Source organism: Acipenser ruthenus, chromosome 16 (assembly GCF_902713425.1).
Source record: "Acipenser ruthenus chromosome 16, fAciRut3.2 maternal haplotype, whole genome shotgun sequence".
Taxonomy (NCBI): Eukaryota; Metazoa; Chordata; class Actinopteri; order Acipenseriformes; family Acipenseridae; genus Acipenser; species Acipenser ruthenus.
Window position 1 is genome coordinate 16,669,793 of NC_081204.1, and position 144,179 is coordinate 16,813,971.

General features: G+C 42.5%; 6 protein-coding genes across 14 annotated transcripts; 5 read left to right on the forward strand and 1 right to left on the reverse strand.

Annotated features, from left to right (window-relative positions):
* Positions 1–5,468: 5,468 nt before the first annotated feature.
* LOC117412090 (ribonuclease P protein subunit p14-like) lies at positions 5,469–9,418 on the forward strand. Of its 2 annotated transcripts, none has more exons than XM_034020083.3 (6): positions 5,469–5,584; positions 6,257–6,368; positions 7,184–7,268; positions 7,629–7,705; positions 8,479–8,557; positions 9,215–9,418. In XM_034020083.3, the coding sequence occupies exons 2-6, from the start codon at positions 6,274–6,276 to the stop codon at positions 9,269–9,271; spliced, it is 393 nt and encodes a 130-aa protein (XP_033875974.2). In that variant the 5' UTR covers positions 5,469–5,584; positions 6,257–6,273; the 3' UTR covers positions 9,272–9,418. The 2 variants fall into 2 exon arrangements, with proteins under 2 accessions (XP_033875974.2, XP_033875973.2); XM_034020082.3 differs by having other exon boundaries at positions 5,470–5,584; positions 6,260–6,368.
* On the forward strand, positions 9,300–9,818 carry LOC131696514 (hydroxyacyl-thioester dehydratase type 2, mitochondrial-like). The gene has a single exon (XM_058989608.1). The coding sequence runs from the start codon at positions 9,300–9,302 to the stop codon at positions 9,816–9,818; it is 519 nt and encodes a 172-aa protein (XP_058845591.1).
* A 4,141-nt stretch (positions 9,819–13,959) lies between these two features.
* Positions 13,960–53,178, forward strand: LOC117411949 (PX domain-containing protein kinase-like protein). Of its 7 annotated transcripts, none has more exons than XM_058988943.1 (19): positions 13,963–14,316; positions 16,991–17,041; positions 18,126–18,173; positions 20,799–20,985; positions 23,342–23,419; positions 24,131–24,204; positions 25,511–25,585; positions 27,054–27,158; positions 28,800–28,901; positions 29,830–29,991; positions 30,148–30,265; positions 30,821–30,899; positions 31,449–31,497; positions 34,896–34,973; positions 42,285–42,371; positions 42,688–42,754; positions 43,832–43,879; positions 48,977–49,002; positions 50,857–50,976. In XM_058988943.1, exons 1-18 carry the CDS (start codon positions 14,215–14,217, stop codon positions 48,991–48,993), a joined length of 1,527 nt encoding a protein of 508 aa, XP_058844926.1. In that variant the 5' UTR covers positions 13,963–14,214; the 3' UTR covers positions 48,994–49,002; positions 50,857–50,976. The 7 variants fall into 7 exon arrangements, with proteins under 7 accessions (XP_058844929.1, XP_058844922.1, XP_058844923.1 ...); XM_058988944.1 differs by lacking the exon at positions 50,857–50,976 and adding an exon at positions 49,677–49,802; XM_058988945.1 differs by lacking the exon at positions 50,857–50,976 and adding an exon at positions 49,682–49,796.
* A 4,267-nt stretch (positions 53,179–57,445) lies between these two features.
* LOC117411866 (pyruvate dehydrogenase E1 component subunit beta, mitochondrial-like) lies at positions 57,446–63,561 on the reverse strand. Its single transcript, XM_034019672.3, has 10 exons — positions 63,442–63,561; positions 63,300–63,359; positions 62,600–62,707; positions 62,440–62,502; positions 62,308–62,343; positions 60,803–61,088; positions 60,288–60,398; positions 59,673–59,764; positions 59,157–59,298; positions 57,446–57,877 (listed from the first exon to the last, which is right to left on the reverse strand). The coding sequence occupies exons 1-10, from the start codon at positions 63,475–63,477 to the stop codon at positions 57,732–57,734; spliced, it is 1,080 nt and encodes a 359-aa protein (XP_033875563.1). The 5' UTR covers positions 63,478–63,561; the 3' UTR covers positions 57,446–57,731.
* A 2,547-nt stretch (positions 63,562–66,108) lies between these two features.
* Positions 66,109–80,170, forward strand: LOC117412030 (BTB/POZ domain-containing protein KCTD6). 2 transcript variants are annotated; one of them, XM_034019971.2, is made up of 3 exons: positions 66,109–66,402; positions 70,517–70,646; positions 79,406–80,170. In XM_034019971.2, the coding sequence occupies exons 2-3, from the start codon at positions 70,620–70,622 to the stop codon at positions 80,090–80,092; spliced, it is 714 nt and encodes a 237-aa protein (XP_033875862.1). In that variant the 5' UTR covers positions 66,109–66,402; positions 70,517–70,619; the 3' UTR covers positions 80,093–80,170. The 2 variants fall into 2 exon arrangements, with proteins under 2 accessions (XP_033875862.1, XP_033875863.1); XM_034019972.2 differs by lacking the exon at positions 70,517–70,646.
* Positions 80,171–88,182: 8,012 nt separating this feature from the next.
* Positions 88,183–101,828, forward strand: LOC131697871 (uncharacterized). Its single transcript, XM_058989609.1, has 5 exons — positions 88,183–88,566; positions 92,407–97,484; positions 97,697–97,836; positions 98,106–98,212; positions 98,701–101,828. Exons 1-2 carry the CDS (start codon positions 88,183–88,185, stop codon positions 93,313–93,315), a joined length of 1,293 nt encoding a protein of 430 aa, XP_058845592.1. The 3' UTR covers positions 93,316–97,484; positions 97,697–97,836; positions 98,106–98,212; positions 98,701–101,828.
* The last annotated feature ends 42,351 nt before the right edge of the window (positions 101,829–144,179 follow it).

Genomic DNA, 144,179 nt, shown 5'->3' on the forward strand with positions numbered 1-144,179 from the left:
GCTTGGATAAGGGGCCCGTGACAAAACAATTAGGGCAACCCTAGCCCAGACCAAGCAAATAGGCACAACTGAAAAAGCAGATCTAACTTGCATGAAACACAAGCCCAATTAGTAGAAACAATTGGGGCAGCCTTGACCCCCACCGCTTTGACAGTTGTGCCTGTTTGCTTGGTGCTGGCCAAGGTTGCCCCAGTTGTTTCTTCAAACTTGGCTTGTGTTTTTGATATCTCAACTTTAAATGGCTTGTCTCTTTTTAGAACTTGGCGTTTTTTCACATTGAAAATGTGTTTTTGTTTCAGATATGTTTTGCACGTTAAAGTTATGTGTGCAGAAGTATGTATGTTCAATGGAAGTATCATTTAATAGCAACTGTTTGTAAATTAAATGTGACATTTAAGTGATTAAGGACAAAAATACTTGCATTTGACCACATTTTTGGGTAAGCATATTTCCTTATTACAAAAACTACATAACGTAAACATCTGGTTTATATTTCTCTTACTGTAAGACCAGGTATTTACTTTTTTTATTTTTTTTTACATTTCACCTAAGAATGTTGGAAACTACATATTAAAAGTGGAGTGGTGGTTTTGACTGATTTAGTTTTGCTTCCCTGTGGCAATGCGCCCCGCCCCTGTGTGCATTTGTGTGTTATGTGTTGTATGTTGCGTGCGTGTGTTAATGTTGGTGTATAGTCATTGGTACACGGGATATAAACGGGTCTGTGTTTCACGTGTGAGTTAAAAATGTAGATTTGTATTTAGGCACGAGGAGGGCACAAATCACTTCACGTGCTGGTTAAATGTAATATGTGAGCACGGGGTTGCACAGAATTAATTCACGTGCTGGGATTCAAGTGAATAATTAATTAGTAATTGAATCCCAGCACAACAGTATATATAGAGACACGTAGCACTCACTCGGGGTTGGGTGTTCGAGAGTGGAGAACGGGAGAGAGAGAAGGAGAAAGAAAAGCAAAATAAAACGTAAAGTGTTTGTTCTCACCGTGTTTGTTTGTCTCCGTGCACCGTTTGTTAAGTGTTAGTTCATTTTGTTTGACTGTTTATTTTGGCCTCAAGCGCCGTGTCCTGTTTTGTGTTCTGTTTAAACCTTTTACTTTGTTAATAAACGCTGAGTGCTACCATTTGCACTCAGCTTCTCATCACCACTGTCTGTCTGTGTGTTTCTCTCTCTCTGGTCTGAGTTCCTCCCTGCAGCCAGCCTGTCACATTCCCCTATACCCCAAACGCACGTAAAGTATCTATGTTGTATAGAGAGTCACTGGCAGTTCTCACTGACTTTTTCTAACTTGGCGCGAGGAAATACCTTCTTCTCGATAAGGCCTAACAAGCCGTCCGTATATGTTGAAGGGCAAAAATGTTTTAGTTTTTTGATTAAACATCCTTATGCCAATAAAGTAGTCCCATTTATATCTTTGAACACACTAAGTTAAGCTGAGTAAATAAATTTTATTGGAACATGAAAAAGAAAGTATATCTGTATTTTTGATATTGCGGACATTGCCATTGAAAAGATACACCAGGGGGCGGAGTTGAGACGGCACAGTTATTTTTTTCCCCTGACAGTGCAGATACGCTGTTTGAGCAGAACAGACGGGAGGAATAAAAATAAACACAACGACGTCTCGGATTTCAGTACTTTTTCAAGGTCTGTGTCTGAGAAGGGTGGATAATGTGCACACGTATCTCTTCGTGTTTTTCTGTCGTGTTTACAAACCGCTAAAAAGACTTTATTTGAAGTGACAAAGTCGGGGGTGACTGAGTATAAAGACAGCTTTTTTTCCTTCTGTCTTCCATTTCATTTAATTGTTCTTCATCCAAATCGGCTTGTCTACTTTCACTACTTTGGGGTTTTTTGCACGTAATTGGTCACGCAGTTTCACAGATGGCTACCGTCTGATGCTTTAACACTAGAAGCACCGCGGCGGTCATTTTGCCGGTTTTTGGTTTTAAAATGTAATTTTCTTCACTCGTGTAACACATATGGGGCTGTGTGTTCATATACCTTTCTGTGTGTATGTATTACATATTCTCACAAAGCATCAAATTCGGGAGTTCAGAAATAAAAGAGCTGTATTACATTATACCTAAAAGCCCCAGGAGCAGTCATATTGACGGTCACACAGAAAACAATTGTATTTTGATTATACAGAATGGTGTTCTACTTTATTATTTGTATTTACCAGTCTGCAATGTATTTAGCTGTAATTAGGACCATTTACAAATGCAAGCCATTGAAAAATGTACTGCTCAACACACTTCATTGGTCAATTACCATTGGGACTAATGAAAAAAAAAACAGGGCTGGCAATGGAGAGTGAAACAAGCAATGTGATTGGTCGAGCAAGGTTCCAGCTGTCTGTATATTGGATGGATACAGACGGTTGAAATCTCATCACATAATTAGAAATCACTGTGCTGGGGGCTCCTGAGTGGTGCATCCAGTAAAGGCGCTACGCGTAGAGTGCAGGATGCGCCCTATAGTCTGGACGTCGCGAGTTTGAGTCCAGGCTATTCCACAGCAGACCGAGGACGGGAGCTCCCAGGGGGCGGTGCTCAATTGGCCGAGCGCGGCCCGGGGGGAGGGAGGGTTAGGTCGGCCAGGGTGTCCTCGGCTCACCGCACACCAGCGACCCCTGTAGTCTGGCCGGGTGCCTGCAGGCTTGCCCGTAAACTGCCCGAGAGCTGCGTTGTTCTCCGACGCTGTAGCTCTTGGGTGGCGGCATGGTGAGTCCGCAGTGTGAAAAAAAGCAGTCGGATGATGGCACACGCTTTGGAGGACAGTGTGTGTTCGTCTTCGCCCTCCCGAGTCAGCGCAGGGGTAGTAGCGGTGAGTTTAGCCTAAAAATAATTGGCCATTCCAAATTGGGGATAAAATAATAAAAAATTATTGGCAACGACTAAAAAAGAAAAAAAAATCACTGTTCTGCCTCACAGAATTTACAGTACAGTAGCCATCTTGTTTACACTTACAGTAACAACTAAAACTCAGTGACCAACTACCTGAAGATATGAATATCTCAGAAGAAGCTGAACCACCAAAGAAAATCCCTAAAGTAGCAACTAGACATGCCGATTTAGATGAAGAACAATTAAATGAACTGGAAGACAGCAAAACAGAAAAAAATTACAAAGTGGGCAATTGCCGTCTTTCAGGACGGGCTAAAACACAAACAAATTGAAATATAAGGAAAATGCACATCTTAATCAAACACTAGGGGATTTCTATGGAAAAGTAAGAAATGGTCAAGGGGAAGAATATAAAATTTCAAGCTACGTTAGTCTCCAAGCTGGAATAAACTGATATATAAATGAAAACAAAGCTGGCGAATCTCTCAATAAACACACCCTGACTGTGTCACTTCAAAACACAAAAAAACCCTTCCACCCATTATCCACCCCTCTCCGACACAGACCATGGAAAATGAATGAAAGCTGAAGCTCTGTGAACCGACCCGGCTCCGAGCTTGGTGAGGAAGGGCTGGATAGACGTACAGTATTATCTTAAATCTGAAGCTCTGTGAACCGAACCGGCTCCGAGCTTGGTGAGGAAGGGCTGGATAGACGTACAGTATTATCTTAAATCTGAAGCTCTGTGAACCGAACCGGCTCCGAGCTTGGTGAGGAAGGGCTGGGTAGACGTACAGTATTATCTTAAATCTGAAGCTCTGTGAACCGACCCGGCTCCGAGCTTGGTGAGGAAGGGTTGGGTAGATGTACAGTATTATCTTAAATCTGAAGCTCTGTGAACCGAACCGGCTCAAATTACCTACATGGTAACAGTATCCTGGGAGACAGTCAGCATGGTTTTAGGAAAGGGAGATCGTGTCTAACTAACCTGCTTGACTTTTTTGAGGATGCAACATCGACAATGGATAATTGCAAAGCATACAACATGGTTTATTTAGATTTCCAGAAAGCTTTTGACAAAGTCCCGCATAAAAGATTAATTCTCAAACTGAACGCAGTAGGGATTCAAGGAAATGCATGCACATGGATTAGGGAGTGGTTAACATGTAGAAAACAGAAAGTACTGATTACAGGAGAAACCTCAAAATGGAGCGAGGTAACCAATGGAGTACCACAGGGATCAGTATTAGGTCCTCTGCTATTCCTAATCTACATTAATGATTTAGATTCAGGTATAGTAAGCAAACTTGTTAAATTTGCATGCGACACAAAAATAGGAGGAGTGGCAAACACTGTTGCAGCAGCAAAGGTCATTCAAAATGATCTAGACAGCATTCACAACTGGGCAGACACATGGCAAATGACATTTAATAGAGAAAAGTGTAAAGTACTGCACGCAGGCAATAAAAATGTGCATTATAAATATCACATGGGAGATACTGAAATTGAAGAAGGAATCTATGAAAAAGACCTAGGAGTTTATGTTGACTCAGAAATGTCTTCATCTAGACAATGTGGGGAAGCTATAAAAAAGGCCAACAAGATGCTCGGATATATTGTGAGAAGTGTTGAATTTAAATCAAGGGAAGTAATGTTAAAACTTTACAATGCATTAGTAAGACCTCGTCTAGAATATTGTGTTCAGTTCTGGTCACCTCGTTACAAAAAGGATATTGCTGTCTAGAAAGAGTGCAAAGAAGAGCAACCAGAATTATCCCGGGTTTAAAAGGCATGTCGTATGCAGACAGGCTAAAAGAATTGAATCTTTTCAGTCTTGAACAAAGAAGACTACGTCGTGATCTGATTGAAGCATTCAAAATCCTAAAAGATATAGACAATGTCGACCCAAGGGACTTTTTTGACCTGAAAAAAGAAACAAGGACCAGGGGTCTCAAATGGAGATTAGATAAAGGGGCATTCAGAACAGAAAATAGGAGGCACTTTTTACACAGAGAATTGTGAGGGTCTGGAACCAACTCCCCAGTAATGTTGTTGAAGCTGACACCCTGGGATCCTTCAAGAAGCTACTTGATGAGATTCTGGGATCAATAAGCTACTAACAACCAAACGAGCAAGATGGGCTGAATGGCCTCCTCTCGTTTGTAAACTTTCTTATGTCTTACTGAAAATAAATATATAAATAACATATGTTATACAGTAGCTATGTTACTAATACATATTAGCTTTACAACATATGTATTTTAAAATAATTGGAAACTTCACTCTTAGATACTTTTTATTTATTTTATATCGAGAAATAACACAAACAATCAATACAGTCAAATAGAGTACACAGAAGACAACTCCACCAAATGCATTGTAATAGATATTAAGTAAATACGCTTTAGAATCGCGCTGTTTGCTTTGAGAGTCAAAGGTAACAGCGCAGAATGCTGACGTTAAAGTGTGTCCCAAAGTGAACAACTTTGCTATGCGCCCCACACCCTAAACTGCCGACGAAGGGAACTACACTATGTAGGTCTAGGAGATAGTGCAAAGTAAGCGATTTGAGACAGCCTAGTTCTATATGTCTATGAAAACTAGCGCTCGGTACTGTGTATTACAGAGTCACGGAGTTGGGTGGGAAGGGTTTTGTTGCTACACCGGAAGTATTGTACCTTTGAAATGCGTGTTTTGTATCAGCACCCACAAAGGTCAGTTTTGATCAAGCGAAATGGTACATTATAATATTATGTACATATTACCTGTGAAACGGTACATTATATGTACACATTATCTGTGAAATGGTACATTACATGTACACATTACCTGTGAAACAGTACATTATAGTTGCACGGGTATTTTGGTGTAAACCCTACGCCTGTACATTTATTGTTTGTTCTCTTCTCTGAAATAAATCTCGTTTAATGTATTGTACTGTAGCTACTTACTATGACAGATGATATATATTATATGTTTCTAGTTACGGCTGTTGAATATTTTGCAGGAACGATACGTGATGCTTTTAGAAATGTCACAATTATAATTATAATATATTTGTATCAGTTTGCTATAGACAATGCATAGTGTTGGTGACCAGAATTAGTACGTGTTGTTTAAAATGTCAACACCAGTATTGTGCAACTAAACTAATGTTTGATCGTTGTGGTTTGTGTTTTGTTTTAACCTCAAGCCCAGTTAACATTTGGACACGTGTAGCTGTTCCATTTCTCAGCCGGTCCTTGTGCGAGTTTAACAATGTCGCGTTCTTATATGATTGATCACATGGGCGTTTTTTAAAGTAGTTGTAGTGTTTTTATATGAAATATGCACAAACCCGTCAAAGTCATGATACAACTTTAGTGATCCGGTATAATGTGTTTCAGCAGACTGCATACATAGCATGAGGCGTCATGACACAAAGGATCCAGAGACTGCCACTTATGAGAGGCTTGTATTCAGAAATGCCTCTGATTACCATTACATGAAGATCTCACTGTGAGTATGGGGAACATGTTACTGAAGGCACAGTTCTGTGCATTAAAAAGAACAATGGAGAGATGTACCAAAAAACAGCCTTGCCAAACTGAGCAGATTTTGACAAGGGCTGTTGCTGATTCATCGCAGAATTGATTCACTATTTCTGCATGAACACAGCTGGAGTCACGGCCAAAATAGTACTAGAGCCCCATGAAGTGGTTGTTTTTTTAAATCTTGCAAAAGTTAATGACCAAAACATTATTGCAACAAGCGCATCCTACCTAGACTTACTGCCTGCCTGTGCCAGTGTCCCTGCTCTGAGATAACAGGGTGCACCCTCCTAGACTTACTGCCTTCCTGTGCCAGTGTCCCTGCTCTGAGATAACAGGGTGCACCCTCCTAGACTTACTGCCTGCCTGTGCCAGTGTCCCTGCTCTGAGATAACAGGGTGCACCCTCCTAGACTTACTGCCTGCCTGTGCCAGTGTCCCTGCTCTGAGATAACAGGGTAATCCAAAGTGTTGTCACAGTTAGGCTCTAGAATGCCAGTTAGGTTCAGTTTTACACTTCAGGCCTGTCTACTGCTACTGTGTCAGAGAGCAGATGTTCACGTTGACAAGCTGCCTTTTATTATTATTTATTTATTAGCAGACACCCTTATCCAGGGCGACTTACAATCATTACAAGTGTTCAAGTGAAAACGGCATGTGTTTCCTTTTCATTGATTTGTGGGGAGACATACTTTTGTAACGCATGCATGTTCTTTACTAAAATAGGTAGAATGTAACTGCTGGTTGAGTGTCTCTTCAATTTCATCCTGTGTTTTCTTTCCAGTATATTTGAAGGAGGAAACATTCGTCTCAATGCTGCCCATTTCAAGCAGTTGATCATTTCTTCACTCAGGGAGCTGTATGGAGAGGTATGCACAGAGAGGACACATACATTTAACATTAAACATGAAAGAATCATTCTCCTTTGTTCAGAATGGGTACCATGGGAGTGCATGCTTGAAAGAAGCATTTGCATGAGATAGAATTCGTTCTGAATAAAATCAGCACTGTGAACAATAACAGGCTCTGTACAAAGAGAGATTATGAGATTTTAATCTGGTGATTTAATTTTGTAATATTAATATAACACTGATTTAGTTCCAAATATTCCTAACAACTGTATTTGTGTTGTTATGCCAATTTACCTTGGTATGTAGTTACAATTTATAGAAATAAATGAAAGAAATCTGCTACTAATGCCTTTTTCTTTCTGATTAAAATTCCTGCAGATTGGAGCAGCCTTACCCTTTGATGTTTTAAAATTTGAAGAGAACACTTTATCAGCAGTGCTTAGAGTATACAGCAGGTAAGGATAATGTATCTGCAGTGCTTAGAGTATACAGCAGGTAAGGAAAATGTATCTGCAGTGCTTAGAGTATACAGCAGGTAAGGATCATTTATCCGCAGTGCTTAGAGTATACAGCAGGTAAGGATGCAGTGCGGCTTTTTAGTTTGTTTTAGAAAAAAATGAAACCGATGTATGTTTAGTACAAGAACAAAAGAAAAGATCTGAGCAAGAAAAGGCCCATCAGTCCTGTACAGTCCCTTGTAGTTGATTGATCCCAGAACTTCATCTACGCATCTTTCAAAGGACCCTAGTGATTCAGCAGCAACAAAAACAACATGGCTTTACCATACCTGTTTGTGATTTACTGTGCTCTCCTTCACTCTTTACCATACCTGTTTGTGATTTACTGTGTACTCCTTCACTCTTTACCATACCTGTTTGTGATTTACTGTGCTCTCCTTCACTCTTTACCATACCTGTTTGTGATTTACTGTGCTCTCCTTCACTCTTTACCATACCTGTTTGTGATTTACTGTGTACTCCTTCACTCTTTACCATACCTGTTTGTGATTTACTGTGCTCTCCTTCACTCTTTACCATACCTGTTTGTGATTTACTGTGCTCTCCTTCACTCTTTCCAGCTCTTTACCACACCTTACTTTCATTCTGTATTCCACAGTAAATAATAATGATTGCGAGTAAAAGATAATGACTTTCTGAATTCTTGTCATGAAGTGCTGTGTTTAGCAGGCTGCTCAATAGGCTTTCATCCTGGTTTTCTCTCCTGGCAGTGCCCTTGTGAGACTGTGGAGCGCCCTCACGTTGCTCGGGGGCTATCAGGGTCAGCCCTGTGGGGTCCGGGTAGTGCAGGTAAAGAGAACCACAAGCCGTGCGTGCACTGAGCCTTCCACTAGGGATTTCATTGCATCTTCCACTAGGGATTTCATTGCATCTTCCACTAGGGATCTCATTGCCTCTTCCACTAGGGATCTCATTGCATCTTCCACTAGGGATCTCATTGCCTCTTCCACTAGGGATATGATTGCATCTTCCACTAGGGATCTCATTGCATCTTCCACTAGGGATCTGATTGCATCTTCCACTAGGGATCTCATTGCCTCTTCCACTAGGGATATGATTGCATCTTCCACTAGGGATATGATTGCATCTTCCACTAGGGATCTCATTGCATCTTCCACTAGGGATCTCATTGCATCTTCCACTAAGGATCTCATTGCATCTTTGTGTTACACATTACCATGTTCTCATCATGCACATACACAGGATGCTAGTTCATGGACTTTGACAATTCCATATGATAGCATGTTATGTTTTTTCAGATTTTTGATCCAATGAAACTGTATGTTTAGGTTCTAAAGCAGATTGTTGCATTCCAATTGTTGATTGGAGTTTTTTGTTACAGATGAAGCCCTTTCATTAATATGCACATTTATGTTTTACAGATTAGCCTCAGCCATAACAGGAAGCTAAGTCTGTATGTCACCCTTCTTTTTCTTTGTTTTGCAGGTCACACCATTTCTTTTAGCTTTGTCTGGTAACAGCAGAGAACTAAAGCTTGACTAAACTGCATGTGCATTCCAGAAACCCCGCAATGACCTTTACCTTGAAAGGACTGAACTTCAGAAGTTTATATTGCCTCTCGCAGACGCTTCACCCAGCACAGCTAAGTGTTTCCACAGATCCCTTACAGTTCCAGAACCTTCACCAGAGACACATCCATGTTGGGGACAGAGCTGAACTTACCAAGGCTTTTACCAAGAGCGATGTTGCAGCGTTCTCAGAGTTAACCGGCGATGCAAACCCGCTTCACCTGGATGAGGATTTTGCCAGAGCGACTCCGTTCGGAAGGCCGATTGTGCATGGTGTGCTGATCAATGGACTGATCTCCGCGGTCCTGGGCACTAAAATGCCTGGGCCTGGGAGCATCTTCCTCTCTCAAGAAATCCGCTTCCCAGCACCCCTGTACCTGGGGGAGGCAGTGCTGGCAGCAGCGGAGGTCACACATATCCGCAGATCCTTCGCCTGGATTTCTGTTTCATGTTCAGTAAAAGACAAAATTGTCATGGAAGGAGTGGTAAAGGTAATGGTGCCAGGGGTTGAACAGAGCTAGACAGAAGCTGGCAATGAAGTCGACTGAAGGCCGCTACACAGCAGATTCGATTTGTCATCGGGCGACAAGATACTTTTGCAGTGACATGACTTTTCTGTGTCTACTCTGACGGTATTTCAACATATATGGCAATAAGTCATACATACCAGGCTTATCGTTGCTTCAAAATGGACTCCCATATATTATCTTTCAAATCTTAATCTTTTTATAATTGTTTTGATATTTGTCATAATGCTCTGGGTATTTTTTTCAGTATTATTTTTTCCTCCGTCATTTTGGATACTGCAGCAACCTGGTGGATCACGTGCATTGAAGATGTTCTCTGATTGCTTAATCCCTTAGTTGTTGCGTGACAAAATCTGTTAATTTCGTGTCGCCATGGTGTTGCCTGTGGTGTAAATGGTACTTATCAAAAGTACATGATCTATTAATCTTGTCGCGTCTGGTGTGTGCAGCCTTGGAAGTTAATAATAAAGATAGCGTGAAGCAGGGTGTCTCGTGTGTTCATCATTTTTAGAAAACAGTTAACTATTATTATCAATTCAAACAGATTACAGCTGTTATCCAAAGCCTGATTTTCCAAACAGACTCCGTGTACCCTTATCCTGCCCAGTCATATTTTCATTGCAGCCTTGAGCGTCCAAAAGCACCTGGCAGTCTGAACACAATGATCCTTCACAAGACCTGGCAGTCTGAACACAATGATCCTTCACAACACCTGACAGTCTGAACTCAATGATCCTTCACAACACCTGGCAGTCTGAACACAATGATCCTTCACAAGACCTGGCAGTCTGAACACAATGATCCTTCACAAGACCTGGCAGTCTGAACGCAATGATCCTTCACAACACCTGGCAGTCTGAACGCAATGATCCTTCACAACACCTGGCAGTCTGAACGCAATGATCCTTCACAAGACCTGGCAGTCTGAACACAATGATCCTTCACAAGACCTGGCAGTCTGAACACAATGATCCTTCACAACACCTGGCAGTCTGAACACAATGATCCTTCACAACACCTGGCAGTCTGAACACAATGATCCTTCACAACACCTGGCAGTCTGAACACAATGATCCTTCACAAGACCTGGCAGTCTGAACACAATGATCCTTCACAACACCTGGCAGTCTGAACACAATGATCCTTCACAACACCTGGCAGTCTGAACGCATGATCCTTCACAACACCTGGCAGTCTGAACACAATGATCCTTCACAACACCTGGCAGTCTGAACGCATGATCCTTCACAACACCTGGCAGTCTGAACACAATGATCCTTCACAACACCTGGCAGTCTGAACACAATGATCCTTCACAACACCTGACAGTCTGAACTCAATGATCCTTCACAACACCTGGCAGTCTGAACGCATGATCCTTCACAACACCTGACAGTCTGAACTCAATGATCCTTCACAACACCTGGCAGTCTGAACACAATGATCCTTCACAACACCTGGCAGTCTGAACACAATGATCCTTCACAACACCTGACAGTCTGAACTCAATGATCCTTCACAACACCTGGCAGTCTGAACACAATGATCCTTCACAAGACCTGGCAGTCTGAACGCAGTGATCCTTCACAGGCATTTTACTACTTATTTTAACTGATAATGTTACAAACGTAGTAACAAGCAGCAAAAGAGCATTTAATTGCATTCCAAATTCGTTTTTTAAATAACATTAACGGTTTTATTTTCCTTTCACAAAAATAATGAATTTTGATAATTCAATATTAACTGTATCTGTAAGATAAGTACCAGTACAGTTGGAGTGATGGTGGCTGTGAATTTGCCCTAGATTAGTTTTTGTAGAAAATGTAACCTAACATAAGAAAATGACAATTCTTTCACAAGAAGCAATTGAAGACATTGAGAAACCCTGCTAGTGAAAAAGTTTGTCAAAGGATTTTATCAAGATTCTTCTGGTATTACTACAGCTTGCCTGTGCTTCCCCTTGCTGAAAGCTGTGTGGAAAATGTGTTCAACTTAATGATTGTCCAATAATAAAACAATCAATAGAATTACAATTGGAAATCATGTCGATTATATTATTTTATACAAACACTTATCAGTACAGCAGGTCCTAGGAAAGATAACAGTTCTTTGTCTCTTCAGGATTTCTTATAAATGGAAATGTGTTAGAAGTTGTTCAGTATACTGTATGCTTGAACATGGTGAAGAAACAGCTGCTTACATGTGTGTGGATTGCTGTTCTCTACAGCATCTAAAGCAGCAATCACAAATCCAAGCTGCTGTTTCTTCACTTGTTTCACCTGGAATGGTACATTAGCCTGATCCCCACCAATGACCCTCACCTGATTGTCTGCTCCTGATTTCTGTGGAGAGCTCAAGCTGAATAATCGGTTTGTGCAGCACTGTTGAAGAGTCTTGGGAACTGCCTGTCCATGCATTAATATGTCATGTTATGAGCTTCTCCTCCAACATGCTGTACCTGTTTTTTCATAGTACTGACTCCTGTAATGTGGTGATCATATCCCTGGAAGGCATTTGTACAGTAAGGATGCAAAATCGACAATGGATAATTGCAAAGCATATAACATGGTTTATTTAGATTTCCAGAAAGCTTTTGACAAAGTCCCGCATAAAAGATTAATTCTCAAACTGAACGCAGTAGGGATTCAAGGAAATGCATGCACATGGATTAGGGAACATGTAGAAACCAGAATGTACTGATTAGAAGAGAAACCTCAAAATGGAGCGAGGTAACCAGTGGAGTACCACATGGATCAGTATTAGGTCCTCTGCTATTCCTAATCTACATTAATGTTTTAGATTCTGATATAATAAGCAAACTTGTTAAATTTGCAGACGACACAAAAATAGGAGGAGTGGCAAACACTTGCAGCAACAAAGGTCATTCAAAATTAACTAGACAGCATTCAGAACTGGGCAGACACATGGCAAATTACATTTAATATAGAAAAGTGTAAGGTACTGCACGCAGGCAATACAAATGTACATTATAAATACAACATGGGAGATACTGAAATTGAAGAAGGAATCTATGAAAAAGACCTAGGAGTTTATGTTGACTCAGAAATGTCTTCATCTTCACAATGTGGGGAAGCTATAAAAAAGGCCAACAAGATGCTCGGATATGTTGTGAGAAGTGTTGAATTTAAATCAAGGGAAGTAATGTTAAAACTTTACAATGCATTAGTAAGACCTCATCTAGAATATTGTGTTCAGTTCTGATCACCTCGTTACAAAAAGGATATTGTTGCTCTAGAAAGAGTGCAAAGAAGAGCAACCAGAATTATCCCGGGTTTAAAAGGCATGTCGTATGCAGACAGGCTAAAGGAATTGAATCTATTCATTCTTGAACAAAGAAGTACGTGGTGATCTGATTCAAGCATTCAGAATCCTAAAAGGTATAGACAATGTCGACCCTGGGGACTTCTTTGACCTGAAAAAAGAAACAAGGACCAGGGATCACAAATGGAGATTAGATAAAGGGGCATTCAGAACAGAAAATAGGAGGCACTTTTTTACACAGAGAATTGTGAGGGTGTGGAACCAACTCCCAGGTAATGTTGTTGAAGCTGACACCCTGGGATCCTTCAAGAAGCTGCTTGATGAGATTCTGGGATCAATAAGCTACTAACAACCAAACGAGCAAGATGGGCTGAATGGAAATGCATGCAACACATTACCTGTATTTTTTGACCCATCTGTACAAATTGTACAATAATCTTCCCAATCATTATTTAGCCATCTCAATGCCCGTTTACAAAACTCACATTAACATGCATTTTGATAAACGAGTTTCCCTCATCTAGTCGTTGTGACAGGAAGTGATGTACCTGACCTCCGACAATTTAAGGTTTTTAACGAGAGATGCGTTTATTAACAACCTCATCGACTCAATTTCAAAGCATTAACAGACTGATGTAATTAATACATTTCGTTTGAAAATCACTTGCTACTAAAGCTCTCGTTACTATGCCACGAGTTCAATACAATAACACTGGGTTTGAAAATCCTGCCATGACTGTCTTACACGTCGTATCGTTAATACAAGCCATTTTAAAGCAACATGAAGAGACTGAATAAGAACAGCTAAACTCACAATTGCGAAATAACGCGATAAATATGTTTTGCTTTACAGCGCTAATGCGCCTCCGTACTCTGTGAAGCGAGTTAGCGAGTTAGCAGCAGATGCTGGCGTGTGAGAGTGTCGGGCTCTAGGACCACACCGTGTGCGTCGGTATTACTCCCAGCCCCTGACACAGCCGCAGCTGTGATGACACTGAGCCGTTCTCGCTTGTCAGAGGAGTTGTCATTCCTTGTGATACAGCCCGTCCTTCCTTGAATTCGACTCGGATTCTGCTCCCAGCTACCCTTCTCAGCTCAGAGGTTGGGAATGGCGTTCATGGAGAAGCCCCCTGCGGGGAAGGTCCTGCTGGACGACACGGTGCCGCTGACCGCAGTGATCGAGGCGAGCCAGAGCCTGCAGTCCCACACGGTAAGCGAGTGAATCGGGGGAGAGGTGGAGCCGAGCCCGGGGATCAGGAAAGCCAGGCCGGCGGGGAGTAGCGAGTTTTGGACGGGTGGTGTACACTCTAACCTCGCAACATCGTCTTATATGTAGTGTCCTGGTGTCTTTTGATTGTTTCCCTAAAATAACAACATTGCTGGCAGTTTATGTAATTAAAGACATGTAGAAATAATAATGAAAAGTCGTATGCCTCGGTGTTAGGATGAATTGCTTTAATTAACTGGCAGTGTGAAGTGGTGGGGCTGACACAGGTAGAGCCCGCTTGTGTTTATTTAGGGAGCACAGCAGCCACTAACCTCACCGCTACACACTAATGTGGTATAAATGGGGTTTACAATGGTTCACTGTTCCGCTTTGATCAGCATTGCATCAAGAGCTATATATGACAGCGGTGTTAGTGACACAGTGTTATTGCTGGCTGAATATTGATTATATTACTATATGTTTTTTGAAGAGCCCGTCGGTGATGGAGCAGTTTGTGGACACACACACACACGTCGTATTAAATTTGGAACACAGCTATCGATTGTGCCTCAATATCTATAGTAATGTAACACCACTCGTTTCATTTTATTCTTGTTAATCATTATAATGGAGTTTGTATAAAACACATTGGCAAATAGTATCCGTGAATATTCTTCTCTACTGTGAACAATTTCCGTTCAAAACGAGTGAAAGGTTTGTAAATGCGAGTGTCGTTTTCTGGTTTATTTCCTGTTTGTGACTGCACAGCTTGACAGTGCAGCATTGACTTATTTATTAATGGCTTGTTATGTGTTTGTCAGATTGTACTGCTGTGGCTATACAGTGTTCTGCGTTTTCGGTTTTAATCTTTAAAAAAAAAAATCCGGGGATTTTCGGAGTTTATTTTACATATATTAAAATAGGGCTAACATCGGTAAACATTGTTTTTAACTGAGGAGGGAGGGAGTGGGGTGGCGGAATGTCAGTGTACACACACTTCACGTGTGGAATATGATGATTACCAGTGCTGGGTTGTGATTAATAATGTCCCTGGCATGTATGATGTGCAAGTCGAAGCCACGTTTTCCCAAGTTAGCTGGTACTTTGAGAACGTTTGGGCAATCGCTGTGCTGACGGAAATAATATATACCAGATACGAACATGACATCAGCACAAAACAAGCCAGGTTTATTCGCCTTGAAGTCATAAAAAGAAAAGAAAGTTGACAGAACTGGGTGGTGCAAGCCATCGGAAGAGCAAAGCACAGCGCTCTGACAAACTCATAACACAGTCATTCTGCGCTCTCTTTTTATTAAAGCACGTGTAAAGCAGGATAAATATATTTTCGTGTAAGTATTTAAATTTAGTTTTTGATCAAGCTAGTAGTTACCACGCCCGGCAATTGCCACAATAATCGGACTTTGATTGGCCAACATAATCAGGTGACAATGTGTTTGTGAAGTGACAGAGAACCACGTTTGAACGTTATTGTAGGGCTGCTTATTACAATGTCAGAGTCAAAATAAAACAGCATTTTAATCAAAATATTGTGTATTTCCTAGAAAATAGTACCGGGTAAATATTAAATAATAGACAAAAATCGGGTGTCAGGTGAGAGGAGAGCAGAGACCTCCGTGCTGAATACTGTGTCAGGTGAGAGGAGAGCAGAGACCTGCAGTGCTGAATACTGTGTCAGGTGAGAGGAGAGCAGAGACCTGCAGTGCTGAATACTGTGTCAGGTGAGAGGAGAGCAGAGACCTGCAGTGCTGAATACTGTGTCAGGTGAGAGGAGAGCAGAGACCTGCAGTGCTGAATACTGTGTCAGGTGAGAGGAGAGCAGAGACCTGCAGTGCTGAATACTGTGTCAGGTGAGAGGAGAGCAGAGACCTGCAGTGCTGAATACTGTGTCAGCTGAGAGGAGAGCAGAGACCTGCAGTGCTGAATACTGTGTCAGCTGAGAGGAGAGCAGAGACCTGCAGTGCTGAATACTGTGTCAGGTGAGAGGAGAGCAGAGACCTGCAGTGCTGAATACTGTGTCAGGTGAGATACTCCCACCCTAAAACCCAAGCTGTTACAGTACATTGGGGCAAGATATCTTTTAAATAGGTTTTTTTAGAAGGAGGGACACCAGGAAGATGAAAGTACCAGTAGAAAACCAAAAGCAACACAACTGTTGATAGGCAAATAAATGAAGAGATTGGAGTTTTAGTTCTTCTTACTATCCCGCAGCATCAGAAGATTAGAGGTTCTGAAAACATTTCCAGAAATTCTGAAATTTAAAATAATGTACTGTTCTCTGTTTGTATGTTTAGGGAAGTACCACACTTTTTTATTTACAATTTCCCCTCTGGTGGTTTATGTGGTAGAAATTAAATTCTGTTGTTTCCATTATTGAGTCTATGTTTTGAATTCTTTACACAGCTTCCCCACCCTGTAGTTTGATACACGTCTTGTCCATGCTTAGCTTTTCCATTGTGTGAGAGAGTTTTATAACCAGCACTTTATACTGTATGAACTGAGGCAACCCTGCTGTCTAAAAGTGTTCCAGAAACCTAGCACCTGACTCGGAGGACATGGAGGAAGCATAGATTTTATTGAGTGGTATTGCAGAGTATTAAAGAAATGCTGTACAGTAACAGAATTCAGCAATGAACTGGATCTTTTCTTTTCTTTTAAGGAATACATTATCCGTGTTCAGAGAGGTGTATCTACGGAGAGCAGCTGGCAGGTAAAAGTGAACTTCTTTTTACTTCTTACTGAATAAGGAGTCCCACAGGCCGCTCCTGTGCCTGTCTGTCTGCCTGTCTGTCGGGCGCACTCTCCATGCTGAGGGAGTCCCACAGACTGCCCCTGTGCCTGCCTGCCTGTCTGTCTGCCTGTCTGTCGGGCGCACTCTCCATGCTGAGGGAGTCCCACAGACTGCCCCTGTGCCTGCCTGCCTGTCTGTCTGCCTGTCTGTCGGGCGCACTCTCCATGCTGAGGGAGTCCCACAGGCTGCCCCTCTGCCTGCCTGCCTTCCTGCTTGCCTGTCTGTCTGTCTGTCTGTCAGGCGCACTCTCCATGCTGAGGGAGTCCCACAGGCTGCCCCTGTGCCTGCCTGCCTGCCTGCCTGTCTGTCTGTCTATCTGTCAGGTGCACTCTGCATGCTGAGGGAGTCCCACAGGCTGCCCCTGTGCCTGCCTGCCTGCCTGCCTGTCTGTCTGTCTATCTGTCAGGCGCACTCTGCATGCTGAGGGAGTCCCACAGGCTGCCCCTGTGCCTGCCTGCCTGCCTGCCTGCCTGTCTGTCTGTCTGTCAGGTGCACTCTCCATGCTGAGGGAGTCCCACAGGCTGCCCCTGTGCCTGCCTGCCTGTCAGGCTCACTCTGCATGCTGAGGGAGTCCCACAGGCTGCCCCTGTGCCTGCCTGCCTGCCTGCCTGCCTATCTGTCTGTCAGGTGCACTCTCCATGCTGAGGGAGTCCCACAGGCTGCCCCTGTGCCTGCCTGCCTGCCTGCCTGCCTATCTGTCTGTCAGGCGCACTCTCCATGCTGAGGGAGTCCCACAGGCTGCCCCTGTGCCTGCCTGCCTGCCTGCCTGCCTGCCTATCTGTCTGTCAGGCGCACTCTCCATGCTGAGGGAGTCCCACAGGCTGCCCCTGTGCCTGCCTGCCTGCCTGCCTGAGGGTTAGGGGTGGCTGTTTTTCTCTGTAGCTCCAGCTGCTGCTTTTCTCAGTGAGCCCCTGGCTATCGGTCTGAGAAGATTTGTGCTTTCCAATGTCTTTGTCTAGCATTGTTTTGTATATTAAATCGTGTGCGCTTTTTTTTTTGTCAGGTGTTGAGAAGATACAGTGACTTTGATATGCTGAACAATAATTTACAGGTAAGCTCTGAGTCTGTTCCATGTGCCAGGGCATTGTAGTTACTTGTGTGTATGTTTAGGGGACCCTTGTGTGCTGAGCCTGTCTGTCTGTCTGTCTCTCAGACTGCCCTCAAAGTTTCCACTTATTATTGTTTCTGGATTCCAGATTTAATGAAAGAGCTCTTTATTATAACTCTTGGAAATGCATATAAAACCGGCACGTGTTTTAGAAATGTTTATTCGAATTCTAGGTTAAGCTACAATATGCATGTACAAAGTAAACTCTGTTGATTTGGGCAGAGTGCAAGTGTCTGACAGTGTTTCCCTTGTGTGTAGTGGTTCAGCACTGAGCTTCTCAACATGCTTTTATTTGTTTATGACACGCTGAGTCGCTGAGTCGTTGTCACGGTCGCTTAGCAACCTTGCAGGCTGGGGCACAGCAAGCCAGTCCACTCCAAGTGCTGCTTAATCTTTTTACTGAAGATTGAGGTCAAGAGGATCACAGTTCACTGGCTATAGGCAAATATTGAAGGGTTTTTGTGTCTTTTTTCCAGGTTGGGTCTTGCAGCAGAGGGCGTCATCAGAACAGCTCTTGTGCAGACTATTTTTTTATTATTCACTATGGCCAGCTAACTGCTGTGCTGAATTTAATTTGCGTTACATGTTGAATATAATGACTGCTGACACAAAGGCAAGCTAGTGATAGAAAACCTTTTTAAAAGGGTTACTGAAACACGATACGGTAAACTTATACCCAACAGATTTCCCTCCTTCATCCTGCAGGATCACATTGACCAGTGCAGAGCTGTCTGTGGGCCCCAAACCAAGCCTGAGAGTAAGGTGCCAGCGGGAGTGGAGTCATTGAATATTAGCATTAGGATCCCTCATGGTTATGTATGAGGAGGGCACAAAATACTGTCAAACGCTCACCTTTAGAGGAACATATTTATTTTGAGCTGACCAGGGTTCAACTCTTCCAACACAGGCGTGTTCTGTGGCACAACTCAAAAACAATATGAGTAAATGCTGTTCCATTCAAAAGACCTTTCATTGAAACATGTAGGAACCCTTTAGAAAGTCTAATTGATGTTGTCATAGTAAAACTTGTATAGTACACTTTTTGTTTAGTTTGTTTCTGTTGTATAATGTTCCGCTTTGAATTGTGATTGAGCATTTTGAAGTTGTGGGTGGGTTATGCCGTTGAACAAGGAAACACTGCATCTCTATGCTTGGATTGGATCCTCTCCTGTTGTAGCTCACACGCAGTTTTAATCCACAGAAACATGACATGTCACCTTTCAGAAAACCTTGAAACTCCTAACAGTCATTTCCATATATTCCCCTACAGTACAGAATGATTAACCCTGAAATCTCCCTGTTAGATACTCTATAGATACTGTGCAGACTTACAACTGTATAGTGGAGCTGCAGCTGCTTGTAGGCTAGTCATTGATGGAAGAGCCCACCCCTGCTCCACAGCACTGCCAGACACGAGAAGAACAAGACGTTTCCTTTGAGGAGACGCTGGCACCTTTCTCAGCACCGCGAGAGGTCATTCAAAAGGTCATTCAAAATCATCTAGACAGCATTCAGAACTGGGCAGACACATGGCAAATTACATTTAAGAGAGAAAAGTGTAAAGTACTGCACGCAGGCAATAAAAATGTGCATTATAATTATCATATGGGAGATACTGAAATTGAAGAAGGGAACTATGAAAAAGACCTAGGAGCTTATGTTGTCTCAGAAATGTCTTCATCTAGACAATGTGGGGAAGCTATAAAAAAGGCCAACAAGATGCTCGGATATATTGTGAGAAGTGTTGAATTTAAATCAAGGGAAGTAATGTTAAAACTTTACAATGCATTAGTAAGACCTCATCTAGAATATTCTGTTCAGTTCTGGTAACCTCGCTACAAAAAGGATATTGCTGCTTTAGAAAGAGTGCAAAGAAGAGCAACCAGAATTATCCCGGGTTTAAAAGGCATGTCGTATGCAGACAGGCTAAAAGAATTGAATCTATTCAGTCTTGAACAAGGAAGACTATGCGGTGATCTGATTCAAGCATTCAAAGTCCTAAAAGGTATAGACAATGTCGACCCAGGGGACTTTTTTGACCTGAAAAAAGAAACAAGGACCAGGGGTCACAAATGGAGATTAGATAAAGGGGCATTCAGAACAGAAAATAGGCACTTTTTTACACAGAGAATTGTGAGGGTCTGGAACCAACTCCCCAGTAATGTTGTTTAAGCTGACACCCTGGGATCCTTCAAGAAGCTGCTTGATGAGATTCTGGGATCTATAAGATACTAACAACCAAACAAGCAAGATGGGCTGAATGGCCTCCTCTCGTTTGTAAACTTTCTTATGTTCTAACGTTCTTAATCTCAACATGCTGTGTATCTGTTGCAGTTTCTTGCGTTCTCATCCTGTGTGTCTCTTGCAGTTTCTTGTGTTCTCTTCATGTGTGTCTCTTGCAGTTTCTTGCGTTCTCATCTTGTGGGTCTCTTGCAGTTTCTTGCGTTCTCATGCTGTGTATTTCTTGCGTTCTCATCCTGTGTGTCTCTTGCAGTTTCTTGCGTTCTCATCCTGTGTATCTCTTGCAGTTTCTTGCGTTCTCATAGCAGCTTTGTGTTTCCTTCACAGATCTCGGGCCTCAGTCTGCCTCTTCCACCCAAGAAGTTAATTGGGAATATGGACCGTGAGTTCATTGCTGAGAGACAGAAGGGACTTCAGAACTACCTGAACTTCATCACCACGCACCACATCCTGTCAGGCTGCGAGCTGGTTAAAAAGTTCCTGGACACCAACAGCTATTCAGCAAACTACACAGGTGGGAAGAATGTATCATTAAACATGTACTTGCTCATAATTCAAAGGTTGAAGAAGCTGTAATTGTGACGTCACACTGCTACAAGCTGGTCATTGAACTATGAAAAGTAAATATGTTTTAAAACACCCACACGTGTGGTATGAAGCTAGTTTCAAAGTTCAAGTAAGCACTCATTTTGGACTTCCAAAAAAATGCTTAGGCATATAAGTAATACATACAAAACATCATAGAAAAAATGGGTGTATTAGTATGTATAATACTCTTTGCTAATATGGTTGTATAGATGTAATGCTTAAAACTGAACAACAAAAACTTAAATCCAGTTAAACCTTTGTCTTGTGTTTTCTAAGTAGTGTGATGTGAGTAAAGGCATTTAAAATAAGTTTTTAAAACAGTAGAGCAATGAGCATAATAATCTGTTATTAAATTGAAGCTTTAACATCCACAAGCTGCCCTGGGGTATGGGTTACTGTGAATAAAAGGACAGTTTGTGTATCCCATAGTGGAAAGTCATGGCTTGGATAGAGTATGTGTGGACTGGTTGTTACTCTTCTAAAAATCAACATGGTCCCATGACACCACGATCACTAGCAGCATTCAGAGCAGCACCGCGATCACTAGCAGCATTCAGAGCAGCACCGCGATCACTAGCAGCATTCAGAGCAGCATTGCCATCACTAGCAGCATTCAGAGCAGCACCGCGATCACTAGCAGCATTCAGTGCAGCACCGCGATCACTAGCAGCATTCAGAGCAGCACCGCGATCACTAGCAGCATTGAGCAACACCACGATCACTAGCAGCATTCAGAGCAGCACCGCGATCACTAGCAGCATTCAGAGCAGCACCGCAATCACTAGCAGCATTCAGAGCAGCACCGCGATCACTAGCAGCATTCAGAGCAGCACAGCGATCACTAGCAGCATTCAGTGCAGCACCGCGATCACTAGCAGCATTCAGAGCAGCACCGCGATCACTAGCAGCATTCAGAGCAGCACCGCGATCACTAGCAGCATTCAGAGCAGCACAGCGATCACTAGCAGCATTCAGAGCAGCACAGCGATCACTAGCAGCATTCAGAGCAGCATTGAGCAACACCACGATCACTAGCAGCATTCAGAGCAGCACCGCGATCACTAGCAGCATTCAGAGCAGCACCGCGATCACTAGCAGCATTCAGAGCAGCACCGCGATCACTAGCAGCATTCAGAGCAGCACAGCGATCACTAGCAGCATTCAGTGCAGCACCGCGATCACTAGCAGCATTCAGAGCAGCACCGTGATCACTAGCAGCATTCAGAGCAGCACAGCGATCACTAGCAGCATTCAGAGCAGCACAGCGATCACTAGCAGCATTCAGAGCAGCACCGCGATCACTAGCAGCATTCAGAGCAGCACCGCGATCACTAGCAGCATTCAGAGCAGCACCGCGATCACTAGCAGCATTCAGAGCAGCACCGCGATCACTAGCAGCATTCAGAGCAGCACCGCGATCACTAGCAGCATTCAGAGCAGCACAGCGATCACTAGCAGCATTCAGTGCAGCACCGCGATCACTAGCAGCATTCAGAGCAGCACCGCGATCACTAGCAGCATTCAGAGCAGCACCGCGATCACTAGCAGCATTCAGAGCAGCACAGCGATCACTAGCAGCATTCAGAGCAGCACAGCGATCACTAGCAGCATTCAGAGCAGCACCGCGATCACTAGCAGCATTCAGAGCAGCACCGCGATCACTAGCAGCATTCAGAGCAGCACAGCGATCACTAGCAGCATTCAGAGCAGCACAGCGATCACTAGCAGCATTCAGTGCAGCACCGCGATCACTAGCAGCATTCAGAGCAGCACCGCGATCACTAGCAGCATTCAGTGCAGCACCGCGATCACTAGCAGCATTCAGAGCAGCACCGCGATCACTAGCAGCATTGAGCAACACCACGATCACTAGCAGCATTCAGAGCAGCACCGTGATCACTAGCAGCATTCAGAGCAGCACCGTGATCACTAGCAGCATTCAGAGCAGCATTGCCATCACTAGCAGCATTCAGAGCAGCACCGCGATCACTAGCAGCATTCAGAGCAGCACCGCGATCACTAGCAGCATTCAGAGCAGCACCGCGATCACTAGCAGCATTCAGAGCAGCACCGCGATCACTAGCAGCATTCAGAGCAGCACCGTGATCACTAGCAGCATTCAGAGCAGCACCGTGATCACTAGCAGCATTCAGAGCAGCACCGCGATCACTAGCAGCATTCAGAGCAGCACCGCGATCACTAGCAGCATTCAGAGCAGCACCGCGATCACTAGCAGCATTCAGAGCAGCACCGCGATCACTACTACCCCTTCTGTTTTGCAGAAATAGCCTTGCAGCAGGTGTCTATGTTCTTCAGGTCTGACCCTAAATGGGAGGTAGTGGAACCTTTAAAGGAAATGGGTAAGTATTTGTAAAACCACAGTATCTGTTGGTGTGTATGGACTCATCTCTCTATCCACTGTTCCATCCATTCACACACTCAGTAACATGGGAAAAGCAGTATTCAATGTTTTTTTTAAAAAGCGTGTTCTATTTGTGTGTGTGTGAAAATGAAAGCTTTTGCTGTGTTTGCTTACAATGGATTCAATAGCAGCAGAACAATGCAATCCATCTCTGTGACTACATGTAGTGTGCTGTTTACTGTAATGACCTGTGATCTACTCTACGGAGAAGACAAAGAGCAGACTTTTTAAAACTGTCCAGAAAATATTCTTCTCAATGGTAATAACTTGTGGATTAATGCAGGAGTAAACAGTCTCATATGTGCTCTGTTTGGTAATAACTCGTTTTCATGTAGAGTCTGATGGGAGCTGGGATTAATGCAGGAGTAAACAGTCTCATATGTGCTCTGTTTGGAAATAACTCGTTTTCATGAAGAGTCTGATGGGAGCTGGGATTAATGCAGGAGTAAACAGTCTCATATGTGCTCTGTTTGGTAATAACTCGTTTTCATGTAGAGTCTGATGGGAGCTGGGATTAATGCAGGAGTAAACAGTCTCATATGTGCTCTGTTTGGTAATAACTCGTTTTCATGTAGAGTCTGATGGGAGCTGGGATTAATGCAGGAGTAAACCGTCTCATATGTGCTCTGTTTCTCATTCCTGTTTTTAGGCTGGAGGATACGGAAGAGACATTTTTTAATCAAAAGTAAAAATCAACCTAAAGAGCGGCAAGTCTTAAGTTGGGTAAGAAACCGTGCAGTGTAAAGAGAACACAACAACATTGGTCTTTATAGAAACCGTGCAGTGTAAAGAGAACACGACAACATTGGTCTTTATAGAAACCGTGCAGTGTAAAGAGAACACGACAACATTGGTCTTTATAGAAACCGTGCAGTGTAAAGAGAACACGACAACATTGGTCTTTATAGAAACCGTGCAGTGTAAAGAGAACACGACAACATTGGTCTTTATAGAAACCGTGCAGTGTAAAGAGAACACGACAACATTGGTCTCTATAGAAACCGTGCAGTGTAAAGAGAACACGACAACATTGGTCTCTATAGAAACCGTGCAGTGTAAAGAGAACACGACAACATTGGTCTTTATAGAAACCGTGCAGTGTAAAGAGAACACGACAACATTGGTCTTTATAGAAACCGTGCAGTGTAAAGAGAACACGACAACATTGGTCTCTATAGAAACCGTGCAGTGTAAAGAGAACACAACAACATTGGTCTCTATAGAAACCGTGCAGTGTAAAGAGAACACGACAACATTGGTCTCTATAGAAACCGTGCAGTGTAAAGAGAACACGACAACATTGGTCTCTATAGAAACCGTGCAGTGTAAAGAGAACACGACAACATTGGTCTTTATTACAAATAGTACTTTATCTTTATTTAAACGTACTGAGGATATATAGAAGGTTTGTCAACAAAATGAAAAAAAATTGAAGGAGTGAAGAGAATATCTTCAGACTCCCTCAAATGAAGGCATGCAAACTGAGGGCTTTCTTTAAATTGGTCCGGTAGCAGGTATTGTTTTTTTCCATGAGAATACATGCTTGCTATAACAAGAGAATTGCTATTTCTGTTGCTATTTATGCATGAGTGAATTGCTACCCTGCCTGTGTGAGACCTACATGCAAATGGAAGAGTGATGCTGTTATTTCAATAGCTGGAACCACAAAATAAAGACCAGTGTTTGTCTGCTTGACTCGACTGCTTCAGTGCAGTGTTTGAAGCTGTGGATAGTAAGAACCATGCTAACTGAACTAACACTGTACAAAAAACAAGGGCAACTTTGCCAGGAAATCAGTTTTAAATTCCATTAGCAGATAAAGCACAGCGGCACACATTAATGAAGGCACCGTGAGCTTTTACTTTCACACATCAATTGAGTAAATTGACCTTAGTCATAAAAACCTTTGAGAGTCTGTCCCACTGTTATTAAAAAAGCAGACTTGCATGCTCTTTAAATATGTGAAGCTCCTGAATGTTTTAGGGTAAAGGCTTCTTTGTGACACTGTGTATCTCTGAAATGTTTGCAGGCTGACCTGGGACCTGATAAGTTCCTGTCAGATAAAGACTTGCAGTCTGCAATGAAGCTGCTCCCCACTTTATCTGTGAGTTTATTGCATTGTTACACTTCCATTTTCATAACCACTGTGAGAGTACAAATGTAAGTCTCTGATAATGAGTTGAATGGTAATAGAACAAGGCTGGTTAAAACTGTAAATTTGTATTGGTGTAGAGTAGTCTGCTCATACACACGCTCTCTCTCTCGCTCTCTCTCTCGCGCTCTCTCTCTCACGCTCTCTCGCTCGCGCTCTCTCGCTCTCTCTCTCGCTCTCTCTCTCTCTCGATTCACTGAAAGTCCAGACATGAACAAACTATATTAAAAAAGTGAAGTGGCTTAATACCTGAAAGCTCATCATGCAGTGCAGCAGATGTTTTTGCGCTGGTCCCGTAATGAACCCAGGACTCCCGCCACGTTTACTGTGGTTTTGCCTCATTTTGTGGATTCAGTAAACAAGTATCTCTGATACAAAAAGACAGGGCTGATTCGCTTTCTCACTTTCTGTTCATCACCAGCCACTTTTCTGTGGTGTGCTTTAATCTTATGAAGGAAAGATTGCCTTTGCTTTCTTGAGAATTTGACATAGGAATTGCAGCTTTTAAACAATACAAAATAGAACCACCTGCCACAACACTGGAACTAGGGTGTAGGGCCATGTGTCTAATGTGTCTCGTCTTGGATACAGAACCATCTGCTAACGAGCACATCCAAGCAGACGTCCGTCAGTCAGTTCAAACTGCTGTTTTGCTGTCCCATCTGGACTAAAACTGACGTGCAACAGGGAGATGCAGCTGTTATATATTACAGGGTCGATGTTTGGGGTGATTTGAATATCCAAGTATCTGTCATGTGAGCGGTGGTCCATTTACTCAAGATTGCAGGTGTTTCCATTTAGCTGATATAGTGATAGGAGCTCCTTGGAGTCTCACAGAATGAGGTCAAGGGTGACTACAGTATCAGGTTGCAGCTCTGATAAATGTGTACAGGCATGCTGCTGCCTACATGCAGCAGCAGGGTGTTGTGGCTGCGACAATGCAATACTAATACTGGTCATAGTCAGGTACACAGTTCAGGTAGTTGAGGTGTGCTGTTCAATTGAAGAGTTTTTTCAAGTCCAAGGTGCAAGTAAGTGAATTACTTTGCTCCGGCTGCAGTTTACCTTTGGAATCAAACAATTCCAGTAGGCTTGTGACCTTAGTCAGTAATGATTGAGTGATTGTGTTATGCGTTGACGCCCACAGATTTGGTAGAATCAGATTGGTACGTCCGTTCATGTTTTTGGCAGTGTTCGGAGGTGACCCTGCAGGGCTGTCTCTTTCCAGCACATTCCCAGCCCAGGACACTAGCTTGCAAACCCCATGTCAGCTGCAAGGCCTGCTTTCAATTGAAATGTGGTTACATTTCTACACATTCATACAGTGGATGTACGTCCTGGTGATCTCCTTTTCTCACTTGACCGACTCTAAATGTAATTGTGTATTGGGGTGTGTTACTGACATACTTGTTTCTTCCAGCATCCCTACATTTACCCCGTCACCTTTGCTTCAGCCAGCGAGTCCTCAGCCCTAGTGATCAGAATGTTCAATGAGAAGGGAACACTAAGGGATCACATCTGTAAGGTATGGGACATTCCCTCTGTCTCTGAGTGCATAGGATACAGGGAAACAGAATTTTCAAGAACTACTCTATGCATGCTCCTTCAGCCCCACAATACAAAACTGAGGGGTTCAGCATGGTTCAGTGTAAGCTGGGGGCTTGCAGTTTAACACAGGGATGGCAGAGTTCCTTTAGATGGGTAGAGCTGCAGAAAGGAGTAGAAACACAGCTGGTTTAGATCTTTCCTCCTAGGGGATAAGCTGCTGCTGACCTTGGATTTCTCCTTTTAGGAAACAGGATTATACATTCATTCTACTTTAGGAAAATGCTTCATTTATTTATCCAGATTTACCCATTGAGACATAGGCCTCATTTACAAATGGGTGCTGGAAAACAATAAAATGACAATTGCAAAGTACAAACAACACAATACAAACATGTGTGGTTCAGACTAAATCAGCACCATGCATAGATCGAAGGACCGGAAAGTAAGATTGACGTGTATATTAATGGGGACTGAAGGAAAGTAAGATTGACGTGTATATTAATGGGGACTGAAGGAAAGTAAGATTGCCGTGTATATTAATGGGGACTGAAGGAAAGTAAGATTGCCGTGTATATTAATGGGGACTGAAGGAAAGTAAGATTGCCGTGTATATTAATGGGGACTGAAGGAAAGTAAGATTGACGTGTATATTAATGGGGACTGAAGGAAAGTAAGATTGACGTGTATATTAATGGGGACTGAAGTCAAGTAAGATTGACGTGTATATTAATGGGGACTGAAGTCAAGTAAGATTGACGTGTATATTAATGGGGACTGAAGGAAAGTAAGATTGACGTGTATATTAATGGGGACTGAAGGAAAGTAAGATTGACGTGTATATTAATGGGGACTGAAGGAAAGTAAGATTGACGTGTATATTAATGGGGACTGAAGGAAAGTAAGATTGACGTGTATATTAATGGGGACTGAAGGAAAGTAAGATTGACGTGTATATTAATGGGGACTGAAGGAAAGTAAGATTGACGTGTATATTAATGGGGACTGAAGGAGAAGCATTGATAAGAAGTTCTAAGCAAGTCGCAAATACGATCTCTAAAACCAGAGAAAGAAAGGTTATAGGAAATAGTGCCACGTCTTGGGGAGTTGATCTGCTAAAGAAAATCTTCCCGTATGTGTTTGAACCCTTGGAACAGCCAAATGAACAGAATCCTGAGTGTCAGCTGTAGCCAGTGCTGGTCCTTTCTGTTCATTTGGTTTGTTTTGTAATTTAACCTAAGACTATATGTTGTGGCACCACATAGAAAGCAGAAACTTGCAATGCCACAATAGTGAAGCTGTAATGCAATTCCTCCAGTGAACTGTGTGGTAACTGTCAGTAACGGAGCTGTGGCCGGGGGGCTTCTGCTCCTAGCTGCTGCACTCTGGGTAACTGGGAGACAAACTGGGCTTTGCCTGTCTGCTGGCTGTCGTTGATATTTTGAGTGTGCACTGTCAGTAGGGATTGTGCAACCGTAAGAACAGCATTCCATGAAGTAAAACCAGCAATACAGCAGGTAGCCAAACCCTTTCTGTAAGACTTGTAAACTGGCAGATCCTATTGCTAAGACCATATTCTAAATTTGTGTTGTTACAATTAAAGTCTCGTCTTGCTTTGAAGGCCAAGCCCAAAGACCCCTTCTTAAAGAAGTACTGCAGTCCCAAGAAGATCCAGGGCCTTGACCTTCAGCCGATTAGGACGTTCGGACGACAAATTCTAGAGGTACAGTACAGTGCAGCGCAGCCTGCATTCTTACAGTGCAGTGCAGCCTGCATTCTTACAGTGCAGTGCAGCCTGCATTCTTACAGTGCAGTGCAGCGCAGCCTGCATTCTTACAGTGCAGTGCAGCCTGCATTCTTACAGTGCAGTGCAGCGCAGCCTGCATTCTTACAGTGCAGTGCAGCGCAGCCTGCATTCTTACAGTGCAGTGCAGCGCAGCCTGCATTCTTACAGTGCAGTGCAGCGCAGCCTGCATTCTTACAGTGCAGTGCAGCGCAGCCTGCATTCTTACAGTGCAGTGCAGCGCAGCCTGCATTCTTACAGTGCAGTGCAGCGCAGCCTGCATTCTTACAGTGCAGTGCAGCGCAGCCTGCATTCTTACAGTGCAGTGCAGCGCAGCCTGCATTCTTACAATGCAGTGCAGCGCAGCCTGCATTCTTACAGTGCAGCGCTGCATAGCCTGCATTCTTACAGTGCAGTGCAGCCTGCATTCTTACAGTGCAGTGCAGCGCAGCCTGCATTCTTACAGTGCAGTGCAGCGCAGCGTGCATTCTTACAGTGCAGTGCAGTGCAGCCTGCATTCTTACAGTGCAGTGCAGCCTGCATTCCTACAGCACAGTGCAGCCTGCATTCTTACAGTACAGTACAGTGCAGCCTGCATTCTTACAGTGCAGTGCAACCTGCATTCTTACAGTGCAGTGCAGCACAGCCTGCATTCTTACAGTGCAGTGCTGCAGATTTTCATTCCTGGCTTTCCTAACGGAGTTTGCAGCAGTAATCATTGAGTAGTGGTCACATACTCCTCCAGAAGAATTTTAAACACAGTGCTGGCCTGGCAGCCCATGGAGGCCCGATACACTATTCACATTGTTATGTCATATGCTCTAGACCTGGAAGGTGTGTAACCCTGGTGTTTTTGTGCTTGATGTAGGTTCTAAAGTTCCTTCAGGACAAAGGGATCCCATACGGTCACCTGCACTCCTCCAATGTGCTGCTGGACGGGGACAGCTGCAAGCTGCTGGACCTGGAGAACTCCCTGCTGGGACTGCCTTCCTACTACCGGGCCTACTTCACGCACTTCAGGAAGATCAGTGTAAGCAGTGTGGTGCCACACATGTTCAGCGTGGTTTACTAAAACACTTCTTAATACCAGAAACGTGTACAATTGAAGAGAATCTGAGTGAGCAGTGCTTTCAAAGGCATGTTTGTGTTTTGCTAATCCTGACAAGACCCACATTGTCTTTTTCAGACAACTGAGAGTATCGATGTGTACTCGTTTGGACACTTACTGTATGAAATGACCTACGGGAGACCTCCAGACGCTGTCCCAGTGGACCATTTCCCTCCTGCTCCCTCCACTTCCATCAGTGAGTAAAAGTGCTTGCTGTGCTCCTTCTGTTACATTTATTATGACAGACCCTGCCCGTGACAAATGTGAAACCAGCAAAGTTGACTTCACTTGGAATGGAACTGCACCAAGCATCTAAGCAAAGTGTGGAGGTGCCTTACCTGCCTCTCCCTGCAAATACAACCATCGTCATGATCACAAAGACAAAAAGAGTTCTCAAAACCGCCTGGTGTTTATTTACTGAACTGACTTCAGTAAAAAGATGTGTACCTAAATAAGTATGTGTCCCAGATTTGTATTTCAAGAAGCGCTCACATGCGTTTGTGGTGGGACTCTGCACCCGTTCTGGTGATGGGACTCTGCACCCGTTCTGGTGATGGGACTCTGCACCCGTTCTGGTGATGGGACTCTGCACTGAATGGCCTCCTCTCATTTTGTAAACTTTATGTTCTTCTATTACTCCAAAAAACTGTTTTACAGCACAGCACAGCTCGGACGATTCACAGCAGCAATGATATTAAATTATATTTTAAACTTATTGTAACAAACATCCTTCCTGTAACTTGTCTTTCAGCATCTGTCCTCCAGTCCATCCTCTCCACTGAAGCCTGCAGAACTGGAATGCCCACAGTGACTCAGCTCTTACAAACTCCGTGAGTAAACTCTGTCTGATCTGAGATCCAGTTAATCGGGAAGAAAACTCCCCTGACCAAACAGCAGGCTGTAAATTCATTGTCGATTGCAGTGTATTAGACTTTAACACATTGTCCTAGACAATGTCAAAATGTTTTACATGTTTTCGAGGCTTGTAAGTACACCCAGACTTTAGTGAAAATTAGGGACTTGGGTGTTCTCCGCAAAGAAAAACTGCTGCTGCAAAGCATTCCCTAAAAAGTCGCTGATAACATTGTTTAGAACATTTCACCCTAGACTTCTGACTCGTTTGTGACTATTGCGAAAGGCACAACACTTAAGTACAGCTACCCCTAAGTGTGAATGCACTTGATTTTATTTTTGATCAGCAGCACTGGCGTTAATTTGCCACGCATCAGGTATACAGCATCCACCACTCTGGGTTTGAATGTTTCATGTTTAAAACACACACTACCATTCTGTGAGCTGATTTGATTAAAGCTACTCCATGAGTATGTACTGCTCTGTCCAGGACTGTTCTCACACTGCCCTTGTTGTTTCTTCTAAAGGTTGTTCAGCGATGTTTTGCTGCTCAGTTCAGAGAAGCCTCAGTTCAAGGTGAGGAGCATGTCTTATCCAAAGTCAACATTGGGCCTTATGGTCAATTATTCAATAAGTGAAACTGCTCAGGAAATTTAAATTTAAAAATTTTAAATGTAACTAAACAAAATGCCGAAGAGAGACCGTTATATAAAGAACAAGAATCACCTATCAAACAGAAACAAACAAACAGGAATGACCTACAAGTTGTAGTTTTAGAAGAAATACAATTTGATAAAGTACAATACAGAGAATAAAGGAAAATAAATGGATGAATAGACTGAATACCAGGGTGCCTGAAGGTTTAAATAGAAAGGAATAGTAGATTGTTACATCATTAACTATGTAGTGAATGACACCACAAACACATTCATAGATTTCAATAGAAATAAGTGAGTGTAGCTACCATGACTTCAAAAGCCTACAAGCATCTCCACTGTTGGTTTTCAAACACACTTTCCCTTGACAAAGGTGTGTAAACTTACCGGAACACTGGGGAGTGGGCTCACTGAGCAAAAACCTTTTTGTATATTTATTTATTTATTTATTTATTTATTTATTTATTTGTTTGTTTATAAATACATATACTTTTTGTAGGGCAGACTTAATGGAAAAATAATTTGTAAAAAAATAAAAGTGTGTCACTGAATGTAGTTGGGATTGTGATAAATTGACTGTCAGGTTTTAGTCTCGACACTGTGCTGAAAGTGACATTGAATCTCTCCCAGTGCTTTCCCTGATTTCACACTTCTGAAAGACATCGGACATCGGGGTCTGACAACACCTCAGACAGTGTGATTCTGTCTCTGCCCACAGGCTCAGCAGGGTGATGTTGTGTTGAAGCATATGGGTCTTCATTATAATGGCGTGGTAGTTACAGAATCGCCAAAAAATTAGTTTTTAAAAAATTAGTCAGGTTCTTTTTGCATTAAAATAACTCAGAATAACTCACAATACATACAATACGGGAGATCCTGTTCTTCAGGATTATTAGGGTTGAATCGATTGGATGAAAATGTGCCGTTCTCCTAATGATGCCATTTGAATCAATGCACATTTTTTTAACAAAGTATAGTATAAGTATAAATACATTTATGAATACATTCATGTTAATAATAAATCAGATAGCTAGCCTAATATAAACGTAACTAAAGTATTAATTAAAGGTTGGCACGGGTTGGCACGGGTGTATTCACCCGTGTGCTTCCCCTTTGTACTACCAGAACTCCTCCCCTCGATCAGCCTGACGCCAGGGTTTATCCAATCGCAGCCTGGACCGCAGCTGATGGCAATGAGGTCATTCTGCATACAGACAGAATTGCGCCCCCCAAAGATGGCCGGCTTTCGGTTTCTGCCTACCGTCGAGTCCGCCAGTCTAGGAGGAAGCATACTACCCATCTTACACAGCGCCTTTCCTGGTCTGGAAGTTTAACAGATACAAATATATGATTCCAAAGCGTCTGTTTGCAGCATTCTTCCACAGTTTGTTGTTAATTTAGTTTTTTATTCATATGATAACATTTTCCAGGAAATACCTACAAGCAGATATTTCAGCATGGTCTATAACCTTTCCAAATCTGAGGCAATGGGCCCGATTTTCGAAAGGAATTTCAATTTCAGTGGAAATGGCAAAATCCGCAGAATTTTTCCACCTGTTAATCCGTTAAAAATATCTGCCTATTTTCTAACATGATCCTCCGTTTTATCCGCTAGCGGATCACATTTCATACAGAATTTTCTGCGGTTCTAAATGAGTAAGAAATGAGCATTTAAGCAGTTTTATCCGCCACAATAATACTTCCGGTTCAATTGTGTTAGCAAATACTGTATAAACACAATCGAAAATTATACCAAACCAGCGGAAAAATAAGTCCAACACGAGGGCATGATCCCAAGCTGAACTACGACCCCATCAGGATCGGGCCAACCCCATTGCCATGAGGACCATCCACTGACATTTTTAGAAAGCCGAAATCTTAATCGGCTTGTGCAGGCAGTTAACATTACTCAAAGCTGACCTGAATGAGAACAAATACCAGAACAAGGTCTGACCACCCCTTCCTGTCAAAGTGAGACGAGGGTTTAACAGGGTAGCCCCAAATGTGCACAAACTACACTGGAAATAAAAATGCAAAAAGTAATAAATACATAAATAAATAAACGCATTGCAGACATATATGCACTGAAATATGCACTAGAAAAAGGAGCAGTGCTAAAACAAAATGGTACAGCAAGTAGAACATAATCTCTGTGTGTTTGTGGTGTTTTGGTTCCGTGTGTTTTTCGTGGTGTTTTGGTTCTCTGTGTTTTTGTGGTGTTTTGGTTCTGTGTGTTTTTCGTGGTGTTTTGGTTCTCTGTGTTTTTGTGGTGTTTTGGTTCCGTGTGTTTGTGGTGTTTTGGTTCCGTGTGTTTTTTGTGGTGTTTTGGTTCTGTGTGTTTGTGGTGTTTTGGTTCCGTGTGTTGTTTGTGGTGTTTTGGTTCCGTGTGTTTGTGGTGTTTTGGTTCCGTGTGTTTGTGGTGTTTTGGTTCCGTGTGTGTTTGTGGTGTTTTGGTTCCGTGTGTTTTTTGGGGTGTTTTGGTTCCGTGTGTTTTTTGGGGTGTTTTGGTTCTGTGTGTTTTTTGGGGTGTTTTGGTTCTCTGTGTTTTTGTGGTGTTTTGGTTCCGTGTGTTTGTGGTGTTTTGGTTCCGTGTGTTTGGGGTGTTTTGGTTCCATGTGTTTTTTGGGGTGTTTTGGTTCCATGTGTTTTTTGGGGTGTTTTGGTTCCGTGTGTTTTTTGGGGTGTTTTGGTTCCGTGTGTTTTTTGGGGTGTTTTGGTTCTGTGTGTTTTTTGTGGTGTTTTGGTTCCGTGTGTTTGTGGTGTTTTGGTTCTGTGTGTTTTTTGTGGTGTTTTGGTTCTGTGTGTTTTTTGTGGTGTTTTGGTTCCGTGTGTTTGGGGTGTTTTGGTTCCGTGTGTTTGGGGTGTTTTGGTTCCATGTGTTGTTTGGGGTGTTTTGGTTCCGTGTGTTTTTGGGGTGTTTTGGTTCCGTGTGTTTTTTGGGGTGTTTTGGTTCCGTGTGTTTGTGGTGTTTTGGTTCCGTGTGTTTTTTGGGGTGTTTTGGTTCCGTGTGTTTTTTGTGGTGTTTTGGTTCTGTGTGTTTTTTGTGGTGTTTTGGTTCCGTGTGTGTTTGTGGTGTTTTGGTTCCGTGTGTTTTTTGTGGTGTTTTTGTTCTGTGTGTTTTTGTGGTGTTTTGGTTCCGTGTGTTTTTTGTGGTGTTTTTGTTTTGTGTGTTTTTGTGGTGTTTTGGTTCAGTGTGTTTTTGTGTGTTGGTTTTGTGTGTTTTTGTGTTTTGGTTCTGTGTGTTTTTGTGTTTTGGTTCTGTGTGTTTTTGAAGGAGGAAACCCCACTTCATTGGGTTTTTTTCTGTTTCTGCTGCAGATCTCAACTAAGTTAAAGGAGGCCCTGAAAACCGCCAACGACTGCCTGGAAAAGAGACTGCTGGAAGAACAGAAAATGGTGAGGAGATATTAATACATCTTTTTTTCGTAGAAAGCAAATAGTAGCAAAGGAAAAAATAAAGCTGCCTTTTTTTTTTTATAAAGAGTAAAAGTAGGGGTGGCCAAACAATATAGTGCCCCCCACCCAGTAGGAAAAGTGGGGCGGCCGTGTCCAGGGGTGAAAGGACGCCAGCACATCACAGCCATGACACCTGCTTATCAATACACAGAGCAGGACTGCTGGAACTCCATTCACATTCACATTCTCATCAGCACAGAGAGCAGGCCTGCTGGAACTCCATTCACATTCACATTCTCATCAGCACACAGAGCAGGACTGCTGGAACTCTATTCACATTCACATCAGCACACAGAGCAGGGCTGCTGGAACTCCATTCACATTCTCATCAGCACACAGAGCAGGGCTGCTGGAACTCTATTCACATTCAGATCAGCACACAGAGCAGGGCTGCTGGAACTCCATTCACATTCTCATCAGCACACAGAGCAGGGCTGCTGGAACTCCATTCACATTCACATGAGCACACAGAGCAGGGCTGCTGGAACTCCATTCACATTCTCATCAGCAAACAGAGCAGGGCTGCTGGAACTCCATTCACATTCAGATCAGCACACAGAGCAGGGCTGCTGGAACTCCATTCACATTCTCATCAGCACACAGAGCAGGGCTGCTGGAACTCCATTCACATTCTCATCAGCACACAGAGCAGGGCTGCTGGAACTCCATTCACATTCTCATCAGCACACAGAGCAGGGCTGCTGGAACTCCATTCACATTCTCATCAGCACACAGAGCAGGACTGCTGGAACTCCATTCACATTCACATTCTCATCAGCACACAGAGCAGGACTGCTGGAACTCCATTCACATTCACATTCTCATCAGCACACAGAGCGGGGCTGCTGGAACTCCATTCACATTCACATTCACATCAGCACACAGAGCAGGACTGCTGGAACTCCATTCACATTCACATTCTCATCAGCACACAGAGCAGGACTGCTGGAACACCATTCACATTCAGATCAGCACACAGAGCAGGGCTGCTGGAACTCCATTCACATTCTCATCAGCACACAGAGCAGGACTGCTGGAACTCCATTCACATTCACATTCTCATCAGCACACAGAGCAGGACTGCTGGAACTCCATTCACATTCACATTCTCATCAGCACACAGAGCGGGGCTGCTGGAACTCCATTCACATTCACATTCACATCAGCACACAGAGCAGGACTGCTGGAACTCCATTCACATTCACATTCTCATCAGCACACAGAGCAGGACTGCTGGAACTCCATTCACATTCTCATCAGCACACAGAGCAGGGCTGCTGGAACTCCATTCACATTCAGATCAGCACACAGAGCAGGGCTGCTGGAACTCCATTCACATTCAGATCAGCACACACAGAGCAGGGCTGCTGGAACTCCATTCACATTCACATTCTCATCAGCACACAGAGCAGGACTGCTGGAACTCCATTCACATTCACATTCTCATCAGCACACAGAGCAGGACTGCTGGAACTCCATTCACATTCACATTCTCATCAGCACACAGAGCAGGACTGCTGGAACTCCATTCACATTCTCATCAGCACACAGAGCAGGGCTGCTGGAACTCCATTCACATTCTCATCAGCACAGAGAGCAGGACTGCTGGAACTCCATTCACATTCACATTCACATCAGCACACAGAGCAGGACTGCTGGAACTCTATTCTCATTCTCATCAGCACACAGAGCAGGACTGCTGGAACTCTATTCTCATTCTCATCAGCACACAGAGCAGGGCTGCTGGAACTCCATTCACATTCTCATCAGCACACAGAGCAGGGCTGCTGGAACTCCATTCACATTCTCATCAGCACACAGAGCAGGGCTGCTGGAACTCCATTCACATTCTCATCAGCACACAGAGCAGGGCTGCTGGAACTCCATTCACATTCACATTCTCATCAGCACACAGAGCAGGGCTGCTGGAACTCCATTCACATTCACATTCTCATCAGCACACAGAGCAGGGCTGCTGGAACTCCATTCACATTCACATTCTCATCAGCACACAGAGCAGGGCTGCTGGAACTCCATTCACATTCACATTCTCATCAGCACACAGAGCAGGGCTGCTGGAACTCCATTCACATTCACATTCTCATCAGCACAGAGAGCAGGACTGCTGGAACTCCATTCACATTCACATTCACATCAGCACACAGAGCAGGACTGCTGGAACTCCATTCACATGCACATTCTCATCAGCACACAGAGCAGGACTGCTGGAACTCCATTCACATTCACATTCTCATCAGCACACAGAGCAGGACTGCTGGAACTCCATTCACATTCACATTCTCATCAGCACACAGAGCAGGACTGTTGGAACTCCATTCACATTCACATTCTCATCAGCACACAGAGCAGGACTGCTGGAACTCCGTTCACATGCACATTCTCATCAGCAAACAGAGCAGGCCTGCTGGAACTCCATTCACATTCACATTCTCATCAGCACACAGAGCAGGACTGCTGGAACTCCATTCACATTCACATTCTCATCAGCACACAGAGCAGGGCTGCTGGAACTGCATTCACATTCACATTCTCATCAGCACACAGAGCAGGCCTGCTGGAACTCCATTCACATTCACATTCTCATCAGCACACAGAGCAGGACTGCTGGAACTCCATTCACATTCTCATCAGCACACAGAGCAGGGCTGCTGGAACTCTATTCACATTCAGATCAGCACACAGAGCAGGGCTGCTGGAACTCCATTCACATTCTCATCAGCACACAGAGCAGGGCTGCTGGAACTCTATTCACATTCAGATCAGCACACAGAGCAGGGCTGCTGGAACTCCATTCACATTCTCATCAGCACACAGAGCAGGGCTGCTGGAACTCTATTCACATTCAGATCAGCACACAGAGCAGGGCTGCTGGAACTCCATTCACATTCACATTCTCATCAGCACACAGAGCAGGGCTGCTGGAACTCCATTCACATTCTCATTCTCATCAGCACACAGAGCAGGGCTGCTGGAACTCCATTCACATTCTCATCAGCACACAGAGCAGGGCTGCTGGAACTCCATTCACATTCACATTCTCATCAGCACACAGAGCAGGGCTGCTGGAACTCCATTCACATTCTCATCAGCACACAGAGCAGGGCTGCTGGAACTCCATTCACATTCTCATTCTCATCAGCTGCAGCTCCACAGAGAACTAGGACTTTTTTGTTGCCCTTTTCACATATTCCCTTGAGAAAGATATGTACAACATATCGAAACGTTGGGCAGCTGGCTCTTTGAGCTAAAATATATATATATATATATATATACAGACATGCTCAAATTTGTTGGTACCCTTACAGCTTATTGAAATAATGCTTCATTCCTCCTGAAAAGTGATGAAATTAAAAGCTATTTTATCATGTATACTTGCATGCCTTTGGTATGTCATAGAATAAAGCAAAGAAGCTGTGAAAAGAGGTGAATTATTGCTTATTCTACAAAGATATTCTAAAATGGCCTGGACACATTTGTTGGTACCCCTTAGAAAAGATAATAAATAATTGCATTATAGTGATATTTCAAACTAATTAGTTTCTTTAATTAGTATCACCCATGTCTCCAATCGTGTAATCAGTCATTCAGCCTATTTAAATGGAGAAAAGTAGTCACTGTGCTGTTTGGTATCATTGTGTGCACCACACTGAACATGGACCAGAGAAAGCAAAGGAGAGAGTTGTCTGAGGAGATCAGAAAGAAAATAATAGACAAGCATGGTAAAGGTAAAGGCTACAAGACCATCTCCAAGCAGCTTGATGTTCCTGTGACAACAGTTGCAAATATTATTAAGAAGTTTAAGGTCCATGGAACTGTAGCCAACCTCCCTGGGCGCGGCCGCAAGAGGAAAATCGACCCTAGATTGAACAGAAGGATAGTGCGAATGGTAGAAAAAGGATAACTACCAAAGAGATACAAGCTGAACTCCAAGGTGAAGGTACGTCAGTTTCTGATCGCACCATCCGTCGCTTTTTGAGCGAAAGTGGGCTCCATGGAAGAAGACCCAGGAGGACTCCACTTTTGAAAGAAAAACATAAAAAAGCCAGACTGGAATTTGCTAAAATGCGTATTGACAAGCCACAATCCTTCTGGGAGAATGTCCTTTGGACAGATGAGTCAAAACTGGAGCTTTTTGGCAAGTCACATCAGCAATATGTTCACAGATGAAAAAATTAAGCTTTCAAAAAAAAGAACACCATACCTACAGTGAAACATGGAGGAGGCTCGGTTATGTTTTGGGGCTGCTTTGCTGCGCCTGGCACAGGGAGCCTTGAATCTGTGCAGGGCACAATGAAATCTCAAGACTATCAAGGCATTCTGGAGCGAAACGTACTGCCCAGTGTCAGAAAGCTCTGTCTCAGTCGCAGGTCATGGGTCCTCCAACAGGATAATGACCCAAAACACACAGCTAAAAGCACCCAAGAATGGATAAGAACAAAACATTGGACTATTCTGAAGTGGCCTTCTATGAGTCCTGATCTGAATCCTATCGAACATCTATGGAAAGAGCTGAAACGTGCAGTCTGGAGAAGGCACCCATCAAACCTGAGACAGCTGGAGCAGTTTGCTCAGGAAGAGTGGGCCAAACTACCTGTTAACAGGTGCAGAAGTCTCATTGAGAACTTTTGTCAGTTTCAAGTTATTTCAGAGAAAATTGTGCATTCTTTGTTTTTTGTGGAGGGGTACCAACAAATTTGAGCACGTCTGTATATCTATATCTATATATATATATATATATATATATATATATATATATATATATATATATATATATATATATATATATATATATATATATATATTATTGTTGTCTTCCCTTATAGTTTTTGTAATGGTTAAGGCCCTGCGATTTTCACGACTTTAGTCCTACAGGCCCAAGATGTCGCTGTAGCCTCCACAGTAATGAGCCACGTAATGAGCAATCATTAGACAATCATCCCATTACACCACTTTAACCATCTGAATGGGTCATCCCATTACTACAAAGCACGTGCTAGCAGATTAATTAACAGAACTGACATCTATTTAACCCTTACATCTCTGAATACATAGAACAGGATTTTAAAAGGAAGTTTTTTTCATTATAATTTCAGAGAACTAATGTACCGGTACACTTTTACGCAAATCATTTAATAAATAAATTTTTTTTTAAAAAATTACATTTTCTTGCTGTCTGGATCTCACCGGGCACAAATATACATTTCGTTCACAGAAGAGAAAATCCTGTTGTTTTAACAGATTTCCTGTTTCTGGCACCGATCCCTGAACACTTATTTTTTTTATTTTTATTTACATTTATATAGCGCCTTTCATCAAGGCGCTTTACAACATTTTACAATATTATACCAAATTTAAAAGGCAAAGATAATTCCTATAAAACAGTTCAAAAGACGGTCTAAAATGATACAAGTGTGTAAAATTATGGTTAAAAAGCCATTTTATAAAAATGGGTTTTCAATCGTGTTTTTAAAGTTTAAATTCCTTGCTTTTTTGACTGAAGATGGTAGAGCATTCCACAACATTGGGGCTTTACAAGAGAAGCCCCTCCCTCCCGCACCGTCTTTATTCACTCTCGGAATAACAACATCCTGCCATCTTAGAGCACGATTTGGATTGTAAGGGCTCTGCAACTCCTGGAAATAACTTGATCCATTTAGGGCTTTTTAAGTTAAAAGCAACATCTTAGAATCCATTCTAAAATGCACAGGGAGCCAGTGCAAAGAGGCTAAGACAGGGGTCATGTGCTCATTCTGTTTGGTTTGAGTTCGAATTCTGGCAGCAGTGTTCTGAAGTAGCTGCAAACGAGACACCACATGTTCAGGAGTACCAGTAAACCGAGCATTACAATAATCTATTCTGGATGAAACAAAGGCATGCATTAGCTTTTCAGAGTCAGGTACAGAGAGAATGGCTTAAGTTTGGCTGTATTCCTCAAATGATAAAAATAAACATTAGTAAATTTTTTAATATGAGACTCGAATGTTACATTTGGATCAAAAGTGACCCCACATTCCTCATTTCCAGTTTAGATTTGATGACAAACTGCTCAACCCTGACTCCTGTAAGTCAGTGCTTTTTATTTGGTTCTGACTGCCCAAAAACATGACCTCTCTTTTGTCTGGATTCAACATTAAAACATTTTGAGACATCCAACATTTTATGCCAGTAAGGCAGTAACTAGTAGCGCCCCAGTAGAGGGTTTGTCTGGATTTACAGACAAGTACAGTTGTGTGTCATCGGCATCACAATGGAAGCTCTGTGAAAATGTGTCCATATGAAGAAACACTTCTTTCAGCATCCACAGAATTGGTAACAAGTGACAAATGTATTTAAGGCTTTCTTACTAAATTGGGCAATAGTTACTCTGCATTTCTACAAAATGTGGTCAAAGAAACTCCACTACTGTTTCCTTTTGCATATATTTGATATCCCTTCATTTCTGATTTACAGTCATCATCAAACCCTGTAATACAATCTAATGGGAGGGGTTCTTTATCCAAACTACAACATGTTGTGGGTCTAAAATCCATACTGCCTTCAGAAACGTGTGAGCTGGTTAAATAAAAAGTGGTTTTATTCTGCATTGATCACGGTTGCAGTAACTCGTCAATTTTTCAAAAACTTTGTGGAAAGTTTTAACAACACTGTTTGTTTATTCTGCCACCTGTGCTGTGCAACTCTTATGCCAGTGCTCGGTATGTGTTTATTTATTCTGAAACTTTTTTACGTTTGATGAATTGTAACGTTAGGGCTTTCAAAGTAAGTTATACCATCAGTGTGCAGCACACCATGTGGATATTGCTGCATGCAATCTCTCAAAGAAATGCTTTTGTTCTAAAATAGCAAGTCTCGAGGTAAGCTTTTTCTTAAACACATCCATTTCTAAAATGGCAATGTCCCTCGTAATCAGGGGGTGTTTTCTAATTAGCCAGAATTTTATGGGTTGATTATTTAATTATTCTTTTGATCAGTTTAGCTGGCGTGGCCACACAGACATCTTGAGGTTTAGGACTGAACTGCAGGTTAAAAAAACTAGTCGTGAAAAACACAGGGACCTTGTAATGGTGCAGCTTTGTGTAAAACAATCCTACTTGCATACAAGCCTGTGCGCCTGTCCCTCACAGCTGAGCTGCAAAACATGGGGCTAATATAATTCATAGATCATCAGTTTATTTCTTTCTTTTATAAAGTAGATTTGCATACAAGCTGAATATGTTTTATTGTTTTTAGATTCACCAACATAAGCGACTAACCAGGGCACAGTCTCACCATGGGTCAGAGGAAGAGAAAAAGAAAAGAAAGATTTTGGCAAGAAAGGTAAATGGCCTTGGTTTATCCACCAGCTGTATAATCACTCTAATCTAGATTCAGACAGACTGCAGGCAAATATGATTTGGATGTCAATCTGGAGAGGTAAGTATACTGGATCTGATTTCTATAAGATGGGTTTTGATTGTCATATTTTAATAAGAGATGCTCTGCTCTGGGGGATGCTGGGGTCTAGTGTGCTCCTGTTTTTGAGAAATGGGTTGCGTGATGCTTTTTGTTAATACAGCTTTCAACAAATGAGTAAATAAACTAGGAAATAAACAGTGCCACAGTTCATTGAGATGGTTTCTTTTGTGTTTGACAGAAATCCAGGCAGTCAGCTGAGAATGACGAAGATCTGTCAGCGAAATATAACAACTCCAATAATTCTGGTGAGTAATCTGCTGTACAGTGTGCCCCCTGGAGGAACAGTATTGTAAAGGTTAGAGAACTCTGCTGTTCTTAATTCTGGTGAGTAATCTGCTGTACAGTGTGCCCCTGGAGGAACATTATTGTAAGGGTTAGAGAACGGCTGCTGTTCTGGGCTGTGACTGACAAATGACCACGTGTGTGTACCAGAGGGGACTAGGAAATCGTTTTCCACAAATGTGCTTCTTCTACCAGCCTAACTGACATATAGTCATGTTCCAAATAGAACTTGTGCTGTATCTCAGGTAGTTTACCATTCTGCTGTATCTCAGGTAGTTTACCATTCTGCTGTATCTCGGGTAGTTTACCATTCTGCTGTATCTCAGGTAGTTTACCATTCTGCTGTATCTCAGGTAGTTTACCATTCTGCTGTATCTCGGGTAATTTACCATTCTGCTGTATCTCAGGTAGTTTACCATTCTGCTGTATCTCAGGCAGTTTACCATTCTGCTGTATTTCAGGTAGTTTACCCTTCTGGCCACTAAAAGTAGCTTTTTTGGCGTTCCAGTTTGTTAGCTGTTTCCTCTGATTTTGAAGGAGTAGCAGAAGCTGAAGAGATGTGTTTTCCACACGGTGCTTTTGTTGCCCTAAGAGAGCACTTTACTGATGTTTTCAACGTGGACATTATTATTATTATTATTATTATTATTATTATTTATTTCTTAGCAGACGCCCTTATCCTGGGCGATTTACAATTGTTACAAGATATCACATTATACATTATTTCACATTATACAGATATCACATTATTTTTACATACAATTACCCATTTATACAGTTGGGTTTTTACTGGAGCAATCTAGGTAAAGTACCTTGCTCAAGGGTACAACAGCAGTGTCCCCCACTGGGGATTGAACCCACAACCCTCCGGTCAAGAGTCCAGAGCCCTAACCACTACTCCACACTGCTGCTGACATGGAAAGAAACAACCTTCTGAATATATAAAATATTTAAAACTCCTTACTACTTAATGTGATGTAACATAGTGGCAGAAGTGGGTATAGAATGCATTGATTAACAAGCCTCCACTCTCTCCACAGGTTCAGGGGCGAGTTCCCCTCTCACATCTCCGTCCTCCCCCACTGCAGGTAAGCAACGCTTTACCCTATTGAACTCAGGGGAGAGAAGGGAGGGTACTGCACATTGAACTAATGGGTACAATCAAAATCCAGGTACATTCACTACACTGCAGCTACACTACTTGTGTTGCATTGCTTAACACAGCAAAATGATATGGTTGAGAAATACATGCTGGTAATGTCTGGAACTTGAGCCTCACTATCACAGAAGTGTATGTACTAAAGTGCTGAAAAGCAGTAACATCACACAGCTGGTGTACCTGTATTTTGAAGAGTATCTTAATTTATAATGTGTTCTTGTACCACTATGTCTGATAAATACATCTGTATTAAAGACTTACACATTCAGAGATTGACAGTTTTGTCATGTGTGTCCAATGTGCACTGCGTTGTCATTAAAGCTTTTACACTGTTTCTTTAGGTCTGTGAACTTACTCTAATATGAATCGACTTGTATGCTAAAAATAGACAGGGCTGTTTTGTACCATAATGTAACCTCATGATTAAGGAAGGCATCTGCGTGATCGCACCTCTTCAATCTGGCAGCTGTTAGTGTTGAGATCAGTCAGCAAGGTCAATATCCAGTATCGTTTATACAGTAGAAGGTTTACCAAGCAAGCAAAACAAAAACTCCCATCACCGTCTGTGCTGGCAGGAGTTCACAAGCTTGCCAAAGGGACAGGCAGTTGCTCAAGTGGAGTGAAACTGTCTCTGGGCTCTGTTTTTATTACTGGTAATACAATACATTTTGATGCTGTGATTGTGGACAGGACCCCAGGTTACAGGATCTCACAATGTTAAATTCAGGACTAACATTTTTATTTTCCTTTCCATTGTGTTGAGATTACTGATCCACACTGATGCTGTAGTGTTGAGATTACTAATCCACTCTAAACAGAACACTGTAGAGATTACTAATCCACACTGAATAGAACACTAGAGATTACTAATCCACACTGAATAGAACACTGTAGAGATTACTAATCCACACTGAATAGAACACTGTTGAGATTACTGATCCCCACTGAATAGAAGAGCTGATTCTGACCTCATATTCATGACTTGAGAATTTACTGTGAGCTGTGTTTTCAAATCAATAATGAAAGGCCATGCATTCTAAAAATATCAGATCTAAGACCTTTGTGAATCAAACTCAACTAAAAAATCATTTTTATAAATTAAGCACCTATCTGAAACAAGTGCAAAGGCAAAAACACAATTTCAGGAGGAATCTAATCGTTTTAACAAACTAGTACCTGCTCCTCCCTGTCACAGCATTGTTTTTTGATAATTTTATTCTTCTCCCACTTTGCTTTTGAACCTGAAACCCGAAACAGCATTTGCATGTCCATGCGGCACTGTGTGGTGTGAAGTGTTGGTCCATGCGGCACTGTGTGGTGTGACGTGTTGGTCCATGCGGCACTGTGTGGTGTGAAGTGTTGGTCCATGCGGCACTGTGTGGTGTGAAGTGTTGGTCCATGCGGCACTGTGTGGTGTGAAGTGTTGGTCCATGCGGCACTGTGTGGTGTGAAGTGTTGGTCCATGCGGCACTGTGTGGTGTGAAGTGTTGGTCCATGCGGCACTGTGTGGTGTGAAGTGTTGGTCCATGCGGCACTGTGTGGTGTGAAGTGTTGGTCCATGCGGCACTGTGTGGTGTGAAGTGTTGGTCCATGCGGCACTGTGTGGTGTGAAGTGTTGGTCCATGCGGCACTGTGTGGTGTGAAGTGTTGGTCCATGCGGCACTGTGTGGTGTGAACTCTTGTTAAGGAGCCGGGACTCTCTTGCTGCTTGCTTTTTGCTTAACACTAGTTTTGCTTCAGCCTGTGTGGTGTGCCAGCAGCAGTAGTAGAGCAGCAGTAGGAGAGCAGCAGCAGTAGTATTAGTAGTAGAGCAGTAGTAGTATTAGTAGTTTGTTTGCTAAATATTCTGCTCATCATAGCCTGCTTCCTGCCTCTCATTTAAAATGCCTTTTCTTTTATATCTACTCTAATTAGCTTGTTCTCATAACAACCATGAACTAAAATATTAAAATACTAAACTACTGTGTATTTTTATACCTCGTTTCCATGGACATCCAACTTGAGTCTCCTGGAACTGGAGTTGGTAAAAAGGAGACGTTTCCATGCTTTTCTGATTTACCCGACTTATCACGGGAGTTGGGCAGAAAATACTACCGATTTTCCCAAAAATGCTTGCAGTTAAATGTCAAGATGTGAATTTGTTGCATACAACAATTATAGTAACATTGTCAACAATTTAAAAGATAAATCCATCTAGATATTATTTTGCATTTGTTTCATGCCATACATATATAGGTCTATAACAGTACATAATTATCTATCTATCTATCTATCTATCTCTATCTATCTATCTATCTGTCTGCCTCCCGTTAATCCGTATTTCGATTATCTGTGCAGTTTAATTCAGTACATTGTCAAAATGTATTAGTGCAGAAATCGGTGTATCTATGTGGAAGCGGGTATTCACACTCTATTAGTGCAGAAATCAGCATATCTGTGTGGAAGCTGACGATCATCATTTCATTGAATTCAGTTAAATTGAGTACAGTATAGTGCCAGCCAATGGGCAGAACTATATTGTAGTTCCTGTAATAGAACTGCTTTCCGTTTCATTGGAAATGGCTTGCAAGAGGAAACACGTCTCCATTTCTATCAGCCAAAAGTTAGTTGGGCGTATTTAAAAAAGACCAGTCAGTGAAAAAAGAGTTCCTGAAGAGGGATGTGGAGTTCAAACAGTTGGTGACTGTTAGAGCAAAGAGAAAGAATTAATGATGGCAGCTGAGACAATGGACTGTGCACAGTGCAAGCGGATTAAGAGGTGCATCTGAGCAAATGGAACAAGCATTGCTTTTGTGGTTCATGAATCAAAGAAAATACAAAGTCCCCGTGGATGAACCACAACTTATTGAAAAGGCTTGTGCAGTTTCCCTTACTGCTGATTCGCCTGGCACTGAAGTTTGTTGTGGAAGTTTGGGTTGGCTACACCACTTCAAGCAGCGGCATGGAACTATGCACAGGGAGAGAGGATCAGCTGACCAAGACAGCGCTGCTCTGTACAAGGACACATTCTAAGAGGAGGTCCGAGATTACAAGCCCGAGCAAATCTAGAATGCTGTGGAAGAAAGTGCCGAATGAGGATGAGAAATCAGCTCCTGGATTTAAAGCCAGTAAGGCCAGAATTTCTCTCTTGCTGTGTGAAAATGCAACGGGGGAGGACAGGATGAAGCCGCTGGTAATTAGTAAGGTAAAGAATCCTTGTTGCTTTAAAAACACAAACATAGTGAATTTGCCTGTTCTATGGAGGCACAATTCAAAATATACATCTGAGGATTGGTTGAAGCACCACTTTGTTCCACACGTCAAAGATTATTTGCAATCTAAGAATTTGCCAGGACGGGCAGTGTTGGTGCTTGACAATGCGTTCCCACAAGGACTACTTATCTAGTGCCGTGGATGGATTTCAAATCATTTTCCTTCCACCGAGCACAACCTCCCTTTTGCAACCATTGTACCAAGGGGCAATTATGCAGTTGAAAAGGCTTTACACCAGATGCGTCCTTGGAGATTTAAACAACAGTGCAGATGACATAAATGCTGTGAAGAACTTTTGGCACACTATGGCAATGTGGTTTGCAGTGCTCAGGTGTACAGGTGATGCAGGTGCTCCAGACAAGGACAAAGTTCACGGTTCAAGTTTTTAATTTCCTTGACCAAAGGTTTTTAATAATAAAGCTGACTCTACCCAGCAATGGCTATTGCCAGCGCCAAAACAAGGGGTTGCAGTCCCGAAATAATAAGGCAAACACAAAACACGCAACACAGACTGGTGCCACTCCCGCGTGGCCTGTGGTGTGAAAGATACTTCTCAGAAGTATAGGTTCTATTCATTGTGTCGCATCGCTGCACAATTCCGCTTGTCACCTCTGCTGGGTAGCAGCCTTTAGAAGGCCTTCTTTGTTGTTCTCCAAGTTGTAGATGCTATAATGAGTTAGTATAAATGAGATACTGTTTTAGCTGACAGACTTCATTAAGTAAACATTTATTTGAATATTTTTGTAATTTAGTATAAATGCAAAACCTGTGATAAAAGTGATAAACGGCAAGTCAAAAAGTCAAAATCCCCCAAGGTAGCCAGCCCGAGTAATTTAAGCACATGGAGACGAAGGGGAGGGGGGGGGGGGGGGGGCGACTCGAGTAATTTAAACACATGGAGACGGAGGGGAGGGGGGGGCGACTCGAGTAATTTAAACACATGGAGACGGAGGGGAGGGGGGGGGCGACTCGAGTAATTTAAACACATGGAGACGGAGGGGAGGGGGGGGGGCGACTCGAGTAATTTAAACACATGGAGACGGGAGGGGGGGGCGACTCGAGTAATTTAAACACATGGAGACGGAGGGGAGGGGGGGGCGACTCGAGTAATTTAAACACATGGAGACGGAGGGGAGGGGGGTGTAACTGGAGCACGCCACGCACCGAGTTCTGTGCTTCATGGAAACGTGGTATTAGTTCTGCTGGTCTTAGTCCAGGGCTGGCAATGGAACGTGAAACAAGCAGTGCGATTGGTCGAGCAAAGTTCCAGCTGTCCGTATATTGGATGGACTGAAATCCGAGACGTTGTATTTATTTGTATTCCTCCTGTCCCGTCTGCTCTGCACAGTGTGTCTGCACTGTCAGTGCCAGGGGGAAAAAAATGAATATAACTTCATTCATTGTACTGCAGATTGTATCATAGTGTAAGCGGCTGGATTTCATCTTTTTCTAAATGTAAATCCTACACAGAATGAATGCAGTACAATACTCTCATTGCAAGCGGTGTTTAGAGGGTGAGCTCTGGTTTCTTTTTAACAATGAAATGTTAGGTTAGTCAAACCTTGATAGGATGAAGAATGATTTAAAAGGAAATATAAGCAAATGATTATTTAACAGTGCAATTGGGCTCCCTCATTAGTAACAGTGCAATTGAACACTCCTATCAAGGTTTACTTAGACTGTAATGATGTTAATGTAATCTAAATGATTAAGTGTGTGATAATAATCAATAATATTGACTGTTGCCTCTTTTTCCCTCTGCTGTCTTCTGTAGATTATGCTCCATTTTGAACAGTCTCGGTAAAGTAATTTCATGCTGATTCCTTTCCATTTAAAGCTGCAGCACCCTTTGCTCATCGCTAAACGACATGCCATTTCAAGTGCAGTTTTCTGTATGTGTTGCGAAGGGGTACTGCACCTTTCAATCATGCCACAGTCAGCTGGGTGAGCAACTCAAACCTGCATCACTAGGAATCTGTTAAGATAATAAAGAGATCAATTACACAAATCTTGGAAAACATAAATCACAGGATTGTTTTTGTAGTTATTTGTGTAAATGCTAGTATTAAAATCAATGCAGCCCAATGTGTGTTGTTACTGACCGTGTGATGCCCTTGAGTGCCCACTAGTGTGGACTGTGCCTGCAGAATGGTTTTCTTGTGGGGGTGTGCATGAAACCTGCTTTCATGGGGCTACACAGCAGTCGCTGGTGTACCTTGAATCCACATGGAATGGTACCTGTGGGACTGTCCTGTGACAAGGATGTTATTTCTACACCGTCAAGCACAGCTCTTTACACTAAAATGAGATAAAGACTTGTGTCCCAGTCCAGATCCCGCAGGTCAGGCTCAGGGTCACACCAGTCGCTTCAGTGTTCACTTCCTGTAATCTTCATCTCACCTGCTTGAATCACTTTGACCTTGAGGTCACCACAAACATGTTGAACTAAATTCTTCTGTCTCTGTGATTCCCAGGACAGTTGGAGATTGATAAAATTGTATCCAAGCCAGGAAATGCCAGTTATCCCAAGTGGGAAAGAATATCCCTGGACTACCCCTTCATACTTTCCCAGGAAGTGATTCCTAGTTCTCCAGGCATGCTGATTACTTCTCCCTGCCTGGATATCCAAATGACTGAAAGAGGTTCATTTTAGACAAACACACACAGAGGAGGGCAATGACATGAGACTAGTAGATCATGCATGCTGTGAAGAAACTGGGGATCCATATTATGGCTAATTTGTTATTCTATTGAAACATGTTCAAAGTGCTACAATGTGTGCCCAAGTGGCTTTCTTGGTAGTTTTGTAACTGGAAGCATTTGCTTTAAGAACATTCTGCACTGAATCACTTCTATAATTGGTTTATTAATACATAAAAATATATTCACTTTCAACCCAGTATCCCAGTAAAAGTGAATATCCAGGCTGGAAAAGTCTTAATCCAAGGATAAAAAGAACACGTAGATGGCTTGAGAATTCCTGCACACCCCTCTGTATTGGTTTCTTTGTTTCTGTGGATGCTGCTCGTGTCCCAGTGTTTTCTGTGGATGCTGCTCGTGTCCCAGTGTTTTCTGTGGATGCTGCTCGTGTCCCAGTGTTTTCTGTGGATGCTGCCGCTGGGAGTCTATTTGCTTGCCTTTTTACCACAATTGAATTAGAAATGCTGACTGACTTCCAGCACTACATTCGGAGTGATAGGGATGTAATTGTGGAAGCACGCTTTTTTCACACCATTGCCTTTTCATTAAACAGGTTACACTTTGAATGTCAGAATGTCATTTGTTTTCCTTATGTTTTTTAAAGCTTAGCACAGGGGACTCAATGTAGTTTGTATTTGTTTGTTTAGTTGAAACAGAAACTTTGTCTCAGTTATCTATGTTCTCAGATTAATGTCAACTGTAGACAGGAAATGTTTACGATCATTAGGAGAAAATGTGTCACAAGCAGAACATGCTGTACTGTCAAAATACACAAAACATGTCATTAAAGCATTTTGCTATTTAATATTTATGTTTTCTATACTGTAGTTTAAACAAATCTGGGATTATGTGGAAGCTGCTCATGAATCTGATGTTTGTGTTCAGTGTGTTTATAGAGGTGTGTGGGATTGGCAGTGGGGTCAGGACTAACTGCTTCTTCTCTGATTCACCCAGGAGTGCCTCCTCCTCCTCCTCCTCCTCCCCCTCCTCCCCCTCCTCCTGCTACCCCCTCCCCCTCCCTCAGCAGCCCGCCCCCTGGGGACGGAGCCAGTCGAGGAGCGCTGCTCGGCTCCATTCAGAACTTCACCAAATGCAGCTTGAAGAAGACTGAGATCCGGGACCGCAGCACCCCCCAGTTCAGATGAGCAGGGGGCTGGGGGCTGGAGGCTCGAGGCTGGAGCGTTCCATCTCATGCAGGGGTGCATGTTGCTGCTGCTGCTGCTGTTTATTTTCACTGGACTTGTTTTGTAATGTACAGAGAGCTGCAAGAACAGCTAGATTTTAATCGCATTTGTTTTGCAACAGATATAAATGTTCATAAAAAATGATTCTGGTTTTATAACTTGAATGTTCACTAGCCAAGCGTCATGTGGATTTTAGGGCCACCTAGTGGAAAAACAACATCTGTTTGTAATGTTTAACCTTTAATTATTGAGCATGTGTTTGGATCTACTTTCTATCTGCAGTCATTTTTAAATGTTAATCATTTGAAGACAGTTGTCTCTAGCAACAATATAAAACTAAGTATGCACACTCACCAAAACTTCCTCCAACACTACTCCTCTTAAGTTGACACTGTGTAGAACAATTCCGTGTTTTTTTTTACTTACATAATACCCCCAGTGTTTCCTAAAAAGACAAAAAAAAAGTCAAAAACCTGACTCTCTGTGAGTCCAGCGACTTCCCCTGAAACCTGCCTCTCCGAGTCCAGCGACTTCCCCTGAAACCTGCCTCTCCGAGTCCAGCGACTTCCCCTGAAACCTGCCTCTCCGAGTCCAGCGACTTCCCCTGAAACCTGCCTCTCCGAGTCCAGCGACTTCCCCTGAAATTGCACTTGGAAGTCACAGCGGTGTATTGAAGGTGCCTCTTGAACTTGCATTCAATATCAGCGTTGCTGTTAAACTGCTTTAAACCTGAAAGCAAGTCACAAGAAAGACAGCTTCATGGGCTAAATTTAACAAACCAATTTAAACTAGTGTCCAAAACCTATTGCAGCTTCAGCGCAGAAGCAGTGGTTGAATGTAGCCGTTTCCAGGTTGAACCTGTACCTTCGGTTCAAAAACTAAGATTAAATTGATAAAGTACTCTCTGTGTGTGTGTGTGAGAGAGAGAGAAAAAGAAAATGAATATCTTTGGCTCTTTGAGCTAAATATAAATATATATATACATATATATATAACACATTATAAAGCATGGTTTTAGTGTTTGTGTTTTGTGTTGTGTTTTTTTAAAAAGACTGAAACAAAGGTTGGTCTTAGTAAATGCTTCATACAGGAGCAGCAGACCAGGGCTAGCGTTCCACCTGATGGAGTGGGAGTTTGGATTTGGTCCCTGTCCTCTTTTGCTCAGCTCTCAGATAGTCTTAGTCTCCACAGCATCAATGTAGACACATTAGAGGTTACACAGTATTTAGCACTCCATTTGATATTAATACAGCTATGGTCAAAGGTATCACCCTATAGAATTAACACTTTTGCTTCTTAAAGTGGAATGAAATCTGCTGAATAATGTTACATTAACATATTGAATTACACACCGCTTTGTAGTTAGAACCATCGAAGGAGGGTTTGATACTGGTCTGACTGGCTGAACCAGACCTCCAATACAGGAGCATGGCAGTGCCTGTGGAACGTTGCAATTGACCCGCAGTGTTCAGAAACCTGAAGAAAATGAACCCTGAAGATGTGAGGCGGGAGCCTAAAGCTGCAGAGTCCCAGTCACATTCACCTTTACAAGAAAATATGACTTGGTGTTTGTTTACAATATTTTTCTGATCTGTGATACATCAGACTACAGTTTGTTCAGAGAAAACCGTGGACACACATTTCTTCCCCTTTGAAACCTTCATGCCGCTGTGTCACTACTTGCTACAGTAAAAGACCATGATACGTTTCTGTAGCCTGGGTCACCTTTGCACAGGAGTGCCCTAAAGGTCCCGCAAAATATACTGTACCCCCACCCAGTCTGACAGCATCCCTTGATTGGAATCTCTTGGAAGAGTTACTGCAATACTTCTGCGTTAAGCATGCTGGTAATTGTGTTTCATTCTTTTCTTTCATTACATTTACAGATTACTGATGATAATTAACTTCTCAACGTGATGTAACTTGTGTAATATATTCTTGTGACTTAAGCATTGTTTTTTTACAAGAACATGTATCTTCAGACAGAAGTGTCTGTGCCCAGGCAAAGGTTATCATTGTGTTCCATGTATATATGTACACATTTTCATGTAATCTGTGAGAATATTTTTATTAAAATAATGAATGAATCTTTTCCATTTTTCTAAAGAATGAGGCTAATATACAATTTTGGGTAAACCTGTAGTACTAAAAAAATAGAAAAAAAAAAAAAACCTGCTCACTCTCCACTGAACTGTGAGTACCGTATAGAATCAACCACTGCAAATAAGGTGGTTTACAAACGAGAGGAGGCCATTCAGCCCATCTTGCTCGTTTGGTTGTTAGTAGCTTATTGATCCCAGAATCTCATCAAGCAGCTTCTTGAAGGATCCCAGGGTGTCGGCTTCAACAACATTACTGGGGAGTTGGTTCCAGACCCTCAATTCTGTGTAAAAAAGTGCCTCCTATTTTCTGTTCTGAATGCCCCTTTATCTATTCTCCATTTGTGACCCCTGGTCCTCGTTTCTTTTTTCAGGTTGAAAAAGTCCCCTGAGTTGACATTGTCTCTACCTTTTAGAATTTTGAATGCTTGAATCAGATCACCACGTAGTCTTCTTTGTTCAAGACTGAATAGATTCAATTCTTTTAGCCTGTATGCATATGACATACCTTTTAAACCCGGGATAATTCTGGTTGCTGCTCTTTGCACTCTTTCTATAGCAGTAATGTCTTTTTTTTTTTTAATAGAAATGAGCATTACTAAGGGGGCTAAAACCAATTCCAAAAAGTTTTACCAATATTTTAACAGCAAGAGAACATTCAAAAGAAGAGGTAAAATGTCTAAGAGACACAAATGGCAAAATCATAGATTAAGAGAAAAAAAATAGCAAATATTAAATTATGACTTTTCACAAGTTTTTTCAAAGAAGGATACAGGCAACATGCCCCACATGTCGACCTGTTCCTATCCAGTTTTAAATAACTTTAGCATAACAGAGGCAGAAGTGTTAAAGGGACTAGGAGCTCTTAAAATAAACAAATCCCCTGGGCCGGATGAGATCCTCCCAATAGTACTCAAAGAAATGAAAGAACTTATTTACAAACCGCTAACCAAGATCATGCAACAGTCTCTTGACACAGGGGTTGTACCGACAGACTGGAAAATAGCAAACGTAATACCAATCCACAAAAAGGGAGACAAAACCAAACCAGGTAACTACAGACCAGTAAGCCTGACTTCTATTATATGTAAACTTATGGAAACTAGAAGATCCAAAATGGAAAATTACCTATATGGTAACAATATCCTGGGAGACAGTCAGCATGGTTTTAGGAAAGGGAAATCGTGTCTAACTAACCTGCTTGATTTTTTTAAGGATGCAACATGGATAACTGCAAAGCATATGACGTGGTTCATTTAGATTTCCAGAAACCTTTTTAAAGTCCCGCATAAAAGATTAATTCTCAAACTGAACGCAGAAGGTATTCAAGGAAATGCATGCACTTGGATCAGGGAGTGGTTAACATGTAGAAAACAGAAAGTACTGATTAGAGGAGAAACCTCAAAATGGAGCGAGGTAACCAGTGGTGTACCACAGGGATCAGTATCGGGTCCTCTGCTCTTCCTAATCTACATTAACGATTTAGATTCTGGTATAGTAAGTAAACTTGTTAAATTTGCAGACGACACAAAAATAGGAGTGGCAAATAGCATTGCAGGAGCAAAGGTCATTCAAAATGATCTAGGCAACATTCACAACTGGGCAGACACATGGCAAATTACATTTAATAGAGAAAAGCTTAAGGTACTGCATGCAGGCAATACAAATGTGCATTATTAATATCATATAGGAGATATTGAAATTGAAAAAGGGATCTATGAAAATGACCTAGGAGTTTAGGTTGACTCAAATGTCTTCATCTAGACAATGTGGGGGAGCTATAAAAAAAGGCCAACAAGATGCTCGGATATATAGTGAGAAGTGTTGAATTTAAATCAAGGGAAGTAATGTTAAAACTTTACAATGCATTAGTAAGACCTCACCTAGAATACTGTGTTCAGTTCTGGTCACCTCGCTACAAAAAGGACATTGCTGCTCTAGAAAGAGTGCAAAGAAGAGCGACCAGAATTATTCCGGGTTTAAAAGGCATGTCGTATGCAGACAGGCTTAAAGAATTGAATCTATTCAGTCTTGAACAAAGACTACATGGCAAACTGATTCAAGCATTCAAAATTCTAAAAGGTATTGAAAATGTCGACCCAAGGGACTTTTTCAAGCTGAAAAAAAACAAAACAAAAAAAAACAAAAAAAAAAAACAAGGACCTAGGGTCACAAATAGAGATTAGATAAAGGGGCATTCAGAACAGAAAACACACTTGAGGCTGCTTGATGAGATTCTGGGATCACTAAGCTGCTAATAACCAAACAAGCAAGATGGGCAGAAATGGCCTCCTCTCGTTTATAAACTTTATGTTCTAATACAATCATGTTCGTTATGGTAACTGCTTTATTAGGTTTTAAACTGTTTAGTAAAACATGACCTAAAGTGTTTTTTGAAGCATTGATAAACGTTCATAATAAAATAGATGCAATAATCTGTGCAATGTGTTTAAAACCCCCAACAGCATTTAGAAGTAGTAATAATACCGAGATTCATTTGGTGTAATAATGTAAAAAGCGCTTGGTAAAGTACTTGGTTTTTATTGATGTCTATGTTTATCTGCACAAGGCACAATCTTTTTGCTGCAATGTTTTAAGTTTACCGTTTCAATTTAAAATGAAAAGTTAAACTAACTAGACCGAACTCTCAGTGTGATTACCAGGGATCCTAGTTTTCAAAAAAAAAAAAAAAAAAAAAAAAATCTATTTGCACTCTGAATAACTGAGTTTTCCCTGCCACATTCTAAGACACACAAACAGTACTATTGGGTAACAGATGAGGGATTTATTGTTCTTGTTACACTTGTCCGTGTTTAGTTTATAACTTTTATTCTTGAACTGTAACCTTGTATTACAGTGCAACATGTGCAAGTTGCTTTGGATAAATGCATCTGCTAAAATAAAAAATGGTTACACTTTCAAATTCTAAGCTTACCAGCGCCATTAAATCAATAAAACAAAGAAACACTTCCTTCAAATATTACAAATAGTTCCGTGTTGTAAAAAAAAAAATATATACAACTCGAGTCAGTCTTCGTCATCCGGTCGGCTATTGTTCAAATAGAGCTGCAGCATTCCAGCTACAATCGGTCCGACTTGGGAATGGCACCGCCTCCCTAACATGCTTGCTGAAAAATCTCAAACTGCCGGTTGATCCACTTTGTACAGAGGAATGTCGGCTTTTACACACATTTTGACAAAATCTGAAAGTTTCACGCTGTTCTTTGGCAGTTGTAAGACTCTTAAATGATCCAAGCACAGTGGTCTGTTTCAGTGTTTCGATGGCCCTGCTCTTTCAGCCTCATCTTGTTTAAGTTTCCTTGCATTAAATCTATGTTTAGCGCTTCCCATGTGTTCTACAAGGTCTGCCTGCGAGTTTAACACTAACAGCACATTACCATCGACGTGCAATTTGTCCTTGCCAAACTCATTGACCTGATCTTTAAGGGTGGTTTTTATTGTTTTTCGGCATCTTTGAACAGCTCTGAATACTGAAGTAAACTGAACTTGAATGCCGGAAGCAGTTTTATTAGACCGGTATGTTTACATAAATTTAAAGCAAAGTTGCCTGTGTTAATGTATTACATGTGTATTGATTTGGTTATTAAACCAAAAAAAGTCTTGCATGTTTTTTGCCCCTCCCCAAACTTAACTAAAATGTCTCCGAAAACATAGATAATCTGCGTTTGTCCTGTGTTAATCCACAGCAAACCGATTCCTAGTATCCCTGGTGATGACCGACAAGCTATGGTGAATTACAAACTTAAACTATTTCCCTGTTTACATAAAATAGAGGGATTTGGATACAGCAGCATAGCGCATCCTCCTCTATCTTTGCCCATGAGTTTGCTGGGGTCTTCTTCGCTTCATTGGTCAGTTTCCCTAGTTATAGCAAATGCTGCTCCTGGTCTGGAACATAATGAATCAGTGGATCCACGTAGTACAACCCCTTCTCGTGACTCCAGTGATCCCAGATCCAATCCCATTTTTATTTTGTTTAATCTCATCAGTACAACCGGCCCCAGATGACTGGTGTTTCCGCTGGGTCCTTGCGGTGACTGCTATAGAGAGTAGCGATTATACAAACACATTGAGAAATAAAAGTTTAGTACTCCTGCAATGCGAGGGGACATGTCCCCCACGTAAACTACACCTATACCCTTCAAAATCAGACCCAGGACAATCAAGGAGGGGAAAGAAGGCAAAACCGTACAAGCAATCTTAACTGCATACAAAAACAAAAAGCACTGAAGCCATGTATGGGGGCTTACAATAGTTTTAATTTTTCAAAAAAGTATTGTCCACATTTGTATTATGTTATGGCGTTTAAATGGAGTACAGATTCCACAGAGCTCTACAAATGACCAATACACAGCAACAATAACCATTTCTTTGAAACCTCTCTATCACAAAGATAGTCTTAATATTGCCAGCATGTCCTGTTTGCTGATTAAATAACATGGCATGAGAAATTGTCATCTTTTAAAAAGACCCAACATATCAGCAATGAATACAACAGAATGTGAAGATTGACTAGCCTAAGAACTTAGATATTCAATGACTTTTTCACTGAAATAATAATGTCTTTTATCTGAGGTACACTGTTGTCTTCAAGGATCTTCGCGTAAGGCATGGGGATGTCTACACCGGTCACCCGGATCACTGGTGCATCCAGATAGTTAAAGGCTGGGCCTAAAGGAAGGAAACACACACACGGACTCCAATACCTAGCATTCTTTACAGTCAAAAATGGTCAGCTAAAGAAAGTACCACTTCATGACCTACGCTCAAGTACATTTTATACAAACAAAAAAACAAGGGGGGGCAGGGGGGGGGTTTGGTTTCAATATTGAAATTTATTCTTACCTAACCCAAAATTCAAAGCCATTTGCCTGGCTCTTTTTTCTCTTTTTTTAAAATTTTTTAGGTCATTGCCAATTAGTTTTTATTATTTTCTCCCCAATTTTGAAATGCCCAATTATTTTTTAGGCTCAGCTCACTGCTACCACCTCTGCGCTGACTCAGGAGGGGCGAAGATGAACACACGCTGTCCTCCGAAGCGTGTGCCGTCAGCCGCCCGTTTCTTTACACTCTGCAGACTCACCGTGCAGCCGCCTCAGAGTTACAATGTCGGAGGACAACGCAGCTCTGGGCAGCTTACAGGCAAGCCCGCAGGCACCCGGCCAGACTACAGGGGTCGCTGGTGCGCGGTAAGCCGATGACACCCTGGCCGACCTAACCCTCCCTCCCGGACGACGCTCGGCCAATTGAGCGACGCCCCCAGGGGCTCCCGTCCACGGTCGGGTGTGGAATAGCCTGGACTCAAACCGGCGACGTCCAGGCTATAGAGCGCATCCTGCACTCTAGCGAGTGCTTTTACTGGATGCGCCACTTGGGAGCCCTTTGCCTGGCTCTTAAAGACAGCATGCATATTAAATGGTCACCTTCATCACCTATCTGTGTGGACTTACCTCCTGATAATTACACTGTCGTGCACAGTTTGAGTTGATTGCTGCTGTTAACAGGACACCCCCTCCCCCTCTTGGAAAACCAAAGTTCTGCTGGCAACACTTTCCTGGGACTGGTCATCTAATTTTACATCGAATCTTTTTCTTCCTTCCAAGAAGATTTTTTTTTGTTTTTGTTCCCCCCCCAAACCCCCCCCCCCCCCCCCCCCACAGTGTAGAGACTGAACTGAACTTTAAGTTATTAACTGTTGTGCTTAAAATAAATTTAGTTGGAGAAACAGTGAATTTTGGGTATGTATGCATTTCTCTGGTTACTGTTGGTTTGTTTGCTGCAGTGTCAATATTCGTCTGTTTGAGGGTTCTATGCGTGTTATAATACACACGAATTTGAATTTCCCTCTTTTTTATTAAAAGTCTGGCAATTTTCTAATTTGGTGAGGTTTGTTAAAATATTATTGTGGAAGAGATCATCGGCGTGGTATAAATAAGGTTGAAGATATTACCTTCCATGATCCTGGCACAGATTTCCGCTCCAACGCCAAACTGTGGCCACCCCCCCTCCACGGTGACCAGGTGATTGGTCTTCGCCACGCTGCTCTCGATCGTCTCCATGTCCAGGGGCCGGATACTGCGGAGATTGATGACCTGCGGAGGACGAGGGCTTGCCATTATACAAGCAAAATATAGCAAGTGCTTAAATAACCAGTCAAAACATGCAACCTTCCTCTCAGTGCAAGGTGAAAGACAATCAACACTCAATACTTAGTCAGTATCCATGCAAACTCGCTGTTCCACTAGAGCTCTGTTGATTTACACACAAATCAATAGTACCCCCCCACCCCCAACCAAGAAAAATAAATTTAAAAAAAAAAAAAAGGGGGGGGGGGGGGGGGGGCACAGCACCGGTACTATCCAAATCAGAAAACAGCAGTAAACTGTATTCAGAGCACCGGTACTATGCAATAAGAAAACTGAATTCATACTGGAGCTAGACACACACTGCAAGAGGCAAGACCCACCTCACACTCAATGCCTTCTTTAGCCAGAACCGCTGCTGCATCCAGACAGTGCCCCACATACCTGGAGTGGGAGACCAGGGTAATGCGAGTCCCTAAAGGAAGAGAACAAAAAACAGACATCTTAATCCCTCCAGCACCAGCTACAGTACACGGATTGATTTTATGAGACCTAGTCTTTGATCAGTTAAATACCAGATCTTTTCTTAGTCATCTTGAAATGACAGCTAGAACCCCTTAAGATAGTTTAGGCCTCTACAACGAGGTTACAGCCCTAATATTAATGAAGTCCTTAATACAGCAGCCAAGAGAAACCTAGCAGATTGTCATGGCAATCTTATTTTTTGAAACTTAAGAATCGCAGAATATTGTTGATTTTTCTTGTTCCCGTTGAAGCAACAAAAAGGATTTCATTTCGTGTTGCCTGCATGGTTTGAACCAACAACCCTTTTATTATTTTTGCCAGTTTTACTGCCTTGACAGATCCACAATTTGTAAAACAAAACCTAAAATATACAGGGTTTATCTTTATGAAGTTTCTATATTTCATTGGCATATTAGTCATGCAGAGCAGCTGAGGTATCGTGTCTACAGTTTCACAGCCCTTCGTTCACCCACCTTGCCTCTCTACCTTTGCCTTTCCAATGGGGACAACAAAGTCTTTGGACTGAGCTTCTTCTGAGACCTCAAAGGCAACGCCGTACAACAGCTCGTTTTCAAGAAACACAACTGAGAAACAGAACAGGGAGGAGATGGAGCTCACATGTATTACAGAACAAAACACCAGAAGTTCATGTGAAGGACAAGCCATTCACTGTCCTACCCTTGTATCTAAAACATTAGTGCTCTGTTAAAACAAACCCATCTGGTCTTTTTATTTAGCATGTGTTAAGCTGTTGCAGTCCTCTAACACTAGCAGTATGTCTGGTACCTAGATAAAGCATTTAGTTCTAGGAGTTCTAGGCTTCAAACTCAATCCAGGTCACAAAAGCATCATGTCTGCCATTGTCAGGATTGAGCACTAGTGATGGCAGCTTTCCTTCCACACCTGGTCTGACTGGAGCCAGAATACTGACCTTTTAGAAGCACAAAATTCACAAACTGAAAAAGAAAATGGCAAGTGTAACGTATACCTGGGTTGTCATCTCTGATGGCAGCTTTGAGGAGCCCTTTAGCATCTTCGGCGCTCCAGGGGCTGAGCACCTTGAGCCCAGGGCAGTGCCCATACCAGGCTGCAAAGCACTGGGAATGCTGGGCTGCCACTCCAGCAGAGTGGCCATTGGGGCCTCGGAACACAATGGGGACAGACTGCAGCCCAGCAGACATGTAGGATGTCTTGGCAGCAGAGTTTATAATCTGGTCAATGGCTTGCATGGAGAAATTGAAAGTCATGAACTCACAAATCGGCCTCAAGCCAGCCTGAAACAGTAAACATCAGAATCAGAAACAAAACTCTTTTTAAAGCATGTACAACACAGGCTTTTGGGGTGATAGGATCTACTGTATTGATAGAAAAACACACTGGTTTCAAGAACACAAGTGGGAACTGAAGGCAAAGAAAGTTCCTCCAACTTCAGAATTTCATTTTTTTCTGAGGAACTTGCTTTGCACTTGCTTAAACATTAACATTACATACAATGTTCTAGCTTTAACATTACATACAATATTCCCTCAACACATTCTCGCATAGTTTGAGAGCAGTTCTCTAAATACACAGTGTATCCTCCATTTCTATTGGACATTCAGCAGTGTACCAACTGTAGACATGCAAGCAGTCCAAGGTTAAAAACAAGAGTGAAAAGGGTTTATTCACTTGTAATGAATAGAGAAAATAAAGGAATACACAAATTAAGACTAACGCAAAGCTGCACTACAGCAGAAACTTAAGTCATTCAGAAACAGGTCACCGTCATGGTCCAACACATTTAGCATGGGTTTGTAACCCTGTGGATATGAACCATGACTCAAATGATCACATGATATATTTGGATCTTGTGGTAATGCACTTTTATATAAATTTACAAATATGATGGATTTAATTGCTATAGATAGGGCCATTTCACAGTAGAAATGGCTCATTTCATAGTCTAATTAGATACTTCAAGACAATATATTTATTAAAGCAGAAAAACAGCAGTGTCACAGACTTGATAACCTTAGATATTATACAAGAAAATGTTTCTAAACATTTAAATGCTGACCTGAACAGTAAAACGCTACATTGTAGAATATTTTGTTTAATAAAAATAATAAAAAATAAAAAAAAGACATGGAAGCAAACTAAGCGGGCTGCCAGGTTGCTGAATGCTGTGGATCAGGCAGCGCAGCAATAAGGACACATTTGCTGCATTTATTTAAGGTGATAAACATGGATATTTACACTGTCCTTTCAGAAATGGGAATTCTCAGGGGACTGCACATTACACAGCAATGGGTAAATTTCACATAACCGTGAATACAGCCTTAGTTACAGGCTCCCCCCGCCCCCCGCCCCCCCCACAATATTAACTAATATGTAATCTATTTTCCAATAACATGTGCTCATAAATGACTAACTCCCAGATTCAATTTGCCACAACAGGAGCATCGCATTTCAAATTCATACAAACTTCCCTGAAAGGGATGCATCATTTCTTACCATAGCAGAACCGACTGCAATTCCAGCAAAGCCCATCTAAAACAAAACAAATGAAAAGCATGAAGAACATTGAAACAGTATTGAGGTGACTATACTCAAGGTGCTGTCAATCCAGCGCCTGGCTGCTCATACCTCTGTAATAGGAGTGTCAATGATTCGCTTATCTCCATATTTCTTCCATAGTCCTCGACTGACCTGAAAAATACATGAGGCTTTAATTATCTATTCAAATTTCAAAGACAGAATACCTTTGCACTGAATTTTCAAAGTGCAGTCCGAGCGGCTTTGTTACCTTGTATGCACCATCGTACTGTGCCACCTCCTCCCCCATCAGAAACACTCGCTCATCTCTCTCCAGCTCCTCGTCCATGGCCTGGGTCAGAGCATCCCGAACAGTCACCTGAAACACACCCCCACTACCTTACCAACCTGCACCAGCACAGCCAAGGAAAGGACTGCCCTAGTGTGGGCACAGACCTATCTGACTAGGAAGAGGGTGTTTTACACCCAGTACAGTAGTACAAACACACAAGCAAAGAACAGCAACAGACTATTTCCAAACAGAACTCCAAGCATGTCAGATACAGCCCCCACCCCCCGGAATATCATTCCAATCTTTCAAAATGTATGACATTAACAGGATGTTATAATAACTGTTATACTATAGTACAGTCCGAGAGAAGGAACTGTGCGACAGTGTGGTTGTAAGTAAGGTAAACTTTCATCACACAATGTGAGTGTGCCACTTAAAATAAAATCAACCTGTGTTAGTCCCAGCACTAGCTTTCTGTAGGAGTCTAAACCTGTTTAGTTTACGTAATGTTCAACTATAACTCTCCAAACCTGCTTTAAACTGTATACACTTCGGTATCGGAATGTGTGGACACTCGAGTTCCTAATGAATGCTCCACCCCATGCATCCGACACTCAGCACAAGCAACACGAATCACGGTAACATTTCCACGGTGAATACATGACTGGGAATAACTTACCTGCACTAAAGCAGGCGCTGTTTTGTGGAGCTCCCTCCGCAAGATCACAGCGAAAACATTCTGTTAAAAAACAAAACATGAATTTAACGCTCATTGTGCTTGTACGTGTCAATAAAACTGACATTTTAAACCATTCCCTTACCCTCCCAGAACGAACGCAGCTTTTAAGTAATGCCATCTTGTCCCTGTCCTCTAGCCTTGAAGGATATTGTTAAACTAGGATTGCTACCCAATGCTAACGACTGGTGTTGGCAATAGGCGGGTCTTAGCTTACCGATGTCCAATCACGGTGAGTGTCTGTGGTGAGGCGAGGTGCAGTCTGTCAGCTAACTGTTGTGATTGGACTGCTGGTCAAGGGCAAGTTAAAATCTCGCGGTGGAGTTTACAGACAGCTAAGGACCAAGAGCATCACCTGAAATGTTAGGATTGAGACATTAAAAACAAACAAAAAAAACACGATGTGAACTAAATTGAGATTTTATTTAACATCATTTACAATTATATAACAAGTCTACCGCAAGCCATAGTCACATTTTTCAATTGTTGTCAATTTTTCGTTAAGTATATGGAAAACTACAAAGCTGTATGTGTAATTCAATATGTTAACGTAACATTATGCAGCAGGTTTCATTCAACGTTATGAAGAAAACTTAGTTAATTCTATAGCGTGATTCAAAACTTTTCGCCCTAGCTCTAAATATGCCAGGGACGACAGTATATAGACAGAGTATTTCGTATCCTACAGTTATATGATTAATAGTCCGTAAAGTAAATAATTTTGACAATTATTATTATTACTATACGTAAAATAAAATAATTACTCGTGTTGCTAAGTAGGTAATATAAATTAAGATATAACTAAGGTAACAGGACAAAAAATGAAATATATTTAACTATACAACAATAGCAATTCCCATTTCTATGGAGCCTTTCATCACAAGGATATCAAAGCGCTTAGCCTTCACACACACGAAGAAAACGAACACTTAAACGATTACATTAAAAGCTAGTTTGTAGAAATAGAACAATTAAAACAAAAATAAAACAAATTGAATTTTAAAAAACACAGAAAATGCAGTTTTGATTGTAAATAAGAAAACTAAGCTGCAGGTATTCCTGCAGGTCTTGTGCACTGGCGCAGGTCCCAGTGCGACTCTGACCACAGACAGTGAGTTAGTGTGGTAAGTGCGTCTGACCGGGGAGATAGTACTGCTCGCAAAATGTAAGACACACACACACACAGAGAACACTCTCTCTCTCTCACACACACACACAGAGAACACTCTCTCTCTCTCACACACACACACAGAGAACACTCTCTCTCTCTCACACACACACACACACAGAGAACACTCTCTCTCACACACACACAGAGAACACTCTCTCACACACACACATAGAGAACACTCTCTCTCACACACAGAGAACTCTCTCTCACACACACACACACAGAGAACACTCACTCTCTCTCACACACACACACACACACACAGAGAACACTCTCTCTCTCTCACACACACACAGAGAACACTCTCTCTCTCACACACACACACACACACACAGAGAACACTCTCTCTCACACACACACACAGAGAACACTCTCTCTCTCACACACACACACACACAGAGAACACTCTCTCACACACACACACATAGAGAACACTCTCACACACACACAGAGAACACTCTCTCACACACACACATAGAGAACACTCTCTCACACACAGAGAACTCTCTCTCACACACACACACACACAGAGAACACTCACACACAGAGAACACTCACTCTCTCTCACACACACAGAACACTCTCTTTCACACACAGAGAACACTCACTCTCTCTCACACACACAGAACACTCTCTCACACACAGAACACAATCTCTCTCAGACAGAGAACACTCACTCTCTCTCACACACACAGAACACTCTCTCACACACAGAGAACACTCTCTCACACACAGAACACAATCTCTCACACACACAGAGAACACTCACTCTCTCACACAGAGAACACTCTCTCCCACACACACACACATAGAGAACACTCTCACACACACAGAGAACACTCTCTCTCTCACACACAGAGAACACTCTCTCACACACACAGAGAACACTCACTCTCACACAGAACACTCACACAGAGAACACAATCTCTCTCTCACACACACACAGAGAACACGCTCACACACAACACTCTCTCTCTCTCACACACACACAACACTCTCTCACACACAGAGAACACTCTCTCACACACAGAGAGAACACTCTCACACACAGAGAGAACACTCTCACACACACAGAGAACACTCTCACACACACACACAGAGAACACTCTCACACACACAGAGAACACTCTCACACACACACACACAGAGAACACTCTCTCACACACACACAGAGAACACTCTCTCACACACACACAGAGAACACTCACTCTCTCTCTCACACACACACACACAGAGAACACTCTCTCTCTCACACACACACACACACAGCGGGGCTGGTTCACTGCGGGTACAGGACGCTGTCCCGCAGCACAGTCTGTACAGATCATACAGCTCGCCTGCACATTCGTCCAATCGAGGCAAACGCACGCACTGACCTCACATACACAGCATAGGCCTACTGTGATGTGGCAGGCGTTTCTGTTTTTTGTCCGATACCCGGCTGTAAGAGTTTCTAGCCTACCTGCCCTCTTACAAAACAAGAATGAAAGAAATGCGGCTTGCTGTCACACAGTTATGAAATGATTTCTGCCTCAGTGCGTTTCAAACTCGTCCTTGTTCTGAGCTGCCTTGTTGACTATTACTGTGCTCTGGGTTTTAGACCCAATCTCAGCAGCGGAGCATCATGAAAGCTGCCGTGCCCACAAGCATTTTCCTGTAAAAGTTAAAGCAGTTGCTGTTGACACCCATAGTAGCACAGCTACGCCACCAGCATTTAAACAAAGCATGTTTAAATTCTGCTGTACCAGAACTCCGGGAAACCAGCTGTTCATCCAGCGCGGAAGGCAACAGACAGACAGAAACAGTCAGAAGTGAATCATTTAATCAGCTGGACTGTCTGGATGAACAGGAAAGAGACACAGGCATCGAATTAAGGTAAGCATGCAGGACACAACCCGGGGATTAACGGTGTGTTTTACAGCTCGGGTTACAATGGTTTTGTGCAATGCTGCGAGTGCGTATAGAGGAACGGTGATGTACCGCCAGCAGCCCTTTCCCGGATACATTCGTACCTGCACCAGTTGAAAAAAAATAAATAAAAAGTGAACTCAAAATGTGTGTATTCTGACCGTGCAAAGGGCACTATTCGTATAATCTCCGAAACAAATCGATTTCTCTCCAGTGTCCAGGTGAAATGAAACGGACTAGAAAGACATGCAAAGTGACTGCAGTACTGCTCCTTAAACAAAATATACAACTGTTTGTTATAATACACTTCTTCAAAACCGCATAACAAACATTGTTTTACATTAAGTAGCCTATCAAGTAATGTTATAATTCAGTATTTTCACGTGCTTGATTTTTACCTGGGAATTTAAAGAAAGGACCTTGTATATATTGTAGTTGTATAAATACAAAGAATCTGTGCTTGAAAATCAGTGAATCAGTCAGACGTGTGTGTCTTAAGTACTCCAGTCCTGTAGGATGACGTCAAGTTCAGGGTTAGATTTAGAATACAGGAATATGGCAGTGCTGGCCAAGCTGGCTGCTGGATTCCTATCTCAACATCACATTAATTTGGGTAGTTTCACTGCTTCTGGAGAGGCTGGTCACTATAGGGTGCAAAAGCATTTTACTCCAGCAGTCGGAGCCCTCGTAAAATATTAACATCAAACCGAGTACTTGGGAAGTGTGCCCCTCAGAGCCCAAAGGGACATTGTTGGGTATTAAAACATTTCCTGGATTCATAACAGACAACACAGAGCTGTGGATACTTTAGGAGACTGGATCCCTGAAAGAATCCACAGCCGTCATATTCTTGTTTTCTGAATGAATATCAGTTGAATCAGAAAACAACTCAAGGTGGTGAATCGCTGTGTAAATATTCCACGGTTCTCATGTCTGACCACGTCTTATTAATGATTCTACTTGGAAACTGAAATGTGATGGTCCTAAATTGGAACGCATATGGAAGAATTCCAAACTGCATATTCATTATCTTGCATGGAAAAGCCACCGAGTTAAATATAAGAAGGCTTTGTCCCAGGCTAGATCTTTATACTATTCTAACCTGATTGAAAAAAATAAAAATAATCCTGGATTTCTTTCTGCATCTATAGATAAATGAGTAAGTTCACCTGCTGTTGCTTCTACCTCTAATATTGGTTCAGTTTTTAAAAGTCTTTCAAAATAAAATTCTCGACATTAGTGATAAGATCTTACAGACTCCTATTATGAGCCTTTCTTCCTTCTTTGAATTGGCTAGACCTGATAAAACTACGATGGAGGCTTTCTCGTTGGTTACTTTGCAAGAGCTGACAGCGTTAGTTAGGCATACGAGACCAACCACTTGTGCCCTTGATCCTATTTCTACTAAACTATTAAAATATATATTTAGTGTTGCTCATATAAGCATTTTAACAATTATAAATGAATCACTTTCATCTGGTATAGTTCCCTCTGCACTTAAGGTTGCAGTGGTTAAACCCCAGCTTAAAAAAAGATGGATCCTACAGTTATTATTAAGAACTATAGGCCAATTTCCAATCTTCCATTTTAGCCGAGGTCTTGGAGAAAGTTGTTGCCAATCAATTACTCACATTTTTAGCTTGTAATGGTTTGAGAAATTTCAGTCTGGATTTCGATCTGCACATAGCACTGAGGTGGCTCTTGTTCGGGTAGTATAAGTTGATAAGGGTGATGAGTTCAGACTCTGGCTTTCCTTCAGTTTGAATTCTTCTTGATCTTAGCGCTGCCTTTGATACTGTGGACCATTCCATTCTATTAATCGGCGTGGGAGTTTAGTGGGTTTGACAGACGGTGTCCATTCTTGGTTTAGGTCTTATCTTTTTGATAGGTTTCAGTACGTTTCTGTCGGGGAGATTATTATTATTTTTTCTTTCTTAGCAGACGCCCTTATCCAGGGTGACTTACAATTGTTACAAGATATCACATTATTTTTACATACAATTACCCATTTATACAGTTGATTTTTTTACTGGAGCAATCTAGGTAAAGTACCTTGTCTTTCAATCCACGCAATCCCTCTACTGGGGCGCTATTAGCTGCTTACTTTGCAGACAAAGTGTTGGATGTCTCAGAATTTTATGATGTTGAATTCTGATAAAACGGAGGTCATGCTTGTGGGTTCACAGCACCAATTAAATGTTGATTTATATAAAATAGATCTTAACAGCCTTTCCTCAGTACTAAAACTTGAAGCAAGAAATTTGGGGGTCATTTTTGATGTTGTTCTGTCATTTGAGTCCCTGTGGAAGGGTGCTGGGTAATTCACCGACACAAGGGAGACACAGATGAACTTGAAACACCGCACAGGTGCCCAGTTTTATTCCGGGTGGGTAATTCCTCTTTTCAGCCCGCAGAGAGCGCTGTTGACTGTGGTCTGCCTACCAACCATGGTAAAAACAGAACCACAACAATACCAGAGGTGGTAAAGAATTCAGAATACAGGTGCAGGCGCATTCACAGGTGCTCAACAAAAGAATAATCAAAAGGCGAAAGAAAAAAGGAACACAACAAAAGAGAAAGAGTAATCAAAACTACAAATAAAAGGTGCTGCACTCGGCAGCTTCACCCCGACCGTCGCTACCCGTACGGTCTGGGTCTCCGTCCTACCTATCTGTTAATAAAAATAGTGATGGGGTCTGCCCACGGTTTTCCTTGCTACCCCTATTCTCTTTTGTTGTGTTCTTTTTTTTTCTTTTCAGATTTTTCCTTCCCGGCCGTGTCAATTCTGGACCAGAGCGTCCGCACGTCTCTTAAAAGGGCAGACCTGAGGAAACAGCAGAATGTTATTTTATAGGGCTAGCAATCCCCCAAGACCCGCCTCTCAGAGAGAAGGAAAGCCCACACACCCTCTCTCCCACCTCTCTGTGTCACTGCCATGATACTGAACGGCTGCTGCCCTCTTCCTGCAGCACTATGAATACACCAGAAGTGTCAGCACAGGTCTCCCCTGTTACAGTCCCATATTAGGAAAATTACTAAAGCATCTTATCATTTGAGAAATATAGCTAAACTTAGATCTATTATTTCTGTATCTGATGCTGAGAGGCTAATGCATGCCTTTGTTTCATCAAGAATCAACTATTGTAATGCACTTTTTCTGGGATTCCAAAGTAGTATTTGGTGTCTCGCTTGAAGCTTATTCAGAATGCTGCTGCAAGAATTCTAACTAAAACCAGAAGAGGTGAACATATTACTCCTGTCTTGGCCTCCTTACATTGGCTTCCTGTGCAGTTTTGAATTAAGATTTTATTTTTAACTTATAAAGCTCTTAATGGATTAGCACCCAGTTATTTACAAGAGCTGTTGATCCCATACATTCCTAAACGGAATCTTAGCTCTCAGGATGCAGGGCTCGTGGTTATTCCAAGGATAAATACTAATAGTATGCTATTTGAATGTTTTATTATGCTGTGTGTATTATGTTTTCTGTAAAGCACCTTGGGTTCTATGTCATAAGGTGCTATATAAATAAGGAAAAAAACTACTTATTTATTTCTTAAATATATTAAACAAAATCATTAAAATAAACTGTTCAAATTATACATAAGAAATACAATTTCAATATCCAATTTCCACAAAGTTGAGAGATATATATATAGCCACAGTACTGACATGGTCTCTATTCGTCTAGCCTCTGAAACCAAACAGATTTACGTCTTACAATAAATGTCACTGTCTAGGTAAAATGAGGAACATGGTCAGACATTGTAAGAAATTCATACAGGAAATTAATGTGGTCCTATAAAACATGGTCAGCATTAGCAAATTGCTTATTGAAAAGGTCCAGTCCTGCAATGAAGCAGATGGAGTTTTGTGTGCATCAGATTTCAGGATCGCCCACTTGATACTGTTTGATTTTCTCTAAGTGTTTTGGTGCCCATTAGCTGAGTCTTGCACAGTCAGAGAACAATAGAATGCTGTGTGTTCTCAATGTGGACACAAATCCTTCATAGATCTTTAGAATCTTCCTTTCGATTCTTTTTGTCGTTCTGGTTTAGTGACAGATCTGTATTTCCTATAGGAGATTCCAGTCTTGCACTACCGTCAGCGCATTGGGAGCAGAGGGTGAATATTTATTCATCTCACTCGCTGCAATCCAGGAGGAATCAACCAAGGCAGAGCAAATGGATAATGGAGACTGGGGCTACATGGTAAGAGAGTAGACCCTGATGTTTTACGGCTGGTTTCACACTCATTTTATTGCCTCATGTTACTTTAGGTAAAATAGTCCAAAATGAGTGCTAATCTGGATGCACAACTTGACTTAACTGGTCATCATAGTGGCTGAACACAGGAGGTTGCTTATTCAAGGTGCTTCACTCATTCACTTGCATTCTGGAGATGGTAAAGGAAGATCGGTGGACAGGTTATTTTAGGTGGTGGTTGACAGGTTTGCTGTAAAATACAAATGAGTGATGTGGGTGAAAACAAATCTATGACTATTTATAGAAAACACCCTTTATGATAATGCAGGGTTAGAAACTAACAATACTGTGCTACTAGTCCAAAGGACTAGTACCTTTTGAAACTTGCTAGTCCTGATGTAAACTTACTAGTCCTTATGTGTAGTGCCTAAGTTGGCATCAACAGCAACATTTGGGGTCCCTAAAAATAGGCTTAGATTTTATTTAGCTAAAAAATACACAGACTTATAAATTTAGATATATATTTTTTTTTTAACAAAGCACCTTCGTAAACGCTCATACAGATTGATCGATCACCTGTTTGCACCTCGTTACTGAGCGACTACTGTACTGTGTGCCGAGAAACTGACACTGACCGCACCAGACGGGATGACAGTGGAAAACATTCTCTCAGCTGTGTCACCTTGCCAGCCATAAAGCTGTGCCTGAAATACACACCGATGAAAAAAAATTTATTTTATTGTGCATTACATGTGTTGCTATTTACAAAAATGCTGACTATGAATTACTATCTACAATAATGTACTCACGTACACATGCAGTCTTCACTTTTGTTTATTAGTTTTAAAATGTTTAATAAAACGTATTGTTTGACCTTGTTAGTACAACCTTGTAACAAACCCAATCCTTAAGCAACGTCCAATAACTAGTATTTTGTGAAGGAATTACAAGTAAACTACCCTGAACAATATAAACTATCCAGAGTAGTAGGATTGCGTGACAGAACCAAGAAAAATTGCTGGGTAAGGCAGGATTGTTTACAACACATAGAAAATATTAAGAAAATTAAATCAGAAGACAGCACCAGAATTCACATAGCAGATGTTATTGAATATGTGTGGAATATTATACTTGTCAACAGAGGTATCAAACATTTGATGTACAGGAGTTTTAATCGGACAGCATTTGGACCATTCACAAATGTTCAGCAGAGACCACATTAATACTAATCATATAGGACAGATCAAGCGTTTAGTAAATGTACAGCCTAACATGCCCATGTTGATTAAAGTGTTTCACAGAGTCCATCAGGCAGTCCTTATAGAAAAAAATGTCCATGAAAACAACCACAAGCAATACTTTAAAAGTCCCAGGCTGTTATATCAGGTCCATATTGAGAATACAGGTTAAGCTAGAACAGTTTAAACACAAAACAAAAAAAAAACAACAAAAAACAAAACAAAATGAGACTTCTATGCAAGGTGCTCATTAAACCCCGATAAACAAACAAAATGATAATAATCCCAAATAGTCAGAACAAAACAGATAATCCAGCAGCAGAAAAATAAGATTCCTCCCCATCAGGGGATCTCACCCAGTTCTTCCTTGGTCCTGTCGAGCTTGGAGTTTCCAACCAGGTAAGGAGACAAAAAGTGATGATTTGGATAATAAATGGATTAGTCACCGTTGTTGCTCTTAGGATAAAAAATAAACAATTTGAATGATGTAGATAGTTTCCATTGGGCAGGAGATTAGATAACTGGTTACTTTCCAACTGGAAAATGGCAGATTAGAAAAAATACACTGTTTCTAACAACCAACCGATCATTGCTTCCCAATCTCTCTTTTATAGACAACAACCTTCTTCAAAAAACCCTGCTCTTTCCTCCAAACACTCTGCATCCACACAAAACCACACCCAGAAAAGGAACTACACCCTTCCCAGGAAGTAATAGCCATATTTAAAGGGCTCCCAATTAAGATACTTAGACAATGATAAATCAAGCTCAATAAGCCCTTTGCCAAGGCAATTAGCAACACCTGACTCTAATTAGAACTTCCATGTGGAAATTTAGGAAAAAATCATTCAGTTAAAACAAGAGAGACCAGTGCAGAGATAAACCCCTTACCAAAAACTGACAGTAAATGGATATAGCTTCACCTAAGTTTTACCTTATGAATCTGAAAAGCCCGCTTTAGAAACGAGGACAAAATTACTTATTTAGCAATTTAATAGAGAATTAACTTAACCTGGCCAGGTATTCTGATACTCAATTAAGAGCAGCAGGCAGCAAATTACTTATGCTGCATTCATGTAGCTAGTGCTACAACCTTGTTAGTACAATTTTTTACTCTTCATCCATGGTTTTGCCATTTGTATCTCTTAGACATTTTACCTCCTCTTTGAATGTTCTCTTGCTGTTATAATATTGGAAAAACATTTTGGAATTGGCTTTAGCCCCCTTAGCAATGCTTATTTCTATCTCTCTCTCTTGGCCTTTCTGGCTTCCTTTTTGACTTGTGTTTGCAGTTCCAAGTACTCTTTCTGTGTACTTTGTTCTTGGTCCCTTTTATACGCTCTGTAAAGTGCCTTTTTTCTCTAAATATTTTTTTTAATTGATCTATTAAACGATTTTGGCAATTTTGTTTTAGATTTAGATTTGTCTACTTTTGGGATGTAATTGTTTTGCGCCTCTAATACTACATTTTTAAAAAACAGCCATCCTTTTTCTGTGGATGTTTTCTCTATTTTACTCCAATCTACTTCTGTTAGTTTCTGTTTCATACCTTCATAGTTTGCTTTTCTAAAATTGTAAACCTTAGCTTTAGTCATTACTTTTGGGGTTTTAAAAATCACTTCAAATGAGACCATGTTGTGGTCTGAGTTTGCCAATGGCTCTCTGACCTCTGTCTTAATTATTCTGTCTTCGTTATTTGAAAAGACTAAATCAAGGCATGCCTCCCCTCTAGTCGGTTAGGAAGCAGTCATTTGTCATTTCCACCATTTCAATTTCGTCCGTTGTGCTCCCCACCGGGTTTTCCCATTTTATATGGGGGAAGTTGAAATCCCCCATTAGTATGGCTTCTCCTTTTCTACACACATTTCTAATGTCATTGATAACAGATTATTTTGCTTGGCGTCTGAATTTGGCGGTCTATAGCATGCTCCTATTATTATGCTCTTTGAATTTTTGTCCATTATTCTGACCCATATTGATTTGGCGTATCACATGCCTCTTACTTTAGCTTATTGATGCCTGGGGTTTTAGACTCTTATGTCGCTGTCCAACAGGGAAGAACAGCAGATTTGAGTAAAAAGGGTTTGCTGGGTCCCCCAATACGATCGGTGCTGCAGACTGTACTCATGTAGCAATGCGATCGGTGCTGCAGACTGTACTCATGTAGCAATGCGATCGGTGCTGCAGACTGTACTCATGTAGCAATGTGATCGGTGCTGCAGACTGTACTCATGTAGCAATGTGATCGGTGCTGCAGACTGTACTCATGTAGCAATGTGATCGGTGCTGCAGACTGTACTCATGTAGCAATGCGATCGGTGCTGCAGACTGTACTCATGTAGCAATGTGATCGGTGCTGCAGACTGTACTCATGTAGCAATGTGATCGGTGCTGCAGACTGTACTCATGTAGCAATGCGATCGGTGCTGCAGACTGTACTCATGTAGCAATGTGATCGGTGCTGCAGACTGTACTCATGTAGCAATGCGATCGGTGCAGACTGTACTCATGTAGCAATGTGATCGGTGCTGCAGACTGTACTCATGTAGCAATGTGATCGGTGCTGCAGACTGTACTCATGTAGCAATGCGATCGGTGCTGCAGACTGTACTCATGTAGCAATGTGATCGGTGCTGCAGACTGTACTCATGTAGCAATGTGATCGGTGCTGCAGACTGTACTCATGTAGCAATGTGATCGGTGCTGCAGACTGTACTCATGTAGCAATGCGATCGGTGCTGCAGACTGTACTCATGTAGCAATGCGATCGGTGCTGCAGACTGTACTCATGTAGCAATGCGATCGGTGCTGCAGACTGTACTCATGTAGCAATGCGATCGGTGCTGCAGACTGTACTCATGTAGCAATGTGATCGGTGCTACAGACTGTACTCATGTAGCAATGCGATCGGTGCTGCAGACTGTACTCATGTAGCAATGTGATCGGTGCTGCAGACTGTACTCATGTAGCAATGTGATCTGTGCTGCAGACTGTACTCATGTAGCAATGTGATCGGTGCAGACTGTACTCATGTAGCAATGCGATCGGTGCAGACTGTACTCATGTAGCAATGCGATCGGTGCTGCAGACTGTACTCATGTAGCAATGCGATCGGTGCTGCAGACTGTACTCATGTAGCAATGTGATCGGTGCTGCAGACTGTACTCATGTAGCAATGTGATCGGTGCTGCAGACTGTACTCATGTAGCAATGTGATCGGTGCTGCAGACTGTACTCATGTAGCAATGTGATCGGTGCAGACTGTACTCGTAGCTATGTGATCGGTGCTGCAGACTGTACTCATGTAGCAATGTGATCGGTGCTACAGACTGTACTCATGTAGCAATGTGATCGGTGCTGCAGACTGTACTCATGTAGCAATGTGATCGGTGCTGCAGACTGTACTCATGTAGCAATGTGATCGGTGCTGCAGACTGTACTCATGTAGCAATGTGATCGGTGCTGCAGACTGTACTCATGTAGCAATGTGATCGGTGCTGCAGACTGTACTCATGTAGCAATGTGATCGGTGCTGCAGACTGTACTCATGTAGCAATGCGATCGGTGCTACAGACTGTACTCATGTAGCAATGTGATCGGTGCAGACTGTACTCGTAGCTATGTGATCGGTGCTGCAGACTGTACTCATGTAGCAATGCGATCGGTGCTGCAGACTGTACTCATGTAGCAATGCGATCGGTGCTACAGACTGTACTCATGTAGCAATGTGATCGGTGCAGACTGTACTCGTAGCTATGTGATCGGTGCTGCAGACTGTACTCATGTAGCAATGCGATCGGTGCTACAGACTGTACTCATGTAGCAATGTGATCGGTGCAGACTGTACTCGTAGCTATGTGATCGGTGCTGCAGACTGTACTCATGTAGCTATGTGATCGGTGCTGCAGACTGTACTCATGTAGCAATGCGATCGGTGCTGCAGACTGTACTCATGTAGCAATGCGATCGGTGCTGCAGACTGTACTCATGTAGCAATGTGATCGGTGCTACAGACTGTACTCATGTAGCAATGCGATCGGTGCTACAGACTGTACTCATGTAGCAATGTGATCGGTGCTGCAGACTGTACTCATGTAGCAATGTGATCGGTGCTGCAGACTGTACTCATGTAGCAATGTGATCGGTGCAGACTGTACTCGTAGCTATGTGATCGGTGCTGCAGACTGTACTCATGTAGCAATGTGATCGGTGCTACAGACTGTACTCATGTAGCAATGTGATCGGTGCTGCAGACTGTACTCATGTAGCAATGTGATCGGTGCTGCAGACTGTACTCATGTAGCAATGTGATCGGTGCTGCAGACTGTACTCATGTAGCAATGTGATCGGTGCTGCAGACTGTACTCATGTAGCAATGCGATCGGTGCTGCAGACTGTACTCATGTAGCAATGTGATCGGTGCTGCAGACTGTACTCATGTAGCAATGTGATCGGTGCAGACTGTACTCGTAGCTATGTGATCGGTGCTGCAGACTACTCATGTAGCAATGTGATCGGTGCTACAGACTGTACTCATGTAGCAATGTGATCGGTGCTGCAGACTGTACTCATGTAGCAATGTGATCGGTGCTGCAGACTGTACTCATGTAGCAATGCGATCGGTGCTGCAGACTGTACTCATGTAGCAATGCGATCGGTGCTACAGACTGTACTCATGTAGCAATGTGATCGGTGCAGACTGTACTCGTAGCTATGTGATCGGTGCTGCAGACTGTACTCATGTAGCAATGCGATCGGTGCTGCAGACTGTACTCATGTAGCAATGCGATCGGTGCTGCAGACTGTACTCATGTAGCAATGTGATCGGTGCAGACTGTACTCGTAGCTATGTGATCGGTGCTGCAGACTGTACTCATGTAGCAATGCGATCGGTGCTGCAGACTGTACTCATGTAGCAATGCGATCGGTGCTGCAGACTGTACTCATGTAGCAATGCGATCGGTGCTGCAGACTGTACTCATGTAGCAATGCGATCGGTGCTGCAGACTGTACTCATGTAGCAATGCGATCGGTGCTGCAGACTGTACTCATGTAGCAATGTGATCGGTGCAGACTGTACTCATGTAGCAATGTGATCGGTGCTGCAGACTGTACTCATGTAGCAATGTGATCGGTGCTACAGACTGTACTCATGTAGCAATGTGATCGGTGCTGCAGACTGTACTCATGTAGCAATGTGATCGGTGCTGCAGACTGTACTCATGTAGCAATGTGATCGGTGCAGACTGTACTCGTAGCTATGTGATCGGTGCTGCAGACTGTACTCATGTAGCAATGCGATCGGTGCTGCAGACTGTACTCATGTAGCAATGCGATCGGTGCTACAGACTGTACTCATGTAGCAATGCGATCGGTGCTGCAGACTGTACTCATGTAGCAATGCGATCGGTGCTGCAGACTGTACTCATGTAGCAATGCGATCGGTGCTGCAGACTGTACTCATGTAGCAATGCGATCGGTGCTGCAGACTGTACTCATGTAGCAATGTGATCGGTGCAGACTGTACTCGTAGCTATGTGATCGGTGCTGCAGACTGTACTCATGTAGCAATGCGATCGGTGCTGCAGACTGTACTCATGTAGCAATGCGATCGGTGCTGCAGACTGTACTCATGTAGCAATGCGATCGGTGCTACAGACTGTACTCATGTAGCAATGCGATCGGTGCTGCAGACTGTACTCATGTAGCAATGCGATCGGTGCTGCAGACTGACTCATGTAGCAATGCGATCGGTGCTACAGACTGTACTCATGTAGCAATGCGATCGGTGCTACAGACTGTACTCATGTAGCAATGCGATCGGTGCTGCAGACTGTACTCATGTAGCAATGCGATCGGTGCTACAGACTGTACTCATGTAGCAATGTGATCGGTGCAGACTGTACTCGTAGCTATGTGATCGGTGCTGCAGACTGTACTCATGTAGCAATGTGATCGGTGCTACAGACTGTACTCATGTAGCAATGTGATCGGTGCTGCAGACTGTACTCATGTAGCAATGTGATCGGTGCTGCAGACTGTACTCATGTAGCAATGCGATCGGTGCTGCAGACTGTACTCATGTAGCAATGCGATCGGTGCTACAGACTGTACTCATGTAGCAATGCGATCGGTGCTACAGACTGTACTCATGTAGCAATGTGATCGGTGCTGCAGACTGTACTCATGTAGCAAAGCACCAAGAGAGAAGGAATTTAATTTCTTGAACAGAAAACAGCCCCATTCCATTCATGTGCAGATTATATGTGATGCCTGTCTCGGTCTGCTAAATGACCAATCGGAACCCACGATGAGTGTATTCTTCAAAACAGCAGCGCACCACTCGTCTAGAAAACGGAACCGTTCAGATGGCTACACTGACCATGGCTATATGGGGGAATTTTACATGCACATGTCCATGTGCGAACAACTTTAGTGACATTTCAATTTATTAACGTGTGCGAGTGTCTTACGCAAGATTTATAAATCAAAATCTAATTATGCATGTGACAATTCTAAACTTTATACGTACAAAAATCAAGTAATTTATTCACACACACATGATAAATACAGGCCCTGACACCTTGACTTGGACAAAACTGACAGGGTTGCACACCTGACACCTTTGTTACAACCCTGAACATTTCATACAAATCCTACCAAATCCTACCTTTGGACTGTTTAACTGTTATATGCAATGCAAATGCCTTTTAAGTTGGCCTTGTAATGCTCTTAAATTATTTATAATAATGTAATGTTATTTGTAAATGAGTGAAATAAAGTCAATGAAGTGTTTCTGTGTCAAGATCCCTGATCCAGTCTCTTTGTTTTGTGTCGAGATCCCTGATCCAGACTCTTTTTGTGTGGTGATCCCTGATCCAGTCTCTTTGTTTTGTGTAGATCCCTGATCCAGACTCTTTGTTTTGTGTCGAGATCTGATCCAGTCTCTTTGTTTTGTGTAGATCCCTGATCCAGACTCTTTTTGTGTGGCGATCCCTGATCCAGACTCTTTTTGTGTGGCGATCCCTGATCCAGACTCTTTGTTTTGTGTAGATCCCTGATCCAGACTCTTTGTTTTGTGTCGAGATCCTTGATCAGTCTCTTTGTTTTGTGTCGAGATCCTTGATCCAGTCTCTTTGTTTTGTGTGGCGATCCCTGATCCAGTCTCTTTGTTTTGTGTGGCGATCCCTGATCCAGTCTCTTTGTTTTGTGTGGCGATCCCTGATCCAGTCTCTTTGTTTTGTGTCGAGATCTCTGATCCAGTCTCTTTTTGTGTAGATCCCTGATCCAGACTCTTTTTGTGTTGAGATCCCTGATCCAGTCTCTGTTTTGTGTAGATCCCTGATCCAGACTCTTTGTTTTGTGTAGATCCCTGATCCAGACTCTTTGTTTTGTGTAGATCCCTGATCCAGACTCTTTGTTTTGTGTCGAGATCCTTGATCCAGTCTCTTTGTTTTGTGTCGAGATCCCAGATCCAGACTTTGTTTTGTGGAGATCCCTGATCAATTCTTTGTTTCCTGTGTCTAGATGACTGATCCAGTCACTCTGAATGTCGGAGGGCACCTGTACACCACGTCTCTCTCAACGCTGACACGGTACCCGGACTCCATGCTGGGTGCCATGTTCCGAGGAGACTTCCCTTCCGCCCGGGACTCCCATGGACACTTCTTCATCGACCGGGACGGGCCGCTGTTCCGGTACATCCTGAACTTCCTGCGCACCTCGGAGCTGACCCTGCCCATGGACTTCAAGGAGATCGACCTGCTCCGCAAGGAGGCTGATTTTTACCAGATCGAGCCCCTGATCCAGTGCCTCACCGACCCCAAGCCTCTGTACCCACTGGACACCTTCGAGGAGGTGGTGGAGCTCTCCAGCACCCGCAAGCTTTCCAAATACTCAAACCCCGTAGCAGTCATCATAACCCAGCTCACCATCACCACCAAGGTGCGCTCCCTTCTGGAAGGCGTCTCCAACAACTTCACCAAGTGGAACAAGCACATGATGGACACCAGGGACTGCCAGGTGTCCTTTACCTTTGGACCATGTGACTATCACCAAGAGGTGTCCCTGCGCGTGCACCTGGTGGAGTACATCACCAAGCAGGGCTTCACCATCAGGAACACGCGTGTGCACCACATGAGCGAGCGTGCCAACGAGAACACTGTGGAGCACCACTGGACTTTCTGCAGATTGGCAAGGAAAACAGAAGACTAACCGTTTTTAGAAAACACAAAAATGCTCTCTCATATATATATATATGATGAATAAACACCTGCCATTACTGAATATGCAGCATGTTCTTACCTCTAACTACTACAACAACAAGCTCACTAGTCCACCCTCTGTCCTTCAGTTTCATGTCGACGTGCTGAACCCAATATATGCTCTATCAAAAAATATCCTTACCCATGACCTCTCCTAAAGGTCAAATGCAAAATTTCCTAATAACTCCTTAGAGAGTGCAGATAGGGTCATGGTTACTGTGGAACATATATAGGAACCCGTATATGGTCTATCAAAATATATCTTTGCCTGTGACTTCTGATCTCTCCTAAAGGTTATATAAAAAACTAGCTATAACTACTTAGAGATTGCATATAGGGTCATTGTTACTATGAAACACTTAGGAACCCACATATGCTCTTTCAAAAAATGTTCTTGCCTGTGAATGAAAAACTACCTATAACTCCTTAGAGAGTGCAGATAGGGTTATGGTTACTATGGAACACATATAGGAACCCATACATGCTCTACAAAAAAAATCCTTACCCGTGACCTCTGACCTCTCGTAAATGTCAACTCAAAAACTACAACTCCTTAGAGAGTGCAGATAGGGTTATGGTTACTATGGAACACATATATGAACACATATATGCTCTATCAAAAAATGTCCTTGCCTCTGACCTCTCCTAAAAGTCAAATGAAAAACTAGCTTTAACTCCTTAGAGAGTGGAAATAGGGTCATGGTTACTATGAACACATATAGGAACCCATATATGCTCTATCAGAAATATCCTTGCCTGTGACCTCTGATCTCTCCTTTAGGTCAAATGAAAAACAAGCTCATCAGAGTCCAGATAGGGTCATGCTTACTATGGAACACATATTGGAACCTACATGTCTTTCCTATACACTGTATAGGAAAGACAGGCAGGACAGAAGAGGCGGAGGGGTAGCGCTATACATAAGAAATAGTCTTGAAGCCCAGGTGTTAAATCTGGACAAAGAAAACAACGCCGAATCAATATGGGTCAGAATAATGGACAAAAATTCAAAGAGCATAATAATAGGAGCATGCTATAGACCGCCAAATTCAGACGCCGAGCAAAATAATCTGTTATACAATGACATTCGAAATGCGTGTAGAAAAGGAGAAGCCATACTAATGGGGGATTTCAACTTCCCCCATATAAATTGGGAGACCCCGGACGAAATTGAAATGGTGGAAATGACAAATGACTGCTTCCTAACGCAATTTGTCAAGGCACCGACTAGAGGGGAGGCATGCCTTGATTTAGTCTTTTCAAATAACGAAGACAGAATAACTAAAACAGAGGTCAGAGAGCCATTGGCAAACTCAGACCACAACATGGTCTCATTTGAAGTGTTTTTTTAAACCCCAAAAGTAATGACTAAAGCTAAAGTTTACAATTTTAGAAAAGCGAACTATGAAGTTATGAAACAGAGACTAACAGAAGTAGATTGGAGTAAAATAGAGAAAACATCCACAGAAAAAGGATGGCTGTTTTTTAAAAATGTAGTACTAGAGGCGCAAAACAATTACATCCCAAAAGTAGACAAATCTAAATCTAAAACAAAATGGCCAAAATGGTTTAATAGATCAATTAAAAAAAATATTCAGTGAAAAAAAGGCACTTTACAGAGCATTTAAAAGGGACCAAAAACAAAGTACACAGAAAGAGTACTTGGAACTGCAAACACAAGTCAAAAAGGAAGCCAGAAAGGCCAAGAGAGAGATAGTAATCAATATTGCTAAGTGGACTAAATCCAATTCCAAAATGTTTTTCCAATATTATAACAGCAAGAGAACATTCAAAGAGGAGGTTAAATGTCTAAGAGACACAAATGGCAAAATCATAGACGAAGAAAAAAAATAGCAAATATATTAAATGATTACTTTTCACAGGTTTTTACAAAGGAGGACACGGACAACATGCCCCACATGTCGACCTGTTCCTATCCAGTTTTAAATAACTTTAGCATAATAGAGGCAGAAGTGTTAAAGGGACTAGGAGCTCTTAAAATAAACAAATCCCCTGGGCCGGATGAGATCCTCCCAATTGTACTCAAAGAAATGAAAGAAGTTATTTACAAACCGCTAACCAAGATCATGCAACAGTCTCTTGACACAGGGGTTGTACCGACAGACTGGAAAATTGCAAATGTAATACCGATCCACAAAAAGGGAGACAAAACCAAACCAGGTAACTACAGACCAATAAGCCTGACTTCTATTATATGTAAACTTATGGAAACTATAATAAGATCTAAAATGGAAAATTACCTATATGGTAACAATATCCTGGGAGACAGTCAGCATGGTTTTAGTGTAGGACAATGGATAATTGCAAACCATATGACATGGTTTATTTAGATTTCCAGAAAGCTTTTGACAAAGTCTCGCATAAAAGATTAATTCTCAAACTGAACGCAGTAGGGATTCAAGGAAATGCATGCACGTGGATTAGGGAGTGGTTAACATGTAGAAAACAGAAAGTACTGATTAAGAGGAGAAACCTCAAAATGGAGTGAGGTAACCAGTGGTGTACCACAGGGATCAGTATTTGGTCCTCTGCTATTCCTAATCTACATTAATGATTTAGATTCTGGTATAGTAAGCAAACTTGTTAAATTTGCAGACGACACAAAAATAGGAGGAGTGGCAAACACTGTTGCAGCAGCAAAGGTCATTCAAAATGATCTAGACAGCATTCAGAACTGGGCAGACACATGGCAAATGACATTTAATAGAGAAAAGTGTAAAGTATTGCATGCAGGCAATAAAAATGTGCATTATAAATATCATATGGGAGATACTGAAATTGAAGAAGGGAACTGTGAAAAAGACCTAGGAGTTTATGTTGACTCAGAAATGTCTTCATCTAGACAATGTGGGGAAGCTATAAAAAAGGCCAACAAGATGCTCGGATATATTGTGAGAAGTGTTGAATTTAAATCAAGGGAAGTAATGTTATAACTTTACAATGTACCTCACCTAGAATATTCTGTTCAGTTCTTGTCACCTCGTTACAAAAAGGATATTGCTGCTCTAGAAAGAGTGCAAAGAAGAGCAACCAGAATTATCCTGGGTTTAACCCTTAGCGGTCCATTTATTCAGCGCGAATCAGGCACGTCAGGTCCAATTTATTTTCACACGCGCAGTTTATTTTAGACGCGCTGTTTAAAAGTATTTTTTTTTTTACAGTAAAACAGGTTTAAAAGGCACTGCATATCAACAGGACACTCAGTACTGCATTTCCAGCCCTGCCCCACCCCTCGTTCGCTGTTTTTTTTTCACATACCTCTTGATAGTAGTGCATACCGATAAATCATCTCCTGATCACTCGTTTTATCATCAAACTCCTCAATAATGCGATCCAAGTCATTATTTTATTACTATAACATCTAAAAAAAGCTCTGCAAATGTCTGTGATATTCTTTGAGTGCTGGATACAGAAGCAGCTATCTTGTTTGTTTATGTCCGTGTTATCTATGTGGTGTTGGGGCTATCTGTATTCATGAGATACGCCCCCTTTTTTTCGGCTTTTCTCGGCTCCTATCAATCTCACTCGGCCATTGAATGGTTTTCTCAGCTTTTTCTGGAGAAGAAACGACTAGAGACCTGTTTTTTGCGTCTTTTTGACCGGAACGGGAAAATTGCAATGTCGGACCAGGTCCGACCTAGGACCGCAAAGGGTTAAAAGACATGTCGTATGCAGACAGGCTAAAAGAACTGAATCTATTCAGTCTTGAACAAAGAAGACTACGCGTGGATCTGATTCAAGCATTCAAAATCCTAAAAGATATAGACAATGTCGACCCAGGGGACTTTTTTGACCTGAAAAAAAGAAACAAGGACCAGGGGTCACAAATGGAGATTAGGGGGCATTCAGAACAGAAAATAGGAGGCACTTTTTTACACAGAGAATTGTGAGGGTCTGGAACCAACTTCCCAGTGCCTTTTAAACATGGGATAATTCTGGTTGCTCTTCTTTGCACTCTTTCTAGAGCAGCAATATCCTTTTTGTAACGAGGTGACCAGAACTGAACACAATATTCTAGGTGAGGTTTTTCTAATGCATTGTAAAGTTTTAACATTACTTCCCTTGATTTAAATTCAACACTCACAGTTTATCCGAGCATCTTGTTGGCCTTTTTTATAGCTTCCCAACATTGTCTAGATGAAGACATTTCTGAGTCAACATAAACTCCTAGGTCCTTTTCATAGATTCCTTATTCAATTTCAGTATCTTCCATATGATATTTATAATGCACATTTTTATTGCCTGCGTGCAGTACTTTACACTTTTCTCTATTAAATGTAATTTGCCATGTGTCTGTTCTGAATGCTGTCTAGATCATTTTGAATGACCTTTGCTGCTGCAACAGTGTTTGCCACTGCTCCTATTTTTGTGTCGTCTGCAAATTTAACAAGTTTGCTCTCTATGCCAGAATCTAAATCATGAATGTAGATTAGGAATAGCAGAGGACCTAATACTGATCCCTGTGGTACTCCACTGGTTACCTCGCTCCATTTTGAGGTTTCTTGAGGATGGGATCAAGGGTGACACCAAGGTTTTAGGCAGAGGAGGAAGTGGAAAGGGTGATAGAATCTCTTCAGCCTCACGCATCGCAGTGCTCTCCAGGTTATTCTGAAGTGGTCGAATGTAGGCCATTGCCTGGTTCAGGTCACTCTCAGTTCTCAGAAATTTCACACTGTACCCACTGGCTGGCATTGGAATTGGTGCCAATTGTTTGGTTTTATTAACGGACCTCAACACCTGAAAGCCTCTTGCACCTTTCAATTGTGGAAAATGTGAAAACAGAGTTTCGCATAGTTCAGAAAATCCTCCATTTTTGTCTGCAAATGTTATTTTTTTCCTACCCCGACCTGAATTCTGTAAACCAATGCGGTCTTCTCCATTGGGCACAGTTTGAACATTGGTCTCTGCTAAGCAAAATAAATCATGTGTCCAGGTTTCACTATGAGTTGTACCATATTTAGTTTTCCCTTTACACTTTCCAGTGTTCTGGAACATCTTTTGGCCCCTTGCCCGATCATATGGCTGAAACAGCTGCTCAAGATTTCTTTGAATATGGTCATTTCTAGTTACTGTGCAGGGAATCCTGCCTGAATCGACTGTAGGGGTTGCTTGTTGTGCTAGTGAGGTTTGCATGTTGTTAAACAAACCGCTGAAAGAACTGGGTGAACACGTCCCAGTACCAGTCTGTGATCCTGAGCCAGTAGTGGCTGTGCTTTCTGACTCTCTCCTCAAAATCCTTGCAGCTCCTTGAAGAAGTTGAGCAGCCTCAACATTGGCACTCTCACCACTACAAAAGGAACATAACTGAAATCATATACCCACATAAATTAAAATAAAACAAGGTCATTTAGCAGACACTTTTATCCAAAGCTATTTAAATACGAGCCAATGGCAGTGCCCCACCTGGGAATCGAACCCACAACTTTTTGGTTGCAAGTCCAGAATCCTAACCACTACTCTACACTGCCGTCCTGATAACTGTACATATATCGTATATGCTGGTCTTATAACACAAAATGGCTGCCTAAAATGAATGCTGGGAGTATTTTACACACAAAACTTTGCAGCACTTGTTTGACCTCCTCTCACTAGAACTAGAAGAACTGCTCTGCTTACACCCTTGTGCTACTCCAAGTATTGATCAGCTTTAAAATAAATAAAAACTTAACACTAAATACCAGCTGGTTTGTTGGATCCTGTACATCTAGCAAATAATTAATACAAATTATAGGTAGGCCTACATTGGTACAATGAAATACAAATCTTAAGTCAACCAGTACAACTGTATAATAAAGCTACTGATGCAACATCTCATAGGTAGCTGCAGTACACGAGGGGGTGTTACAAATACTAATTTTATCCCACTTCCCCTGCAGATTTTTTAAAAATAAAATAAATAAATAAATTGCCTTGATACATGTCTGTATGCCGTCTTAATTCAACCAGAATGCTGTACCTACAATAATAATACTAATTAAAAACCCACCACGATTTTCCAATACTTACTTTTAAATACAGTTACCAATACCCACCCTCCGCCGTTTTATGTAAAGTTGCATACACTTTGTACTAGAAAACAAAAACAACAAAACAGTTACAAATGTGGTCGCTATACTCTCTCAAATCATTAAAAGATGGTTATCTATAGCTAAATTGTATCATGCATCGTTTATGTTATGAGCACATGTGAGCAAGTATTAAATTTTACACAATAACAAAAACTCGAACTTGCCTTAATTCAGGTCTATCCACCATCTGTAATGTGAGCGATGCACCAGGGAATTGTGGGTCCACAGTTTCCATGGCAACCCTTATAAAAAAATATGGTCTTCATGTTCATGATCCGCAAGCAGAATACCAGTGCAGAATATATTGATCATAATCATGATCAGCAAGCGGAATACCATGTGCATGATCACGATCAGCAAGCAGAATACCATGTGCATGATCACGATCTGCAAGCAGAATACCATGTGCATGATCATGATCTGCAAGCAGAATACCATGATCATAATCATAATCATGACCATTATCAGCAAGCAGAATACCATGTGTATGATCATGATCTGCAAGCAGAATACCATGTGCATGATCATGATCTGCAAGCAGAATACAATGTGCATGATCATGATCTGCAAGCAGAATACCATGTGCATGATCACGATCAGCAAGCAGAATACCATGTGCATGATCACAATCAGCAAGCAGAATACCATGTGCATGATCACGATCTGCAAGCAGAATACCATGATCATAATCATAATCATGACCATTATCAGCAAGCAGAATACCATGTGTATGATCATGATCTGCAAGCAGAATACCATGTGCATGATCATGATCTGCAAGCAGAATACCATGTGCATGATCATGATCTGCAAGCAGAATACCATGTGCATGATCATGATCTGCAAGCAGAATACCATGTGCATGATCATGATCTGCAAGCAGAATACCATGTGCATGATCATGATCAGCAAGCAGAATACCATGTGCATGATCACAATCAGCAAGCAGAATACCATGTGCATGATCACGATCTGCAAGCAGAATACCATGATCATAATCATAATCATGACCATGATCAGCAAGCAGAATACCATGTGCATGATCATGATCCGCAAGCAGAATACCATGTGCATGATCATGATCCGCAAGCAGAATACCATGTGCATGATCATGATCAGCAAGCAGAATACCATGTGCATGATCATGATCAGCAAGCAGAATACCATGTGCATGATCATGATCTGCAAGCAGAATACCATGTGCATGATCATGATCTGCAAGCAGAATACCATGTACATGATCATGATCTGCAAGCAGAATACCATGTGCATGATCATGATCAGCAAGCAGAATACCATGTGCATGATCATGATCTGCAAGCAGAATACCATGTGCATGATCATGATCTGCAAGCAGAATACCATGTGCATGATCATGATCACGATCTGCAAGCAGAATACCATGATCATAATCATAATCATGACCATGATCAGCAAGCAGAATACCATGTGCATGATCACGATCAGCAAGCAGAATACCATGATCATAATCATGATCCGCAAGCAGAATACCATGATCATAATCATGATCCGCAAGCAGAATACCATGATCATATTCATGATCATGATCCGCAAGCAGAATACCATGATCATAATCATGATCATGATCCGCAAGCAGAATATCATGATCATAATCATGATCATGATCAGCAAGCAAAATACCATGATCATTTTCATGATCATGATCCGCAAGCAGAATACCATGATCATAATCATGATCATGATCAGCAAGCAGAATACGATGATCATAATCATGACCATGATCAGCAAGCAGAATACCATGTGCATGATCATGATCTGCAAGCAGAATACCATGTGCATGATCATGATCACGATCTGTAAGCAGAATACCATGTGCATGATCATGTTCCGCAAGCAGAATACCATGTGCATGATCATGATCAGCAAGCAGAATACCATGTGCATGATCATGATCAGCAAGCAGAATACCATGTGCATGATCATGATCACGATCTGTAAGCAGAATAGCATGATCATAATCATAATCATGATCCGCAAGCAGAAGACCATGATCATGATCATGATCCGCAAGCAGAAGACCATGATCATAATCATGACCCGCAAGCAGAATACCATGATCATAATTATGATCCGCAAGCAGAAGACCATGATCATAATCATGATCCGCAAGCAGAAGACCATGATCATAATCATGATCCGCAAGCAGAAGACCATGATCATAATCATGATCCGCAAGCAGAAGACCATGATCATAATCATGATCCGCAAGCAGAAGACCATGATCATAATCATGATCCGCAAGCAGAAGACCATGATCATAATCATGATCCGCAAGCAGAAGACCATGGCGGAAGTGCATCTTAATTTTGGCACTGATCACCCTCCATATAATTCAGTGAAATAATATTAGCAACTGTTCTACTGAAGTAAGTGAATTAGAAACACATGTTATAAAATAATTTAAAGTTAAACTGTTATACACATAAGTATTATTGTTGAAAGAACATGTTACAGTTAAAAACGAAAGAAGTTCAGTACTAACTGACACTGTCAGAATATTGTAATAATTGTACTGTGTTTTAAAGAATATAAAACCAGCATAAATCATATTGCAGCAAATTATGAACAGGTTACAATGATCTGAACTAAGCAAACTGAACAAGTGTTAATGTTAGAAAAAAAGCTTGTCTATGTGCCTTTGTTATTAGTGCACATACACTCTTGGAAGCCGGTCAGACTACTGCGCGTGGAAGCGACTTTCTTTGGGAGAAAACTGATTTCATGCTGTGAATTTGGAGAAGTGCTTACAATGGGGTTTCATATTAATTAAAACACTAGCCTTGGCAAGTAAACAGGGTGTCTGAATCCTGCTTGTGCTGGTAAATTTTACAAACAGAGAGAGGTCAGGCATAGTCCAAGAATGGTACCAGTTAATATAAGGTTCATTTTAGTTTAAAATTTAAATGAAAATAACTGAACTGACCACTGTATGCTTATTCAAAGGCAGTCTTTGTCAAATACTTTGTTAACACACATTTGTATATAAAGTTAAAATGGCCCATTGCCAACACACTGAAAAGGTAACATAATATGCAGAGGGACATACAGTGCCTGTAGAAAGTCTACACCCCCTTTAAAAATGTTCACCTTTTGTTGCCTTATAGCCTGGAATTAAAATGCATTAAAATAGTTTTCCATGTGAAAAAAATATTCTAGAAATTTGTAGAAAATTAATTAAAAATAAAAACTGAAATAGCTTGGTTGGATAAGTGTCCACCAACCTTTTTCCAGCTTCTTCACTCGTCAAGATGGGCTCTGCTTCTGCCACAATGTGACCAGTCTGTTCGAGGCAATCGGAATCGCCTGTAACCAGAATGAGTGGCGCCTCTTCATTGACAGCTCATCCAGGAGCCTCAAAGCCGTGCTGCTCCATAATGGTAACAAGTACCCGTCTCTTCCCCTGGCTCACTCGGTGCACCTCAAAGAGGATTACAACAGCATCAAGACCTTGCTGGACGCCTTGAAGTATGATGAGTATGGCTGGGAGGTCATAGGAGACTTCAAAATGGTGGCATTCCTGATGGGCCTCCAAGGCGGTTTTACCAAGTTTCCCTGCTATCTTTGCCTTTGGGACAGCAGGGACACCAAGGTGCACTACCACAGGCGGGACTGGCCACAGCGGACCGAGTTCTCTGTGGGGAGGAACAACGTCAAGTGGGAGCCACTGGTGGGCCCCCGGAAGGTGCTGATGCCACCACTGCACATCAAATTGGGCCTTATGAAACAATTTGTCAGAGCTCTAGATAAGGAGTCGGCAGCCTTCAAGTACCTTCAAGACTTCTTCCCGAAGCTGTTTGAGGCAAAGGTCAAAGCCGGTGTCTTCGTCGGACCACAGATAAAGAAGATCCTGGAGTGCAATGAATTCCCCAAGAAGCTCACTAGTAAGGAGAAAGCGGCTTGGAACAGCTTTGTCGCAGTGGTTCCGGGCTTCCTGGGCAATCACAAGGCCGAAAACTATGTGGAGCTGGTTGAGACTCTGGTGAGGAGGAGCAAGGTGAGCGCTTCTACCAGGATATACTGGACTTTGAACGCCGCTACCAAGGACAGTATAACGAGAACATGATGGGAGACTACATTTGGGGGCTGATTCGTGAACGTGATTTACAGTATAATCGTAAATCTCGAAAAACTACTCACTTCTAAATCTTTTGTAGTCATTTTTGTATTACTTTAGTATAAATACATGTTAATTTGGATTCATATGTTGTTTTTTTCTGACTTTATGTGAACGAAAAGACACAAATTCGCCCGTTTTCTCATTGGAAATAAGTAAATTTCAAAATATCACTGTCCTGGTGTGGCGGAGTGTCCCGCCCCTATTTATTATTATTTGTATTTTTGTTTGCGGCGCGGGTAAAAGCGCTGCGTCTTTTATTATTATTTAAAAAACCCCGTGAGGATGCATGGCTGATCAGCTACTGATTATTTAAATAGCTGACAGTCATGCATCCTTACCAAACGCGTGCAGACTCTGGCCGAGGGATAATAAGATAATTAACAACTAGTTAATCCCTCGGCCAGAGTATATAAACCAGCAGCTCTCTGCACTCGGGGTTGGGGTGTTGGAGTAGAGAGTACGGGGAGCGGAGAGAAGAGAAGGAATAACATTTAAAAAACAATTGCTAATACGTGCTGGATTATCCAGCATGGCACTTACTTGTTTGTTTATTTATTCGTTTGGCCCTCGTGCCCTTTGGTTTGTATTTTGTTTAAATCTTTTGTTTGTTTATTATTAAATACGCTGAGTGTTTTTGCACTCGGTTTCACCCGCCCATCCACTGTTTTGGAGTCAGTTACTTCCTGGTCCGTGACGTCATCCACCACACCACTGCGAGCCAGACTGTCACATATGGTGTCCTGCGTGGGATAAACGCCTCCAGGAGCCGGACCAGGAATACAAAGGGCGTTTTTTTTATTTTTTTCGAAAATTGTTTTTTGTGGAAAAGTAAATTAAAAAAAAAAAAAAAAAAAAAAAATGGAAGGCTGGAACTGGAGAGACGGCTGCAGTGAGCTGGAGGATCTCCTCGGCAGGTTGGAGGACCAAGGTTGGTGCCTTGCCTGCGGGGTGTATGGGCACACGGTGGCTGTCTGCCCCTTCCAGGAAGAGGAGGAGGAACCAGCCCAAAGGAGGAAGGTGAGCAGAAGGAGGCAGAGAGGGGGAAAAGTGAGGAGGAAGCAGAGGGAGCCAAGGTGGTGCACCATGTGCATTGCTTATGGGCATGAGGACGAGGACTGCCCAGAGCAGGAGCCAGGGGAGGAGGAGCCCGAACGTCCTGCGCCTGAGTGGGAGGAGCCCGAACGTCCTGCACCTGAGTGGGAGGAGCCCGAACGTCCTGCGTCTGAGTGGGAGGAGCCCGAACGTCCTGCGCCTGAGTGGGAGGAGCCCGAACGTCCACAGCCCGAGTGGGAGGAGTCGGTGCGTCCACGGCCCAAGAGGGAGGAGTCGGTGCGTCCACGGCCCAAGAGGGAGGAGTCGGTGCGTCCACGGCCCAAGAGGGAGGAGTCGGTGCGTCCACGGCCCAAGAGGGAGGAGTCGGTGCGTCCACGGCCCGAGAGGGAGGAGTCGGTGCGTCCACGGCCCGAGAGGGAGGAGCCGGGGCGTCCTGTGTCCGGAGGGGAGGAGCTGAAGGCCCAAACCCCTATTTTTTTTTGGGAGGGACGAGGGCGTGAAGCTCAGGCTCCACAGCAGCCGCTGTTTTTGCTGCTGAAGGGAGCCCAGCGGAGACGCCCGCCACCAGCCCTAACCCCGCTGTCGGAGGAGCCGGCAGCACCACCAGCCCTAACCCCGCTGTCGGAGGAGCCGGCAGCGCCACCAGCTCTAACCCCGCTGGCGAAGGAGCCAGCAGTGCCACCGGAGGGAGATGAGCTGCTGTTCCCGCCGCCACCACCCGAGGGAGAGGAGCAGGAGCTGCCTCTGCCTCCACCACCACCACCACCCGAGGGAGAGGAGCAGGAGCTGCCTCTGCCTCCACCGCCACCACCCGAGGGAGAGGAGCAGGAGCTGCCTCTGCCTCCACCGCCACCACCCGAGGGAGAGGAGCAGGAGCTGCCTCTGCCTCCACCGCCACCACCCGAGGGAGAGGAGCAGGAGCTGCCTCTGCCTCCACCACCGCCACCACCCGAGGGAGAGGAGCAGGAGCTGCCTCTGCCTCCACCACCACCACCCGAGGGAGAGGAGCAGGAGCTGCCTCTGTCTCCACCACCACCACCCGAGGGAGAGGAGCAGGAGCTGCCTCTGCCTCCACCACCGCCACCACCCGAGGGAGAGGAGCAGGAGCTGCCTCTGCCTCCACCACCACCACCCGAGGGAGAGGAGCAGGAGCTGCCTCTGCCTCCACCGCCACCACCCGAGGGAGAGGAGCAGGAGCTGCCTCTGCCTCCACCACCCGAGGGAGAGGAGCAGGAGCTGCCACTGCCTCCACCGTCGCCTCCCGAGGGTCCGCTGCTGCTGCCGTCGCCTCCCGAGGGTCCGTTGCTGCTGCCGTCGCCTGGGGTCGCCAGGGATCCTGCTTTGCCTGGGGTCGCCAGGGATCCTGCTTCGCCTGGGGTCGTCGAGGGTCCGGCTTCACCTGGGGTCGCCAGGGATCCTGCTTCGCCTGGGGTCGCTACACGATGGCCGGAGCTCCATGAAAGGGAGCTGCCAGAAATGAAGAAAGGGGGGGAGGTCAGGAGACCAGCTCCCCCAGCCGCACTTTCGCGGCTGGAGATCATGTGGTCGGAGCCCCACGGAGGGGAACTGCCGGCCATGAAGAAGGGGGGAGAGGTCAGGAGACCAGCTCCCCCAGCCGCACTTTCGCGGCAGGATAGAGTGTGGCGGGAGCCCCGGAAGAGGGAGCTGCCGGCCACGAAGAATGGGGGGGTGCCAGAGATTCCACCATGGCCACCCCCCAGAAGTAACTTGCTTCCCCTCTTCCGGGACTTTAAGACTGAGGGGGGAGGTGGCCGTTGGGGCCATGTGTGCTGCGCACAAGGGGGGGCATGTGTGGCGGAGTGTCCCGCCCCTATTTATTATTATTTGTATTTTTGTTTGCGGCGCGGGTAAAAGTGCTGCGTCTTTTATTATTATTTAAAAAACCCCGTGAGGATGCATGGCTGATCAGCTACTGATTATTTAAATAGCTGACAGTCATGCATCCTTACCAAACGCGTGCAGACTCTGGCCGAGGGATAATAAGATAATTAACAACTAGTTAATCCCTCGGCCAGAGTATATAAACCAGCAGCTCTCTGCACTCGGGGTTGGGGTGTTGGAGTAGAGAGTACGGGGAGCAGAGAGAAGAGAAGGAATAACATTTAAAAAACAATTGCTAATACGTGCTGGATTATCCAGCATGGCACTTACTTGTTTGTTTATTTATTCGTTTGGCCCTCGTGCCCTTTGGTTTGTATTTTGTTTAAATCTTTTGTTTGTTTATTATTAAATACGCTGAGTGTTTTTGCACTCGGTTTCACCCGCCCATCCACTGTTTTGGAGTCAGTTACTTCCTGGTCCGTGACGTCATCCACCACACCACTGCGAGCCAGACTGTCACACCTGGTCACAAAAGCAAAGTTTGTGGGGAAAAATAGCCATTTTCTATACTTTTGAGGCATAAGCAATTAGGAAATAACACTTACTACCCAGGAACAAAAATTATGTTACATAGTGTTTAAGAAGTGGAAGGTGTATGGCACCACCAATACCCTGCCTAGATCAGGCCGTCCCTCCAAACTGGATAACCGAGCAAGAAGCAGACTGATCAGAGAGGCTACCAAGAGGTCAATGGCAACTTTGCAATAGCTACAGACTTTTATGGCCAAGACTGGTCAAAGTGTGCATGTGACAACAATATCCCAAGCACTCCATAAATCTGGCCTGTATTTTACTCAAGAAAAACCACATTGAATCATGTTTGAAGTATGCAAAAAACACTCAGGAGATTCTGTAGCCATGTGGAAAAAAGTTTTGTGGTCTGATGAAACTAAAATGGAACTTTTTGGCCTAAATTCAAAGCGTTATGTTTGGCACAAACCCAACACAGCGCATCACCCAAAGAACACCATCCCTACTGTGAAGCATGGTGGTGGCAGCATCATGTTATGAGGATGTTTCTCATCGACAGGGACTGGGGAACTTGTCAGGATAGAAGGGAAAATGAATTGAGCAAAGTACAGAAAAGTCCTTGAAGAAAACCTGCTGCCCTCTGCAAGAAAGCTGAAACTGGGACGGAAGTTCACCTTTTAGCATGACAACGACCCAGAGCACACAGCCAAAGCTACACTGGAGTGGCTAAGGAACAAAAAGGTAAATGTCCTTGAGCGGCCCAGTCAGAGCCCCGACCTAAATCCAATCGAAAATTTGTGGCATGACTTGAAGATTGCTGTCCATCAACGCTCCCCAAGGAACTTGACAGAGCTTGAACAGTTTTGTAAAGAAGAATGGTCAAATATTGCCAAATCTAGGTGTGCAAAGTTGGTAGAGACTTATCCCAACAGACTCACAGCTGTAATTGCTGCCAAAGGTGCTTCCACCAAGTATTAACTCAGGGGGGTGGAGACTTAACCAATTATGATCTTTCAGTTTTGTATTTTTAATATATAATCTTTTTCTCAATAAAAACTTTTTTCCCCTTAACAGTGTGGAGTATGGTGTGTAGATAAGTGGAAAAAATCCTCATTTAAATGCATGAAACTCTGAGGCACTGACACAACAAAATGTGAAAAAAGTTCAAGGGGGTGTAGACTTTCTATAGGCACTGTATATTTTTGACTCAGCTAAGTATAATCAAATAGAGCTTGTGTTACATATTAAAAACATCTCTTGTATATACACATATACTTGTATTATATTATAGCAAGGATTCTGTGAACTTTGGTCCACCTGACTTTTTAGAAAAAGGAGGAGTTGGAAAAAGAGAGCGATGAAATCATGTTCCAATTTTTTTTGGCAAGAAGTTATATCCAATCAGTTTTGAAAAAGGAGTTGACCAGATCCTTCTAGAATGTATCATTAAACTTAAAGATAAGAAATGTCAAGGCCGAGTGATGATTAGATTTACTTGGGACTTCTGATGTATTCAATGGAGGGAAAATCCTATAAAAACCTAGGCAAAACCCCAGTCAAGTATCGCGCGACTTGCTAACTACAAGTTGTGTAGTCCATGCTCTGAAGATCTCTGAAAAACTGATTGCTGTTTGGTCGTATTCACAAGTCTCTGCCTTTTGAAGACTGTTCTTATTTTTCAATGTATCCTACACTACTCTTCCATACACTGGAAGGTAAGCATATATTTGAATTTAATATCTCTTTTATATTGATGCATTGCTATAAGGTATAGAAATTATGTTTTAGCCTTGAGAGCGAGATAGATACACATATATAGAATGTTCTAGAATTTAGCAGTAGGTGTTTTTTAGCTTTATGCATTTAATAGCCTAAGAGCTAAATATATGATAACCATATTTGTATTATTGTATTGAAGTACTAATGCTGTTAAACCTGTAAAGCACTGTATCACCCAGATTGCTTTTTACTTGGGATTTATGGTGGTCCGCAAACCCAACCAATCCAATTTTTAAAGCATTTAATAAACCGAAAAGAGCACTACTACTGCTCTGATTTGTTAAAACTTCAAATTAAATGAGTCTGTGTGATTTTAAAAAGTCATCTGGATACGTTGCAAGCCCAGTGCATGAACGATCCACTTACAGGAGTCTGAAACATCTCTATGTCCTCCTGAACGTCTCCCCTGAGTTTAAGAGTGTACTCAGAGCATATATATAAATAGAAAAAGTACATTGCGAGAAAATTCAGATACTATCTTCACTCTCTAAGGAGTTAAAGCTGATTATTCATTTGACCTCTAGGAGAGGTCAGAGGTCATGGGCAAGGACAATTTTTGATAGAGCATATATAGGTTGCTGTATGTGTTCAATAGTAACCAGGGAGTGGTTAACATGTAGAAAACAGAAAGTACTGATTAGAGGAGAAACCTCAAAATGGAGCGAGGTAACTAGTGGTGTACCACAGGGATCAGTATTAGGTCCTCTCCTATTCCTAATCTACATTAATGATTTAGATTCTGGTACAGTAAGCAAACTTGTTAAATTTGCAGATGACACAAAAATAGGAGGAGTGGCAAACACTGTTGCAGCAGCAAAGAAGGTCATTCAAAATGATCTAGACAGCATTCAGAACGGGCAGACACATGGCAAATGACATTTAATAGAGAAAAGGTGTAAGGTACTGCATGCAGGCAATAAAAATGTGCATTATAAATATCATATGGGAGATACTGAAATTGAAGAAGGAATCTATGAAAAGGACCTAGGAGTTTATGTTGACTCAGAAATGTCTTTATCTAGACAATGTGGGGAAGCTATAAAAAGCCAACAAGATGCTCGGATATATTGTGAAAAGTGTTGAATTTAAATCAAGGGAAGTAATGTTAAAACTTTACAATGCATTAGTAAGAACTCATATAGAATATACTGTTCAGTTCTGGTCACCTCGTTACAAAAAGGATATTGCTGCTCTAGAAAGAGCATGTCATATGCAGACAGGCTAAAAGAATTGAATCTATTCAGTCTTGAACAAAGAAGACTACGTGGTGATCTGATTCAAGCATTCAAAGTCCTAAAAGGTATAGACAATGTCGACCCAGGGGACTTTTTTGACCTGAAAAAAAGAAACAAGGACCAGGGGTCACAAATGGAGATTAGATAAAGGAGCATTCAGAACAGAAAATAGGAGGCACTTTTTTACACAGAGAATTGTGAGGGTCTGGAACCAACTCCCCAGTAATGTTGTTGAAGCTGACACCCTGGGATCCTTCAAGAAGCTGCTGGATGAGAATCTGTGATCAATAAGCTGCTAACAACCAAATGAGCAAGATGGGCTGAATGGCCTCCTCTCGTTTGTAAACTTTCTTATGTTCTTCCCTACTCTCAACATATTTCTTCACTGGCACACACTTACCGTTTCTTTTTGAGCAATATTTATCGAATTAAACCTATTAAACTGCTGGACTATGGCCCTCCACAATCAGGACTGGAGATCACTGGTTTACGGTGTAAATGCATATGTAACACATGCAATAAAAATGAAGCATGTTAAAAATACATTTGTGTTTGTTTGTTGTAGTGTCAAGAGGTGGTCATGGAGAAGTGCTAAAGATGTGAAAAAGATATCCCTCTGTAATGCCTTTCAGAACACATTGAAAACTGTGGAAGGTAATCCATTTTTCTGGTGTGTTTGTACATTTAATTTTGCTCAATTATTTTTACAACATAGTGGTTGACTTGTATCTGTGGTGTTTTGACATTCAAATGTTTTTTTAACTTTTAAAAACAACCAAAAAACAGACCTACAGTGGTAGAGTAAGGCATGTATGTCTTTGTTATTATTATTTATTATTATTTATTTGTTAACTGTATTCACACAGCCTGAGGACACTGATTTGGAAGATGATGTCGTTATGGAGATATCTGAAGAGACTCAACTATCTATGTCCTCACATGACAACACATCCCATATTCAAAATTATTACAACAAGCACCATGCTTCCTGTAGTGGACTGTACAGGTATGTAATGTTTTCAATGTGGAGTACTCATAAGTAATTGTCATTTTTATGTAATTAAAATTTTTTTAACATTTTTTAACATTAATATTGAGTACGATGTTTGGTTCCGTGACACTGATTTCTGTTGTGACATACTTTTTTTATGCACAACACAATGTCTCACATTGATGTAATTTAAAAAGACTATCAAAGGACTATTACTGCAGAAGCTTCCAATGCCATCAGTGTTACAGTGGGTTGAATTTCTTTTTTTTTTTGTTGTTTCTTAGAGACTCTGTGGACGTTGCCAGTGAAGACAGTGTGTTTAGTGATTCTGAAGAGCAGCTAATAGAGCTCTAGAGTAATCTCTAAAGGAAAGCTCGCATGCAGCTGTTAAGTAAGTGTTACAAGCCTTATTCATTTGTTTTTTCCCCAATTAGAAAAACCATAAGTCTTGAGGAACAGATGTATTCATACAACTAAATGAATATTTGCTCAGTGACTGTATTTTAAATGTATGTTTAGAATTAATTCATTTAAATAACTTTTTGTCATAGAATTCTTTGTCATGATATTTATGAACACCACAATCTTCTGTGAATGTAACATTGTTACACAATGAACACCGCCCATGGGAAAGTAAGCCGTTTGTGTTGTGCCAGATTATGGGATGGCAGAGGTTGGATTGTATCTTTAGTAATAGCTATGTTTGATGTGTATTCATATGAAACATCACACTCGTTCTCCAATTGACCATCCACATGCAAAAATGTAGCAATGTTAATACTCCCCCTCTCTTGATTTTAAGAAACCTCTCTAATGTATGTGATGTGATTTATTGATTGTTACTTAATTCCTTGAATTTCATCTTTTCCTATATTTTAGTGTGGAAGATATCCTACAATCTCTGAGAGTTGGAATCAATGAGGAAGAAGTCATTCGCTTCAACTTAAACAGAAGAAATGTGTGGGATGGTGCTGTAAGAGCCATGAAGAGGCCAAACTTTTCAACCAACAAAAGAGTAGATGTGAAAGGAGCAGTGGATTTGGGAGGGCCGGAGTGTTTCTGACTAGTGCTGCAACACATAAGAAACAGCCCTATGTTTGATGGCCCAGAAAATCAACATACTCTCTCATGCCATGCAGAGTGTAAGTGTATAAATCAATTTCATTTTATGTGCTGAAAAACTTATACAAATCCTGTAGTAGATATGGTGTGCCAAATGTTCACAGTATTTATTCTTGAAAAGAAAACAGAAAGACGTGTGATGACATTAGATACAATTGTTCCTCTGGAGCCACGCATGATGCAAAGCAAATGTAATTAACCGACACTATTTCTGAAAATTAACTTTGAGAAGCTTTTTTCAGAAGCTGCTTTGGTAGAATGTTGTTTGCATGACAGAAACAAATATACTATACATAACAAATGCAATTACATGTACATGCAGTTATTAACTACCATTTCGATTGAAATCACGGGCATTATGTTACCCCATTGCCAACTATAACATGCAGTCCTTCAAAATACATTTGCTTCATAAGTAATATTTTAATTTTTTCTTTCTGGTAGCTTTGAACAACAACAGCTATTTCTATGCAGGACAGTTGATTGCTATGAGCACAGTACATGGAGGACCATCTCCACATTTCTTTGCCTCAGTTTTGTTCCAGGCAGTAGCGTTTGGTCCAGACAACATGCATGCTGCAATCGAGTATATAGCAGACCCTGATATTAAATGTCAGCTGTCAGAGGTAGGAAAGTGTAGCACATGTAGACAATTGGATAGTGAAGGAACGTACCAGGTTTTTTATTTTTGAAGCCTTGTTTTTAAACAACAAACAGACACATTGCACTTTCATATTCATGAATCAGTAATTGTTGCATTTCATTTCCACACAGCTTAGCTTCCGAGATGTATTTAGCTGATGAAAACCATTTTGATAGGCTTTTATTTTTAATCTGTATGTATCTGGGAATATAATACACTGGAAATGAAATGCAGTAATTGAGTTTTGATTGATAGTTAAGTCAATGTTTGTTTTTGTTGTTTGTGTCTGTATGGAATTTGCATCTGCGCCCCAAAATATTTGTATTTAAGCTGTTGGCTGGTCAAGGAGCACCCCAACGCCTTTTTTAAACAAAAACCGTAATGTTTCAAAGTGGATTACTTGAAGCATTGCTTAAACTTGAAAAAGGTTTTAATGAAATCATGTGTAGACTCTCATTCTTGCCTAGCTTCTCAGAATGCATCTCATTATTTGTCCTCTTCTGTTTCATTCCTTTTTTAGTGGATGTTTGCATCTATTTAAAACATGTATATTGATCTTGTTATGCAAGTTAAATTGTACTAAACCCAGAAACATAAATTAACAGGTTATATTTAGAGAAAATAAATATTGGATGTCAGGACTGAAGAGGATTTGTTGTGGATGCTGACCCTTGGATTTATATTTTGCTTCAATATGCATGCATGATGTCTTTATCTCAATTTTAAGATTAAGTCAGACAATAAAAAGGACATGGAGGTGGCAGTTATGAGCACTGTAAACCTCCTGAGCCTGGCTGGGTGTCGGAAAAACATCACACTTCATAATAAAAATGATGTAGTGCAAGACGTGAGCGACTGGTATGTTCTTCAGCGAACAAGAACACCGTTTGAAAGGTATGCTTTTTACAAAACATCTAATATTACAAGAACACCGTTTGAAAGGTATGCTTTTTACAAAACATCTAATATTACAAGAACACTGTTTGAAAGGTATATATATATATATACACACTAATATATTAATTTGTTCCAAGAAAGAACATTTTACTTTTCCCCCTTATTAATAAACACTAGATGCATTTCTGTAAAGTCTGTTTCAGCTGAGAATTAAAACACAAATATATAAGCTGTATTCACTTTTCATTTAACACTACTTAAATCAACATGGCAAAATACTGGGGGGCTCCCAAGTGGCGTAGTAGGTGAAGGCACTCTCCCTGGAGTGCGAGGTGCACCACGATAGGCCTCATCTCCATTCCTGCCTACACTATTGCCTGATTTGACCTGGATTTCCCAGTGCGGCTCACAATTGGCCAAGTTCCACCAGGGTTGGGACGGGTCAAAGTCAGCCGGGATTTTGTTGGAGGACCGCACAAGTGCGACTCCTTGTGGCCTCTCGGGCACCTGCAGGTTTGTGGCATCAGCATTCCATGAGCTGTGTATCAACTTTCTCTCCGAGCTGAATAGAAATTGACCTTTACCAAACTGGGTTTAAAAAAAAAAAAAAAAAGAGTAATAATTTTTATTATAAAAACTATTATTTTCACGTTAACACTTGCAGATGTGATCAGAGGACAACCCTTGCTAAAACCCGAGTGCACTGTACAATTCATGTTTGAAACATTCAGCTTTTTCAGGATATTGCCAATGAAAAGGAGCAGTTTGTTTGGTATGTAAAGGTCTTAAAACCTACATTTAGGCATTTCTGTTGTTTGCTACTGTAGCAGTGCGGTAGAAAGCCCTGCTGTTTAAATGTATTATTTCTTTATTTTTAGAACGGTGTAACCCCCCTCTGCAGGTTATTGTTTTGTATTTGTTTTATGATTTATTATTGTATTTGTATATGACGGCGACGCGCCACGGGTTCTGTTATTTACAAATTTTACGGCGTAGCCAAATGTTTATTTTTGTTTCATACTGTTTGGTAGTGTGGATGGGAAGCCCCATCTACTATTAAAAAAATCTCATGCAGAAGGTGGTCATCTCCCAAATTAATTAAATGATTTATTTGGTGCTAGTATTTCCACATTTCATTATCCTACTTCATGAAAACTCAATGCCGTCTTTCTTCTGTTATTAGAAATAGACTGTGACCAATTATTATTTTTAGGGCCCGTGGCTCAAAAGTTCAACCCGCGGATGGGCTGTGTATTTCATTAAACAAAAACCTCAAGAAACTGTAAAAGATTGTTTATTTTTATATACCCAATTAACCTAAATCACAGCTTGGATAAGGAGATCATACAAGGAACACACTCGAGATCTGGTGTGTTTTTTTTTTTTTTTTTTTAAATTTCGGCATCAATGTAATGTACTATCCTTTATGGATTAGTGGGATTTATTTCAATGATAAGACTACAGAACTCCTACAAATCTAATATTAATATACTTGTTCTAAATTCATCACAGCTACTCAACTAATGCTGTAAATTTATTTCAAACAATCTAATTTCACGTATCTATCAAATATGATAATTTCAAATGTGCATTAGTTATAAAAAAACAGCACTAATTATACAGAATCAATTATAAGTTTATTTCTTAACAGACCCCCTTATCCAGGGTGACTTATCATTTTCACATAATTACCCATTTATACAGTTGGGTTTTTACTGGAGCAATCTATGTAAAGTACCTTGCTCAAGGGTACAGCAGCAGTGTCCCCCACCTGGGATTGAACCCACAACCCTCTGGTCCAGAGCCCTAACCACTACTCCACACTGCTGCCCTATACCACCCAAATTCTTATATACAACTGTAAAAGATTAGAAGATCACTGTATAAATATACTATACAAGAATTATAAAATACACTACAAAAGACCTATTAAAACACTACTAAAGAAATCTTATTAGAAAATGTACTACAATAACCTTTTCAAAATATCACACTGGGACCCTCTTCTTCAGCACCCGTTCCTCTGACAGTCCAAGCCCGCCGCAGTCCTTACCATGACCTCCACCTACCACCCAAACTACGTCTTCGAAGAACCTGGAAAGGAGAGGAGTAAAGAAGATGGCCGTTAGGGAAACAAACGTAAACTCAGGCAAGTAGAATTATCACCTACACACAAGAGCTCTGGTCACTTCCCCTTGGACTGTTTCAACGCCGTGTATCTCCTTTCTCTCACCACTGCTCCTGGAACCCCAACATGGCACTCTGCAGACCGGCGCTGGACCCAGACCCTCTGCGTTGACCGCTAAGGGTCTCTGGACCTTGAACCTTGGGACAACGGTAAGTAGAACACTGGCATACCTCGAGTGTGTCCTGGCAGGACTGCATGAAGATCGCTCAGCGCAGGGAAGTGCAAAGTACAACAAGGCTTCAAAATACAGAGCACATAAATATTAAAAAGTAAAAACAGTTCTGGAAATGATTAAGGCACAATAAACTATTTCTACTTCCACCCTCAGACCCTTGGCCATCTCACAGTGCCACACCCTTGCCTTCTGGAGAGTGTGGCAATCCAATGGAGTGACGACTAGATACACACAGTAACTGTTGTCCACAGTAATACAAATATATTTGTTTGTAATCCACAAATGGTGTCTTCACCAGTCAAGCCAGTTACACAGTGGCAGGAGTACAAAAAAAGGTAACAAACAACATTCAAACCAAATATTCCTGTCCAGTCCCTCTACAAACAAGTCCCAGTAAAAACCATAAAAAACACAAAGCAAATAAAACACTCCAAACCTGTTCTTCCTTTGTCCCTGCAGCCAACCTTAAGCTGCTCCAAAAGCCATTTAGTCTGCCACTGTTCCTGACTGTCCTTCCCAAACATATCCCTCTTCTCAAAGCACCTCCTGGAAAACACTGCTCTTCTGGCCCTGGTTTCCTCCCTTTATATAGTCAGCCAATGCCCATCATTGGCTGGACTGAAGGGTAAGGCGGGACTTCCTGTCTACTGTGGGGAAAGTGCTCAACCCAACAGTCAGTCACAGTAAGCAGGAGGATTAGCAGCAGTTTAAAAACAAGAGATTCCACACACCAAAATATATTTAATTATTATATTATATAAATTGGAAATCCTTTCACTACTACTTTTCTGATCTCTTTACTAATGTCCTTTGTTACTGTCTGAACCACCGTTTTCTCTTCTTGGTTTGTAGAAGTAGGAGTATCTTGAGAATCAGACGATGGCCTGGTGCTGCTTGCAGCATGGGAATCCCCTGGCCGTAGCTCAAAAGCTGTTTTTATTCTTGCATTTGGGATGTTCAAAGAATCACAACAAAGTTGGTCAGACAGAAGAAGTAAACAAAGAAGAAATCTTCTCATCTATTAATCTCAATTCATTTAATCATCTATAACGGGTAGGGAACCCTGGTCCTGCAGAACCACAGACCCTCCTGATTTTTGTTTTACCCAAGCCCCTTAATAAATTAATTGATTCAATGATTGGCTTAATTGGTCAGAATTACCATTTGTTCCAGCAGGTATTTAGCAATTGGTTTTCACTGCTCTAGTACATGCTAGTCCTGGAGTACCACTGTTCTGCTGGTTTTTGCTCCAACTGAGCTGCTCTCAATTACTTAATTGAACCCTTAACTAATAATTTGCCTCATCCCAGCCTTTAAATAGTTTTGAAAAGTTGGGGTTTAAAGTTAGGTATAAAATTGAATAAGGAACTTGAATTATCTAGCCTTTTAGAAGTTACACAATTTAAATTAAATTAAGCAATTGAGAGACAGCGGTAAAGTTAGTTTGCCGTTCGATATTCGTTAGATATTTGAAGCATGGCGTGATTAAAAAAGTCTTGATATCTCCAACCACAACAGCTACAGTTTTCAAACCAACTTTCATATAAATGTAACAGGGTCAAGAATGCCCTGTTTTAAATTTATTTTACACTTGTATGTTATTTTTATAAAATGATTTTATGATTTGATTAGTGCACGCTTTGTGTTGTCTGACACCTTTTGATTTGTATCACGTTATGTTGGCTTCTCCACCCGCTTCCCTATGTTTGCCCTGTTGAGCACCTAGTAATTGAATTATTGATCAATTTACGCACCTGAATATAAATAGCACATGTTTTCACAAACAGGATGGCCATCCTGGGGTTTGTATGTCTGTGCAGGAGTGGGAACGTATCTCCACTTTATTGCTGGGTAGCAGCGTTGTTGCATTTGCAGTTTAATACATGACCTCATTCATGTGAACCTTGTTTAACTGCTTGAAATCTTGCTACCTGTTAATAGGTGAATGGAATTATTGTCTTATTATACCAGTACCGTTTTAAACCAGGTGTTGCTATTGGATGTTTACAATAAACAAACGTCTGTTAAAATGTATCGGTGTGATTTTCTTGGTGACCTTGTTCCAACATGTTTAGATCTGTCATCTGAATAAAAAGAACCAAAAGGATATTTAATTTGTTCGGTGCCTTATCGCACTGAACTGGCGCAGTCAGGCTACATCAGTACTCTTACAATCAACACTTGCTACATCTTGTGATATTTTGTAATTAAAGGCAGGTTTGTGGTGCGTTTGTACGCTTCCGTGACCTTGGAGGTGTTACATAAACAAGACCAATTATGAATTGTTCCAAAGCATTTGTTCCACCTGTCAAGCCTAAGAATAATTTGTGAAAAAAAGTAACATATTGCATACGCACTCTGTTCCCAGCATGAATGTAAAGGTCTTAATTTCCCCAACCACAAAGCTACAGCTTTAAAACCAACTTTCACATAAACAAGACCAATTGTGAATTGTTCCACAACATTTGTTCTACCTGTCAATCCTAAGAATACTTTTAGACATTTGATTGATTTCCATAACATGTGAGTATATGTTAAAACTTCATGCTGACTTGAACTCGGCTCTCGCCAAGATAAGCACCAATTAAGACATAGCTTTACAGTAAACTAATGTGATCCATCTGCGTTTTCATCCATTTGCGCTTCCTTCCATATGATGATGTAGATATCCTTCTGTCTGGTGTTGATGGCTGAAATGTAATGCTGGCTCCAGGGATCAGCTTATTGCCTCCCTAGCGCATCAGCACACACAACGGCTGCGATGCTGGCTCCGGGGATCAACCACAGTGCGGCCTCCTCAGCGCATCAGCATGACAACCGTCTGGATTGAGCTAAGTAGGGTACATCTCTAGGGTCTTCAAGTGGGCACCTTTCATCCTCTGTGTTTCGTTGATTAGCCCATAGCACCTCAAGAGGGCGCGACGGTGATTCTGGCGTCCCAGAACCACCCCCCTCTGTCCCCCGCTCAGCCCTACATACCTGTACATCAGCTTTACTTTACTTTCTATTGTGCTTGAGGACCTTCAGTTATTTAGACAATAATAAACATGATTATCATGACCATTTATTACTGAGAATTGATAACTGAAAATATCATTATCGACCATCCCTACTCCTATTGATATCGTTTATAACTATTTCAATTGAATTATTTCACATGATAGGTTATGTAAATAAGACACTTACCAAATTGATGCTTCTGTAGATGTAATCACTTTTCAGTAGACTGGTACTGTGGGTTCAGATTGAAATACACAGAGCCTATTTGTGCCTTTATATACATGACATGTCATGTGATTTAACTGGGACATTTTTACTTTCTGTTTCTGGGAAATAAACATTATTTACATATTTATATAAATAACTTTTATATAGGCTAAAGAACACAAGGATAACTGGCACATAGATCTGCTAAAATATGGAATTCTGTACTGTAATTTCTTTTGCTTTTTTTTAAGTTTTCAAAACTTTTCATTGTGGATACGTTTGAAAAAAAAAAGAAATTAGGGAAACATTCTCAAAGCTTACAAAAAAAGAATAATAACATAATTGAATTGTTATTGTTATATACAGAGGTGTAGGCTATTGGCGACACAATTAAAAAAATAAAAGGTAAGTGTGTTCTTATAATGACAATTGTAAGAAAATAAATCTACTCCAGACACCAGGTTCGGTTTCAAAACTATAAGTTGATTTATTGTAATGGCTATAGCAAGCAAGTTGTCAGCGCAGGAGAGCTTCCCACAAGAATGTTGATCAGTTCCAGTTAAATACATCACTCTATAGCAAGTACAAATTATCACGCATTCTGACTCCATTCAAACATTCCATTCAAATGAAGGAGTTGTTTTTCTCTATTTTATTTCCTCAAACTTTACTCCCGGCTGTTAGTACACTTTATCAGTTCTTGTTCAAGTTTAATCGTGCTTGGAGGTTTTCACATGCAGCATTGAACAGAAAGCAAAGCTATGCATAATATGTGTAAAGACAAACATTACAAGTTTGATTATAATTACATGGATTATATATATATATATATATATATATATATATATATATATATATATATATATATATATATATATATATACTGTATATATACTGTACATATATTGTAAAAGAGTGGTAGTGTGGTGCTGCTGGACACCGGTATTTTCTCTTCACAGATTGGAGTGAACACGTCACTGATTCAGGTGAATACTTTTATTTACAATATTTACAACAAAACACGCTTATTCGCCCTGTACGGGCCACTAACAATCTCACTTATTCTCCCCTCTCTATGCTACTACGAGGCGACCAAGTGGTGACAGGCTTCGCCTGTAAGACGTCCCAAGTCCACAAGACAGGTAAGCTGGGGCTCCATCTGGTGGAGTGAGCCAGAAACACAGGTGAGTAGTGGTTGGGCTCCCTCTGGTGGAGTGAGCCAGGAACACAGGTAAGTACAGGTAGGACTCCCTCTGGTGGAGTGAGCCAGGAACACAGGTGAGTAGAGGTTGGGCTCCCTCTGGTGGAGTGAACCAGGAACACAGGTGAGTAGAGGTTGGGCTCCCTCTGGTGGAGTGAGCTGGGAACACAGGTGAGTACAGGTTGGGCTCCCTCAAATGAATACACTATGTAACACAATTGTTGTTCCTGGGTAGTAAGTGTTATTTCCTAATTGCTTATGCCTCAAAAGTATAGAAAATGGCTATTATTCCCCACAAACTTTGCTTTTGTGACCAGACAGTGATATTTTGAAATGTACCTATTTCCAATGAGAAAACGGGCGAATTTGTGTCTTTTCGTTCACATAAAGTCAGAAAAAAACAACATATGAATGCAAATTAACATGTATTTATATTAAAGTAATACAAAAATGACTACAAAAGATTTAGAAGTGAGTAGTTTTTCGAGATTTACGATTATACTGTAAATCACTTTCACGAATCAGCCCCCAAATGTAGTCTCCCATCATGTTCTCGTTATACTGTCCTTGGTAGCGGCGTTCAAAGTCCAGTATATCCTGGTGGAAGTGCTCGCCTTGCTCCTCCGAGTACGCTCCCATGTTCTCCTTGAATTTATCAAGATGAGCATCAAGGATATGGACTTTGAGGGACATCCTACAGCCCATTGTGCCGTAGTTCTTCACCAGAGTCTCAACCAGCTCCACATAGTTTTCGGCCTTGTGATTGCCCAGGAAGCCCCAAACCACTGCGACAAAGCTGTTCCAAGCCACTTTCTCCTTACTAGTGAGCTTCTTGGGAAATTCATTGCACTCCAGGATCTTCTTTATCTGTGGTCTGACGAAGACACCGGCTTTGACCTTTGCCTCAGACAGCTTCGGGAAGAAGTCTTGAAGGTACTTGAATATCCTTATCTAGAGCTCTGACAAATTGTTTCATAAGGCCCAATTTGATGTGCAGTGGTGGCATCAGCACCTTCCGGGGGTCCACCAGTGGCTCCCACTTGACGTTGTTCCTCCCCACAGAGAACTCGGTCCGCTGTGGCCAGTCCCATCTGTGGTAGTGCACCTTGGTGTCCCTGCTGTCCCAAAGGCAAAGATAGCAGGGAAACTTGGTAAAACCGCCTTGGAGACCCATCAGGAATGCCACCATTTTGAAGTCTCCTATGACCTTGATGCCATCTCAGAAAAATGCAGATATGTATCCACTTAGGCAGCTGGAACTAAACTGAACTGGTGGGCTTAAGGCCCCTGTATTTATACTACTATTTATATTACTGGAAAGTTCTAGAAAGTTCTAGAAGTTACTCCAAGTTTACTCAGCACTGAATCTATCTGGAATGTTCTGGAAAATAGGTAAATTTCAAAATATCACTGTCTTGGTCACAAAAGCAAAGTTTGTGGGGAATAATAGCCATTTTCTATACTTTTGAGGCATAAGCAATTTGGAAATAACACTTACTACCCAGGAACCAAAAAAAAAAAAAAAATTTGTTACACAGTGATATCTCCTGGAACACAGAAAAGAACAGCGGCATCCTCTGCAAGAGGGTGCCTGGAAGACAGCAAGGGGAAAATCCACGATATGCAACAGTGTTCTGACTACAGCCAAGTTTCCGAACACTCTACTCTACTTAACAGCAACAACGTGTCACTTTGTCTTCCTGCCGTGACTGTATGGAAAGCCAGGTAGAAACAGTAATAAAAATTATTCCAATACCACGGTTTTGTGTTTGGTAGCTTTCTTGAAACATACACCCTTCCTGTTTATAAGTGAATCGCTGCTCCAGCAGCCTGTAATCCAACCGGGTGAAGCCAGTCCTGGTCCTGTAAATCACCCTTGATGTGTAATCGCTGCTCCTGCAGCTGGAAACCACGCAGTATTTTAACCAGTCCCGTTCATATAAACAACACACTTGGTTAAAATATCGCCTCTCCTGCAGCTGGTAAACAAACAGTGTTAATACCGTGACTGCGCCACACAAGTAACAGGTCTCCTGGTAGACGTGGCGTAGACAACGGAATGATAGGTTTCGGATGCAACCCCGGTTCCCTGAAAGAGAAAATAACCATCAAGGTATGGGACATTGCCGTCAGGCAGTAGGGATTGGCTGAGCTTTATGTCAAAGCTGCCGATAGGCCTCCGCGCAAGCTGCCGTGTAAGCCCGCCCCCCTGGGAGCTTACTATACGCAATGCGCGGAGAGTCACTTCCTCTTTTGCCCTTCAGGCCGTGAAAGCCTCCAGAGTGACCTCGCGGCTTGATGGTTATTTTCTCTTTCAGGGAACCGGGGTTGCATCTGCAACCTATCGTTCCCTTTCAAGTCGAAAATAACCATCAAGGTATGGGAACAGTGTACCCAAGCCGTCGCGAGGGAGGATTCTCGGCAGTAGGACAGACTTACGTCATAACGCAACTGCGTAGGCAGTACATCTACACATATGTGGAGCTGCGCCTCAGTGTCTATGCTCGCAATGACACCTGTCCTAAGGTGGAATAGTCACACCATATTGTCAACCACTCTACACGTCCGCAACCTGAGGCGTCATAGAGTGTAACACAGATGCTCCAAATGACGGAGCAGAGGATTCCAGTACATTTAACCGGTAGAACCTCGTAAATGTATGCGGTGTAACCCAACTGGCTGCAGCGCAAATGTCAGACATCGGCACCCCTCTAAAGAGGGCCCAGGATGTTGCCATACCCCTAGTGGAATGTGCCTTCAACTGCCCTGGTGGCGGAAGGCCCATAGAATCATATGCTAACTAAATAGCATCCACTATCCAATGAGAAAGGCGTTGCTTAGACAACGGCTGACCCAAAGTCTTAGAACCATGGCATATGAACAGCTGTTCTGTTTGCCTCACAGTCCTTGTGCGGTCAATATAACACCTCAATGCCCGCACAGGGCAGAGCATGTGTAACCGCTCTTCCTCTGGGGAAGAAAAAGGAGGAGGATGGAACGCCATCAACTCGACTGGTTGGTTCATGTGAAACGGGGATATGACCTTGGGTAAAAAGGCCGGATTTGGACGCATGGAGACCTTAGAACTGTCTCCTGCGAAACGAGTACATGATGAATGCACCGAAAGTGCATGTAACTCGCCCACGCGTTTTGCTGATACCACTGATAGCAAAAACGCAGTCTTTATAGACACGAACTTCATATCCACACTGTGGAGAGGCTCGAACGGTGCCTTGGTAAGGGCTTCTAGCTCCACATCAAGGCTCCATGACGGTAAACTGGTCGACCTTGGAGGCCGCAAGCGTCTTGCTCCCTTTAGGAACTGAGATGCCAGAAAATGGCAACCAGGTGATAACCCGTCAATGCGTACATGGCAAGCCGAAATAGCGGCTAAATACACTTTAGGTGTAGAGGGAGATTTCCCCTCATTTAGCAGCTTCTGCAGAAACTGTAATATCACTGCCATAGGGCAGGAGACCGGGTCATGGCCCTCAGCCAGACACCAACTCTGAAACAATTGCCACTTATATGCATACTGCGACCTAGTAGAGGGCGCTCTCGCACTCTGAATGGTCGATATAACCGCCGTCGAAAGCCCTAAGGCTGACAGGCGCTCCCGTTCAGGGGCCAAGCCCATAACTGCATGAGTTTGGGGTTTGGGTGCCATAGCCCTCCTTGGGCTTGGGACAACAGGTCCGCTCGCAGAGGGAGCTTCCTCGGGCGACCGTGCAACAACTGCACCAGACTCGGGAACCATATCCTCCGAGGCCACCGAGGAGCGATCAGAATCACTGTCGCTTGCTCTACCCTGACCTTCTCCAAGAAGGCGGGGAGCATCGGAATCGGTGGAAATGCGTACAGGAGCCCTGGCGGCCATTCGTGAGCCAGTGCATCGACTCCTAGGGGGCTGTCGAGGTCCTTCACCGAGAACCATAGGGGACAGTGCGTGGTCTCTCGCGAAGCAAAGAGATCGACTTGCGCTGTGCCGAACCAGTCCCAAATGCGCTCTACCACCCGAGGGTGAAGACGCCATTCGCCTGCAGGAGGACCTCCTCTGGACAGGAGATCCGCTGCGTAATTGACTCTGCCCGGTAGGTGAACCGCACGCAGAGAGTCTAAACGCGGTTGTGCCCAAAGCAACAGCCGTGTTACCATCCGGTGAAGACCGGGGGACCGCAAGCCGCCCTGGCGGTTGATATACGCCACTACCGTGGTGTTGTCTGACCGCACTAACACGTGCTTGCCTAGAAGCACTGGCAAGAAGGTCCACCGCTCTGAGTTCCAGAGCATTGATGTGGGCCGACCTCCAGGGTCCTGACCACACTCCGCGAGTCCCCGACCCGTTCCAGACTGCTCCCCAACCCTGGTTGGAAGCGTCGGTCGTAATAACCTCCCTTCGGAAGATGGGACCCAAGCGTACGCCCTGGCGGATGTTCGACGGAACTTTCCACCAGCGCAGTGCTTCCCAGCAGGTTCGGGATACCCTCAACCTGCGGTGTTTGTCTCTCCGCGGATGCAACGCGAAGGCATTGAACCAGGCCTGCAGAGGTCTCTGGTGTAGTAAGCCCAAAGGAAGGGCTTGCGAGGCGGCAGCCATCAACCCCAGCATGCGCTGACACAGCTCCATGCTGACTGTTTCTCTCAACCTGAATAGGGAGAGACACCGCTCCAGCGAGGCAACTCTTTGTGTCGACAGGGTCGCTTCCATGGACACAGAGTCCAGATGCAGACCCAAGAATTCGGTCTGTTGGCTCGGCACGAGGCGGCTCTTTTCTGAATTGACCTTCAGACCTAGCCGGTGAAGATGGTTTGTAACCATCACTGTGTGCTGTGCCAACTGCTCCTTTGACTGCGCGCAGACGAGCCAGTCGTCCAGATAGTTCAGCAGTTGGACGCCTTGAGCCCGCAAGGGAGCTAAAATGGCATCCATACACTTCGAAAAGGTTCGAGGAGCTAGAGACAGGCCGAATGGCAGGACACAAAACTCGTAGACCCTGCTCTGAAATGCGAATCGTAGGTACTTCCTGTGACCGGACAGATGGGAACGTGAAAGTATGCATCTGTGAGGTCTACGGTGGTAAACCAGTCGCCCTGCCGGACAGACTGGACAATGTGCCTGTGCGTAAGCATCTTGAACGACAACACCCGTAGGTATTTGTTCAGTAGTCGCAGATCTAAAATAGGGCGGAGCCCGCCGCCCTTTTTTGGCACTAGGAAGTACTTGGAGTAGAACCCCTGGTCGGTCAGAGCAGGGTCTACTAGTTGAATGGCACGCTTCTTAAGCAATGCCTGTATTTCTGCATTTAGAGCTGAGGACTGAACCGAGTCCTTCACTGCAGTTACCACCACTCCTCTGAAGGGGGGGGGGGGGGGGGGGGGGGTTTAACCGGAACTGAAGGGTGTACCCGGTGAGTATAGTTTTGCGCACCCAGATGTCGTTGGTGCATTGTTGCCAGAACAGGAGCTGTGGAACAGTGTAGGGGTGGGTTAACGGCTGCCGGGGTTTCTCAGGGCTGCTTAGGCTGCGCTCGCTCACGAGGGGCCTGGCCAGAGCCACGAGGACGCGGTCTGCCACCTCCTCTAGGGCGCCACCCTCAGCGCTGCGGTCTTGCAAACGCTGGTTGGCTGCGTGCTGAAACCCCCAAAGGGGCGGTTTTACTGCCCTGTGGGTGCGCTTGCTGCTGCGGCGGTGCCCTGCGCCACTGGCGCTCCTGTGGCCGCCTTGGCTGAAAGGGTTTGCTTGGCCACATCTTTGCCAACTGCTGCGACGCCTCACGTGCCTTGACAGAGCGTTGCAGCATCTCCTCAACCGCTGGGCCAAACGTGTGCCCTGGGGATATAGGAGCATCTAGCAATGGGGCCTTATCGGGCTCCTGTACCCTGGCCTGCGAGAGCCAGAGCTGCCTTCTTGCCACCACAAGAGAAGCAATGCTTCTGCCCTGTGCTCGCGCATTCAGCTGAGCCAGCTTAACCAAAAGCTGCGCAACTGCACCCAGCTCGGTCCTAAGTCCAACAGATGGGAACTCAGGCAGATCACGAATCAGCGCCGCCTGGTAGACCGTCAGGAGGCTGGCCACGTTAGACAGCCTAACTGCCTCTGTAGCCGCGGCATACCCCTTTTTCAGGTGGGCCTCCGTAATCCTACACTGCCTGTTAGGGCAGGAGGGGTCCTTAGCCAGCCCCGATAATGTCGGCGCCTTTACTAGCGCGGCGAACGCAGCGCCCACTGGCGGAAAGGACGCTAACCCAGCTTCGCTCGCCCCGTGCATGGTGAAGGCCGAAGCCTTGCGAGAAGTTGCAGGGGCAGAGGCCGGGGCCCCCCAGGTGGACTGCACCTCTTTAATAAAATCCGGGAATGCCGGGAGCATCCTGGACTGAAGGGGCGGAGCCGATGGCAACTCAAATAGAGAGCGTTGTGTTGGCTCTAACGCAGGCCAGTCCACGCCTAAGTGACGGGCTGCCCTCTCCACCACTGACCAGATAGGGTCATTAGTATCCAGCACTTCAGGGTCGTCCTGCCCAGAATGCTGGGATGCCACCTCAGCATCGGCGTCCCACTCTACTTCCTGGGGTTGGCTGTGAGACACTGGTGGAGGAACCATCGGACGCAGGCATGTGGGTCCTCATGTGGGTCCTCATGTGGGTCGCTGGCAGGCAACTTGGCCTGGCAGGTCACGCAGCGGTGGAACCCAGACATGGTGTGTAGCTTTCGCAAGCACTGACGAGCAGTAGCGAGCGAGGATCACCGATGTGCGTGCGTGGAACGCCGAAGCGTCAAGCACTGACGTCGAGCACCGAAGTGCGTGCGTCGAGCACCGAAGTGCGTGCGTCGAGCACCGAAGTGCGTGCGTCGAGCACCGCCGCGTCAAATGCCGAGGTGCGTGCGCCGACCGAAGCGTCGAGCACCGAGCGTCGAGCACCGAGCACCAAGCGCTGATGGAACGTGCACCGAGCGTCGAGCACCGAGCGCCGAAGCGTTGAGCATCGAGCACTGAGCCCCAAGTGCAGAAGCAGTAAGCACCACGCGCAGAAGCGCTGCACAAAGCGCCGAAGCGCTGCACCAAGCGCACAAGCGCTGACACCAAAAGCGCCGGAGCGCGAGCGCCGGAGCGCGAGCGCCGAAGCGCGAGTACTGAGAGTGGAACGCTAGCACAGACGCCTACGCGTCAGCTGACCCGCCAAGCGGAGACGCTAAGTGCTGGTACGGTGTCTGATGCTGTGCAATACTTACCTGATGGTGCTGGGGATTTTGCACGTTGGTGGTTGTCTTCCTCTGTATAGTGAAAGGGAATTTTTTTTTTTTTTTGTTGGACGCTGCAGCAATAATACAAGTAAGAGGGTGTAGTACAATTACCACGTGGCGGGAACGCGCCGCGGTGGGGGAGGAACACTGCAGAGCAGACTACACGCACACGCACGGTCTAGCCTAAGCTAGACCGAGGATGCAGATATGCGACGGGGCCAAGGCCAACGCAACACGCGTCCGAACAAAAATATATATACACAATATATATAACAATATATATACACACAATAATATACAAAAAACCCAAACACAATAATAATAGTAAGAACAGAGGAAAGACGGAGAGACCACGAAGAAACGCGATGCAAAAGCAAAGCGAGAAGGAGTATATAAAGTAAACAATATATATCCTTACAAATAATAATAATAATAACAATAATAATCACTGAAATAAACTCAGAGAAGGGGATAAACCAGCTTCTCAAGCCTAAGCTTATGGAGTACAATCAGTGTACAGCTCTAAGTCCTACCGCTACTGAGGCTGAAGGCAAAAGAGGAAGTGACTCTCCGCGCGTTGCGTATAGTAAGCTCCCAGGGGGGCGGGCTTACACGGCAGCTTGCGCGGAGGCCTATCGGCAGCTTTGACATAAAGCTCAGCCAATCCCTACTGCCTGACGGCAATGTCCCATACCTTGATGGTTATTTTCGACTTGAAAGGGAACACAGTATTACAGTTCAATCCGCACTGCGAAACAAAACCAAACAATTCAAAACAAAAGTCTGCCTCACCAAGAGGTAAAAACGCTCTATGCTAGACTTTCACAAAATAGCTACGATTGAAACGAAACACACTTACTATCTCTTTCCCAACACAGGAATAATTCTCCAAGGCTTGCACAGGCAGGACAACCGGGCGGAGTTCCCCACAATCACTCAAGCCCCGATTGTTCTGCCCTGCTTCCTTTTAAACTGCCTAACCCGGCCTTTCCAATCAATATTGAGGTTTCTGGGTTGTGTAGTTTTTCCCCAGTGACGCCATTTCTTAAAGGCGCCACTGCTCCTTCTTCACACTATATATATATATATATATATATATATATATATATATATATATATATATATAATATATATATATATATATATATATATATGCAAATAATACAAATTCATGCCTTACATATCTTGCATAAACAAAAGTAAAATTTTCAGTTTTTCTATGTTGATGTTTTCAAATAATTATCTCATAAAAATGAAGCGTTCAGTTTGTTTTTTTTCATTTAGAATCGCCAATTATTCCCCTTCTGGTTTTTGATTTACCCAAGTGTGGCAGACTGGCTGGCAGTGGTGAGTGTGATGACGTCACGGACCAGGAAGTAACTGAATCACAAACAATGGATGGGCGGATGAAGCTGAGTGCAATGGCACTCAGCGTATTTATTAATCAATAAAACAAAATATTTAAACAAAACAGAAACAAAATGGCACGAGGGCCAAACGAATAAACAGACAAACAAGTAAGTGGCGTGCTGGCTAAACCAGCACGTTTTAGCAATTGTTTCTATGTCTTCTACGCGCTCTCTCTCCGCTCTCCCGTACTCTCTACTCCAACACTCCACCTCGAGTGCAGAGAGCTGCAGGTTTATATACTCTGGCCGAGGGATTAACTAGTTGGTAATTATCTTATTATCCCTCGGCCAGAGTCTGCACGCGTTTGGTAAGGATGCATGACTGTCAGCTAGTTAAATAATCAGTAGCTGATCAGCCATGCATCCTCACGGGGTTTTTAAATATAATAATAAAAGACGCGGCGCTTTTACCCGCGCCGCAAACAAAAATACAAATAATAATACATAGGGGCGGGACACTCCGCCACACCAAGTCCTCACTGATTCACTGATTGGTCAGAATTTCCACGTGGTCCAGGTATTTAGCAATTGATGATTAAGAGATACCTACAAAACAACAAGCTGCAGGATTGTGGCTCTCCAGGACCAGGGTTGCCTACCTGTTCTAGAATTTTGCTGCAACAACAAAACTGGAAGATTTCAATAAGGATCTGTGTGAGAGAACATACATACTGATGTATCCTGATGGAAGTGAAGTTAATGCAATTCCAGGAAGCAAAAAGCACTTCACTCTTAAACAACAAAGAAATTGGAAAGTTCCATTGGGGTAAAACTTTGTTTACATTTCTAAGAAGATCATCTTCTTTTAAAATGTAGTACATTTAACAGATAACAGCTCTCTCTTCAGTGTTACTGAAGTTCAGATTTTTTTAATCACTTAAATAAGATACAAAAATGAAATTTACATGACTGTTTTGTTGCTGTATTTAAAATGGTTTTAAAATGTAACTTCAGGGGGGCTCCCGAGTGGCGCATCCAGTAAAGGCGCTCCACATGGAGAGCAGGATGCGCTCTATAGTCTGGAGTTTGAGTCCAGGCTATTCCACAGCCGGACAGGAGCTCCTAGGGGGTGGCGCACAATTGGCCGAGCGTCGCCCGGGGGGAGAGAGGGTTAGGTAGGCCAGGGTGTCCTCGGCTCACCGCGTACCAGTGACCCCTGTAGTCTGGCCGGGTGCCTGCAGGCTTGCCTGTAAGCTGCCCGAGAGCTGCGTTGTCCTCCGACACTGTAGCTCTTGGGTGGCTGCATGGCGAGTCCGCAGTGTGAAAAAAAGCGGTCGGCTGACGGCACACGCTTCGGAGGACAGTGTGTGTTCGTCTTCGCCCTCCCGAGTCAGCGCAGGGGTGGTAGCGGTGAGCTGAGCTTAAAAAAATAATTGGCCATTCCAAATTGGGAGAAAATTATAAAAATAATTGCCAGCGACTAAATTTATATAAAAAATAAATAAATAAATAAATAAAAAAATAAAATGTAACTTCAATCATATCAGTGACATTGCTCAGATGTTCATTATGTGTGATAGGAGTACAGTGTCCATTTTAGGACATCCTCAGACATCACCCTTACTGCAGTCAAGTATCAGGCATCACCCAATCAAGTCTCAGCCCTCACCCCTCCTCGAGTCAATCGTCATACCTCAGCCCTCAGCCCTCACTCCTCCTTGAGTCAATCGTCATACCTCAGCCCTCACTCCTCCTCGAGTCAATCGTCATACCTCAGCCCTCACTCCTCCTCGAGTCAATCATCATACCTCAGCCCTCAGCCCTCACTCCTCCTTGAGTCAATCGTCATACCTCAGCCCTCAGCCCTCACTCCTCCTCGAGTTAATCGTCATACCTCAGCCCTCACTCCTCCTCGAGTCAATCGTCATACCTCAGCCCTCAGCCCTCACTCCTCCTCGAGTCAATCGTCATACCTCACCCCTCACCCCTCCTCGAGTCAATCGTCATACCTCAGCCCTCACTCCTCCTCGAGTCAGTCGTCATACCTCAGCCCTCAGCCCTCACCCCTCCTCGAGTCATTCGTCATACCTCAGCCCTCAGCCCTCACTCCTCCTTGAGTCAATCGTCATACCTCAGCCCTCACTCCTCCTCGAGTCAATCGTCATACCTCAGCCCTCAGCCCTCACCCCTCCTCGAGTCAATCGTCATACCTCAGCCCTCAGCCCTCACCCCTCCTCGAGTCAATCGTCATACCTCAGCCCTCACCCCTCCTCGAGTCAATCGTCATACCTCAGCCCTCACCCCTCCTCGAGTCAATCGTCATACCTCAGCCCTCACCCCTCCTCGAGTCAATCGTCATACCTCAGCCCTCACTCCTCCTTGAGTCAATCGTCATACCTCAGCCCTCAGCCCTCACTCCTCCTCGAGTCAATCGTCATACCTCAGCCCTCACTCCTCCTCGAGTCAATCGTCACACCTCAGCCCTCACTCCTCCTCGAGTCAGTCGTCATACCTCAGCCCTCAGCCCTCACCCCTCCTCGAGTCAATCGTCATACCTCAGCCCTCAGCCCTCAGCCCTCACTCCTCCTCGAGTCAATCGTCATACCTCAGCCCTCAGCCCTCACTCCTCCTCGAGTCAATCGTCATACCTCAGCCCTCACTCCTCCTCGAGTCAATTGTCATACCTCAGCCCTCAGCCCTCACTCCTCCTCGAGTCAATCGTCATACCTCAGCCCTCACTCCTCCTCGAGTCAATCGTCATACCTCAGCCCTCACCCCTTCCTCCTTTTGTAGTGGAGTTTTGTAGTGAACTATTCTGGTTTTGTTGTTTTAAAATGATTTCCTAAGTGTTGCTAGGCTTTCTTTATATATATACATTGTTACACAGCAGGGAGGGGTTTAATCCTCCCTGCATGAAAAACATGTGTGAATGCAGATTTGGTTTAATTTAATTGTTTTGTTTAATTGTTTAATTAGTTTTGTTAATTGTTTTATTGTTTAATTATCCCCTGCACCTGGGTAGTAATTGTAAATTAGGACCAGGTGCAGGGTATAAAAGAGGTGCAGTCAGTCTGCACAGGACTGCTGAGAAGAAGGATGCAGAAGGGGTGCTCTGCTTCCAAGCAGTTGTGAAAAGGACGAAAAGTAAGTTTGAAGTAGAAAGTGTGTTTTTGTGTTCAGCAGGTAAACGGTAGGTGCTTGTTTTGTTTGCTAGGTGTTTGTTTTGTTTGTTTTGTTTTTGTTCTTTTGTGATTATTAAAAACAGCTCAACCGCGCTTTAAAAACTCCATTCCTGTGTCCTGGGTCTATTTTTAAAGGGGCAATGAAAGGAGTGAGTTGCAGTCGTGTTACAAAATATATATATATAAACTCATGTCTGCTGTGCACAGTAATTCAGCAAATGTGTAGTAGCTGATTCACACATTAATTTCTTTCAGTTAATGGGAAATTTTGTGGGACCAGATGGCAACCTTAATAGTGGCATGATCTATTTCACTTACCACTCATGGAAACAAATGTTCACAACTTGAGAGAAGCAAGTAGAAGGCTTTAAAAATAATAATTCACCATGAACAATATGAAGCTTGTAATTAATTATACAGTGTTTATAAACAGCACATTTATTTGGGGAAACACCCTGAAAACCACAAGGTTTCAGGTGTAGATTTAGACCGGTTCACATGAACTGGTCAGAAAAAATATAAATCCATTGACTCTCAATATTTGAGGCATTTTAATTCATTCATTTTACATGAAGTAATAATTAATGGGGTGCTTCCCTGAAAACAATATTGCGCAACACGATGTTACCTTGTATCATGTTCTCACCTCGATCTTCTATTGGTTACTGAAGGGTAAAATTCTTATTATTCCTAATATTCTTATACTCTCTCATGTCATTTTCAAACTCTCTCTCAAGAACTCTGCTGTTGGAATAGCAACGGCCTTCAGTAAGTCTTTCGATGCTGCTCTCAGCATCATGGGACCTCTTTCCGAATGACTACATGTCATTGTTGCAGGTGGTATCTCTCCATGGCTGGTACAAGGAGAGATAAGGTGTCCCTGAAGAAAGCGCAATTAAGCATATAACACAATATGTTATTCTTTGCTCATCCAAGGTACAGGGACACAGATGGCATAAGGAGGTTGGGAGAATGATCTAAGGCTGACTCCCTAGTGGATGGATGAATTCCAGACCTGAACAATTCGGACCTTTGTCTATCATCTGCTACTGTCTTACCCTTGGGAGGAGCACCATTGTAACTTGTAGTTTATTGGCTTATGTGCTCATGTTGTCTTGCTGCTAGGACCTATCCAGGGGCTTGGGAACTCCCACCCCATCACTTCACTCCTCCCATGAGGCCTAGTATAAAAGCTTATGTCTTCCGCCCTTTCGGCAGTCTATTGAGCCTAGCAAGCAGATAAGTCATGTGATCTTTTCTGGAAATGCAAAAAAAACCCTAACAACTATAATATTCCACACAAATGGCTCCTCGGCATGGTTGTTATTGTCGTGCCCCACCCCTGCTGTAGAGCACTTGGTTTATCTATGTAGGAAATTTTGTGATCACATGACTTATGCTGCACAAGATCTGCTCTCCATGAGTGGCCATTTTGAAGACATCTTTGCTGTGTTGACTTCAAAACGTGTAAAAACTTGTGAAAAAGTTTACAGTGGAGGTTAAAATTGCAGGTATGTAACTTAAACTGCCATAGCAATATGTGGGGACTGATAACTCATTTTTTAAAATAAAAAACATGATACTCTTTAAATGCATAAGAAAAGGAATGAAAACACCAGTCTTATAAACAAAGAGCAAAGAAAACACATGTAAACAAAGAGCAAAGAAATGAACCAGTAACAATGTGCTGTGGAGTTGTCTGATTCAGACTGTTAGAAGACACTTTCTCCTCACCCATCATAGTACTGAAATAACGTTTAGATTGGAAAACAAGGGGACAGGGGGAATATCTTGCAATTAACATGTTTTCATGGCTTCTGCGTTGTTTTGATTGTTATCTTTCGTGTTGAGATGTGTTTAAAGGGGAGAATAAACAGATAACTCTTTAAATTTGCTTCAGCCTCCCCTTACAAGCCACTCTCTGTTGCAAAGTCACATGACTGATGAACTCATGCTCCTGATTGGCCAAAATGTTTCCTGAATATGTTTCTCAATGTAGAACTCAGGTCTGCTCCAGTGTAACATGTTTCCTTGTTTTGAGAAACACAGAAACAGCAGCATGCATACACCAGGAAACATTGTGTCTGGAAACACAGAAACAGCAGCATGCATACACCAGGAAACATTGTGTCTGGAAACACAGAAACAGCAGCATGCATACACCAGGAAACATTGTGTCTGGAAACACAGAAACAGCAGCATGCATACACCAGGAAACATTGTGTCTGGAAACACAGAAACAGCAGCATGCATACACCAGGAAACATTGTGTCTAGAAACACAGAAACAGCAGCCAGCATACACCAGGAAACATTGTGTCTGGAAACACAGAAACAGCAGCATGCATACACCAGGAAACATTGTGTCTAGAAACACAGAAACAGCAGCCAGCATACGCCAGGAAACATTGTGTCTGGAAACACAGAAACAGCAGCCAGCATACACCAGGAAACATTGTGTCTGGAAACACAGAAACATGTATATCTTGATTGAGTTAATGTGAATTGATCACGCCTGATTCAGAACCTGCATTTCTTTCTGGCTTCAGTCTAATCATTGCTGAAATCAGCTTATTATTGGCCTAGACTACTGCAACTCCCTCCTGGCTGGCCTCCCTGCGTCCGCCACCCGTCCGCTCCAGCTCATCCAGAACTCTGCTGCCCGCTTGGGGTTCTCTCTGCCTCGCTTCGCCCACGCTACTCCACTACTCCGCTCACTCCACTGGCTCCCGATCACCGCTCGCATCCAGTTCAAGACTCTTGTACTAGCCTACAGATGCCTTGACCAGACTGCACCCAGCTACCTCCAGACCCTCATCTCTCCCTACACCCCCACTCGACCTCTCCGCTCCGCCTGCACTAGAAGACTGGCTCTACCTCCGCTACGCTCCCCTGCCTCCAGAGCCCGCTCCTTCTCCACCCTTGCTCCGCAGTGGTGGAATGACCTTCCTACAGATGTCAGGACTGCCCAGTCCCTGACCACATTCCGGCACCTCCTTAAGACTCACCTCTTCAAACAGCACCTGTAGAACTCCTCTGTTTGTATCCTGGGACACTATCACCCTTCATTTAAATGTGCTTTATTTTGCTCTTATCTGCCCCCTATTTTACTGCATTTAATCCTGTACTTCAGAATACTGTTATCTGCCAAGTGTTTAACCTGTAGTATTTTGTATTTAATCATATCCTGATGTAACTATCACTATTTAGTCATATCCTGATGTAACTATCACTATTATCTGCTGTATTATTGAATTGTGTTTTGTCACACTTGTACTTTGCTTGAACAAAAGTTATTGTATTTCTTGCTCTTATTGTATTACTTGTATTGTAACACTTGAAATGTATTTGCTTACGATTGTAAGTCGCCCTGGATAAGGGTGTCTGCTAAGAAATAAATAATAATAATAATAATAATAATATTAACTTCCATTATTATTTATTTCTTAGCTGACGCCCTTATCCAGGGCAGCTTACAATTGTTACAAGATACCACATTATTTTTACTGGAGCAATCTAGGTAAAGTACCTTGCTCAAGGGTACAACAGCAGTGTCCCTACCGGGGATTGAACCCACGACCCTCCGGTCAAGAGTCCAGAGCCCTAACCACTACTCCACACTGCGTTAGTTAGTTTCTAGTAGTGCTACTAGTTTGTTTTCTCTCCCCGCTAATTCAAACAATGTTATCTAGTATGCAGCAGTTAAAGTTTAACAACTATTAATTAAGGTTTAAAGCAGGGATGTCAAACATAAGGCCCAAACGGTTTCATCCCGCCTGTGGACAAATCGGTCATGAGCCTACATGTGGCAGGATAGCAGCAGAGGGAAGACTCAGAGACAGAAAGTGCAGTGAAACCAAAATATTTTAATTAACAAAACACAAATAAAAAGGCACGATGGCCAACCAAAAAGACAAACACAAAAACAGGCTTTAAACACAAACTATACAGAAAGAATCACTCACTCTCTCACACACGTCTTTTCACTGTTCCAAACACTCTCCCCCTAACATACCCAACCACTCCCTTTTATACAGGTGCCTGGGCTAATTGGGCAATTCGCACCTAATTAGCCCAGGCACATTCCACACATACTCACTGAACCACACCCCAAACTCACTCACATCCACTCTAAACAATACAAAAAACCCAGAACCACCACAAAATAGGCTGCACCCCATCACACTACACTACGCGAAGAGCCGCTCAGGAAAATGATCACAATCTGTATGCTGCAATACTTGTTTATTTGGTTTGTTTTTTGCTGAAATCCTAAACACATCTAATGTAGGTTTGACAGATATAAAATATAAACACCTAAACAAAAAATAATAATCTTAGCTACTCTCCTGCAATATATCATTGTAGAGCCCTATTCATGAAAATTCTTGCAGTCTATTAGCTACTGAAAAAACGGAAGCAGAAGAGATAAGTAGTAAGTAACATTATTATTATGTAGTTTTAAATCTATATTTTTTGATCATGTGGCCTGTGTGAAATGCAATTATATCCCATCAGGCCCGTTATATAAAATGAGTTTGAAACCCCTGGTTTAAAGCGAGGTAGAGAGATGACAAATAAACACAGAAAACTTCAAGCCCTAAGTATTTTGTACTTATTTATGGAAGCACCCACAGGTTTTTTTTCTCTTGGAAGCTGTTTGGGGTTTATGGTTGATGCCATCTTCATCGATCCAGTGGTCTTCGCTTTTCTTCTTGGTAAACTTGATGTTATGGTTGGCCGTCACAATAAAAGACCTATTCCTGGGGATTTTGTAATTCTTACAGATGATTTTATTGCAGGACGCACGCTTTTGTTTGTCTTCCAAAAAAACCGAGGCATAAAGCTTGCCTTCTCCAGAGAATTTACAGGTCTCGTCGACCGGCAGGCGTATGTATCGAATCCGGGAGTCCGGTTTGAAGACCATATTCGTGGTGGCGGAGACGTTCGCGGTCGCTTTCAGGGCAGGACCCAGTGTCCCGCCTGATGACCCGCTGACATTCAGCACTATGTCCTCCAGTTTCATGCTCTCCACTTCATAGTAAACCCGAAGAGGCTTCCCGGTCGCGTTGGCCACGTGAGTGCTTGAATTCCCCATGTTATATAATTATATATCTCACGGTCAGTGCAACACACAATGTAGAACACGGAGGATCTGGAATGAAAAGACAAAAATACAAATGGGACACAGCAATAATAACCCATCATGCTGAACCATTTGTGTGGAATATTATAGGTACGGGTGGGCGGATCGATACCAAAGTAATCGATACTTTCAATACCATGTTCTATTTTCTGGTATCGATATTTTGGCAAAAGTATTGATTACTTCGATTATTTTAGCTTAAGTAGGCCTTCTGGTTTTGGAGTTTTATATTATCAACCTTTAAAAAAATATTTTGAGCCGATCTGCTTTGTTAATTAAACTCGGGAATGATATTAATTAGAAAACAAAACAATGTCTTAACTTTATATGTTGAGTAAGCCTGCATTTCGTTTTAGCTTTATTTGTATTTTTTTTTTCACTTTGTCCTCCCGCTGATTTAAATGAGAGGTCACGACAATTAGATTTTAACAGATCAGTGAGGTATGAGCGTACAGGGAAAGAATGTTCACAGTGTTCACTTTTAATTACGAGGTGGATGCACCTGTCGATTATGGTTTAAAAACGAAAATGACTATAAAGAAAACTAGAACCTCTATTTTTAAGTTTGTTCTATCAGATAAATTATAAATTGTGTGTAAATGAGTAAATGTTAGCCACTCAAATATAATATTTATATTTGTTATTAAGTGGAAAGTGATTGGTTCAAATTTACAAATGATGATCACGTGTGATTCTGGCGGGGTCAGGTGGCTGCAGGTGCTTGTGGTAATTAATTTACCATCATCATGGCCGCAAGAAAGCAAAGTCTTGTATGGAGCTACTTTGAGCCAAGCCAAGACGAATTGGTTAAAGCAGTTTGCAATATCTGCAAATGCAAAATCCAGCACTGTGGGAACACAAGTAATTTATTTAAGCACTTAAAGCTGAAGCATCCCGTAGAAAAAAAGCGACTCAAGATAAAGAATCTGACCCTGCTGCAACGTCAATGAGACTGCCGTCTGTACAAGAAGCGTTCCAGAGAACCCCAGGACAATATCCAGGTAATACTGAGCTGAGTTTAAATACAGGAATACATTGGAACTGTGGATTTTAAAGTGTATCGATTTTTATGATAAAAGGTGCATACTTCTTGTTTTTTAATTTTTCTATAGCGCTTTGTGGCAGAGTGTCCCGCCCCTATGTATTATTATTTGTATTTTTGTTTGCGGCGCGGATAAAAGCGCCGCGTCTTTTATTACTTATATTTAAAAACCCCGTGAGGATGCATGACTGATCAGCTACTGATTATTTAACTAGCTGACAGTCATGCATCCTTACCAAACGCGTGCAGACTGTGGCCGAGGGGTAATAAGATAATTAACAGCTAGTTAACCCCTCGGCCAGATTATAAGAAGCTGCAGCTGTCCGTTCTGCGGTGGTTGAGTGTAGAGTACAGGAGAGCGGAAAGAGAGCGCATAGAATACAACAAAACAATTGCTATATTTAAAAAAGTATACTTGTTTCTATTTGTTTGGCCATCGCGCCTTTTTGTTTTCTGTTTTGTTGTTGTGTTTAAATCTTTTGTCTTTTGTTTATTTGATTTATTAAACACGCTGAGTGCCTTAGCATTCAGCTTCACCCGCCCATCCATTGTTTTGGTTTCTGTACTTCCTGGTCCGTGATGTCATCACACCTCACCACTGCGAGCCAGCCTGCCACACGCTTGTATCCAAAGCGCTCTACAATGTACTTTACTATGCATATTGTATAGAACAAACAAACAAAACGCATTCCGGCACATACGTGCCTTCATCAGAGGTGAGTTCAACTAGGCAAACTAGCCTTGTTGAAAGCTAACAGTTTGTTGCGAACGTTTTGTTGAAAGCACCTCTGAGGTATCCTTGGATATGTGATGAACGCACGCATGTGCCGGAACACATAGTTTTGTTTGTTTGTCCTTTAAAAAGTTTTGCATAAATAAAATGAACTAACCTCTTTGACATAAAAATAAGAATTAAGCATTGGAGTGCACAAATGTCTTTATTTATTTTCTGTGTATGTGTGTGTCACCACACACACACACACAAGCACCTTTTTATTATATATAAATATAAATAAATAATTACATTTTTTAAAAATGACACACAGATGCACCTGGTTACACTAGTACCAAAGGTGTCCTGAAATTTAAGATTTTTGTTTAATTTTAATATAGCATAAAAACAAACACTATTCAAGTAGTTCCTTGGTATTCTGACATTAATAACAACCTGTGAATGTAAACATTAAACTAGATTATGTTTTCTGCACTGTTTTTTTCCAATCTTATGTATTTTAGCAAATGTATGTATTTACTTGAGCCTTTTCTACTCTTTTGTAGCACAATGTAATCATGCATTTTTTGTTTATTTTTTAGATGATTCTCCAAGAGCAAAAGCCATTTCTGACACCCTAGTAAAAATGATAGGATTGGATCTGCAGCCAGTTTCTATTGTTGGAGATGATGGTTTTCAGAAGTTTGTAAAGGTGCTTGATCCCCGGTATAAGATTCCAAACAGGAGAGCTCTGATGCGCACTGAACTCCCCCATCTATAACGAAGTGAAGATGGAAGTGAAGAGATCACTAGAAGCTGCAAGTGACGTTGTTCTGACTTCAGATATGTGGACATCAAGAACAACAGAGGCATATCTAACTGCCTCATGTCATTACATAGATGCAAACTGGCAAATGCAGTCCCACATTTTGGAAACATCGCACATCCTTGGACAGCACACTGCAGATAACATTACTGAGCATCTGATAAGAATCGCAGTAGATTGGGACATTAACCACAAAGTCCAAGCTGTGATTACAGATAATGGGGCAAACATGGTGGCTGCAGTGCGCAAAGCAGGGTGGAAACATATTCCATGTTTTGCACACTTTGAACTTGGTTGTTAAAGACGCCATAAAGGCTGATCCTAGCTTGGATTCCCTTCTGCAGAAATGTAGTGCCATAGTTGGATTTTTCCACCACAGCACAAAAGCGGCAGAGAAGCTCAGAGAAATTCAAAATCAGCTGAAGATGCCTGAACATAAATTAATACAGTCAGTCGAAACTAGATGGAATTCCATCTTTTACATGTTGGAGAGAATTGCAGAACAGCAGCAGGCTTTACCACTTCACTTTGTCTTCTTGGAAGGAACACATTGTGCTTAAGTGAAGAAGATTTGGCACAGATTAGGTCCACAATTAATGCTCTAAAACCCTTTAAAGAAGCAACACGGGAGGTGTCAGCAGAAAACTGTGTCCATCTCAAAAGTTATACCCCTGGTTACACTACTACAAAAAATGACATGAACTGCAGAGCGACAAGGTAGTTCACTGGCAATACATCTGTCAAGGCAATGCAAACGTCGGTTCCAGAACATAGAACACAGTTATACTCTTGCAGCAAGCACATTCTTAGACATCAGATTCAAGAATATTGTGTTTTGACGGTGGAAATGTTGACAACATTAAAGTTTGACTCATAAGTGAAATGCAGGCACTAGACCAGACAGCCTCTACAAAAGCCATTGGATCTGCTTCAGCATCTGCATCTGCTTCAGCAGCAGCTCCTTCCACTGAGCAACCTGCAAATCCTGATGGTGGAATATGGGCAGAATTTGATTCCCAAGTGTTTGCATCCGAGCAGCATCGCACAGTAACCACTGAAGCACATATAGAAATGCGCAGATACAGTGAGGAAAAGGTGATGGCAAGAAATTGAAGATCCATTACAATGGTGGAAGTCCAATGAATCAACATTCCAGAGTCTCAGCAAAATTGATCTTAAATACCTTGGAGTAGTTGCCTCATCAGTCCCCTCTGAGAGAGTTTTTTTGAAGACAGGGGAAGTAGTTGGTCAGAGGCAAAGTCAGATGAAACCAAAGCATGTCAACCTTATGCTTCTTAAACCTGATTTCTTTTTTTTTTTCATTCAGTCCTCTTTGTTCTACACTTCTTGGTCTTGGGCTGTAGATTTTGTTTCCTCACAGGACATGCCGATGGACTTGAGCTCGGCTTCCAGTCTGAAAATTAGTTCAACTTTAATAATCCTAAAACAGTCCAAGTTGTTTTTTGTTTGCAGAGATTGTTTCTGTTAGTGCTATTACTGTTGTAATATAATTATTCAATGTTTTATGTTAGTTTATGTATTTATTTAGTTTCCAGGGGTTTGTTAAACACACCAAAAATGCATATTGTAAATAAAACTAAGTTTTAACTTTTGATTCTGTTATTTGTTTGTGTATTTGTTTGCGATCATATTATAACCTTGCTATATTAATCTGAATGTTTACTATAAAAGTGGTTTGCTTTTTCAGGTGTTATTTATTATTAAGAACCTGATCTGGATTAAATCAATACATGTACCTTTACATCTGGTCTCTTAACATTATGGGGAAAAAAACTCTAGGAGCAAAGTAGTGCAGCAGGCCCTCAGAGTGAATTGCAAGCTAATATCATGTGGTAAATGGTCAAAAATGCAAAATATAATTTTATTGTAATGCAAGCATTGTTACAAGCAGAAATGTTTGTAGTTTAAAAGGTACAGTTTTTTGTTGGTAATCCGAAAGGTAGAAGTTTCATCCCATCCCAGTAAAACAATATCTGCAGGATAATAATAATTAAAGTAATCGGTATCGACGATACTTGGCCAGTATTACTCGAAGTGCAAATTGGCAGTATCGCCCCCCCCCCCCCCCTAATTATAGGGTGTATTTCCAGGAGAGGTCACATGACTTATGCTGCACAAAATCTGCTCTGCATGAGCGGCCATCTTAAGCATATCTTTGCTGCTGACTTATAAAATGTAAGGCAATCGCCAAAATGCACAAGTTCTTTTAAAATGATCTCATAAGTGGTGCTGAGCTTTTTTTTTGTTATTGTAGATAATATCCCTTCTTTTTTTGCTTCAGGCACATTGGTGGGTTTGGAAAGTTGTGGCAGTATTTTAGAAAAAAATAAAAACAAGTGCAAAAACTTAAGGTTAAAACTGCAGGTATGTTACATCAACACCTGGAGCAACATGTAGGGACTGGTAACTGGCATTCTGACATATTCTCTCCCCCCCATCCCAAAATAAGAGTTCCTTGGAAGTTGCGAAGCTTGCCCGGTGTCTGCACACAAACACAGAGATCCTTCTCAGACTGGCAGCTTCCCAGTATTTCCACCGCATCAGTGCGCTGACTGGCTCGGCTGATTATATATACACACCCTCACAACTGAGGAATGGACATCAGCAGTAAAAACAGACTTCAGGATTGTGCTCTTCCTTTAATTCTCTTCTTTTGATTGTTTTATTATTAATACTTCTGATTATTCTTTTTGCTGGTCACTGTTCAATGTTTTATTTAACTTTTGACTTTAAAACATGACATTTTGAGTTTTAAAGTCGAAATTACGAGTTTTGAAGTCAGAATTTTGTGTTGTAAAGACGAAATTTTGTCTTTTAAAGTCAAAATTTCAAGTTTTTGTTTTCATTACTTAGAAACTCAAAGTTTCGTGTTTTAAAGTCAATTTTTTTTTTACTGGGTTTGTAATTTGTAATTAGCAGGTGGGTACTTTTTTATTATTTTTATTATTAGTTTATTTAGCAGACGCCTTTATCCAAGGCGACTTACAGAGACTAGGGTGTGTGAACTATACATCAGCTGCAGAGACACTTACAACTACGTCTCACCCGAAAGACGGAGCACAAGGAGGTTAAGTGACTTGCTCAGGGTCACACAATGAGTCAGTGGCTGAGGTGGGATTTGAACCAGGGACCTTCTGTTTACAAGCCCTTTTTTAACCACTGGACCACACAGCCTTTTTATGTCATGTAAGCTATGAAACATGTATTGAAAATTGCAGTTTGAAAAACAATCTTATAAACCGCAATTTACAAACTAAATTGGTCTGATGGATTCTAAAATGAGCCGTTTGCACAAAATCTCACCCGGAGTTCATGCTCTGTAGTCCTAGAGTTTATGCATGTGTGTCGGACCCCCCAGAGCCTCTCAGCTCCTGCTACGAAAACAGTTAAATATTATTAGATTCTCGATTGTTTTAAATGTGGCGTTCTATAAGTTAAAGATTTACTTTTAAGGTTTGCCATCTGACATCACAGTTAGCGAAAGCATCAAGTACAGTAAACGCCGTCTCTCGCAAGCGCTTGGTGCTGATACAATCAGTGATAGGTTGAAACCATGAACGCCCGCCCTTGCATAGTAATGCTTACTGCTAATTGGTTGAAAAGCTCATATCAATGCCAGCACCCACACGGCAATACCATTGGCTGAAACATTGGCAGTCTGGCTCATTTATAAACTAAAATGATTGGGGAAACAAACAAAACCCCAAAAGTGCTGCATCGCCACCTCACCTTCTCACGGCATGTGGGGGTGCAGCAGCACCCCAGCACCCCTACTTCCCGCGCCCATCCTCCACAGTGGCAAGCCCAGGAACCCTAAAAGGTTCTTACTAGAGCTTGTACTTGTTAGAGTGCAGAGAGATAGTTAACAATAATTTTGATCATTCTTTAAAAGTGATAATAATAACACTATGTAACACAATTTTTGTTCCTGGGTAGTAAGTGTTATTTCCTAATTGCTTATGCCTCAAAAGTATAGAAAATGGCTATTATTCCCCACAAACTTTGCTTTTGTGACCAGGACAGTGATATTTTGAAATTTACCTATTTCCAATGAGAAAACGGGCGAATTTGTGTATTTTCGTTCACATAAAGTCAGAAAAAAACAACATATGAATCCAAATTAACATGTATTTATACTAAAGTAATACAAAAATGACTACAAAAGATTTAGAAGTGAGTAGTTTTTCGAGATTTACGATTATACTGTAAATCACATTCACGAATCAGCCCCCAAATGTAGTCTCCCATCATGTTCTCGTTATACTGTCCTTGGTAGCGGCGTTCAAAGTCCAGTGTATCCTGGTGGAAGCGCTCGCCTTGCTCCTCTGAGTACGCTCCCATGTTCTCCTTGAATTTATCAAGATGAGCATCAAGGATATGGACTTTGAGGGACATCCTACAGCCCATTGTGCCGTAGTTCTTCACCAGAGTCTCAACCAGCTCCACATAGTTTTCGGCCTTGTGATTGCCCAGGAAGCCCCAAACAACTGCGACAAAGCTGTTCCAAGCCGCTTTCTCCTTACTAGTGAGCTTCTTGGGGAATTCATTGCACTCCAGGATCTTCTTTATCTGTGGTCCGACGAAGACACCGGCTTTGACCTTTGCCTCAAACAGCTTAGGGAAGAAGTCTTGAAGGTACTTGAAGGCTGCCGACTCCTTATCTAGGGCTCTGACAAATTGTTTCATAAGGCCCAATTTGATGTGCAGTGGTGGCACCAGAACCTTCCGGGGGTCCACCAGTGGCTCCCACTTGACGTTGTTCCTCCCCACAGAGAACTCGGTCCGCTTGGAAGGGTCCACCATGCAGAAGTAGCAGTTGCTTGAGTGGTCAGTGGGTTCCTGCCAAATTCTTGGGATAGCGAACTTCATGGCTCTTTTCCCTTCTGTACCATCCTACAAAAATACATTTATTTCACCCATGACTAATGTGTAAGAGATTCTCGCAACATTTTTCATATATGATATATTTTTTCAATAACATTGAAAATTGTAATACATTTTAAAATTAAAAAACTTTTACAATTTTAAAAATTTTAACAAATTTTATAACTTAAAATTCCGAGCAACAATTGTCCATCTTACCTTCCAGAGTTTTTTTTGCAGTGCTCGCAGGTGAAATGAGGTGCCCAGGGTTTGTCATGATCCCCGACAGGCATGCCGAAATATGCCTTGTAGGCCTCACACATCTTAGCAGATGCTTCCACGGAGTACTTTTTCGCTCTTGTCTTGATAAATTGGCTGCAGACATAGCAAAATGCGTCTGCCGGATGCTTGCAGCCTCTTGATGCCATCTCAGAAAAATGCAGATATGTATCCACTTAGGCAGCTGGAACTAAACTGAACTGGTGGGCTTAAGGCCCCTGTATTTATACTACTATTTATATTACTGGAAAGTTCTAGAAAGTTCTAGAAGTTACTCCAAGTTTACTCAGCACTGAATCTATCTGGAATGTTCTGGAAAATAGGTAAATTTCAAAATATCACTGTCTTGGTCACAAAAGCAAAGTTTGTGGGGAATAATAGCCATTTTCTATACTTTTGAGGCATAAGCAATTAGGAAATAACACTTACTACCCAGGAACCAAAAAAAAAAAAAAATTGTTACACGGTGTAATGCATTCATACTGATTGCATTGAATCTATTCAGTCTTGAACAAAGAAGAGTACGCGCTGATCTGATTCAAGCATTCAAAATCCTAAACGGTATAGACAATGTCGACCCAGGGGACTTTTTTGACCTGAAAAAAGAAACAAGGACCAGGGGTCACAAATGGAGATTAGATAAAGGGGCATTCAGAACAGAAAATAGTAGGCACTTTTTTACACAGAGAATTGTGAGGGTCTGGAACCAACTCCCCAGTAATGTTGTTGGAGCTGACACCCTGGGATCCTTCAAGAAGCTGCTTGATGAGATTCTGGGATCAATAAGCTACTAACAACCAGGCGAGCAAGATGGGCTGAATGGCCTCCTCTCGTTTGTAAACTTTCTTGAAACCAGCCCCCAAGAGTTGGGTTGAATTCATTTTTTCCATTTAACTTCCAATCCAAATTCCCTTTTAATCAATCTCAGTTCCTATTCTGATTTAAAGCAGTCTTTACTGAGGTTTAAAGTTATCAGGTTACAAGCCAACTGTTCATTATGAAGGTGTATACACAGTATATGTTTTTGCTCAATAAAACGTTTGTTGTAAACATGATTGGAATAGGAATTGGAATTGATTAAAAGGGAAACTGAACAAATGGCATTGACACCAGCAACACTGGCATGATTCAAATGTACCATGGTGAATTTATCAGAGTGTTTTTGCACTGTTACCCTGGTCTTACCATGGTTTCCTACTGTTTCAACATGCTTTCACTGTGTTCAATATACTGGACCATGGTTACCCATGCTGTACTAGGGTAAACACTTCTTAGAAACATCTATTCTGGTATTCCCATTCCCATGGTATCGTACAGTAAAGCACAGTGGAAGCATGTTGAAACCACAAGAAAAGTCAAGTAAAACCATGGTCAAAGTGTGAAAACACTGTGACAAATTCACCATGGTAAACTTGAACAAGTGTTGTTACATCTCTCTCGCTCTCTTTTTCCTCCCCCCCTCCCCCCGCTAATTTAATAAATCTCCATCAATAACCCATATGGAAGAACCATATATAAATATATATATATATATATATATATATATATATATATATATATATATATATATATATATATATATATATAAAATAGTGTAATTAAAATGCATTAAAATAGTTTTTTTTCATTGATCTACACATCCTACCCCACAACTTCCAAGTAAAAAAAAAATATTCCAGAAATTTGTAGAAAATTAGTTAATAATAAAAACTGAAATAGCTTGGTTGGATAAGTGTCCACCCACCTTGTAATAGCAATCCTAAATTAGCTCAGGTGTAACCAATCGCCTTCAAAATCACACACCAAGTTAAGTGGCCTCCACTTGTGTTAAATTGTAGTGATTCACATGATTTCAGGATAAATTCAGCAGTTTCTGCAGGTTCCCTCTGCTGGGTAGTGCATTTCAAAGCAAAGACTCAACCATGAGCACCAAGGAGCTTTCAAAAGAACTCCGGGACAAAGTTGTTAAGGCACAGATCAGGGGATGGGTATAAAAAAATATCAAAGGCCTTGAATATCCCTTGGAGCATGGTCAAGACGATTATTAAGAAGTGGAAGGTGTATGGCACCACCAAGACCCTGCCTAGATCAGGCCGTCCCTCCAAACTGGATGACCGAGCAAGAAGGAGACTGATCAGAGAGGCTACCAAGAGGTCAATGGCAACTTTGAAAGAGCTACAGGCTTTTATGGCCAAGACTGGTCAAAGTGTGCATGTGACAACAATATCCCAAGCACTCCACAAATCTGGCCTGTATTTTACTCAAGAAAGCCCACCTTGAATCCTGTTTGAAATATGCAAAAAAACACTCTTTCTGTAGCCATGTGGCAAAAAGTTTTGTGGTCTGACGAAACTAAAATGGAACTTTTTGGCCTAAATTCAAAGTGTTATGTTTGACAAACCCAACACAGCGCATCACCCAAAGAACACCATCCCTACTGTGAAGCAAGCATCATGTTATGAGGATGTTTCTCATCGGCAGGGACTGGGGCACTTGTCAGGATAGAAGGGAAAATAAATGGAGCAAAGTATAGAGAAGTCTTAGGAAAACCTGCTGCCCTCTGCAAGAAAGCTGAAACTGGGACGGAAGTTCACCTTTCAGCATGACAACGACCCAAAGCACACAGCCAAATCTACACTGGAGTGGCTAAGGAACAAAAAGGTAAATGTCCATGAGTGGCCCAGTCAGAGCCCCGACCTAAATCCAATCGAAAATTTGTGGCATGACTTGAAGATTGCTGTCCATCAACGCTCCCCAAGGAACTTGACAGAGCTTGAACAGTTTTGTAAAGAAGAATGGTCAAATATTGCCAAATCTAGGTGTGCAAAGTTGGTAGAGACCTATCCCAACAGACTCACAGCTGTAATTGCTGCCAAAGGTGCTTCCACCAAGTATTAACTCAGGGGGGTGGAGACTTATCCAATTCTGATCTTTTCAGTTTTCAATTTTTAACAAAATGTGAAAAAAGTTCTATAGGCACTGTATATATATATTTTATTTCAATGTCCATATATATTTTTTCACATAAATGCACCATATACGATGACATATATTTGTAAAAAGTAATATACAATATATGAACAAAAATGCTTTTGATCAATTTGAAATCATAGGGGCTTTCTTTTTATATTGCATATTTGTGTTAGATATACTAAATATCATGTCAATTACACTGTATATTTCTATAACAACTGCATAATTTAGTGCAATGGAACTGTATGTCTTTCTAAAAGACAGTGTTATCAAGTGGTTCATACAAAACACAAGATCCAAGCCCCTTATTTAAATCCCATCCACCGAATAACAGCCAGCCTGATTAAGTACTAAAATGGGTAGAGTAACTGTGGCAATGCGCCCCGCCCCTGTGTGCATTTGTGTGTTATGTGTTGTATGGTGCGTGTGTTAATGTTGGTGTATAGTCATTGGTACACGGGATATAAACGGGTGTGTTTCACGTGTATTTAAAAATGTATAATTGTATATAGGCACGGGATTGCACATCACTGCACGTGCATTTAAAGTAAGTAATATGCGCGCACGAGGTTGCACGTAATTAATTCACGTGCTGGGATTCAAGTGAATAATTAATTAGTAATTGAATCCCAGCACAACAGTATAAATAGATGCACGTTTCATTCACTCGGGGTTGGGTGTTCGTGAGTGGAGAACGGATTGGAGACGGAGGAGACCTGAAGAGAAATAAAGAATAACAATTGCTACAGCGTGCTGGAAGTGCCAGCACGGTACTTGTTTCAACGTTCGTCCGCTTGTTTTGTGTGTTAGTGCGTTTTGTTTGTCTATTTATTTTGGCGTAGAGTGCCGTGTCCTGTTTTTGTGTTCGCTTATTTTGTTTATTAAATGCTGAGCACACCCAAGTGCTCAGCTTCACCAACCTCACTGTGTCTGTCTGTTTCTTCCGGGTCTGACGTGTCACCACTCAGCCAGCCTTGTGACAGTAACCTTCAATAAACCTCACTGAAAAATAAACCGTCTTGGATTAAATATGTGAAATCTTTCATCTGGACATACTGCATATATATTTATTACTGACTTGTGTCAGATCATGCACTTAATTTACCTGGTACATATACATTACATTAGATTTAAAGTAAGTTTAATATATTTTAAACATATTGTAAATACCCAATTCATATATGAAAAATTCATGTTTAGTGTGGATCAGTATATTGATATATAAAAAGTATTTCTTTTTTTATATTTAACACGTGTATGTATATATGGATAAATATTTTAAAATGTCTTTTGAATATAGATTTTTGTATATGGCTAATATTTATCCATGCAGTACAATACATGTTTTGGTCCATCAGCAATAATTTTATTATGTGGCCATATATTTAAAAAATATGTTTCATATACCAAAAAAACTGCCAATTTTGTGATATTTGAAATCGATTTATACATGTATTCCCATAAATGACTAATATATATGAGACGTTTGTTTCAAATATATGCTTGTCCATATACTTTAAATATATGGTTCTTCGTATGGGAACACAGACATTGTTAAAAAAAAACAAAAAAAACAGTAATGTTTAAAATTATTAAAATTATTATTTTTTTTTTACCTTGCAGTGGTTGCTGCTGTCTGGCTGTTCTTTTCACAGAAGGCTTTCCCTTTCAAAGTCTCACACTGTTATAAATGACAAGGAATTGAACTACAGTCTTAAAAGAATATGCAAGTGCTGGTGGCGGCGGGCATTCTGCCACTTACCTGTGCAGAACTCCACCCACAGAGTTCCTTGGAAGTAAACAATGTCAGGGTGCATTGCAGGGCAGGCAGTAGACCTGTATTTTCTCTTTTTGTAATTGTTTGTCCACAGGGTTACTTGAAAGTTATCCAGAATATATTTAAAAGTGTATAGAGCATGAATGAGTGACAAACTTTGTTCTTCGGTGCAGCTTAAGGAAAGTTGCTGAACCAGTTTGATTTTTCGACAATTATTTTACACCCATTTTCTCCCTGATTTAGAATGTCCAATAGTTTTTTTAAACCTGACCGCTGCAACCCCGCATTGACTTGGGAGAGGCAAAGACGTGCGCACTCAGATGTCCTCTGAAATGGGCTTCAAGCTGTCAGGCTGCCAGCTTTCTTTCACAGAGCCCACAGTGAAGCCAACCCAACCTGTCGCGTCAGAGGAAACGCTGTTCCGGTTACAACACAGCCACATTGCAGGCGCCCGGCCACCACAGGAGTTGCTGGTGTGCATGAGACAAGGGTTACCCAGCTGACTTGAGCCCTCCCCACCAGGCTGTTTCTCTCCATAGACTTCAATGTTAAAGCCAGGCTGTTTCTCTCTCATAGACTTCAATGTTAAAGCCAGGCTGTTTCTCTCCATAGACCTCAATGTTAAAGCCAGGCTGTTTCTCTCCATTGACCTCAATGTTAAAGCCAGGTTGTTTCTCTCTCCATAGACTTCAATGTTAAAGCCAGGCTGTTTCTCTCCATAGACCTCAATGTTAAAGCCAGGCTGTTTCTCTCCATTGACCTCAATGTTAAAGCCAGGCTGTTTCTCTCCATTGACCTCAATGTTAAAGCCAGGCTGTTTCTCTCTCATAGACTTCAATGTTAAAGCCAGGATGTTTCTCTCCCATAGACCTCAATGTTAAAGCCAGGCTGTTTCTCTCTCATAGACTTCAATGTTAAAGCCAGGCTATTTCTCTCTCATAGACCTCAATGTTAAAGCCAGGCTGTTTCTCTCCCATAGACCTCAATGTTAAAGCCAGGCTGTTTCTCTCTCATAGACCTCAGTGTTAAAGCCAGGCTGTTTCTCTCCATCGACCTCAATGTTAAAGCCAGGCTGTTTCTCTCCCATAGACCTCAATGTTAAAGCCAGGCTGTTTCTCTCCCATTGACCTCAATGTTAAACCGGATCTTGAGTAGTCCTCCGACACGATAGGTCTAGTTGGCTTCACTGTCAGCTTGCAGTGTGAAAGTGTCACCAGGTGACAAATCACTGTTTTGATTTCTTTTTTGTCTTTGATCTCTTGTACTATATTTCGTTTTTTTCTTTTCTTTTCGTATACACTTATTTCCAGAGTTTCTTTCTTACTATGCACTAGGATTGATTTATTTGTATTTGGGTATTAATTATTTTGTCACACCCTGACAGGAATCCCCGTGTGGAATGCACGCATTGCTAACTAAGTGTCAATTACCCACCGGGACTGCATAGGGCAAATTAATTGACCCGATTATTTAAAAGGTAGCTGAAACAAACAAAGGACGGAAACAAAGAAGGACAAGAGAGAACAAACGGACACACACACACACACACAGACAAACACAGACCATCCCACCACCCCCCCCCACAACCACACACAACGAAAGAAGATAGTGAATCGACCTGCTGTAGGAACAGGCAGAGATGGAATACAGAGGACAGGAATGAAGCAACACAGAACGTAACATAAACAAACAGACAAGGAAAGAAGAAAAGGGTAAGAAGACAACGGGGAACATAAAAGTGGATGTCCTGTTTAAGTTAAATTACTTGAAAGGAAATTGAATCAGGAAGAGGGAGCGCGGCTATTGTAAAGACTGACCTGTTGCTGCTGGATTATTTTTTTCTTTGTTTTTTTTTTCCTGTGTGACTCTTGGCATTTTTGCACGTTTGCAGTGTTTTAACATTTTTATCGTGATGCACTGACCAGTTCTTGGGAACATTTTTGCTGTGTATTTAATGCTACAAACATTTGGGAGTTTGCTGTGGATGTTTTTTTGTTTTTGTTTTTTTCTTCATTTTTGAACGCGCTGCTGGCTATACAGGAGTGTTGGCAACATCAGACTACAATACAACACAGGCTGGTTGCAGCCTTGTCTTGCAACAGTGCAGAAGATTAGTATTCTTTTCTTTTTTTTGTAAACCTCTTGGAAGGACTGGCTGCATATCGGCAGCTATTGTGACTTTTTTTTCTTTGTTTATTTTTTTCTTGGAGAACTTTTTTTAAAATCTTCTTTTTGCTTGTTGACCTTCCTTACTTTTACAGGGCATTGAACATGGACGGGCAGGGTGCCCTTGTTTATGGTTGCTCCATGGATCCCGAAGTTTAAGGGGATAAGCAGTGAAGTAAAATTTGCAGACTGGCAGGTACAGATACAAACAATGTTGGGGTTGCAAATGTTAAATGAGGGACAGAAGGTTGATTTTATTATTAGTGCTTTAGAAGGGGATGCAAGGAGGGAGGTGTTACTTTTAGCACCTATAGCCAGGGCCACGAGTACTCAAGTATTGGAGGTCTTACGGAATCTATATGGAGACTGGATTGCTGTAGCTAAGTTGAGAGTCTAATTTTTCAGTTGTAGACAAAATAGTAATGAGGCTGTGGTGGCTTTCACTCTCCGGCTCCGAGAATTGTTTGCCAGGTTGCAGCGGCAGGATCTAGAGGGGCCGGCCCGGAACAATGTAGTTCTGAGAGATCAATTCCTGCTGGGTCTTTGGGAATGACCCATCCAGCAAGAGCTTTGAAGACAGATATGACATAACCCTGAAAAGTTGTTTTCAGATATTCAATAGGAGGGCCTGCATTCAGGAGGAGGAGTCCATGGAGGGACAGACAGATGGGATTTCCTTTATTGTTCGGCAAACTCCCCACCTGCTAGACCTAGAGAAGTGGAAACAGGAGCTCCAAACTGAGCTGCTCCAGGAAATCACAGGGCAGGTGACCCAGCTGACTAAAGCCGTAACAGATGAAATTCAGGTACAGTTTCAGCACTCCGCACCACTGGTAAGACATACCAGACCCCCCGAACACTTGACAGATACAGGATATTATCAACCCCCCTCAAGTTTTTCTCCTCACTTTCAGTGGGACCTGCAAGGGCAGTCCATTTGTAATCGATGCAATCAGGGTGGGCATATAGCTCGTCGATGCCCACAGGTCCATGTGCAACCCCCACAACCCAATGTACAGTGCTCACTACCTCATGCGCAGCCCCAACAACAACAGTCCCCGCATTTAAACTACAACACCCAGCCACTGTAGGGCAAGTCACTGGGGGACCTGCACATAGCAGGGCGGGATTACAGCCCTCAATAGTGGGAAGATGCCCAAGTGTGGAGATCGAGATAAATGGGCATAAGGTTCCATGTTTGCTGGACACTGGTTCGCAAGTAACTCTTTTTAGTGAGTCTTTTTTTCAGAAGTGGCTTGGAGACTTACCTGTGAAGGACTTTGCGGATCTTGAGTGGCTTTCCCTACGGGCAGCAAACAGCCTCTAGATCCCTTATGTGGGCTATGTAATCCTGGATTTTGCGGTAGGTGGGGTGAAGATGCCAAATCGTGGGGTAGTGATAGTGAAAGATAACTGCTTTGGAGAGCGTCAAGGGATTTTGGGAATGAATGTTATTTCTGCTTGCTGGACTGAGTTAATGCAGAAAGCACCGGAGAAACACCGGAGGCTGTTTCGACAAGCTGTGGGAGCAAGGGAACGGGAGGCCTGGGAGTGTGCCTTTGCTATGTGCCGCCGGGCTGAAGTGGGCCAGGGTCCAGACGTTCGACTGGGCAGTGTAAGGTTAGTAGGTTGCTGACCTATAGTAATTCCCCTGGAGAGTGAGCGTGTGATCTGGGCGAGGGTTCTGAACTTGAGCCCTGAATCAGTCTGCTGATTCACCCTATAGCTGCTGTCTTCCGGGTGGAACTACAGGATGTGCGAGGGGAGAAAGATGTGTTCCTGTCCAAAATGCAACCTGGGGTGATAGATGTAGATGTGCGCGTTGTCCAGGATAGCCGCAGAGGGAAGACTCAGAGTCAGAAAATGCAGTGAAACAAAAATACTTTAATTGACAAAAAATCACAAAATAAAAAGGCATAAGAGCCAAAGAAAAGGTTTAAACATGAAACAACGGCTTTCAACAAAACACTGAAACAAAATAAATCAAATTAAACAGGTATCTATACACATTTGTACATACAACACTTATGCTGATTTTACCCAACCCTTCCGACTCTACACCCATGCCAGCTTGAGTGGGTTGGGAGCCGTCCTGGCCCAAGCACAAGACGGTAAGGAGCGGGTGATTGTGTATGCAAGCCACAGTTTACATCCCCCTGAAAGAAATGATCAAAACTACAGCTCTTTTAAACTCAAGTTCTTGTCCCTTAAATGGGCTGTCACCGAAAAGTTTAAGGACTATCTCTGGGGTGCTGAGTTCGAGATTTATACAGATTACAATCCATTGGTGCATTTAGAAACAGCAAGATTGGGGGCAACTGAACAGAGGTGGGTGTCTCAATTGGCTAATTTCGACTATACCTTAAAGTATCGTCCAGGTTTGAGTAATCGTAATGCAGATGTGCTTTCTAGGATGTCTGGCGAACAGGAGGTGGCGGTGCGGGCCACTCAAGCCAGCCTACAGGAAGAGGCTGTTCGCATCACTCCAGCCAACACTGAAGAAGCAGCTGTGGAGGCTGTCAATGGAACCGCCCTTGGGGGCTGGAGCGTGATGAGATGGAGAGAGTGGCAGCAGCAGGATCCAAGTGTCCTAAGAGTGTGTGCCCATATACAGCGCCAAGCCTTACAGAGCGCGGAGGAGCGGAAAGCTGCTACAGCTGATGAGCGGAGATTGCTGTGGGAGTGGAAACGTCTGTATGTGATCGAGGGACTGATGGTGCGGAAGTGGCAAGAGTCAAATACAGGTGAAATATTCCGTCAAATTGTTGTCCCCCAGGCACAGACGCGGATGGTGTGGGAGGAGTACCACCAGTCAGCTGGACACCTTGAATGGGAGAAGACCCTGTCAATGCTGCGTCGTAGTTTCTTCTGGCCAAAGGTGAGGAAAGAAGTACAGGCCTGGGTCTCTGAATGCCCCCGCTGCATCCTGGGTAAGACTGGACTGGAGGTGAGAGTTCCCCTTGGCCATATTGTCTGCTCAGCCGCTATGGAGGTTGTAGCCATAGATTATTTGTCTTTAGGCCGCCCTGCTGATGCAAACCAGTACATTTTAGTTATGACAGATATATTTTCTAAATTTGCTTGGGCAGTCCCCACACGTGATCAGACAGCACACTACGGCACGTGCATTATGGCACACTCTCATCCAGCCCTTTGGTTGCCCTGAGAGAATACTTTCTGACTGGGGTGCTGCCTTTGAGTACACCATGATACACCAGTTGTGTGAATTGTATGGCAGCAGTGTGGAGTAGTGGTTAGGGCTCTGGGCTCTTGACTAGAGGGTTGTGGGTTCAATCCCCGATGGGGGACACTGCTGCTGTACCCTTGAGCAAGGTACTTTACCTAGATTGCTCCAGTAAAAACCCAACTGTATAAATGGGTAATTGTATGTAAAAAAATAATGTGATATCTGTATAATGTGAAATAATGTGATATCTTGTAACAATTGTAAGTCGCCCTGGATAAGGGCGTATGCTAATAAATAAATAATAATAATGTAAGAAAAGTAGGACTTCCCCGTACCACCCTCAGGGTAATGGAACCTGTGAAAGGTTTAACCAGACCCTGTTGGCTTTGTTAGGAACACTTGAAGAGGTGGTACATGCCTATAATAATACCGTGTATAGCAGTACCAACCTCATCCCATTCTTTGTTTGGGAGACATGCTAGGTTACCTGTAGACCTGATTATGGGAGCACTCCCAGGTGAGCCAAAGGGAGGTTTAGCCCTTTGCAGTCCATTTATTAAGTGCGTGTCAGGTGCGTCAGGTCCAATTTATTTTCACACACGCAGTTAATTTTAGACACACTGTTTAAAAGTATTTTTTTCCACAGTCAAACGGGTTTAAAAGGCCCTGCATATCAACAAAGCACTCACTAGGCATCTCCAGCCCCGCCACACCCTTTCATTCGCTATAGCTTTCACATATGCTAAGAAATAATAATAATAATAATAATAATAGTCGTACATACCGATCAATCATCTCCTGATCACTCGTTTTATCACCAAACGCCTCAAAAATGCGATCCAAGTCATTATTTTATTACTATAACATCTGAAAAAAGCTCTGCAAATATCCGTGATATTCTCTGAGCACTGATGCATTAGCAGGCAGCTTGTTTCCTTATGGCCGCTGTTATCTGATGCCAGGGGCAAGTATGACTATTCATGAGATACGCCCTTTTTTTCAGCTTGTCTCGGCTCCTGTCGCACCCACTCGGCCATTGAATGGTTTTCTTGTCTTTTTCCGGAGAAAAAACGACTAGAAACCCGTTTTTTGCGTTTTTTTGATGATGTCGGACAGGGTCCGACATTGGACCTGATAGGAATAATTGCAATGTCGGACCAGGTCCGACATAGGACCGCAAAGGGTTAGACCAATGGGTGCGCACCCACTGTCAGACCTTAGGCAGTGCTTATGAGGAAGCGGGGAGGCGGGCAAAATAACAGAGGGCAAAAGACAAACGTCTGTATGACCGTCATGCCCGAGAGGCACCCTTGTTACCAGGAGCAAGAGTTTTGATTCGTAGTTTCCGTCGCAGAGCTAGGGGAAAGTTAACAGCAAGGTGGAACCCAGATCCCTTTATTTATTTGTTTATTTAGCAGACGCCTTCATCCAAGGCGACTTACAGAGACTAGGGTGTGTGAACTATGCATCAACTGCAGAGTCACAATTACGTCTCACCCGAAAGACGGAGCACAAGGAGGTTAAGTGACTTGCTCAGGGTCACACAATGAGTCAGTGGCTGAGGTGGGATTTGAACTGGGGACCTCCTGGTTACAAACCCTTTCCTTTAACCACTGGACCACACAGCCTACCTATAGTCATTGCTTCATTAAAAGGTGGAAGTCCTCTCTATAGGCTTCGCCCCGAAGGGAGAGAAGGACCAGAACGGACGGTCCATCGAAATAATTTACGATCATGCACATATGTGTTGCCCCAAACTACACCTAGGTTAGAGCCAGCCCCTAGGACAGAACAGCCTTCCTTTCAGGCCATGAATTGGCCCCTTTTGGAGATGTACTGTACCCCAACCGAACCCTAATGTAGGGGTAGACCCAGCTGAAGTAATCCCTGATTTGTACCCCTAAGACAATCTCAAAGGGAGAAGAGAGGTAGATGCCCAGCTAGATATCGGGATTAAATTTGTGTATTGTCTGGGACGACAATCTAAAAACGTGGAGGAATGTCACCACGTGACAAATCACTGTTTTGATTTCTTCTTTTTTTTCTTTGATCACTTCTACTATAGTTTTTTTTCTTGTCTTATACACTTATTTCCAAAGTTTCTTTCTTACTATGCACTATGATTGATTTATTTGTATTTGAGTATTAATTATTTTGTCA

What these genes read in the sequence shown, in the direction of transcription:
- LOC117412090 (XM_034020083.3), top strand. Translation starts at nt 6,274, where the DNA reads ATGAGGCGTCATGACACAAAGGATCCAGAGACTGCCACTTATGAGAGG. An exon ending in CATTACATGAAGATCTCACT is followed by an intron (nt 6,369 to 7,183) that starts GTGAGTATGGGG and finishes TTTTCTTTCCAG; the next exon opens with TATATTTGAAGGAGGAAACA. An exon ending in TCAGGGAGCTGTATGGAGAG is followed by an intron (nt 7,269 to 7,628) that starts GTATGCACAGAG and finishes AAATTCCTGCAG; the next exon opens with ATTGGAGCAGCCTTACCCTT.
- LOC117411866 (XM_034019672.3), bottom strand. Translation starts at nt 63,477, where the DNA reads ATGGCATTACTTAAAAGCTGCGTTCGTTCTGGGAGG. An exon ending in TTGCAGTCGGTTCTGCTATG is followed by an intron (nt 61,089 to 62,307) that starts GTAAGAAATGAT and finishes TTACTGTTTCAG; the next exon opens with GCTGGCTTGAGGCCGATTTG. An exon ending in CTGTGCCAGGATCATGGAAG is followed by an intron (nt 57,878 to 59,156) that starts GTAATATCTTCA and finishes TCCTTCCTTTAG; the next exon opens with GCCCAGCCTTTAACTATCTG.
- LOC117411949 (XM_058988946.1), top strand. Translation starts at nt 14,215, where the DNA reads ATGGCGTTCATGGAGAAGCCCCCTGCGGGGAAGGTCCTGCTGGACGAC. An exon ending in GAAAGATTTTGGCAAGAAAG is followed by an intron (nt 42,372 to 42,687) that starts GTAAATGGCCTT and finishes TGTGTTTGACAG; the next exon opens with AAATCCAGGCAGTCAGCTGA. An exon ending in TAACAACTCCAATAATTCTG is followed by an intron (nt 42,755 to 43,831) that starts GTGAGTAATCTG and finishes CTCTCTCCACAG; the next exon opens with GTTCAGGGGCGAGTTCCCCT.
- LOC131696514 (XM_058989608.1), top strand. Translation starts at nt 9,300, where the DNA reads ATGACCTTTACCTTGAAAGGACTGAACTTCAGAAGTTTATATTGCCTC.
- LOC131697871 (XM_058989609.1), top strand. Translation starts at nt 88,183, where the DNA reads ATGTGCATGATCATGATCACGATCTGTAAGCAGAATAGCATGATCATA. An exon ending in AGCAGAAGACCATGGCGGAA is followed by an intron (nt 88,567 to 92,406) that starts GTGCATCTTAAT and finishes GAGGGAGAGGAG; the next exon opens with CAGGAGCTGCCTCTGCCTCC.
- LOC117412030 (XM_034019971.2), top strand. Translation starts at nt 70,620, where the DNA reads ATGGATAATGGAGACTGGGGCTACATG. An exon ending in ATGGAGACTGGGGCTACATG is followed by an intron (nt 70,647 to 79,405) that starts GTAAGAGAGTAG and finishes TCCTGTGTCTAG; the next exon opens with ATGACTGATCCAGTCACTCT.